A 144,179-nucleotide genomic window follows, 5' to 3' on the forward strand; every position below is an offset into this window, starting at 1 on the left:
AGCGGAGATATTTTTTACTTGGGTAAATCGGCGACAAAAACAAGATTTAGTTTTTGAGAAGCTTGACCGTTATGTTAGCACTTTTGAATGGAGACTATTATTTCCTACTGCCAAATACGAAGCATTGGACTTCTATCACTCGGATCATAGGCCTTTATTTAGGTCTCTGGGGCTATCTTCGGCTGATAACCTATCAGTTGGATCTTGTGCTAGGAGGTTTTGTTTTGAAGCGGTTTGGATGCGGGATAAAGATTGTGAAGAGGTGATCCGAGATGGGTGGTCTGGTCTTTGTAATTCTCAGGTGGAGTTGCCTGTAAGAATTAAGAATTGTGCTGAGATGCTACAGAGTTGGGCGAGAGACCACTTCAGCTCTATGCCTCGAAAACTTAAGAAGAAAAGGGATGAGCTGAAAAAAATCCGAGTTCACGGGAGTTGGTTCACTGAATTTGATCGGATTAGGGAGTTAGAGGGGGAGATTGAGGAACTTAGTAGCCAGGAAGAGATTTACTGGCGACAGAGAAGTAGAGCAGGCTTGCCATGGGGGATAAGAATGCAAAATTTTTTCACAGAAAGGCAACTATGAGGAAGGCTCATAACCAAATTCGTGGGCTGATGTCTTCTCATGGAGATCTTGTTCAGGATCAGGGAGGTATGACTCCTATTATTTTGGATTATTTTGACACACTATACACCTCCTCTAATCCCGATTTGGACTCGATGAGATCTGTGACTGATTGTGTTAAGACTACAGTTACTAATTCGATGAATGAGGTCTTGTGTGCACCGTTTCTGATGGTGGATATAAAAAATGCATTATTTGATATGAGTCCGGATAAATCTCCTGGACCAGATGGAATGTCGACCATGTTCTATCAAAATTATTGGCATATAATAGGCGAGGATGTGGCGAAGGCAGTATTAGCAGTTCTTAATGATGGAGCCCCTATGGATGATTGGAACAGTACCATCATTACCTTGATTCCTAAAGTGCAGAACCCTCTTCTTATGAAGGAATTTCGTCATATTAGCTTGTGCAACGTGTGTTATAAACTTGTGGCTCGAGCCTTAACAAATAGGTTAAGGCCTTTGATGAAACATGTTATTGATGAAACTCAAAGTGCGTTTGTTCCAGGTAGACTAATCACAAATAATGTAATTCTTGGTTTTGAGACTATGCACTGGATGAGGAATAGTCAACAAGGTAAACAGGGGTATGCGGCGCTGAAACTAGATATGAGCAAGGCATACGACAGAGTTGAGTGGAAATTCCTTGAAGCAATCATGGTGAAGATGGGATTTTGTGACGAGTGGATTGCTAAAATTATGAGGTGTGTAACGAGTGTCCGATACTCATTTAACTTAAATTCTCATTTGGTGGGTGATTTGAAGCCGGGTAGGGGTATCCGTCAAGGTGATCCTCTATCTCCCTATATGTTTACCATTTGTGCTGAAGGTTTATCATCGATGTTGTCTATGCAGGCGGTAAAGGGTCGGCTTAAGGGGGTTCGTATTGCTTCCACAAGTCCGATCCTGACCCATCTTTTCTTTGCAGATGATAGCCTTGTGTTTTTTTAAGGCTACAAAAGAGGATTGTTTGTGTGTAGTTGATTGTTTGAGAGCTTATGCAAGAGCATCGGGTCAGGTTATTAATTTTGAGAAATCGGCTCTTTCCTTCACTCCAAACACGAGCCCTATCATGGTAGATCATATTAAATCAGCGCTTACCATCCCAGTTGTTCAGGGTCATGAAGTTTATCTGGGCCTTCCGACATTCTCGATGAAAAGTAAGAAACTTCAGTTTGGATATTTAGTGGAAAGGGTCTCTCGGCGTATAAAGGATTGGGGGAGTAATCTTTTCTCTGTTGGAGGAAAGGAGATACTTATTAAGTCAGTGCTGCAGGCTATCCCTTCTTATGCCATGTCTTGTTTTCGCCTTCCTAAGGCTACTTGTTCGTCTATTGAAAAGGAGTGCGCAGATTTCTGGTGGGGGTTGGAGAATAATAAAAAGAAGATGCATTGGAAGACTTGGGATTTTTTATGTAAAGCGAAAAGCTTGGGTGGTCTTGGGTTTAGAAAACTTGAGATCTTCAATAAAGCTTTGTTGGCAAATCAACTTTGGCGAATTATCCACAAACCTGATTCTTTAGTGGTGAGGGTTCTCAAAGCTCGCTACTTTAGACATTTGGATGTTATGCACTCATTCTTGGGAAGCAATCCATCGTCTATTTGGCGCGCTCTGGTCTGGAGTAGAAGTCTGTTGGAAGGAGGAATCTGTTGGAGGATAGGTGATGGGAAGTCTATTGACGTATGGCAAGAAAGATGGATCCCGAATTTGCGAGCTAAGGTATCTCAGAGCTTGATCCATCCCGAATTTGTGGAACTTGTGGTGGATTCTTAGTAGTGTAAATTGTTAAAAAAATCTTACAAGCACTTATTTTTAAAGGTTGCAAACACTATCTTAATTTTTTAAATAGAAAAGAATCATTCAAATTCTCTCTTTTAAATACTCTTCCACGGATTCAAACACAAACTTATAATGTTATTATTCTAAATGTGTCCCGAAATTCACATTTGTTCTGAAGCTAGTATCTCATTAATCCCCTGCCTATGAGACAAATAACTGATGATTTATCACATTCCACATTTTTTTTACGAGTTCCACTTTTTATCCAGTCAAACTATTTATATGTCTCCTTTCAAAAACGAAATATTATATTTGTCCATAAATAATGATTCCATCATTTAACCTTCAACCTAGCGCAATCGTAGGATTTATAGCCTTTTATTCTAGCTACTTTTCTTTTATCTAGAGAAGTAAAACAATATTACTATGGCGTATGATGTAAGAGGCTACTCCGGGCACTCCTGATAATGAGATTCTACTTTTAGTATATTGTTCAAATAATTGATCTAATTATCTATATTTTAATACATTATCATAATTAATATTGAATAATTGACATAACAAATAATTGAACCATAAGATTAACAATTAAAATAATACTCGTAAAGTAAGTTGAACAATATCGAGTTCTCCTTATGGGCGTGGTAATTAATGTAAGAAGACCCCGACTACATTTTTATGTTTTTGAATTTGGTTTTGTGCACAACATGATGTTGGATTACTTGATCCAAAAACAATTTTTTAAAACACTTTTCGTAAAAATTTTACAAAAATCTTAACCAATCACATATTTTAAGTTTTTGGCAAAAATAAACTAAAAATAATATCAAAATATTTGTCCAGACATAACATTTTTAAGTAGTGTTTGCAACATCTAAAAATATATAATTATTGATTTTTTAACAAATTTATGAAAAAAAAATTCATAATCACTTATTTTTTGAACTTGCAAACACCACCGAAAACTTCATTGAGATGAAGTCATTGCAGCACTGATTGGGCCTGCCCAACAACCAACGGCTCTTACGGAACCATGGTCCATTAATGGAAGTAGAAGGTATTTCTTTTCACATAACGCCCAGAACATGCTTCATAGACTATATTTTGGCACGCTTACAGAACTCCACATCATCTTTAGAGTCGTCTAAAATACATCATGCAACATCCACAAGATTTTCGGATAATTTATTGGCTTTCTCTAAGCAATAACATGGCTGCATCCTATATGAAGTACACGAATTACCAGTGGACGGGTAACCGATTTCACTTAGCTCTATAGATATAACTGAAAAGACAGCGTGCTTTACCTTGTCAACAGAGTAAGGTTCTTGACAAATGGTATATAGCAATATTATAAGGCCGTTGTTCATCAAACACCAAGACTGTGATAGTAGTTTCCAATAACGTCAGCAAGTAGAACTTGTAATGCCTAAATTCCCATTCATGGAGTTCTACTCATGCTCAGGCCAAAATACACGTTAATCACTGACGTAAACCCAATTTAAAAATGCTGCATCCAACGAATAGCAACTTGCAAGCGCTATAACCGATACCATGAAATTCCACGAACTAATCAATTTCATGGATGGCTTAGCTCTCCAACTAGAATCAAATCTCCACCATGTTCAAAATAATCATAAAAATGCCAGAACAGTCTGTAGTAAACAGAAATGCTACAATATCCTCAATCCTAACAAAAGATTCATAGCTGTACCGTACACTGAATCCTACATCTATGATCCAACTATGTAAACAGAACGCGTTTAGGCACACATCTAAATGATACTCGGTATGCAAATCCTTATGCTTTTTAGCAACCGCCTCTTAAAGGAACAAGACAGACATATTTTTAAATGCAATGATTAATCCTAATGTGAAATGCTTATGAGATGATCATTCACGTTTACTTGTACACTTGTGAATGTTTATTACTTTATTGCTATTCTATAATCTGCAACGTACAAATAAGATGCTATGAATTAGAATTTTCTATGTTTATCCACTGCCTGTAGCACTATATCCCTCTACTCTATACTAGCTTTTATGTGTTTTTGAGGTCTATTTGGAATCACAAATTCAGTTTTTGTGCAAAAGTTTACCTAAATAAATACAAACAAATGTGTGAAAACACATTTGATTTTCCAAATCACCCGAGGCCTGAACATAGAAATATGACACCCAAACAACTGGGTCAAGCTTATGATATACAAGTTCGGATACGTCCTATATGATATGAACCAACGTTAAACACATGAAAATAGCAATCTTCCATAGTCTTAACCTAAAACTACCGGTAGTTACCAAATGTTTACTAGGAACATATTCTCCACTAAAAGGTTTGCAAGATTTCCCTCTACGTTATAATTTCTACACAAGATTTGCTTGCAACGAATCTTTCCTTGGTTTTGGTCATTTCAAAATGAAATCTGCAAACAAACAAATTTCATTCCTTACAAGCCAAACAAATTCCTCTTGTTCAGTATATAGTAGGAATTCGGAGATACTGGACAAATAGGAGCTCGTATCATCCAACGAGCTCCAATCTATGAATCACCTATGAGATCCATCAATACAACAATCAGTTAAACCAAGCCCACGAAATAAAGTTCTAGCTGTCAAGATGGGAATCCCTAGTTTCCATCTCAACCAAACAACATAAAGCATATTCAAATACAAAATTTTGCAGATATCAGACATCCAAATCCAATCCAAACATTGGAAAAAGAGCTGATGAAAATAGAACCAGACACAAAAATTAAATGGGGGAACGCAAAAACGTATAAAAGGATTACTCAAGAAGTAAAACACAGAATTACAGTACAGTAACCAGATCCAGATTAGCTAAAAAGATCTTATAATAATCCAAACATTAAAGTCGATTATTTTCGTAGCAATGATAAAAAGGTACCAACAGGAGGTCCGTAGATGGGTCGCGGCGCACCAAACAAACCCATTACTGAGACTTGAGCTTCTCGATCCGCTTATTCAACTGATCAATCTTAACGACCAGACCCGTAACAGAGTACAGGAGCCAGTAGAAAATCAGCGCCGACGCGATCAAAATGGCGTTGCGCTGGGACTTCATGGCGGATTTCTGGTGGCGGAGGTGCTCGGAGGGGGAGCACGACTCGGATTCGCAACTGGGTCGGGTCTCGTACTTCCAGTAGATGTCCAAGAAAAGGAACAGACAGAAGGGAACAATGGAGAGGAACGGCTTCAGCAGGCTCCGAGTCACGCTGATCAGGCCCTTCCGAAGCGGGTCCAGACCCGGAACCGTCAACAGGAGGAGCATGATTGCCTCCGCCGCGGCGGCGTAGCCCAGAACAACCCATTCCAAAGCCATTTGACGGTGATGAATCGAGAGAAAACAGGGGTGCTTCCAAGGAATTGTGAAGAAGATTCGAGTGTGTGTGTAGGTGAGGAGAACTACTCGGTTAAGAAAAGTATCCCTGACAGCCCATTGGGCCTGAATCTTGGGCCTCCGACTATTTTGGTGACATGTAGTTGGGCTGAGTGTGCTGTTACCGATCAAATATCTGCATCATATTCTTTGAATAAATAAAATTCATTTTACATATTATATTATTTATAAAAATAAGTGAGTAATATTTTTAAATAATATTCATTGTATCCATTAATCAGATAAAATTCACCAACGAAGAACAACAATAGAATTAAATTACATGGAAAAACAAAAAAAAACTATATAATCGTATTTTACTAATTTATTTTATTTATGCTTGTAATGTTCTAAATTATTAATTTATAATATTGACAAGGTCATAATTTTTTATACAACGTCTTCCGAAAAAAATATCGGCTTATTAATTTAACATGTTTGACAATTAGAAATCGAAATTGTAGAAAGAGAACTAATAATTTTAGTCGTAAGAATAAACAGTTATCTTACATAACTTGTTCTATCTATTAGTTTTTTTTATTACTTATCTTATCTCACTAGCTAAATAATATTATAACAAATTTAATAATATAGAAAGAGATCATATAGAAGATTTACATTTTATGATTTAATTATATTTAACTTATATAATGTGTTTCTGATTTCGTACATCAATATATCTCTTGTCATAACTCTTTTTTTTAATGACTTGGGAATTTGCAATCGTTGCTTTTCAAATTGTTAGGTCAATGAAATCCGGATATCTCCAGTTTTCCACAATGGTATGATATTGTCCACATTGGGCACAAACCCTCATGGTTTTAATTTTCCCAAAAGGCCTCATACCAATGGAGATATCATTTTATATATTAATCCATGATATTTTCCTTAAATTTCTAATGTGAGACTTTGGTTGACCATTCCTAACAATCCTCCTCTTAAACGAAGTCCCACCAGGACTCCCCTCAATCCGTCTCTCCAATGCAGCCTACTCACCTTCAATGGAATTCGAATATCTTCACAATGGTATAATATTGTCCACTTTGGACACAAGCCCTCATGATTTTGATTTTGGGAATCCATCCAAACTCATACCAATGGAGATATCATTTCATATATAATCCATGATCTCATTCCATATATTAATCAATGATATTTCCCTTAAATTTCTAAAGTGGGACTTTGGTTGACCATTCCTAACAAAAATAAGGAAAAATTGCTTTTTGGCCCTGTATATTTGCAACTTTGCGATTTCAGTCCTTTATATTTTCAGATTTCAGTTTTAGTCCGCTATCTTTAATTTTTTGGCAATTTTAGTCCTTTTTTCGACGTGGCGCTGATGTGGCACCAATTCAGTGCTGATGTGGAGCTGACATGTACAATGCCACGTAAGCATTTTTGAATAAAAAGGACCGAAATTGCCAAAAATCATAACTTGCAGGACTAAAATTGAAATGTGAAAACATAAAGGACCAAAATCGCAAAGTGACAAACATATAGGACTAAATTTGCAATTTTCTCCAAAAATAATAACCTACAACTTATGTTAATTAAATAAATCATATTGGACAAACCCTATACGATAGGGCGACCACTAGCCAAATGCTTACCTACATTTTCTTGAATTGATTCAGGGGCTTTGATGAAAGGTCAATGGTGTGTCTATCGAGTAGCTTCTTGCATTTTTTTCAAAATTTTCTTCTCACGGTTTTGCTTACTTTTTTTTTATTAATCTATTTTGAAGAAAAATTTATTTGAAGGGACAAAAATCTTTAAAAAGGTTTGAAGTATGAGTAGTGTCACCCACTCTATCATTAAGAAGCTTTTAAAATTATAGAAAATTTGATCAACTTGTTTTTATTTCTCAAATTCTTTTCTTCTCTGGTGCTAACTTTAAAATGTCACTCTTGGACATCACTAAACCATTTGTAAAGCCCAAATTTGACGATAGATCAAATTATATATGGCTTGAGTCCAAAATTCCAAATGGTGAAATATTAAATATATCATAAAGTAATTGCCTAAAATTCCAATAATTTTATTTTTGAAGAAAACAATTGCTACACCTTTTAGTATAAACTAATATATCCATTTGTACATGCAACCATATGGAATGATAGATGTCCGTAATTAATTTTTTTATTTAAAAACACAATATTGGAATTACATTTAATTTAATGAATTAAATAACACTATAATTTCCATCTTTTTCTGTCACGACATTATAATTATTATCTGCAAAAATGTCACTGTACGTGGATTTGAAATAAGAAAATTAATGTGGACAAATGCTCCCAAATCGATATCCGTAATAGATAATTAAGAATCTTGAAATAAATTGTTTCTTCTTCATTAAACTCTAAATAAGATCACTAAAAACAATATCCAAAATACAATATACATGTCAAATTAAAGCAGAGCAGATTGGTGCAAGGCTCTTCTCTTCTTGTAACTTGCCTTGAAACAAGCTTGCCTTAGTTTCTTGGTTCTGTCTGTTAACTCCATTTCTGGCACTTCTTGTATCATTCTTTTGTGATTCTCTAGCAACTCTATCTCATGATCACTCAACCCCAATTCCTAATAAAAAACAAATAAAATAATCAAAAAATATATATAATTATTATATATTAAAGTTCTATATACATATACATAAATTAAATGTTTGAAATTGTAAAAGTAGTTGTTACGTACCTTGACATTATGGATAAGCGATTTCAAGCTTTTGATCTTCCTATGCGGCCATCGCATTATGTTTAGCTCGCGGCATCTCTTCTTCAGAACCGTCAACCCGACGTTCAGTTCCTTGGCCGCCCTAGTGATCGGAATATCAAAGTACTTCTGGATGTCATCCAACTCCAACGTCGAAGACTTGTACCTCCCATGTGTGACAACTTTCGCGACCTCGTTTTCGGCTGTCGGATCCGGCGCATCTTCACTTGCAACTAGATTGGAACAACTACGGGATTCGACTTTCTTGTCCATGTTCTCATAAGAAATCATATGATCATGGTCCTTGGACTCGAGTTGATCAAAATTGTTGTAATTGGACAAGTTGAAAGTATTGGAAACGAAATCAAAATCGAAATCCCACGATGCTAAATCGCTAGAAAAATCTTGAAAATCATTTAGCTTAATCTGAAAATTGGAATTGTGATTAATGGGATGAGCCAATGAATATGGCTCTACTTCTTCCAAACCTAGTATACCGAAGTTGTCTCCTTCATGGTGATCAGGATATCCATAATCCCATATCCTAGTAAAATTAAATAAAATAACAAGAATACTATTAGTATAAAAAATTTCTTTCATTTCCTAAAAATTAATGAACAAACTTTTGAAATTTGAATTCAAGCTAAGATTATAGAGTACTTCGTAATTCCTTACCCGAGAGGTGTTTGCTCCTCCGGAAAAAAACTGTTAACTCCATTCGGATATTCCAACTTGGGGATGCTATTTTCTCTTGAAACCATTGCATAAAACAAGAAAATAAAGAGACTTGAGTGAGTTTGTGTGAGTTGTAATTGCACGAGAAAATGGAGAAATATATATATAAAAATTATATTATATGAGAAACTGGAGAATGAATGAAGATTTAAGTTGATGCACACGATTATGGGAGTTACGTACGGTGAGTTTATGATTATATATAAGTATAATTATGAGGGAATTAATGGTGAATTTTAATTAGAGAGCGATTACCAATATTACACCATGCATGGGAGAGTACTGATTTTGATGTATTAATGAATGTCTATCATGTTAATAATCACGTACCAGAAAACATAAAACGTACATACTTTAATACACGTAATTATTAATTGCTAATTATTAAATGCATGCACTCATTAATCACTTTTCAAGGAGGGATACAGTGAATTATATATGATTATTACGTATATATTATATTATATATATTATAATATATTCTAAAAAAAACTATATTATAATACAAAATCTTAATATTCATGTATATATATGTCAAATTTATAACATATATATGTATATATATATATATACATATATATAATATTGTAACTATTAATTTTCAAGTTTTATATAATTATAAATAGATGACCTCGTAAATCACAAGATGGATATATGTATTTGAATTTGACTTTATTTTTTTTATTATCCATTGGTTTGTTGGAAAAATTCAGCAATTACGTACTTGTGATTAATTTTACATCACAAAATGGTCAAACTGACCCAAAAAAACAAAATCTTATTGTAGATTGTTGGCACCATTTCCTAAATATAAGATAAATTTCAATGCAGCTTTTGTTTGTTTTATTAATTATTAATTTCTTTTTTTTAATATAATTATAATTTTTTTAAGGCAATATAATTATAATCAATGATTCATAATTTGTGTAAAAAAAATTCCAGATCGAGTAATTGGCTGCAGGCAGCATATAATTATTACTATTATTTGTTCATTATATAGTCAGGATTTGTAAGGAAATAAGAGTTGCACATACACAGTTTGAGGTGTTGTCACAAAGTATTGACAACACCTACTATAACACCTTGAATAATTTGCAGCGAAATATAAGTTAAGCGTGTATAAAATAAATAAGCAACCAAATAAATAGACTCAATTGAATTAAGCAAGAGTATAAATACTCTTGCAGCGCCTCAGGGCAAAACTTCACTAGAAAATTTTCACAGAGTGTTACAAACCCTAACACTAGTGACTATTGTAAAAATCAATTTCTCAAGACAAGTGAGAAAATAAATAATAAAGTTTCTCCTAAAAAACATTCTATATGAAATAGAATAATAAAAAAACAGAATAAGGAGAAAAACTCTTGAAGCCAAAACACGTGAGTAGCACACTTCTTCGATCAACAATCTCCGAATTGTTCTTCACGGCTTCAAGCACTATGTTCAACCGTCAAGCTTCAGCAGTTCTATGAAGTATTCTTTTTCCTTGTTCAAACTCTCGGTCTCTCAATGATCGATCTTTTCTTGTAGGCATATGTCATCAATAAATAGAGCAAGAGTCCTTCTTTAGAATGTTTCCTTGTAGGCGCAGGACTCTAGATCTTGATCAAGGCAAATCTACACAATAAAGAATTAAATCAATAGATATTAAATAACACAATATTCTGATGACGTTAATTAAATCAAGTTATTCAAGGAATTAAATAACTTCATGTCCAAGAAAGGCAAAAGATAATTAATAAAATCTTTTTCAAAATAGGATGATTTTAAAGAATAAAATATTCCTTTCAATCTCCCCCTTTTTGCCTTTCTGGACAAAATACAACTAAACTCCCCCTTAATCAAAACTCCCCCTGAATAGATTCTCCTTCTAAGTATAAGCAGAGGTGTTGTCACAAGATGTTGGCAACATCTAGCTATGACATCTCAAAATTAATACGAAACATCAGTGATAAAAAAAAAGTTTTGATTTGATTAGGGACAGAGCAAAAACAGAGCAATTAAAACTTAACCTAAGAGAAACAAATAAACTAGGAAAGCCAAAAACTAAAAAATTAGAAAACACTAAAAATTAGAATTGATTGCTCTCGGAAGCCTCATCACTGTCTTCTCCCCCTTTTTGTTCAGAAGGGCCAGCTCCCCTTAAAAGAGACTCATAGTGAGCCTTTAACCCTTTGTAATATGCAAGGTCAACCGTAGCTTGTGCAATCTTCTGGTCAGCATGCACCAATTGAGCTTGAATAAACGTTGAATCAACCGCTTGAGCAGCAGAAGGGGGCACAAAAATAGTAGTGGCAGAAGGGATGTTGGCCACACCTGCCACAACACCTGCGGCAACATTTGACTCAGACCAAGGAAGATCAATTGTTCTGTTTCCTTTGAGTAGAGCAGGTGCAATTTTCATCAATTCTCCAGGCTCAGTAAGTACTTCATCATTATCCTTCTCAATTTCTTGAGACATCAGCATAGAATAGATCAGAGATGGATAAGGAAGCTTCAAGGTTGGTTGATCACAATCTGGAAATCCTATTACAGTGTCAAAAACAAGTCTTCCATAGTTGAAACTTGCACCTGTGCCGATGGCATAAAGGACAGGAGTCTGGTGCTTTGTCACAATTGTAGAATTTCCGGAGGGAGTCCATGTCTTCACAGCAGTCTTGTGGAGAACAGAGTAGAAAGATGTGAGCTTGGCAGCCTGCAACTTCTTAGGATGGGAGGGAAAAATAGTGACTTGACCACCTGTAATGACCGAGGTCATCTCATCCAGAGAAGGCAGTGCAGCATCATCAACAGTCAGAGTATGAAGGAACCCATTTATTATGGCAGGACTAAATGCAAAAATCTGTCCTCGCACATACACCTTTCCATACTTGACAAATCTTGGATCCTTTACGGTTTCAGTGAGATTGCAGTAGAATTTTCGAACAATTTCCCTGCAATATGGACCAGCAGTAGAGACAGTGGCCAGTAGATTTCTCACTTCAAAGAATCTGACCAAGTTTTGAGCTTCATAGCTCTCGACATCAATGTTTCGCTCCTCCAGGAATTCACGATCAGAGTACTGATCCCAACATTCAGCAATCTTCTTGGAATAAAAAGAAGAGGAATAGGAGGAATTTACCCGGTACTCTTCTCCTAAGGTGTTGTCCAGGGTGTCAGCAACACCTTCCTCAGCACCTTCTGTTTCTGCTTCTTCAGAGTCACTAGAATCTGACTCGTCTTCCAACTCATCCTCAGCATCTGAGTCCTCACTAGAAGTAGAGCTGGAACTCTCAGAAGGTTTAGGACGATTGTCAGCAAACTCCTGAAGCATCTCTTCATCAGGTTTATCAACCGATTCCTGAACCGGGACAGTAGGAGAGGATATAGGCTTTTTGGCGTGGGCCTTCTTCATCTTAGCCATGAACTGGGCTATGAAAATCTCCTCATCATCAGATGACACAAGAGGAGCAGTAGAAGATGGTCCCTCAGAAACTGGAATAGAAGCAGGAGCTACGTGTTCAGCAGAAACAGATGGAGTCTCTGATTCAGTGGATTCACTGTCAGAGGATGAACTTCCTTTAGATTTTTCTTCAGATTCAAATGGGACGTGGATGGTTTGAACTGAGGGTTCCATTGCACTTGCTTTTCCCCTCTTTCGATGCACCAGTTTGTAATCTTCATCATCACTTGCATCTCCTGAAGAAAACTCTGTATCTAGCATAGAAGGCCTTGATGATTGACCCTTTCCACGGAAACGCTTAGAGGCTGTGTAATCTGGATTATACCCAGCTTGTCTCTTCGATCGTCGGGTTAGGGGTTTCGAAGGAAACACTCTGTTCAGCACACTTAAGTCCGGCATATTTTCCACGTCGATGGCATTACCAGGCTCTCCTGGAGCGATGGAGTCCAGAGGCACTGGTTCCTCAGCAACCGGAACAATAGCTTGTTCAACCACGGGGTGTGGTGATGTAGGTGCTGTGACACCTTCCGCAGCATCTTTATTGTAACCCATTTCAGAACGAATATCTTGGGGATCAAAACCCTTTCCTGCCATGAAATTACATGAGGATAGAGAAAAGAAGCAGGACACAATAACATAGAGAAGATAAGGGAATGCGAGATGAAAATAGAGAGAAACAGTGTTCCCAAAATAAGATAAAATCCCAGATAAATAAACCCTCAAACCTTTCCTATTCTAACTTGGATTCTGAGTAGGCCCCAACGGTAACAATGACCCTAACGGTAACAAGGTGAGAAACGGTAACAAATCTCTTTTAAATTAGGCAATAAATCCCATTGATTTCCTCCGATAATCTTGACCAAATATTTCACCAAATATTTCCAATTTTAACTCCTCATCAGATTTTAACTCCACTGAAACAAAGTCCAAACACTTTTAAATTCAAAAATTCAGAGGATAGGGCACAATTCAAAATTTTTGTTAGATCGGAATTTATAACCTTTCAGCCAAAGATATTCACAAAATAAAATATGAATGTCCTAATTATGTCTAAAACAGAATGTGACATAAAATTAAAATGCAATTAGATGCGCAAATATATGTTGACAAATGAGGTGTTATCCACGATGTTGGCAACATCTCCCAGCAACACTTCAGGATTCAGAAAATTTTAATTTCCTATATCATTATTATTGCAGAAGTGGTAGCCTGCACACTAAAGGAACGATCTTCAAATGGACCCCTCTAGGTAGCTTTTTCCATTTGCTTCTGACTATCAATCAAATTTGATGATTGACTTATTTCTTTTAACCATTTTATTATTTTGAGTTTCTGAATTTGCAAAATCACTTTTCACTTGGGACAGGATCATGGAATACACGAACATCCCTCTACTACTTTGTGATTTAGTCAGAACTCTTTATCAATTAATCCTCATTAAACTGTAAAACAATTTGCAAAGAATCCTGAGTGAAAACTGTTCAATGATTACAAAGTATCAAACACTTCACATAACAGAGTGAATGCATGAATGCAGAGATGCCTAAGATCCTAAAAATGCACATGCATGAAAAGGTGTTGTCACAGGGTGTTGGCAACACTCCTGACAACATCTCGATCCTGTTTATAATGCACACATACTGAGAGATTTTATTAGGCTGAAAAATCTCTCAAAATCCAAAGCTTTTGTGAAAATATCAGCTAATTGGTTATTAGTTCCAACAAACTCAATTAAGATCATGCTTTTCTCGACCAAATCTCGAATGAAGTGATGTCTAATGTCAATGTGTTTGGTTCGAGAGTGTTGTACTGGATTTTTGGATATATCAATGACACTAGAATTATCACAGTACACAATAGGAGTATCACTCTCAACATCATAATCATTTAACATTTGATTCATCCATAGGAGTTGAGAGCAACAGCTACCTACAGCAACGTATTCAGACTCAGCAGTAGACAAAGAGACACAATTTTGTTTCTTGCTGTACCATGATACTAAATTATTTCCCAAATAAAAACATCCTCCCGAAGTGCTCTTTCTCTCATCTAAATCCCCAGCCCAATCAGCATCACTAAATCCTACCAAATTTGAATTGGTTTCTTTAGTGTACCACAAACCCAAATTTATGGTTCCTGCCACATATTTCAGTATACGTTTAACGGCCTTTAGGTGAGTAATTTTTGGGTTAGACTGGTATCTAGCACATAGACAAACACTATACATGATATCAGGTCTAGTAGCACTTAAATACAAAAGACTACCAATCATGCTTCTGTAGAGGGTGTTGTCAACACCTTCGGCAACATCCTCTCTTGACAGCTTTTCATTAGACCCCATAGGTGTGCGCATGTGTTTAGTGTTATCATTCAGAAACTTTTTCACCAGATTTTTAGCATACTTGCTTTGACTCAAGAATATACTATCATGCAATTGTTTTACTTGTAATCCCAAAAAGTAAGTTAACTCACCAACCATGCTCATCTCGAATGTAGCGGACATGCATTTTACAAAATCATCAACAAGTTTATCATTTGAAGCACAAAAGATTATGTCATCCACATAAATTTGACAAATTAAGATATTACCTTGAGACTTTTGCACAAATAAAGTCTTATCCACTTCACCTCTTTTGAACCCAATATTCAGCAAGTACTCGGTGAGTCTCCCATACCATGCACGTGGTGCTTGCTTCAATCCATACAATGCCTTTTTCAACTTATACACATACTCAAGATAATTTGGATCCTCAAACCCTTTAGGTTGTTTCACATAGACTTCTTCATTCAGGATCCCATTCAAAAAGGCACTTTTTACATCCATTTGAAAAAGTTTCATACCCATGTTACATGAAATAGCAAGCAAAAGTCGGACAGACTCAATGCGGGCTACAGGAGCAAAGGTTTCATCAAAATCCACCCCTTCAACCTGTGTATACCCTTGAGCTACCAACCTAGCTTTATTTCTTATGATGTTTCCCGACTCATCAGTTTTATTCTTGAAGATCCATTTAGTTCCTATGACATTACCATGAGCAGGACACGGTACCAAGTACCAAACATCATTCCTCACAAATTGTTCTAACTCTTCATGCATAGCATTGACCCAAAAATCATCTTTTAAAGCTTCTTCAACCCTTTTTGGTTCAATGTTTGACACAAAACAAGAGAATCTTACCTGAGAATATGTAGAAATCATGCACAGTAGACCTGCCATCTTTCGATAATCAACTTTTTCTTTCCTTCGAGTTTGCAAGTCTCCATATACATCTCCAATTACCTGTGAGGTTGGGTGATTCTTCTGAATTTTGCTTGGAATATTCTTTCCAGCTTCATTTACCTCACTGCTTTCATCAGTATTCTCATCAGTAGGCTTTTCAACTTTTGAATCTGGATTTTTTGTAGGAGGTGTTGTCGGAGGTGTTGGCAACACTCCTTTGACAATATCTATTGTAACACCCGGTATTTTAAATACGTAAATCCGCATGCATAATTAGGAAATTTAATTATTTAAATTTGTGATTTATGGGTTAAATAATTATGTGAATTATTTGTGTATGATTTAATTTATTTTTAAGCATTTAACCCATAATTAGTGATTTTTTATGATTTTTAGTATTTTAATTATTTTATCGCGTAGACGGGACCGTGGACGGACGAGATGACAACTTTCTAGCCAATTAATTTCATGAGCCTTTTTAGAGCCCTAAAATATTATTTTGAGTTTTATTATCTCAAAATTTTTAGTATTTAATTTTATATAATTTTAGGAGTCCATTTTTATCCAAATTTAGCCATTTTAATGACTTTTAATTATTTTTAAAATTCCCTAAATTTGTAATTTCGGGATTTTTATATTTTTAACTTAAGTTATCAGATTTTAACTTTTATTTAGAGTTTTAAAATTTTATGTTTTATATTTAAAACTTTTAATTATCCTAAAACCTATATTAATTAAAATAAAACCCCAAAACCTAATCTACCCAAACCCTTAACCGATTACCACTCAGCCGCCTCCCTCTCCCCCATTATTCATCTTCTTCCACGATCAGCAAGCCCTAGGAGGTTCCATAGCTTGATTTTCTTAAAGCTTCGAAGGTGTGTTCGTCCCGTCGTCCCGGAATCGTCTCACGCACGTTTTTCTCTTCAATTTCGGTGAAAGGCATGTTTTTCTTCCTTTTTTCGTGCCATATCAGTGTTTAATTGTGTGTGTCATGTATGCATTGTTTAGTCCTTGAAATTTTTCAGAAAGCGAGTTGGAAGTGAATGTATACGCTTGGTTCTTGGATTTCATAACTCATGGCTCACGTTTTCATAGCATGGCTTGGTCCAGGACTGAGGGTTCGGTCAGGGGGTGTCTTAAGGTGCCTAAGGATCGAACCAGGGCCAGGTAGCATGCTGTTTAAGGGCTGGCCGATCAGATCTTCATGTAAGGGGCTTGTGTGCGCAGGGTAGGGTTTAGTGGAAGAGGGCTTGGTTCGAGCCATGCAGGGGCTAGCCGAGGGTGGGGCTAACCAGGTTAGGACCGACAGGACCCTGGGTAGGTCCTGCCGGCGGCGCTCCGGCCGGCCATGGCCGGAGCAAGGCGGCAGCAGCCCTGAAAGGGCTGCTGCTCGCGCAGCGTAGGGTTTTGGGAGAGGGGGTACAGGTTTTGGGTCTGGGGTGGGTTCTGGGTCGGGTCTTGGGTCAGGGTCGGGTCTGGAAGGTCTAGGGTCGGGTCAGGTGGTTCGGGTCCGGGTTTGGTGGGCCGGGCTCGGGTATTTTTATTTTTAAGTATTTAATGAGTTTTTATGTTTTTGGGCCTAATTAATTAGAAATAAAATTATTTGGGCCACCAAATAATTTTATTTGGGACTTAAATAATTTATTTAAGTTAGTCCAATAATTTTTATGGGCTTGAAAGCCCATGAGAGTTTTTGGGCCAATCCGTGGATTTTTGGGCCAGTCTAGAATTTTATTGGGTTTAATTAAGTTAATGGGCTTAAATATTTTTATTTAGGCCCAATTAAGTTTAATTAAGTTATTTGGGCTAAAATATATGATTATTGGATTTTATTTAAGTTTAATGGGCTTAGAGTGAGTGATCAGCAGTCTGGACCAACCCAGGAAAAATAAATAAGTCCAGAATATATATTTAATTATTTTTTATGCATAAAGTCTATTTTAAGTATGAGTATATTATATTATGAAAAATTAATTAAATATATACGACGGACATATTTTTAGTGCATGCATTCATGAAATAATTTTATGCATAATTAAATGTTTAAGGTTGAGCAATAATAAAATATTTTATGTTGGGAGTTGAAGTAGTGTGACAATTTAAGGGGGATTCGTCCCCATATGTGAACTATTGAAGGACAGTTTACTGCCAATTTAAGAGGTGATTCGTCACCGCCACGTACGTTGGTTTCCACGCTGATCAGTATTTAATGTATGATTTAAGGTTACACTACGGATACAACCATGCGATGTTAGAAATTTAACTGCTCAACAATATGTATGTATTATGTTATTTAAGTTATTTTAAGTTATGTTTATGCCATGATATTTTTAAGCATGCTCATTCATGTATATGTTATGTATTAATATTTAATTGTTTTAAATTATTTTAAACCCTTGTTATGTTAGCATGTTGGGCCTCTAGGCTCACTACACTGGTATGGTGCAGGTGAGTTCGTAGAGGAGGATGTAGCTCCTACCGGCGGCGAGGACATATGAGCGGACATGCAGTGACCCCGTGACCGTGATAGATGTCTGAGTCACATGCATGTTTTGATTATGTCAGCATGTTACACATTTTATATTATTTTTCAGTGGTTGCGTGTTTTGAATATTTTATTGAATATTGTGAGTGCATGTAAATTTTAATCATTTTATTTATGCAGTACTTTTAATTAAATGTTTGACTCAGATATTTATTTTATTTAAAGAAGGAAATTCTTTTATTTAAGTTTTTATTTATGTATTTTAAATATTTTTATTCTGTGCATGTATGTATGGGCATATATGTGCTTATTTTATTTAGTAAGTATATATATATAAAAAAAAAATTTCCGCATATTTATTTATTTAATAATTATAGAGTTAGGGTCATTTCAGTTGGTATCAAAGCTAGGTCCTTGGAGGGGTCATTACTGTTATGCGAGCTCAGAAATCCACGCTACCGGTCTGTAAGTTTTAAGTGTTTATAGCATGATTTAATTCTTTGGATTTAAGTTAGTATTACCTTTAAACAACTTAGTTATGCATGGCGATTTACGTAAAGAAATATGTGGTGGTGCAGAATGCCTCCCAGACCGATGAACAGACGTGGGGGATCTCCACCTACACCTCCACCTCCACCTCCACCTCCGCAGAACCCTCTAGCAGCATTGAAGCAGGCCAATGCGAATATGATGGCGGGGATTACTGCTCTGTCAGAGCAGCAGGCTACTCGTCCTAGGTTGTCCCATGAGGAGGACGTTGCTGAGAGTTTCCAGAAGAAGGGACCCAAGGAGTTTGTTGGTACCACCGATCCTTTGGTGGCTGAGGGATGGATTCGCTCTCTGGAGTCCATCTTTGCGTATATGGGGATCACAGACACCGACAGGGTGAACTGTGCGACATACATGCTGAGGGGTGACGCAGCGCTATGGTGGGAGGGTGCTGCCAGGGGAGTTCACCTTCCTACGCTGACATGGACAGAGTTTAGGCGTATCTTCTACGACAAGTACTTCACTGAGGATGTGCGCAGCCGCATGATCCGTGAGTTTATGAGTCTCCGTCAGGGGGACAAGACAGTGGTTGAGTATGTGAGACAGTTCGAGAGGGGCTGTCACTTTGTGCCTCTGATTTCAGATAGTCCACCAGAGAAGTTGAGGCAGTTTGTGGAGGGTTTGAAGGCGGATATCAAGCATGATGTTCGCATGGCAGACGTCCTTACTTATGAGTCTCCAGTCAGTAGAGCCTTGCGTTCCGAGGAGGGTCGGAGAGAGATCCAGAGGGAGCAGCAGGGGAAGAGGCAGTTTCAGGCTGGGTATCAGCGACCATCTTCGCAGCCTCCTGCGAAGAAGCAGTTTACAGGGCCGGCTAAGGGCCCGAATCCACAGCAGAGGCCACAGCAGCAGAGGCCGCAGTAGCAGAGGGGCGGGGCCCCTAATGCCATAGGTTATCCTACTTGCCCGAAGTGTCAGAAGATGCATTCGGGACCTTGTCTTTTGGGAGCAGGAGTTTGCTACCACTGTAGGGAGCCAGGGCATCAGATAGCTAACTGCCCGAGGAAGAAGAACACTGCTGGTAGAGTGTTTGTGATGCAGGCCGAGGAGGTAGATCCAGACACCTCCTTGATCACCGGTATATCTTACCTCTAACATTTTAATAATTTTCCTTTGGTTAAAATTTCGTCTTTAATTTGGAATTGTTGTTATTTGGGTTATTTAACTGCATGTTAGAATAGGAAGCATGTTTTACTTGTGATTAGAATTAAGAATTAGTAGTGACTCGTTGGGGAAAAATTTAGTAGTGGTATGAAACTGTTGGGAATTTTCTGCGTGCAGGGAGAATCCTAGTTGGAGGCAACTCCACGTTTGCGTTGCTAGATTCAGGAGCTACGCATTCGTTTATCTCCCTGGAGTTTATCAGGCGGGTAGGCATCACACCTGAGAGTATTGACAGTGGGTATGATGTTACTATGCCGTCAGGGCAGATTATTTCTACCTCGAAGGTTATTCGAGGACTGGAGTTGGAGCTGCAGGGACACTCCGTTCGAGCAGATGTGGTGGTTTTTCCATTGAGTGGTTTCGATTTGATTTTGGGTATGGACTGGTTGACAGTCAATGGAGCTTCGATTGATTTTCGTCGGAGATCAGTGTCAGTGAGACCTACAGTAGGCGACCCGTTCACTTTTCATGCATCTCAGAGCAGTGATATTCCTCAGGTGATATCTCTTATTCAGGCGAGGAAGTTGTTGAGACGGGGTTGCCAGGGGTTTCTAGCGAGTATCGTCACGACTTCAGAGCCATCTAGCAGATCATTATCAGAAATAGAGGTGGTTCGTGACTTTCCGGATGTCTTTTCGGAGGATGTTGCAGGAATTCCACCAGTGAGAGATGTGGATTTCGGCATTGACTTGGTTCCAGACACCGTGCCTATCTCTAAGGCACCGTACAGACTTGCTCCTACCGAGATGAAAGAGTTGAAGGAGCAGATTCAGGAGTTGTTAGAGAAAGGCTTTGTTCGTCCTAGCTTTTCTCCGTGGGGAGCTCCGGTGTTGTTTGTGAAGAAGAAGGATGGCAGTATGAGACTGTGCATCGATTACCGAGAGCTCAACAGGGTCACAGTGAAGAACAAGTATCCACTGCCGAGGATAGAGGATTTATTTGACCAGTTTCAGGGAGCTTCAGTGTTCTCCAAGATCGACCTGCGATCTGGTTATCATCAGTTGCGTGTTAGAGATGCAGATGTGTCCAAGACTGCTTTCAGGACACGATATGGGCATTACGAGTTCTTAGTGATGCCATTTGGGATGACCAATGCTCCAGCGGTTTTCATGGATCTCATGAACCGAGTCTTTCAGCCGTATTTAGATCAGTTCATCATAGTCTTTATTGATGATATCTTGATCTATTCTAGGAGCATCGAGGAGCATAGACAGCATCTTCAGACAGCATTGCAGACTTTGAGGGAGCATCGTTTGTATGCCAAGTTCAGCAAGTGCGAGTTTTGGCTTGAGCAGGTGGCATTTCTGGGCCACATTATTTTGAGAGATAGGATTGCAGTTGATCAGTCGAAAGTTGAGGCAGTGCAGAATTGGGGTATTCCGAAGAATGCTTCAGAGATTCGCAGTTTTTTGGGTTTGGCAGGATATTATAGGAGGTTCATCAAGGGTTTTTCCTCTATTGCAGTACCCTTGACTTCCTTGACCAATAAGAATGCGAAGTTTATCTGGAGTTCAGACTTTCAGAGGAGCTTCGATCAGCTGAAGGAAGCACTCACTACTGCACCAGTGTTAGCGATGACAGTACCACAAGAGGAGTTAGTGGTGTACACCGACGCGTCTAAACTAGGTTTAGGCGCAGTGCTTATGCAGTGTGGTAAGGTTATTGCGTATGCATCGAGGCAGCTGAAGGTGCATGAGCAGAATTATCCGACGCATGACTTGGAGTTGGCAGCAGTGGTTTTCGCTTTGAAAATCTGGAGGCACTATCTGTATGGAGAGAAGTGCAAGATTTTCACAGACCACAAGAGTCTCAAGTACTTCTTCACACAGAAGAAGTTGAACATGAGACAGCGCAGATGGTTAGAGTTGGTGAAGGACTATGACTGTGAAATTAGCTACCATCCGGGTAAAGCTAATGTAGTGGCCGATGCTTTGAGTCAGAAGTCGTCAGTGGTATCATGTTTGACCGTACAGTTACCACTAAAGAGCGAGATTCAGAGATTTGACTTGGAGTGTTATCCGAGTGGTCGTGCACCGAGCTTGTCAGTGTTGACGGTGCAGCCAGTTCTGCGAGATCGGATTAGGGATGGACAGTCTACTGATGAGGAGTTGCAGCGTTGGAGACAGAGAGATGAGGCTAGGGGTAACCTCTTGTATACAGTGGTGGATGGCATCGTTCAGTACCGTGGTAGGATGTGGGTACCGAACGTCGATCAGTTGAGAGCTGAGATTTTAGCAGAGGCTCACACATCTCCGTACTCCATTCACCCCGAAAGTACAAAGATGTACAAAGATTTGCAGCTATTGTATTGGTGGCCCGGGATGAAGAGTGACATCGGGAGAGTGGTGTCAGAGTGCTTGACTTGTCAGCAAGTCAAGGCAGAGCATCAGCGTCCAGCAGGACTTCTTAGACCTCTTCCTATTCCGGAATGGAAATGGGAGAATATTACGATGGACTTTGTGGTTGGCTTACCGAGGAGTGCCAGAGGTTGCACAGCGATTTGGGTGATTGTGGATAGACTCACCAAATCAGCTCATTTCTTGCCGGTGAGGACTACTTATTCTTTGACACAGTATGCAGATCTTTACATCAGAGAGATTGTTAGACTGCATGGCATACCAGTGTCTATTGTGTCAGACAGAGATCCGAGATTCACATCTGCGTTTTGGAAGAGTCTGCACACGGCTTTGGGGACTAGGCTTTTGTTCAGCACAGCATTCCATCCCCAGACAGATGGTCAGTCTGAGAGGGTGATCCAGGTTCTCGAGGATCTTCTGAGAGCTTGTGTCATTGATTTTCGGGGCTCGTGGGAGACTAGACTGCCATTAGTGGTGTTTACCTATAACAACAGTTTTCAGTCGTCTATAGGTATGGCTCCTTATGCAGCATTGTATGGGAGGAGATGCAGATCTCCTGTGCATTGGGATGAGGTTGGTGAGCGGATTTTACTGGGTTCTGAGATTGTGCAGCAGACAGCTGACATTGTGACTCAGATTCGAGATCGGATGAGGACTTCTCAGAGTCGTCAGAAGAGTTATGCAGATGCCAGACGACGAGATTTGGAGTTCGCTGTAGGTGATCACGTATTCCTGAAGGTGTCACCTATGAAGGGAGTAGTGCGTTTTGGTCGGAGAGGCAAGCTTAATCCGAGGTATATAGGGCCATTCGAGATCTTGGAGAGAGTTGGCACGTTGGCCTACCGTTTAACTCTACCACCGGGGCTAGCGGCAGTGCACAACGTTTTCCATGTATCCATGCTTCGGAGATATGTCTCCAACCCGTCGCATGTGTTGGATTTCGAGCCCTTGCAGTTGCCACCAGATCTAGTGTATGAGGAGAGGCCAGTGCGGATCTTGGCAAGGGAGGAGCGGAGGCTTAGGACGCGGGTCATACCGATGGTCAGAGTCCAGTGGCTGAATCACTCAGAGGAGGAAGCTACTTGGGAGACCGAGGCAGACATGAGGACTCGCTACCCGGAGTTGTTCGGGTAAGTACTTTAATTTCGAGGACGAAATTCAATTTAAGGGGGGGAGAATTGTAACACCCGGTATTTTAAATACGTAAATCCGCATGCATAATTAGGAAATTTAATTATTTAAATTTGTGATTTATGGGTTAAATAATTATGTGAATTATTTGTGCATGATTTAATTTATTTTTAAGCATTTAACCCATAATTAGTGATTTTTATGATTTTTAGTATTTTAATTATTTTATCGCGTAGACGGGACCGTGGACGGACGAGATGACAACTTTCTAGCCAATTAATTTCATGAGCCTTTTTAGAGCCCTAAAATATTATTTTGAGTTTTATTATCTCAAAATTTTTAGTATTTAATTTTATATAATTTTAGGAGTCCATTTTTATCCAAATTTAGCCATTTTAATGACTTTTAATTATTTTTAAAATTCCCTAAATTTGTAATTTCGGGATTTTTATATTTTTAACTTAAGTTATCAGATTTTAACTTTTATTTAGAGTTTTAAAATTTTATGTTTTATATTTAAAACTTTTAATTATCCTAAAACCTATATTAATTAAAATAAAACCCCAAAACCTAATCTACCCAAACCCTTAACCGATTACCACTCAGCCGCCTCCCTCTCCCCCATTATTCATCTTCTTCCACGATCAGCAAGCCCTAGGAGGTTCCATAGCTCGATTTTCTTAAAGCTTCGAAGGTGTGTTCGTCCCGTCGTCCCGAAATCGTCCCACGCACGTTTTTCTCTTCAATTTCGGTGAAAGGCATGTTTTTCTTCCTTTTTTTCGTGCCATATCAGTGTTTAATTGTGTGTGTCATGTATGCATTGTTTAGTCCTTGAAATTTTTCAGAAAGCGAGTTGAAAGTGAATGTATACGCTTGGTTCTTGGATTTCATAACTCATGGCTCACGTTTTCATAGCATGGCTTGGTCCAGGACTGAGGGTTCGGTCAGGGGGTGTCTTAGGGTGCCTAAGGATCGAACCAGGGCCAGGTAGCATGCTGTTTAAGGGCTGGCCGATCAGATCTTCATGTAAGGGGCTTGTGTGCGCAGGGTAGGGTTTAGTGGAAGAGGGCTTGGTTCGAGCCATGCAGGGGCTAGCCGAGGGTGGGGCTGACCAGGTTAGGACCGGCAGGACCCTGGGTAGGTCCTGTCAGCGGCGCTCCGGCCGGCCATGGTCGGAGCAAGGCGGCAGCAGCCCTGAAAGGGCTGCTGCTCGCGCAGCGTAGGGTTTTGGGAGAGGGGGTACGGGTTTTGGGTCTGGGGTGGGTTCTGGGTCGGGTCTTGGTCAGGGTTGGTTCTGGTAGGTCTAGGGTCAGGTCAGGTGGTTCGGGTCTGGGTTTGGTGGGCCGGGCTCGGGTATTTTTATTTTTAAGTATTTAATGAGTTTTTATGTTTTTGGGCCTAATTAATTAGAAATAAAATTATTTGGGCCACCAAATAATTTTATTTGGGACTTAAATAATTTGTTTAAGTTAGTCCAATGATTTTTATGGGCTTGAAAGCCCATGAGAATTTTTGGGCCAGTCCGTGGATTTTTGGGCTAGTCTAGAATTTTATTGGGTTTAATTAAGTTAATGGGCTTAAATATTTTTTTTAGGCCCAATTAAGTTTAATTAAGTTATTTGGGCTAAAATATATGATTATTGGATTTTATTTAAGTTTAATGGGCTTAGAGTGAGTGATCAGCAGTCTGGACCAACCCATGAAAAATAAATAAGTCCGAAATATATATTTAATTATTTTTATGCATAAAGTCTATTTTAAGTATGAGTATATTATATTATGAAAAATTAATTAAATATATATGACGGACATATTTTTAGTGCATGCATTCATGAAATAATTTTATGCATAATTAAATGTTTAAGGTTGAGCAATAATAAAATATTTTATGTTGGGAGTTGAAGTAGTGTGACAACTTAAGGGGGATTCGTCCCCATATGTGAACTATTGAAGGGCAGTTTACTGCCAATTTAAGAGGTGATTCGTCACCGCCACGTACGTTGGTTTCCACGCTGATCAGTATTTAATGTATGATTTAAGGTTACACTACGGATACAACCATGCGATGTTAGAAATTTAACTGCTCAACAATATGTATGTATTATGTTATTTAAGTTAATTTAAGTTATGTTTATGCCATGATATTTTTAAGCATGCTCATTCATGTATATGTTATGTATTAATATTTAATTATTTTAAATTATTTTAAACCGTTGTTATGTTAGCATGTTGGGCCTCTAGGCTCACTACACTGGTATGGTGCAGGTGAGTTCGTAGAGGAGGATGTAGCTCCTACCGGCGGCGAGGACATATGAGCGGACATGCAGTGACCCCGTGACCGTGATAGATGTCTGAGTCACATGCATGTTTTGATTATGTCAGCATGTTACACATTTTATATTATTTTTCAGTGGTTGTGTGTTTTGAATATTTTATTGAATATTGTCAGTGCATGCAAATTTTAATCATTTTATTTATGCAGTACTTTTAATTAAATGTTTGACTCAGATATTTATTTTATTTAAAGAAGGAAATTCTTTTATTTAAGTTTTTATTTATGTATTTTAAATCTTTTTTTATTCTGTGCATGTATGTATGGGCATATATGTGCATATTTTATTTAGTAAGTATATATATATAAAAAAAATTTCCGCATATTTATTTATTTAATAATTATAGAGTTAGGGTCGTTTCATCTATATTTCCAAAATTGTCCAGCATATCATTAACATCATCCTCAGCTGTTTTCTTCTTTAGATCTGCAAAGTCATCAAAAACAACATTAATTGATTCAACAATAGTTCTTGTTCTCAAGTTATACATTCTATAGGCTCGGCTATTCGATGAATATCCTAAGAACATACACTTATCACTCTTTGCATCAAATTTAGCAAGATGATCTCTATCATTCAAAACGTGACAAACACATCCAAATACGTGAAAATATTTAAGGTTTGGCCTCTTTCCCATGAGAAGTTCATAGGATGTCACAGTAGTACCATTCCTCAAATAGACTCTATTTGAAATATGACATGTAGTATTCAAAGCTTCAGCCCAAAAACGTTTTGCAATATTTTTAGAACTAAGCATCACTCTTGCCATTTCTTGCAAAGTCCTATTTTTTCTCTCGGCTATCCCATTTTGTTGTGGAGTTTTAGGGGCAGAATATTCATGAGAAATACCTTTCTTATCACACAAGCTAGCAAACGAAGAGTTTTCGAACTCCTTACCATGATCAGAACGAATTCTGATTACCTTCAGATTGTATAGATTCAAAATTTGGTGAGCAATTTTTTGAATGCATCAAATGTGTTTGATTTTTCTCTCAGAAAGTTTACCCATGTGTATCTTGAAAAATCATCCACACAAACAAAAGAGTATTTCTTACCACCGAAGCTTTCAACATCCATTGGACCCATTAAGTCCATATGCAAAAGTTCAAGGCAGCGTGTTGTCACAGATGTTGGCAACACCTCGTGCGACACCCTAGTCTGCTTCCCTTTCTGGCATGCTTCACACACAAATGGAATATCAGATTTTAAGTTAGGCATACCTCTTACAGCATCTAACTTACTCAAGTTCTTTAATGTTTTGAAATTTGCATGACCCAATTTTTGATGCCATAGATCAAACTCATTCACTTTTGTGTGCCTACAGGCCATTTCTTCTCCGAGTTGATAACAGTTGTCGGACGACCTTGTACCTAACATGACACATAGATTTGATTCATCAAAAACTTTACATAACTTTTTATCAAATTGCACATGCAAATTATCATCACAAAGTTGGCTTATGCTTATTAGATTCGCGGTTAATCCTTCAACATGAAGCACATTGCGAAGCTTGGGCAGTCCAGCAATATTCAGAGTTCCCTTTCCAACAATGTTTCCCTTTGAACCTCCTCCATAGATTACTTTACCACTTTTCTGTTCAACATAATCAGTGAGAAACTTCTTGTATCCTGTCATGTGACGAGAGCTACCGCTATCAAAGTACCATGCACCTGAAACATTAGTCCTCAAAGCAGTATAAATCATATGACATTGAATATCAGCTTTTGGTACCCAAATCTTTCTTACATAAGATCTGTTTCTAGGGATGTTGTGAGGAGGTGTTGGCAACACCTTAGGCAACACCTTCGATGCAGATCTATACCTGTAATCTTCCTGTAGCTTAAAATAATATGGTTTGATATGACCAGGTCTATGACAATAGTGACAGATGTACTTACGTTTCCTTCTAACCATTGAAGGAGCAGCATATTGTAGATTTGGTTTTGGAGGTACAATTGGTGAGGCCTTTTTACTTGAGTTTTCTAAACTGTTACTTTCCTTGACAAACACAGGGCCTTTCGAACTTTCACCAATCTCAAAAATGCTATTTTCAAATCCCAAACCAGCAGTATCATCTCTTCCCATCATGAGTAAAGAATCAAGCTTGGAGGTGTTTGAATTAAACTTAGCCAATGTAGCCTTTGCCTTTCCGAGTTCTTCTTTCACTTGGCTTAATTCAATGTCTTTCTTACTCAGTATGATTTTCAGTCTTGACACATCAGCCTTTAGATCAGAATTTTCCTTTGAAAGGATAGTATTCACTTTGTTCCTTTCAATCCAATCAGTATGTAATTCTTCAAACATCATCCGAGCTTCTTCTATAGACATTGTCTCTTCACCTGTATCATTATCACACATATTATCAGTAATGGAGGAATTCAAACAGACTGACCTTTGGGAGGTGTTACGGCCAGGTGTGGCAACACCTGCGGCAACACCTAAAGGATTGACTTGAAAATTCTTCTTGCTTTCCAGTAAGGCAGATAGGGCAGTATGACTCTCTTCATCTTCATGTTCTTCTTCTTCAGACTCTTCATCACTCAAAGACGTGTTCATCCCTTTCCTAAGTGTGTTGGCACACTCATTTGCATAGTGTCCAAAACCTTGACAAGCATGACATTGAACCTTGTCCAGCTTCTTTGAGACAAACTTCTTCTTTTCATCAACCATCATCCGAGGCTTAGAAATATCAGTAGGTTTCTTTGGTGATTGTTCTGGTCCAGTGATCCTCAAGGGCTTGTTGGAGAACATTGGAGTCTTGAATTTTTGATCCGTCTTTCTTGACTCTTTCATCCTCTTCAGATAATCATTGAACTTCTTAGTCATGAGAGAGATCGAATCTTCTCCTAAATCAGATTGATGAACCTCTTGATGAAGTTGAACATATTCCTCATATGAAGGCTTTGAAGCTTGAAAAGCTATTGATTTTCTTTATCCTTCTCTTGGTCTGAATTATTCATCTCAAAAACTTGAAGAATGCTAATCAATTCAGTCATCTTCATCTTTGAAGTGTCCTTTACTTCTTTAAGTGCCCATATCTTCCCATTGAATCTTTTAGGCAAGGATCGAAGAACCTTGTTCACCATAGCTTCACTCGCAATAGGTCCTCCGAGAGCGTGAGCCTCAGTAGCTATCTCCCTAAGTTTTTTTTATCATACTCAGCAATAGTCTCATTCTCATCCATCCTGATTCTCTCAAATTTAGCGTTTAACAATCTCAGTCTTGTTCTTCTCACACTATCAGTCCCTTCGCAGTGTTCTTGAAGAGCATCTCATGCATCCTTAGCAATAGTGCAGTCAGATATGATTCCATACATCCTCATATCCACAGTTGCAAGGATTGCATTGAGTGCCTTAGCATTGTAGCTTGAGCTAAGTGTTTCCTCGGTAGTCCAATTTTCTTCTCTCTTGATGATATAGTCTCCGTCGTCATCTTGCGTTGTTGGAGGAGTTCAACTAGTCAGAATACTTTGCCAAGCACGAACATCCATAGCTTTAATAGTATATCTCATTCTATGCTTCCAAAGTGCGTAATTAGCTCCATCAAGAATTGGAGGTTTGAGAAACGAATTCGAAACAGATGATGAGTCCATCTTATTTCCTGTAATAAAATAAGCAACCAAGATCAGTTCTTAGTGTATCAAGAAGATGGCTCTGATGCCACTTGTAAGGAAATAAGAGTTGCACATAAACAGTTTGAGGTGTTGTCACAAGGTGTTGACAACACCTACTATAACACCTTTGAGTAATTTGCAGCAGAATATAAGTTAAGCGTGTATAAAATAAATAAGCAACCAAATAAATAGACTCAATTGAATTAAGCAAGAGTATAAATACTCTTGCAGCGCCTCAGGGCAAAACTTCACTAGAAAACTTTCACAGAGTGTTACAAACCCTAACACTAGTGATTATTGTAAAAATCAATTTCTCAAGACAAGTGAGAAAATAAATAATAAAGTTTCTCCTAAAAAAAATTCTATATGAAATAGAATAATAAAAAAACAGAATAAGGAGAAAAACTCTTGAAGCCAAAAACACGTGAATAGCACACTTCTTCGATCAACAATCTCCGAATTGTTCTTCACGGCTTCAAGCACTATGTTCAACCGTCAAGCTTCAGCAGTTCTATGAAGTATTCTTTTTCCTTGTTCAAACTCTCGGTCTCTCAATGATCGATCTTTTCTTGTAGGCGTATGTCATCAATAAATAGGGCAAGAGTCCTTCTTTAGAATGTTTCCTTGTAGGCGCAGGACTCTAGATCTTGATCAAGGCAAATCTACACAATAAAGAATTAAATCAATAGATATTAAATAACACAATATTCTGATGACGTTAATTAAATCAAGTTATTCAAGGAATTAAATAACTTCATGTCCAAGAAAGGCAAAAGATAATTAATAAAATCTTTTTCAAAATAGGATGATTTTAAGGAATAAAATATTCCTTTCAGGATTAATTCAATAAAAACTATCAACAATAGTATATATATATATATATATATATATATATATATATATGTGTGTGTGTGTGTGTGTGTGTGTGTGTGTGTCTGTGTGTGTGTGTGTGTGTGTGTTCTATATATTCCAACTCAAATAAATCATGTAAGGAAACTAAAAACATCCATTGAAATGTAAAAGCAACTTTTAGCAAAAGGAATTAAGGTGTGGATTTTATACCTAGCTAACTAGAAAAATCAAAATCCACGTATGTCGCGCAGTATTTTTGGGAGAGGATCGGAATTGTTTTTCTCTCTTACCATTAAATATATTTTTAGGGAAAATAGCTTTTTTGGGCTTGAATGTTTGTTTGAGATTTTGGTCATCTATATTTTCAGATTTCAGTTTTAGTCCGCTATCTTTATTTTTTTTTGGCAATTTTAGTCTTTTTTTCGATGTGACGCTGATGTACCACCGATGCAGTGCTGATGTGTACACTGCCACACAAGTATTTTCGAAGAAAAAGAACTGAAATTCCCAAAAATCAGAACATGCAAGACTAAAATAAAATATGAAAATATAGAAGACCGAAATCGCAAAGTAACAAACATACATAACCAAAATTGCAGTTTTTAGTATTTTATATATATATAAAAATCTTATAATAAAAACGTAGCATCACCCCACCTACTCCCTTCATGTGACAGGTAGATTTACGTAGAGAGAGTTAGTTGCACATATATCTCGAGTACATGCAATTTGGTCACTTGGCCCAGTTGGAAAGCTTTCTTAGCTGCAGAAATGGTCATTCTATGGAACATTCTATGCTAATTTATTCAAGGTGCAGTGATAGTCCTTTGATTGTGTGGGCTTCAAATAAAGGGAACTTCTATGCTAATTTACTTTTGGTGTAACGGGTAGAGTTCAACCTACTTTAAGAGTTTTATCATAACTTTAAATCTAATATCTCGTGATTTGTCACATCGACAATATCCCATTAATTATGCTCATGTTTAGAGATATTGATCATCATATATATGATTTGGGTAATACTCTAGGCACCGTTTGGTTTGAGTGATAGGATAAGTAATACATAGATAAGTAATATAATGTAAATTTAAAATAAATAAAAAAAATAGTTAATACATTATTTGATTTGATGGATAGAATATAATTTATTTGATTTAATTGATGTAAAATTAATAATTAATAAATTGACAAATAATATGACGAGAATAACGCAAAATTGAATGTGATAAGTTATACATAGATTAATAATACATTAAACCAAACAATGTCATTGTAACACCCGGTATTTTTAAATACGTAAATCCGCATGCATAATTAGGATATTTAATTATTTAAATTTATGATTTATGGGTTAAATAATTATGTGAATTATTTGTGCATGATTTAATTTATTTTTAAGCATTTAACCCATAATTAGTGATTTTTATGATTTTTAGTATTTTAATTATTTGATCGCGTAGACGGGACCGTGGACGGACGAGATGACGACTTTCCACCCAAATTATTTTATGAGCCTTTTTAGAGCCTTAAAATATTATTTTGAGTTTTATTATCTCAAAATTTTAAGTATTTAATTTTATTTAATTTTAGGGGTCATTTTTATCCAAAATTAGCCAAAATAATGATTTTTAATTATCGTTAAAATTCCCCTAATTCTTAATTTCGGGATTTTATAAATTTTAATTTAAGTTTCCGATTTAAATTTTTTTTAGAATGTTTAAATTTTATATTATTTTATTTATTAACCTAAAAACCCATTTTCTTAAATATTAAAACCTAAATCTACCCAACCCCACCCAAACCTCACGTCACTCCTAGCATCAGCCGCCACCCCCACTCCTTGTTCTTCATCCTTTCCACCCAGCAGTTCCAGAAAATCCATAGCCAAGGTCCTCGAAGCTCCGAAGTTCCTTATTTTCGTCCCGTCGTCCCGGAACCGTCCCACGCTCGTGTTTCTCGTCGTCTACGGTGAAAGGCATGACCTTTTTTCTACTTTTTGTGTCGTACCAGTGTATATGCGTGTGTGTAGTGTTATGTATCAAGAATCGTTTAAAGATTTTCAGAAAAACGTTAAAGGTGTTGGATGTATGCGCATGTTTCCTTGTTTCTCTTAATCATGGCCACGTTTATGGGTTAACCATGGAGGTATGTCTGCTGGTCAGGGCCTAGGAGGTGTGGGGGACGGCCTGGACTCGTGTGGCTCGAATGGCTCGAGCCAAACGAGCCCAGGGAGGAAATTGCAGCAGTTCGGTCGAAGGGGGGCGCAGAGTAGGGTTCGAAGGGAAGGGCCGAAGGAATTCCTGGGTTAGGCTGCATGGGGGCTGGGGTTCGGACAGGTTAGGTCCGCCCGGACGTGGGCTACGTCCGGGCGGCGGCGCCCCGGCCAGGGGTGGCCGGAGCCGACCGGCAGCAGCCATGGAATGGCTGCTGCTCACGGCCGCAGCCGAGGGAGTGTAAGGAGTTCGGGTTCTAGGGTTTAGGGTACCGGGTCGGGTCGTGGGGGCTCGGGTCGGGTCAGTAGGTTAGTGGGTCGGGTTAAGTGGGTCCGGGTCCGGGTTAGGTGGGCCGGGCTCGAGTCTTTTTATTTTTAAAATATTTTATGAATTAGTGGATTTTTGAGTCAATTAAATTAAAATAAAATTTTTTTGGACTCCCAAATAATTTTATTTGGACTTTTAAAATTTTAATTAAGTTAGTCCATTAATTTTATGGGCTTTGGGCCCATAAAAATTTATTGGGCCCGTCTTTGGGTTTTTGGGCCCATTGGGCCAGTTTAAGTGTTATTGGGCTTAGTGAAATTTTAATGGGCTTAAGTGTTAGGGCCAGCAGTCCAGGACCATCCATGAGAAATTGCATGTGTCCTGAATATATATTTAATTATTTTTATGCATTTAAGTTATTTTAATATTTATATGTTAGTAAGAAAATTAAATTAAATATATATGAAGGACACACATTTTTATTCAAGTACATGCATTCATGAAATAATATTTTATGCATGATTTAATGTTTAAGGTTGAGCAAGAAAATATTTTATGTTGGAAGTTGAAGTAGTGTGACAATTTAAGGGGCATTCGTCTCCATATGATTGAAGGGCAGTTTACTGCCAATTTAAGAGGTGATTCGTCACCGGCCACGTACGTAGGTTTCCACGCTGATCAGTATTTAATGTATGATTTAAGGTTACACTACGGATACAACCATGCTATGTTAGAAAATGAATTGCTCAATAATGTTATGTATTATGATATTTATGTTTATTTAAGTTAAGTTATGTTATGTAATTTTTAAGCATGCTCATTCATGTATATGTATGTATTAGTATTAAATTGATTTAAATTATTTTAAACCCTTGTTATGTTAGCATGTTGGGCCTCTAGGCTCACTACACTGGTATGGTGCAGGTGAGTACGTTGAGGATGAGATTGTACCCACCGGAGGCGAGGACGTATGAGCATGCTTGCAGTGGCCCCGTGACCGTGATATATTCTGAGTCACTATGCATGTTGTTATTTTTGTCAGCATGATACAGTTTATTTTATTTTACAGCGATTGGGAGTTTCGAATATTTTATTTAATATTTTCAGTGCATGCAAATTCTATTCAATTTATTTATGCAGTATATTTTTAATTATAGGGTCGACTCAGATATTTATTTATTTTAAAGAATGCATTTTATTTAAGTATTTATTTATTTATTTATTTAGTTTATTTTAAATATTTTATTCTGTGCATATATGTATGGGCATATATGTACATATTTTATTTAGTAGTATAAAAAAAAAAAATTCCGCATATTTATTTATTATAGAGTTAGGGTCGTTTCAGTTGGTATCAGAGCACGGTCCTCGGAGGGGTCCTCACTGCTATGCGAGCTCAGAAATCCATGCTACCGGTCTGTAAGTTTTAAGTGTTTATAGTATGATTTAATTTTAAGAATTTAAGTTAGCATTAATTTTTAAACACTTAGTTATGCATGGCGATTTACGTAAATAAATATGTGGTGGTGCAGAATGCCTCCCAGACCAGTTAACAGACGTGGGAGACCTCCACCTCCACCTCCACCGCCACCTCCGCAGAACCCTATGACAGCACTGGAGCAGGCCAGTGCTACGATGATGGCGGGGATTACTGCTCTGTTGGAGCAGCAGGCTGCACGTCCCAGACTATCCCATGAGGAGGACGTGGCTGAAAGGTTCCAGAAGAAGGGGCCTAAGGAGTTTATTGGGACCACCGATCCTTTGGTGGCTGAGGGATGGATTCGCTCTCTTGAGTCCATCTTTGATTACATGGGGATCACAGACACCGACAGGGTGAACTGTGCGACATACATGATGAGAGGGGATGCAGCCCTATGGTGGGAGGGTGCAGCTAGGGGAGTTCACTTGCCCACACTGACGTGGACGGAGTTTAGGCGTATCTTCTACGCCAAGTACTTTACTGAGGATGTGCGCAGCCGCATGATCCGTGAGTTCATGAGTCTCCGTCAGGGGGACAGGTCTGTTGTGGAGTATGTGAGCCAGTTTGAGAGGGGCTGTCACTTTGTGCCCATGATTGCTGACAGTCCGCAGGAGAAGATGCGACAGTTTGTGGAGGGCCTGAAGGCTGAGATCAGGCATGATGTGCGTATGGCAGACGTCTTTACATACGAGTCTGCAGTGAGTAGAGCCTTGCGTTCCGAGGAGGGTCGGAGAGAGATCCAGAGGGAGCAGCAGGGAAAGAGACAGTTTCAGGCTGCATACCAGCGTCCATCTTCGCAGCCTCCTGCGAAGAAGCAGTATACAGGGCCGGCTAAGGGCCCGAATCCACAGCAGAGGCCACAGCAGCAGAGGCCGCAGCAGCAGCAGAGGGGCGGGGCCCCTAATGCCATAGCTTATCCCACTTGCCCGAAGTGCCAGAAGATGCATTCGGGACCTTGCCTATTGGGAGCAGGAGTTTGCTTCCACTGTAGAGAGCCGGGGCATCAGATAGCTAACTGCCCCAGGAAGAAGAACACCGCTGGTAGGGTGTTCGTGATGCAGGCTGAAGAGGTAGATCCAGACACCTCCTTGATCACCGGTATATCCTATCCCTAGTAATTTTAATAATTTTCCTTTGGTTAAAAATTTAGTCTTTAATTTGGGATTCTTGTTATTTGGATTATTTAACTGCATGTTAGAATAGGAAGCATGTTTTACTTGTGATTAGAATTAAGAATTTGTAGGAACTCGTTGGGAAAAATTTAGTAGTGGTATGAAACTGTTGGGAATTTTCTGCGTGCAGGGAGAATTCTAGTTGGAGGCAACTCCACGTTTGCATTGCTAGATTCAGGAGCTACGCATTCGTTTATCTCCCTGGAGTTTATCAGGCGGGTAGGCATCACACCTGAGAGTAGCGACAGTGGGTATGATGTTACTATGCCGTCAGGGGAAATTATTTCTACCTCGAAGGTTATTCGAGGACTGGAGTTAGAGCTGCAGGGACACTCCATTCGAGCAGATGTAGTAGTATTGCCTTTGAGTGGATTTGATCTTATTTTGGGTATGGACTGGTTGACAGTCAATGGAGCTTCGATTGATTTTCGTCGGAGATCAGTGTCAGTGAGACCTACAGGGGGCGACCCGTTCACTTTTCATGCATCTCAGAGCAGTGACATTCCTCAGGTGATATCCTATATTCAGGCGAGGAAGTTGTTGAGACGGGGTTGCCAGGGGTTTCTAGCGAGTATTGTCACGACTTCAGAGCCATCTAGCAGATCATTATCAGAGTTAGAGGTGGTTCGTGACTTTCCGGATGTTTTTCCGGAGGATGTTGCCGGAATTCCACCAGTGAGAGAGGTGGAGTTCAGTATCGACTTAGTGCCAGACACCGTGCCTATCTCTAAGGCACCGTACAGGCTTGCTCCTACCGAGATGAAAGAGTTGAAGGAGCAGATTCAGGAGTTGTTAGAGAAAGGCTTTGTTCGACCTAGCTTTTCCCCTTGGGGAGCTCCGGTGTTGTTTGTGAAGAAGAAGGATGGCAGTATGAGACTGTGCATCGATTACCGAGAGCTTAACAGAGTCACAGTGAAGAACAAATATCCACTGCCGAGGATAGAGGACTTGTTTGACCAGTTGCAGGGAGCTTCAGTGTTCTCCAAGATCGATCTGCGATCTGGTTACCATCAGTTGCGGGTTAGAGATACAGATGTGTCCAAGACTGCTTTCCGGACACGATATGGGCATTACGAGTTCTTGGTGATGCCATTTGGGTTGACCAATGCTCCAGCGGTTTTCATGGATCTCATGAACCGAGTCTTTCAGCCATATCTAGATCAGTTCATCATAGTCTTTATTGATGATATTTTGATCTATTCTAGGAGCATCGAGGAGCATAGACAGCATCTTCAGACCGCCTTGCAGACTTTGAGGGAGCATCGATTGTATGCCAAGTTCATCAAGTGCGAGTTTTGGCTTGAGCAGGTGGCATTTCTTGGCCACATTATTTCGAAAGATGGAGTTGCAGTCGATCAGTCTAAGGTGGAGGCAGTGCAGAATTGGGGCATTCCGAAGAATGCTTCAGAGATTCGCAGTTTCTTGGGTTTGGCCGGATACTACAGGAAGTTCATCAAGGGTTTTTCCTCTATTGCAGTGCCCTTGACTTCCTTGACCAAGAGGAATGCGAAGTTTATATGGAGTTCAGACTGTCAGAGGAGCTTCGATCAGTTGAAGGCAGCACTCACTACAGCACCAGTGTTAGCGATGACAGTACCACACGAGGAGTTAGTGGTGTACACCGACGCGTCTAAACTTGGTTTAGGCGCAGTGCTTATGCAGTGTGGTAAGGTTATTGCGTATGCGTCGAGGCAGCTGAAGATTCATGAGCAGAACTACCCGACACATGACTTGGAGTTGGCAGCAGTGGTCTTCGCTTTGAAAATCTGGAGGCACTATCTGTATGGCGAGAAGTGCAAGATTTTCACAGACCACAAGAGTCTCAGGTATTTCTTCACACAGAAGGAGTTGAACATGAGACAGCGCAGATGGTTGGAGTTGGTGAAGGACTATGACTGTGACATTAGCTACCATCCGGGTAAAGCTAATGTGGTGGCCGATGCTTTGAGTCGGAAGTCGTCAGTGGTATCATGTTTGACTGTACAGTTACCACTACAGAGTGAGATTCAGAGATTTGGCTTGGAGTGTTATCCGAGTGGCCATGCACCGAGCTTGTCAGTGTTGATGGTGCAGCCAGTTCTGCGAGATCGGATTAGAGAGGGACAGTCTACTGATGAGGAGTTACAGCGATGGAGACAGAGAGATGAGGCTAGAGGTAATCTCTTGTATACAGTGGAGGATGGTATCGTTCAGTACCGTGGTAGGATGTGGGTACCGAACGTCGATCAGTTGAGAGCTGAGATTTTAGCAGAGGCTCACACATCTCCGTACTCCATTCACCCTGGAAGTACGAAGATGTACAAAGATTTGCAGCTATTGTATTGGTGGCCCGGGATGAAGAGTGACATCGGGAGAGTGGTGTCAGAGTGCTTGACTTGTCAGCAAGTCAAGGCAGAGCATCAGCGTCCAGCAGGACTTCTTAGACCTCTTCCTATTCCGGAATGGAAATGGGAAAATATTACGATGGACTTTGTGGTTGGCTTACCGAGGAGTGCCAGAGGTTGTACAGCGATTTGGGTGATTGTGGATAGACTCACCAAGTCAGCTCATTTCTTGCCGGTGAGGACTACTTATACTTTGACACAGTATGCAGAGCTTTACATCAGAGAGATTGTTAGACTGCATGGCATACCAGTGTCTATTGTGTCAGACAGAGATCCGAGATTCACATCTGCATTTTGGAAGAGTCTGCATACAGCTATGGGGACGAGGCTTTTGTTCAGTACAGCATTTCATCCCCAGACAGATGGTCAGTCTGAGAGAGTGATCCAGGTTCTCGAGGATCTTCTGAGAGCTTGTGTCATTGATTTTCGGGGCTCTTGGGAGACTAGACTGCCATTAGTGGAGTTTACCTATAACAACAGTTTTCAGTCTTCTATAGGTATGGCTCCTTATGCAGCATTGTATGGGAGGAGATGCAGATCTCCTGTGCATTGGGATGAGGTTGGTGAGCGGATTTTGCTGGGTCCTGAGATTGTGCAGCAGACAGCTGACATAGTGACTCAGATTCGAGATCGGATGAGGACTGCTCAGAGTCGGCAGAAGAGTTATGCAGATGTCAGACGACGAGATTTGGAGTTTGCGGTAGGTGATCACGTATTCCTGAAGGTGTCACCGATGAAGGGAGTAGTGCGTTTTGGACGGAGAGGCAAGCTTAATCCGAGATATATAGGGCCATTCGAGATCTTGGAGAGAGTTGGCACGTTGGCCTATCGTTTAGCTCTACCTCCAGGGCTAGCGGCAGTGCACAACGTTTTCCATGTATCCATGCTTCGGAGATATGTCTCCAACCCGTCGCATGTGTTAGATTTCGAGCCCTTACAGTTGCCACCAGATCTAGTGTATGAGGAGAGACCAGTACAGATCTTGGCTAGGGAGGAGCGGAGGCTTAGGACGCGGGTCATACCGATGGTCAGAGTCCAGTGGCTGAATCACTCAGAGGAGGAAGCTACTTGGGAGACCGAGGCAGACATGAGGACTCGCTACCCGGAGTTGTTCGGGTAAGTACTTTAATTTCGAGGACGAAATTCAATTTAAGGGCGGGAGAATTGTAACACCCGGTATTTTTAAATACGTAAATCCGCATGCATAATTAGGATATTTAATTATTTAAATTTATGATTTATGGGTTAAATAATTATGTGAATTATTTGTGCATGATTTAATTTATTTTTAAGCATTTAACCCATAATTAGTGATTTTTATGATTTTTAGTATTTTAATTATTTGATCGCGTAGACGGGACCGTGGACGGACGAGATGACGACTTTCCACCCAAATTATTTTATGAGCCTTTTTAGAGCCTTAAAATATTATTTTGAGTTTTATTATCTCAAAATTTTAAGTATTTAATTTTATTTAATTTTAGGGGTCATTTTTATCCAAAATTAGCCAAAATAATGATTTTTAATTATCGTTAAAATTCCCCTAATTCTTAATTTCGGGATTTTATAAATTTTAATTTAAGTTTCCGATTTAAATTTTTTTTAGAATGTTTAAATTTTATATTATTTTATTTATTAACCTAAAAACCCATTTTCTTAAATATTAAAACCTAAATCTACCCAACCCCACCCAAACCTCACGTCACTCCTAGCATCAGCCGCCACCCACTCCTTGTTCTTCATCCTTTCCACCCAGCAGTTCCAGAAAATACATAGCCAAGGTCCTCGAAGCTCCGAAGTTCCTTATTTTCGTCCCGTCGTCCCGGAACCGTCCCACGCTCGTGTTTCTCGTCGTCTACGGTGAAAGGCATGACCTTTTTTCTACTTTTTGTGTCGTACCAGTGTATATGCGTGTGTGTAGTGTTATGTATCAAGAATCGTTTAAAGATTTTCAGAAAAACGTTAAAGGTGTTGGATGTATGCGCATGTTTCCTTGTTTCTCTTAATCATGGCCACGTTTATGGGTTAACCATGGAGGTATGTCTGCTGGTCAGGGCCTAGGAGGTGTGGGGGACGGCCTGGACTCGTGTGGCTCGAATGGCTCGAGCCAAACGAGCCCAGGGAGGAAATTGCAGCAGTTCGGTCGAAGGGGGGCGCAGAGTAGGGTTCGAAGGGAAGGGCCGAAGGAATTCCTGGGTTAGGCTGCATGGGGGCTGGGGTTCGGACAGGTTAGGTCCGCCCGGACGTGGGCTACGTCCGGGCGGCGGCGCTCCGGCCAGGGGCGGCCGGAGCCGGCCGGCAGCAGCCATGGAATGGCTGCTGCTCACGGCCGCAGCCGAGGGAGTGTAAGGAGTTCGGGTTCTAGGGTTTAGGGTACCGGGTCGGGTCGTGGGGGCTCGGGTCGGGTCAGTAGGTTAGTGGGTCGGGTTAAGTGGGTCCGGGTCCGAGTTAGGTGGGCCGGGCTCGAGACTTTTTATTTTTAAAATATTTTATGAATTAGTGGATTTTTGAGTCAATTAAATTAAAATAAAATTTTTTTGGACTCCCAAATAATTTTATTTGGACTTTTAAAATTTTAATTAAGTTAGTCCATTAATTTTATGGGCTTTGGGCCCATAAAAATTTATTGGGCCCGTCTTTGGGTTTTTGGGCCCATTGGGCCAGTTTAAGTGTTATTGGGCTTAGTGAAATTTTAATGGGCTTGAGTGTTAGGGCCAGCAGTCCAGGATCATCCATGAGAAATTGCATGTGTCCTGAATATATATTTAATTATTTTTATGCATTTAAGTTATTTTAATATTTATATGTTAGTAAGAAAATTAAATTAAATATATATGAAGGACACACATTTTTATTCAAGTACATGCATTCATGAAATAATATTTTATGCATGATTTAATGTTTAAGGTTGAGCAAGAAAATATTTTATGTTGGAAGTTGAAGTAGTGTGACAATTTAAGGGGGATTCGTCCCCATATGATTGAAGGGCAGTTTACTGCCAATTTAAGAGGTGATTCGTCACCGGCCACGTACATAGGTTTCCACGCTGATCAGTATTTAATGTATGATTTAAGGTTACACTACGGATACAACCATGCTATGTTAGAAAATGAATTGCTCAATAATGTTATGTATTATGATATTTATGTTTATTTAAGTTAAGTTATGTTATGTAATTTTAAGCATGCTCATTCATGTATATGTATGTATTAGTATTAAATTGATTTAAATTATTTTAAACCCTTGTTATGTTAGCATGTTGGGCCTCTAGGCTCACTACACTGGTATGGTGCAGGTGAGTACGTTGAGGATGAGATTGTACCCACCGGAGGCGAGGACGTATGAGCATGCTTGCAGTGGCCCCGTGACCGTGATATATTCTGAGTCACTATGCATGTTGTTATTTTTGTCAGCATGATACAGTTTATTTTATTTTACAGCGATTGGGAGTTTCGAATATTTTATTTAATATTTTCAGTGCATGCAAATTCTATTCAATTTATTTATGCAGTATATTTTTAATTATAGGGTCGACTCAGATATTTATTTATTTTAAAGAATGCATTTTATTTAAGTATTTATTTATTTATTTATTTAGTTTATTTTAAATATTTTATTCTGTGCATATATGTATGGGCATATATGTACATATTTTATTTAGTAGTATAAAAAAAAAAAAATCCGCATATTTATTTATTATAGAGTTAGGGTCGTTTCAGTCATAGTGTAGGATCTCATTAACCGGTGTAACGACAACCTTTGGATGGACTAATACTCAAGCATGCAAATTAAATTGATGGATGGACATATCAACTTCTCATTTTTGGAATTTGGGATGTAAACAAATCGAGTTGGTTTGAAATAATTTATTTATATCCGAAATTATCGATTTCAAACTAACTCTAGAAGATGTTTCAACTTTTTTTTAGACAAATTCGATCCCTAAAGGTCACGAGTTTATTTTAAAACAAATATGATTATATATCAAATAAATATATTTTGAGCCTTTATTTTTGAGTAGTTCATAAATATGTTCAGATATTTCGAGCCGAACTCGAATTTGTGCCAAAAATATTAAAATTTTTAATGGAACTTGATCTTGAATATAATGAATTCAAATCTTAAAATTTTCTTCACATATTCGGCTCGACTCAGTTTGTTTACACTTTTTATTAGGACAGATAACTATGAGCTTTTTTTTTGGGATCAAATGTTTCCGCTTTCTCAAAACCAATAATTAATTAGTGGTAATAGTGAAACTTCAATACTTTAAATTAATAGCAATCGAAGTGTTATGTATCGACCAATTCTCCTACAGTGAAAATTATCGTAAACCACCAATCTAACTCATAATAATTTTAATCCTTGATATTCATGAGAATCAAACATTGACATTATCTCTTATACCAATCGTATGATCAAACACTTTCCGATTTACAAAAATTATAGCTAGCGGTTACAAATACAATTATGGTCTTGAAAATGTACAATAGTTCAATAACCTAATAACCTAATTAATCATACATTAAATAATATCCTTTCTCAAATAATAATAATAATGTCATAATTAGGTCATAAAAATAGAATAAATAACTAATGGTACTCATATTTTATATAATAAGAGATAATACATATATTAATGTTGGAAATAATGCAAATGAGGGGAAATTTCCAACAACCCTCACAAGATTTGAAAATTTCGAAATTAATCAAAATATAAAAATAAAATAAGATGACAAATAATATCGTACGTGCAATGGGTGCTGCAGGTGCCTTCCGGGCTTGAACCTACATTTAGTGTTGACAATTTCCATTTGTGGGAGCTATGCCTATGATGGACTTTGCCTTGAATCAGGTCCTTGTCCAAACTTTAAGGGTAATGCTACATGAACACGAAGGGTTACACGTTGCCTTGAATCAGGTCCTTGTCCAAACTTTAATTGCCATACACATGATATTGACTTTTTTACGGCATATATGGTAAGTAGGTTACTGCTATTACAACCATGCACTACTATCTTTATTTTTATGAAAATTTATAGGGTTATACTTATCCCACATTCAAAGCCACGCCTCATGGAAACTTTCATATATAGGTGAAACAAACCTCGAATGATAAGTCTGATCAATACCCAGTGGAATTCTCGCCTTTGATTTTCATGAATCTGTCATGTGTTACCACCTCTCTTGTTAACCGTGCAAACCCTACCATAACCATCCTCAATAAAATTTCTCCAAATTTAGCCAAATTGGAAAATCAAGAAAATATCGGCTCTAGCTAAGTGGAGAAAAATAGGAGTCACGAGGCTAAGTAGATGAGCCAACTTCATGATAACATGGAGAATAAAGAAATAATTGCGGCAATCTCACAACATGCATCAAAAGGCAACGAGTGCGTTGCGGAATACTGGGTGGGGGAGGAAGTCGCATACCGGAACTTCAATTGGCATGCAAGACAGCGGGAAATTTTGCTAAGAAAGGTGTTTGCAAGAGGCTAAGAGCCTAAGACTGATCTGGAATGATAAATACATTTTTACTCCAACTTAGAGAAGTCTAAAAGGTTCCATACACATTTGAAAGCTTAACAGAGCGATAGAAAATAATCACTACAAGAAAATTTACATTTGGCAACGCTGCCTAACGTCGCGAAATGTAAGGAAAATACGTCGCGAAAGTTTTTGCGACGCAAAAACGCGTTGCCTAGTTTCGCCACAAATTCCTTTATAGGCAAATGTGAATATGCTCTTTGGCGACGCGGTGACTTAAGCGTCGCCAAATATATACACATTCCGCGACGTTAGTCAAAGGCGTCGCCAAAAGGTATTATCCTTTGGCGACGCCTTAACTTCATCGTGAAATGTTATTTCGAATTCAATCTAAAAAATTACCATAATTATTTGGTTACGTGAAAATCTCGTCGCCAAAAATATAGTATCTTTTGGCGACGTCATTCTTTCGTCGTTAAATGAATTTTTCAATTCATTTTTTGGAAATTATTGTAATTATTTGGTGACGCAAAAATCTCGTCGCCAAATATATTAGACATTTGGCGACATAGTTCGAACATTTCTAATTTTTATATTTTTATATTTTTTTATTTTTCGAAACTTTAAAAGCATCATCAAAATGTCATTAATGTTTTTTCCTACAAAATACGAATATCAAATAACTTGACTAAACACAATTAAATATAATCAAAACAAATTTAATAAATGTGGAATTCAATATTCAACCGACAATATTTTCCAAAAATAAACAAACAATTCAAATAATGTCTCAACACATTGAAAGTCAAACACTAATTAGATAATGTTGAAAAAAAAACGAAACTACATAGTTTATGTCATACGAGAAGGAAGTGGTGGAGGAGATCAAGTAGAGCCTGTCGGTGAAGGTTAGAAAAAGAAATTAGGAATGACCTGTTGCAATTTTTGCAATAATGCATCAAATCTTTCTTAATGTTTACCTATAGTCTGTTGCTGCTCATCTATAATCTGCTTTTGCTCATCGATCATTTGTTGCATAGCCATAATCTTTTCACCACCATGATTATGCTTTAAGTTCATGTTTGTGGCTCTAGGACCACCTACAATAGATAGTTTAGGTAGTGGACCTAAACCCTTGACGTAACGAGAACGTGAGGCTAAGACTTGTGTCATGATATCAACATCTTTGGGTTGATGCACATTATTGATAGTAGAGTCGGATGCTTCACCTTCTGGCTGAGTCGATCGAACTTCCACCATTTCAGCCTTAAAAATAAAATAAATTATTAGTATGTAAACATTCTCACCTTTTTATAAATTCTTTTACGTTCATTAATTTACTAGATATGAATATTAAGAAATAAGGTGCACAAAATCTCATTAACCAAAATAATACCTTCCACTTCTCCTATTTGTAATCTAATTGTCAAATAGGAAAGAAAATTAAAATCTGAGTTCTCGATCACCTAGACTCACTTTCTCTATTTTTATAATACAAAAAAAATTCATTTGCAGACACCTTGTTTTGAATCTTTGCAACAGAAATGCTACATAAACCATTTTTTCACTATGGCCCGTATGTGATAATCACCATATGCACAAGTTTATATTAAACTTCATAAAAATCACATATGAATAATAATTATAATCATAAACAATAATTATGATCATCACCACCATTACTAAAAAGGAAAAAAAATAAAATATGCTCTAAAACTAATCAATAAGTATTTCGACATATAAGATCAACAATTATTCACAACGGGTCTCATTCCATTATTTTTTCTAATCCAATCAAAGAAGCTTGACCATGCATGCCAAAAAAGAAAATAGCATAAACTACACCAACTATTCGAAGGAAGGAGACATTTTATCAAACAAAGAAGCACCAATAATAATAAAATCAATCTAAATGTCATATGAAAATTTCAATACATTTAATATTATATATACACTTCACAACCTATTGAATCATGAAAAAATTCACCATCAATACACATTTGAGATGTGTCAACGACTTATAATGAGAATTCAATAACAAACTCAAATATGATCTTTGAAGACTCAAGATATGTCACTACACATCAAAATAATCAATCTTTATGGCTCCCTCAACAAATAGTAAAAGATACTTACATGTTTTTGTGCAGCCCAATCATTCTTCCATTGTCCTCCTTTGTGAAAAAATTGCTCAAAGGTGTCGATGGCGCTTGGGAGCTCTCCAGTCGCAGTATTGGCCTTAAAAAATAAAAAAATTTATCATATAAAATGTAAAAATAAATAATATTTTATAATAAAACTTACACTAGCATGATAATGTTGAACCAAAGTCTTCGATACATGGGCGCCCTCAAGTGGCCTACAAAACCGATTACTTGTATTTTTTTCGAATTTTTCCTACAAAAATAAAGAATAATTTTAATTAAATTGATCCTAAAATATATGTCCACTAATCTATTTACTACCAACCATTTGTTCTTTGTTTCCAAAATAATCACAAAAAAAATTCCAATCATCTTGGTTTACTTCATTGTACGGCTTCCTCTTTGGTGCATCTTTATTTTGCAACCCATTGAGTTGCTTCCAATGTCTCCTCATCTTACATCTTCGTTCTCTAATTGCTCTCATGGCGAGCCGCTCCACCTCCCCCTTCACCACACTTGTTTTTGGATATATAAATTTGTTCTTAAAAGAAAACAAACTCATTATATACATATATATATATTTGAAAATATATTATATAATATAAATAAGGTAAAGTAATATTCCAAACTTACGTCAAGACGATCAAATATGAGCTGTCTTTCAACCATAGCGACATCCTCCCAAGCCGTAATACGAGGAGAAATAGTATCTCGAACTATTTGAGGTATCAAGTTATTAAAGCATTTTCCAATTTCTCCAATACTTCCTCCTGTATGCTCTTCAAAATTGACCTTCAATTTATCATGTTTTCGCTTTCTCAATGCCTTCTCGAGAACTTTACTGCAAGATTGTCGTCTCCATATTGTTTGTCTGCCTCCTCCATCCCCGCTTGATCCACCCTCTCTAGTAGCAGAATCACTAGCATTCGAACTAGACATCGTGTAAAAAAACATGGAAAAATAATTATACGAATAAAACAATGAATTCAAAAATCATGTAATAAATGTACAATAGCATAAAGAATAAATAAACCAACATTAATTTGAAAAAGATATTTCTCACTTCTTCTGATGTTGAGTCATTATTTTCAATTTCAATATTATCATCTTCGTCAATTTCAACAGTAACATCATCTTCTTCATCATATTCTTCTATTGTGTCATCCTCAAAATCATCATCATCAACTACAAAATCATCTATATTGTGCAACAAATTATCGATATTCACAACCTCAGTTGGTTCAACATCTTCACGATGGAAGCTGACATTATCTAACTCTGGTAATTCAACCACCAATTGCAATGATTGAGAATTGGTTTCTTGCACTACGTGAGCATCACTACTAATTGTGTCAACATCATTTTCAACTTCAACATTTGGGAAATCCCACAGATTACGTGGGGTATAAGCATGCACCAATTTCCACAGTGAGCCATTCTTGATATCATTCAAATAATAAACTGATTTTGCCTGTGATGCAAGTATAAATGGATCATTCTTGTACCATTCTGCCCCAGTGTAGATGCTTGTGAATATTTTATCTACTTGAATTCTTCTCTTCCTAGGATCGGTGTCAAACCATTTGCACTTGAATACCAACACAGTGCAATCTTTTAAATTAGACAACTCTATAACTTCTTGAAGGACGCCATAGAAATTTTGACCTCCTACACCGGGTACAAGAATACCGCTATTTTGTGTGGTTCGTCTCACATCTCGTTGTTCCACAAGAAACTTAACTCCATTGATAATAGCACCGGAGTACGAGTACACACTAAAATTGGATCTATTAGCTAATGCATACAATTCATCTGTAACCTCATATGACCCAATTGCTCGCATTTCATTAACCTGAAAAATGTTTGGAGATTTCATTTTATTTGAAACGACTCAATTAAAATGCAATATAATATTATTTAGTATTGGACAATTTATTGTATTGACTTGAACATGTCTTTTTACTTACCTTATCCTTAAACCACATGGGAAATTCAATTTCTTGTTGTTGTTCCACATTCCGCACTCTCCGAGCTAATAGAATATTTTGATGCTCCCTATATGATATTTAAAACACATTATCATCATCATCGACATTACTATTATTATTATTATTATTATTATTATTATTATTATTATTATTATTATTATTATTATTATTATCATCTACACGATATTTAAAATAATATTATTAATTATTAATATGCATTTAGATCAAGGCAAAAATTGAAAGAGTTATAGATTACTTACTCGAGATATTTTTCAACTTCTTGACAATTATTTAGTACATACCACTCTGCCTTCCTTCGTAAAGAAGGTTCAAGAACTTTAACCTCTTTCTTGCCCAAGGGTCGACCAACATGCTTGAATACAGAAAGAACTCGAGAAGGGCAAGTGTTCACCCTATCATCATTCCTTTCTGGTCGATTATATCGAGTTTCGATATCTCAAAAATACATCGAGCAAAAGGTTAAAGCCTCATTAACAATGTAAGCTTTAGCAATAGACCCCTTTGGACGCGCTCTATTGGTAACATATTAAACGTAGATACCCATAGATCGCTCACTGCTATACATCCATCTAAAATGCACAGGACCACCCATTATTGCCTCTTGTGGTAAATGAAGAATCAAGTGAACCATAATATCAAAGAATGCTGGAGGGAATATTCTTTCCAACTGGCATAAAATAAGCACAACATTTTTCTCCAACAATTTAAGATCACTGACGTTCAAAGTCTTGGCACATATTTGTTGGAAGAAGTTACACAATTCAATGATAGTTTCACGCACTTATTTCTTTAAGAAAGGCATGATTCCTGCTGGCAATAAACGCTGGAGCAAAACATGACAGTCATGAGACTTGAGTCCCAAAATTTTACAAGTGGCTTCATTGACATTTTTTGATAAGTTGGCAGCAAAACCATCCGGAAACTTCACCGATTTGATAAATTGACAAAATAGGCGTTTCTATTCAGTACTTAATGTATATGTTGCCGGTGGCTTCTTCCATTTATTTCCATCTTTGTAGAGATGCAACTCTTTTCTGATCCCCATGTCCTGAAGATCTAGTCTCGCCTTTTCTGTGTCTTTTGATTTCCCTTCAATGTTCAACAAGGTGCCAAGAATACTATCACACACATTCTTCTCGATATGCATTACATCTAAGTTATGTCGAAGTGGTAAGTGTTTCCAGTATTCAAGATGGAAAAATATGCTTTTTTCGACCAGTTAAGCTCGATAGCTGAACGTTTGCGCTTTACACCTCCATATTGTTTATGTTTTCCAGGAAGACCAACATGGACATGTTCTAACTGAGCTAATATATCTTCGGCATTTAATTCTCTAGGAGGAGATCTTGGTTCCACTTTACCATCAAATTGTTTGCTTCGCCTCATTGGATCATTTAAAGGAAGAAAACGTCTATGCCCAATGTAAGCTATCTTACTCCTTATGCCTTTTGAAGGAGTTTCTTCGTTACAAGTTGGACATGCTTTATACCCTTTTGTACTCCATCCAGACATTAAAGCATACATGATAATCATTGATGGTCCATAAAACCGCTGCACACATTAAGAAAGTATCATTAATCACTGCATCTCGAGTATTCACGCCTTCCCATAATCTTTTCAACTCTTCAATTAGTGGCTGAAGGAAAATATCCATGTTTTTTCCAGGAGATGTTGGTCCAGGAATTAATAAAGACAACATCATATTTTCAAAATGCATACACTTCCAAGGTGGCATGTTATACGGAACAACCATAACAGGCCACATGCTGTAAGTCGTACTCATGCTACCAAATGGATTAAAACCATCTGTTGCCAAACCAAGACGCACATTTCTAGGATCCATGGCAAATGTTGGAAATTTCTCATCAAACATCTTCCAAGCAGAACCATCCGCAGGATGCCTTAAAACACCATCATCTTTTAGCCTCTCAGCATCATGCCACCTCATATCTCTTGCGGTGTGTCTAGAACTATACAATCGCTTTAATCTAGGAGTCAGGGGAAAGTAGCGCATCACCTTTTTTGGTATTTTTTTCCCTTTAGTATTAGTATTTTTGTCAACCCATCTACTCAAGCCACACACAGAAAAATTCTGCAGCCCAACAATCTCTTTCCAGAAAAGAACACAATCATTTTCACAAACATGGATTGACTCATACCCCAATCATAATTCACTTAGCTTTCTCTTAGCCTCATAGTGTGAAGAAGGTAATAATGCTTGAGGAAATGCCTGCTTCAATAACTTAAGTAATATATCAAAAGATTTGTTACTCCATTTGTTCATTACTTTCACATGCATTAATTTTACCAAAAAATTAAGCGCAGAGAAATTTACACATCCCGGATACAATTCTTTCTCAATTTCCTTCAACATATCATCAAAATTTTCAGTTTGAAAACCTTGATGTTGAACCGACTCACTGGATTCTCCTATCTCTACTGGTTCAGTCAAATCAGCAAAAACGTCTATCATTTCATCTTGGTCACCAGTATCAGATAAAACCTCATGCTCTGTCGGTGGATGTTCATATTGCTCACCATGGTAGTCCCACACTTTGTACGACTGTTGTATCCCATATTTTATTAGGTGTATCTCTACTAAACCCAATGGCTGAAGCAGATAATTCAAACAATTGTTACATGGACAACTTATTTTTCCTTCTTCATCGGCGTACTCCATAGCTCGTGTTACAAACATCCGAACACCAGTTTTATATTCGAGAGAGATTCGATTTGTCACACTCATCCAACTTTTGTCGATTGTCATTTGTAAAACTAGAGCAAACAAACATATACATTGAATTTCATTAGATGCTATGAAATCAACCAATTACATACATTACTGTCTTGCTGAATATGACTAACTCAAGAAAAAATTGTCAACTTTTAAAAAAATGATCCGTTAACATTTTTAAAAGACCACAAACAAAATTACAAACTAACCTGATAAAAATAAGGAAAAATAAAATAAGATTTCAAACATAGAATATGAATCTAATAATTAGCAAGAACTAAAAAAGTTTAATTTTACGGCAGTAGAAAAAAAATTGTGTAAAATTGCAACTAAAAAACCAAAAAGAATACCAAAACACCAAGGAAATGCAATTTGGCAACGTGATAAGTGCACTAATGAAAATTGAAAGAGTTATTCAATGACTAGAATAACAAGAAATAATATAAAGAGTTAAACAGAAGAGTTACAGGGTGCCCAAACTCAGATTAAATATAATCCATTTGTAGCTAGTAAACATACATAACACAATCGAAGGAAAATCAAGAATATTATCCATAAAAACACAACATTAAATTCTGAATGAAATGAAGGTAAATCAAATATATTATTTGCGTTGTATTTCACAATAACTGAACCCGCAAATCATCGAACTATTTCCTATTATCAAAAGATTCATTAAAAAGAAGGACATGGATCACACCAAAAATATGTTCAATCAGTGTCTAGTTAATTAAATCGTGAAAAAACAACAAATTGATCATTAAATCGAGTCTTGAAACCGTACCGCTTAACAGCAATAGGACGTTTATCACCTAACCTGAAGAATCACGGGATTTTGTATCGGTTGCAATGAAATTTTGACCTTCCCGACCTTGCCTCTTCCAATTAACAGCAGCTCTCTTAAGATTTCTCACGTGACGCCGACGATTTGGGATTTATGCGGGGTAGAAATATTTTCGATGATTTTTTGGGGATTTTATGGGGGCGGGGGAGAGGAGTGGGAGACTGTTTTGGTGGGAGAATGAAATTTTACACGTTTATATACAATAATTATAATTATTTAGATATATAATATTTAAAATAAATAATAGTATAAACATAATAAAAAATTAGAGTTTATTATTATTATTATTATTATTATTATTATTATTATTATTATTATTATTATTATTATTATTATTATTATTATTATATAACTATATTATAATTAATTAATTAAAAAACGGAAAATTAAGTTACAAAAGCGTAACATTTATTTGACACAAACTCAAATTTACGTTCAAAGTAATAATGAAATAAACATATTTAAATATTAATTTTTTTAACAAAAAATAGTTGGACAAAAATAATATTTTTTGATGATCTCATGGTCAATTTTATGTGATATATATTTTTTGACTCATGAAACAATATTAATTTTTATTATTTATAGATTTGAGCTGTATAGACCTGTCATAAAGATATAGATCCGTGATAACGTCTCATGGGAGGTAGGAATGTTCACCGAATGATTCGATTCAGTTTAACTCAACTTGATTTTGGTACTCGGTTTTCAGTTTTATGAATTAATTCAGTTTGATTTAATATTAAAATAATTTTATTTTTTCGACTTAGTTTATATGGTTTGGACAATTGCTTAAATTAGTAATCAAAGCATGAGTAAGTTTAAAATTTTATTGGAGCTTTCTGACAATTAAAACGAATTATCAGTTCGATTATATAATTTTTCTTAACAAATAAGTTGATGTAATAACTGATCTGATCATTGCTGAAAAATATTTTGCAATGCAAAGTTGAGTTGATTTACTAAGCTTATTTATATTTTCTCCTTCTTTTGTTTCTTAAAAAATTTTGATTGGAAGACTTTGATTTATAATACTCTTTGTACAAAACGGATTCAATCGACTCTCGAATACAACTTTTAGCAACTTAGTCTAAAAAAGCACTCTATATTAAGAACAATTTTAGATAGAGTACGTTATCAATAATTTCTAATAGACTTGAAATTGTATGATCAAATTCTTTATGTAGATCAAATTAATTAAGTTTTTTTATCAGGTCTATTGGTTTTTGGATCAATTAAATTTTATGAAATGTTTGTTTTATTATAAGTCCTTTTCATATGATTTGTATGCTCATATTTCATTATGATTTGCTTGTGTACATATCTTATGTAATCACCAAAATTTAATCTAAGTTTACATAACAAAAGTGAATTAAATAAAATTATTCCACTAAAAATTACAAAAATGATACATAATTTCAAAATATTATTTTATTTAATATGTATAATCTATATAAAAATAAAACAAAATCAACAATATAATTAAAATTTGATCTTTCCAATCAATTTGTTTTCAACATACATAATTCGAAATCTAGACCGGAGATTTGCTCCTTATTAATGGAATAAGGAAAGTGAAATTAATTTTGGTTTTTTTAAAAAGCTTTTTGGCGACGCTTGGAATGCGTCGTGGAATGTTATATGTCTTTGATGACGCTTCCGCTTTGTCTTTTTGCGACGCATAACTAAGTTGTGTTGCCAAATGATGGAGCGCGGGGGTGGGAAAATTTTCCGCTTCGTTACGTGCTTTTTGTGTGCGTCGCGGAATGGTTTCATACCGCGATGCAAGTAATAGTTGCGTCGGAAAAATCTTTCATATGGCGACACATTTATGACAGTCGGGTAACGTACAATTTTAGCGACACGGCATAGGACGCGCGTCACCAAAAGATAACATTTGGCGACGTGGCCCGTGTCATGCGTCACAAAAGGTAAGAATTCTTGTAGTGAATCTAGAATGTTCAAAATGTATCTTGAGCATCCTAGAATCATATAGAAGGGTGAGTCCAGAATATTCTAGGCACAACTAGTCAATATTAGCATAATCTATATTATTGTAGCAACTTGGAATACTCTATAATCATAGAGTTGCATATGAAAGACAATAGAGTAAAGCACTATATAATCCCATTTGTATATAAATGTCGAATACTCTAGAAAATTAGAATGAGTAGTATAAATAAACATGCATACTTCATTTGTAGAACACAACTCAAGTTTATCATGTTATAATAACAACACATTTTATTTTCTAAGATTTATTGAATTCTCTTATACTCTTTGTTTGGTTAAGATTTATTTAAATATCATTTAGAGAAGATTGTCAAAGTGTCGCACAGTGCTTTCATCTAAAGAATCAACACGTTATAGTTTAACACTAAACATTTAAGATATATGAATTTACATATGACAGTAATATATTGTACTCAAGTTATTCTTCTTTGGACAATTTTGTTGGTTGCATTCTCTCATATGCCGTGGAGGTCAACCAATGTGCAACCCACTTAATGAAAAATAACCAAAAAAATGTTAATAAAATAAAAAGAATTCACAAAAAATGTCTTTAAATTCAATACAATAATAGATAATACTAAAATAATTGTAAAGAAAAAAACACACATGCTTACAAAAATCTTCCAAAATTTGTATTTCTGCACCCCTTAAATGAATTGAATAAAAAGTTTTGGTTATTCAAAATATACTTACATAGTACTATCCAGAGAAATGAAACCAAAGTAATTTCAGGAACAACAAAAGCTAGAAAACCCAAGCGGCAGAAAATTTACCAAGAATGCATCGACGAGGAAGAAAAAGAAAACCGACAATACCAAAGAAAATTCACCCCAAATGTTCAGAGTTCCAGCAGCATGAGTAAAGCTCGGTTTCCAAACATCTGCTAAATAATTTTGCAACACAAATAGCGCAAACGGGACCAAAAACTCTATCCATACCGGAGCTGAAAAGAGTACAGAGAAATTAAATTATAACCACTACACATAATAAAGTTTAAATATATTGAAAACATATTACAGAAGGACAAATGTCTACCAAAAACTCGGACAAAGCCCTTCATCACAGCATTCTCCAGCTGATCACATGTGCTCTTAGGGATCGAAACTTTTGCAAGAATGGGTTAAAAATCAATTCTTGAATCAAGTTACGGGCCCGGGAAGATGAAGAATCAAGACAAGTGTGCCATCCTCATTAGCAATTAATGAGGAAAAAACAACTTATGCGGTCAATAATGAATAGGGAGAAAAGACTAACAACAAGAGGAGAGGATATTGTGATGGGTTGGAGGAGTGGCGGCTAGAGAAAACTACAAGGAATGTAAATATAGGGTAGGCAAACAAGAAATAAAAATTAAATAACAGCGGGAATTGAAAATGAGAGGCGGGAGACATGAAAAATAGGCGCTTGCCTTAAAAAAAAAAATAATAAGCGCTGTATAATAAAGAAAATATGATTTTTTTAGGATCAAATCTTTAGAAAAATCGAACCGAAATTAGGGGAACTAAATTCACCGATCCTTGTTTTTGCTCACCCTATTTTTTATGTTATTTTTCCTTTTATTTAAAAAAAATGGGTATTCTTTGTTATTGATTGAAATTTTTTATGTTTGTATAATTATTTTTATATACATGAAATTAAGTATGTTTCTAATTCATATTGTTTCTCTCTCGTTAGTTTATCTAATTCAATCTCAAAATTATATATATTTTAATATTACCATGTACAACGAACGAGGACGCCTAGAGTAACTATTTTTCGGGTCAAGTGTAATTTATTTTAAGGTTGATTTACTATGAGACACAATTACCCGATCTATATATATAGTAAAAAGTAATACGTTTGACATAAAAAATATGATTGAATTTAATAAAAGATTCGTCTCGTAAAATTAATTTGTGAGACATTCATAATAGAATTTTAATAAAAATGCAATAAAGATCTACTTTGGTACATTTGTATCTCAGACATAATTATCGTATTTAATAAAAAAAATTATATCTTCATCTAAAATTTTGAATTCTTAAATTATTATCACTGATAACATAAAAAAATTATTATGAAAATCATACAGCTCACACAAAACAAACTTCAAAAGCACACAACATCGGAGAGTTATCAATTTGTTTTACAATTGATAAGTAGAATTTTGTAGGAATGAACACTTGTCCCTTTATTAAAAATTATAGGCTAATACTAATTAGTAACTACAACTCTAATATTTTATCTTTTAAACCGTAAAGTAGCCAAAATGTAATGGTAATTTGATCATTATCTTAACAAGAACAATTCTTGTATCCCAACAATCTTGCTCTTAGCTAGTAATGAAACTTTTTGGAATCTATGATAATCAAATCTATTATCTTGGCTTGTAGGACTGGGTGCTTATCGTTTTATGAAAATTAATGTTTGATGATAATGGTGCAATTCCAAAATTTTAGAGTGTGCAATAGTCCAAGTGATAGGTTCAATCGCTCTCCTAGAAGGGTAAGTAATTAAGTGTAGATTACTCCTGGAAAATATCGAATGTTTGAGTGTTGTATGAAGATTTAGATGATATCTTGAGCATATTATTGTTTTTGAGTTATTTGAACTCCTCGGTATATCTTCTTTATGAGGAGCTAATGCCGAAACTTTGGGAGTCCTGAACACAAAATTTTAACTCGTTGACACTAATTAATCATGATTGTTTCATAATTTATTAACTAGAAATTGGGTCCTCGTGTATGCTATCATTCATAGTATATGTTTACAACTTTATAAGCTCACGTTGCATATGATATTTATATGGTTGTTTTTTGTATATATAAAAAAATTAAGTTCATAAAATTTTTTATATAAAAAACCCTAAGGATTATATATTATAGTAAGTAATTTTTAGGGAAATTTGGTTTAGGATATTTATGATAATAAACCATGAAGGCAAAGATTGTGTCACCTTTTATAAATTTACGTAACATTTAGGAGTCACTATATGTTTATCTCTTTAAAATCAGTTACATATGATTGTTGCTAAATATATTTTGTAGGAGCGGTTTGCGAATAGATCCTGAAAATTAAAGCAATAGAAGTAATTTATGTAGCGGTTTATAGAAAATATTTCTAAGTATTTTAAATAGGAGTGGTTAAAAACTGTTCTTAATAATTAAAGTAATAGAAGCGATTTTATAGCAGCGTTTTATACAAACCATTGCTATAAAGTATTCAATTAGAGTGGTTTTGAAACTGCTCTTAAAATTTAAGATAATAGGAGCAGTTAATAGGAGCGGTTTATACAAAATGATTCTAAAAGTATTCATTAGGAGCATATTTCAAACCGCGCCTATAATTTAACACGTTAGGAGCTGTTTTGTTCAAACCGTCTCTATTGCTAAACTTTTATGAACGGTTTTAAAAACCATCCCTAAAAAACCGCTCTTGAAAATCACTTTTTTGTAGTGTTACAAATGTCTTTTTGTCTTATAAATATAGCCCTCAAGTGCATTTTTTGCTTACAAGCCTTGTTTAGGTTCACAACTTGCATTTCTAAGTGGTGCTTGTAGTAAGTTGGAAGCTTTGGAAAGTTGTGGAAAATGTGAAAACCTTCCGCCCCTGGGGAAGCATCGTGTTCTCAAGGTTCTTAAACTTGTAAGATTGGATTCAATAAGAAGTTGGATGGTGAATGGTGTGTTGATGGAAAAAGTTCATTTGTTGCATTGACAGAGCTCTGGTTCTTCAAAATGACTAACTTGGAGGAATGGATCATACCAAATTCACATGAGAGTTTTCTTGGATTAAAATATCTAAACCTAGAAAAATGCCCCAAATTGATGAAATTGTCTTTCCTACCAGCTCTTAAAGATTTAAAAATCCATGCCAATCCAGCAATCCTTGGATCCATGATGGCTACTTCAATGGAATCAATTGAATTATCCAACGATGTTGATTAGCTTAGTCTCCTTCCGGGAGGTTTACTGAGTGTTCAAAAGAACCTAAGGGATTTGACAATTAACAATTGTCGTCGTAAACTGAGAAGGTATGTCAATCATGGTGGATGGCCTATATGCCCATGCCTTGAAGAAGGTGCGTTTTGGTGACTGCTATGAACTTGAATATCTATCGGAAGGACACAAGTTTCTCAATTCTGTAGAGAAATTACAATTCTATGAGTGCTCTATTCTTAGATTATTTGTGGCAGCTATTTATACATGTTATTACTTTCTATCATGCATTCTTAACCGTTATAAAACCGTTGTATTTTCTCTCAAAGATAATTGTTGTCTTTGAGCTTGACATTTAACAACAGGGTCTTTTACAACAGTTTTAAACCCCCTACGAAAACAGGAAAACAAATGTTGTCTGTAGGAGTTTTTCTTGTAGTGATGGTTTGTGACCCGACAACAACAACAATGTTTCTTTCCTTCAAAGAAGTCTTGAAATAGCTTCTTCAACTTGCGTATACGGCTCAAGCCACAGACTAGATGAAGTTGTCAATCATTTTTTTGTTCATGTTGGCATGTTCTAAACATCTATGATCAACAAGTACAAGACATAACTTGAACAAGTCTGCATTTCAACTCCTCAAATTTTGACCATGTAACTTTGAATTCAAGATCGATTTTTTCATGAAGATCAAGTTTGATCATGGTTAAATATGTAAAAACTATGGCCCTATTTGGCATTTCATAGGTTAATAGCAACCTTAACAAGTTGCTATTTTCTTTCAATGTTTTGATAAAAAAAAATAAAAAAATCAATCAAGTACTCCAGCATTCTGTTGTCAAAATCTTGTTCCCCTAGACCTTCATTAATGCTAGCATACGTATAAGTGATGATTAATCTCATAATCGAAATCCATTGATTTTAAATCTATCTCTCTAATTGCACCAATTATTTTTTATTAATTCACAAAATATTATTATTTTTTTTAAAGATTGCAACTGACGAAATATTTTAATTCGAAAACTATGTTTACGAAATCAAAAAAATATTATTCATGTATTCAAATTTTAATCCTTAAATTTACTAATTTTATCTTTAAAATATGCCAAATGTTTTCTCAAAATATCATTTCCTAATACCATACTTTTATGAGAAATAAAATATAATAAAAAAATATATGTTAAAATAAAAAGGTTGAAATAATTTCAACATACTACTTTCATCTCAATTATATAGGTTTTTCTTTATCTTTTTTCGTTTGTCTCAAATCTATAGTACTTTACTTTCTATTTTTAATTTTTGATTCTTGCATATATTGCTTAAGTCTTGGAAAACGAAAACTGTTTTTTAAATAAATTAAATGATAAAATAGAAAATATGCATGTAAGTTTGTTTTTTCAATAATTTTTTTTAATCTTCAAGAAAAATAAACAGCTCATGAACCCAGAATAAATATTATATTGGACATATACTTACCTAATATTAGAATAAATATTATATTGGACATATACTTACCTAATATTTTAATGGTAGATTGAATTCAATATTCATGTATGTATATCACAAACATGTGTGAACAAGTGTTATTCTCATAACCACATCGTCACTATACTATTAGTTTCAAAACAAACAACTGTTTATATATGTATTATTATTATCTCTTACTATTTAATAAAGCAAGATCAGGAGGTGATAGTAACCATATTTGGTATTTTTATTTGATTTGCCAAATAAAGTCTTCATATCAACAATAAAAAAGAATAACTTCTATGAATTATTGTATAAATTTAAAGAGTACTTTTGCAACTCCAATACACACGTTTCTCCCACACACACTCCTTCTCAACTGCTCGTGAAATTTTGTACATGCATTTCAGTAGAACAACCGACATGCACAAACATGCATGGAGTGGATTAGTAGGAGCGACAGTTTTATTATATGTACCTTCATTTCATTTTCAAATTCCACACACTGTTTCTTCAACCCCACCCACAAAAAAATATTTTTCATTCTTGCAATTTATTTGACTGAACTCCAATAGCATCTGACGTTATTTCAAGTTGAGTGAAATTATCTTCTTCTTTGCTATTCATTTTGCCTTTTCTTCATGACTTCCATAATTAAATTCTTAATCAATTAATTAATGGTTTGCATACTATTTATAACATTCAATATAATCTTATTTAGTAATTATGATATATAGGAAATGTCTTTCATGGGATGGAATATCGAGAATGCTAGGCGACATCGTGTTCGAGTTCTTACAAATAATAGATATATTCAGGGGCGGAGCCACCCCAAAGGCTGGGGTGGGCTCCAGCCCTATATTAAAATTTTTTTAATAGTATGTATAGATTTAATTTATTTTGGAATGCAGCCCAGTATCAAGTTTTTATTTCAGCCCATTAATTTTATAAATTAATTTTTTCTTCCATTTTTTTACATCGAATCAAAAATCAAAGCACAAGATCATATTCATCGTTTTTTTTTTTCCACAGCTGTTTCTCACTGAAATTTTGAACATCATTTTCAAAATGATGAACACGACTACTGCCGCCCAGAACCGAAAATCTTAAGCTGGTAGATGTGATTTCGTGATTGAGCCTCTTTTTAGCAATTTGTGATTTGTGATTTGCGTTTAAAATTTATTTGTTGAACTTTGAAGGTTATTGAGTCTCTTTTTAGCAATTTGTGTTGTTGTTTTTATATATTTATAAACCCAATTTACGCCACATGCCACAATTACAATTTAAAATGCATAGTTTAGTTCAAGATTTCGAATATAGTGTATTCATTAAAAAGTGATTAAAAGTGCATTAGAAAAGTGATTAAAAATACATTTGAAAAGTGATTAAAACTTAAAAGTACATTAGAAAAGTGATTAATGAAAATATTTATATATAAACAATAAAGAGATATGAGAACAGAGATATCATCAGACATCAAACTAAAATAATGAGGTTGAAATGGGCTGATTATTAATAAATTATTGTTTTCTTTTCTGTATAATTTATGTGAATGCTTGGAGCTCGATCAATATTTTTTAAGCATTGGAAATGAAAAAAATATTTTCATTAGTTTATGTTAACTTCACGCTTATGTTCCAAGACTTGAGATTGGAGCTAATGTAGCTCTTCATATTCATGAATAGGTTGGTTGTTTCAATGGAAGTTCAAGGAGGCAAGAAGAAAACTATGTTTTTATTTTTTAAACCAAAAGCTACTAGTAAATCGAATAGAGCATTCTCCAACACGTTATGTTCTTATTTTATCGGATGAGTCAGCCCAGGGTGAAAAAATTTTCTGGCTATGCCCTTGGATATATTAGCTTCAATGAGATGCGATGAACAACAAGAAGATCGACTTGCACGCCGCCGCAAAGACGTTGAACCGAATCAATGAATGCGCCAACTTCAAACAATTTTCCTGCAATCAACCAAGGTAGTTTCGTTAATTTACTAGCAGCAAAATCATAATAAAACAGCATTCAACATAAGTTCTCACAAATGATAACTCACGTATATTTTTTTCCTACACATATTATATTTTTTTTGGTCATGTTATGAAAATTCTCATGTACGTAAATTAATGTGGTGTTTTATGGAAACTATTACATTTTTTTTTACGATTGTATGATTTTCTGTTTGAATTTTTAAATATAATTTTAATTTTTAGATTTATTGTTTGACATTAATCATGTTTATTTATTATTCCAAAATTCATACACATTTGTGTATAACCGATTCGGTTATCAATTCTGATGATTTGTTTTATCAAAATCTCCATTGCATTGCCCAGCCACGATATATTTACCCATAGTATTTTAGATTGCGAAATTTTTTAGATGTTTTTATGGTTCATAGGCCTCGGCCATGTAAATTTTAAAAAATTATTATTTTCATTTAATTTTTTATTCATTTGTTAATAATTTGTTTGCTATACTGATTTAATTTCCCACTGCTATAATTTCTATACCTTGAACACGTAATCATATTTTCATTGTAGTAATTGCTAACGTAGATAAATAAACTATTCATTTATTACTAAGTAAATGAATTGAGATGCTTTATGATAGAAATAAAAGAAAATTTCAAATTATATTTTATTTATAATTTAATTTTTAAAATTAAAGTGCATCATTTTTCTCATAAATATACTGACTATGTGCATCTATTTCGTGGACGGTGTGAAATGCTTCGTAATAGACAACTGTTTTAATTGCCTACACAGACATATATAGGTACATATTTTACATAACATAAATCCATTTTTATTTTATTTTTTTTATATATTCTGGATCGGATGAAATATTTAATTATTTATATTTGTAGGTGATGCTTCGATTCGGAACAACAAATCTCGATTATGCCCAATCACTTATAGCACCAATAACTCCACCTTCGAAAGCGGCAACACAAAGACAAGTCATATTCAATCTCCACATCGAGAAGGTGATACTTTATATATGTATTTTATGTGTTCCATTGATTTTTGGCTTTTATCAATAAGTTTCATGTTTGATTTTTGTCTATTTTATTGCATATAAGATTGCTTTTTATTTATAACGTATCATATTAATAAATTTATGTCATACTAACATATAATATATGAGAAACAACATATAATATATATCATTTACTCTGTTACACGCATGCATATAATGATAATATATTTTGCCATTATGTACAATGACATAATCATATTTCAAGATTCATTGCACATTAATATATATTATGTTCATTTATTATGTTATACACACAATGCGTGTGCGCGACCGCTAGTTATTATTAATTGCGCGGCGTCTAAATGTGCACGAGGTCGACAAAGTAGAAAATATTAATTAAGGGGAAAAAAATCAATTTAAAATAAATTTTCTACTCGTAAAATCTAAAAATAAATTTCTTCTCTTAAAAAAAATTGCATGTCTCATTTTTTTTTTTCACAAAAAAGAAAAGAAAAGGAAAACTAGGAGTGTAGGACTCAATCATATCGCTTAGGAAGTTCAAAAATTGCGTTCAAAATCAAACCAAATTTTATTTGTACCTAGCTAGCTCTTTATACTCGGCTTATTTTAAAAATAATTTGAATCGGTTTTTTAAATCAATCAAATTGAAAAATGCGCTTCAACTCAAGGTTTAGATGGAAGTAATATAAATCATGATCTGAACCAAAACATTATCAATGCAAATAATAGTCTATATATTTTCAGAAAATGTGAAATACACGCTATGCCTATTGGGGGCCATTCTATGCTGCACTGGATGAATTTCATCCGGTGCAGCATCCACCATTCATTGGCCCGGGTCCCACACAATTTGTGTGTGGGGTTCGGCCCCTGTGCGTGGGGCCCGGTCCAATGAATGACCCAGATCACCCAGTGGATCATAGAAGAACCCCAACCCGCCTATTGGATATAGGACATGAAATGATATGTTTGTCATCTATAACTGTTATACGAAAATGTTACACCAAACATCAAACTTAATTTGTCTATAACTTTTATACTTTATAATATATAGTATAGAACTATAAATGACCAAACACTATCCAAAAACCTAGAAAATCCTTTGAGTGTAAGCGATTTTTTTTTTTCCAAAATAGTTAGTAATTACAAAAATTTAAAATAAAATGTGTTGCTTAATATTCACATTTTACTAATTAAAACATACAAGTATAGTTCTTATAATATATTTATCAACAAAATAATAATACTAACAATATTTAATTACTATATATGAAACTCAAATAATGCAATCACTACTAAATATTTGAGTAATATAATCTCCTTTTCAATATCATATAATATATAGTATAATTAAGAAAATATTTAAAAAAAAATTAAAAAAAAAATAGTGCACCCACCCCACCCACCCACCCCATTTCACGTAGCACGTTGATATATATATATATATATATATATATATATAATGATCAGTTGAACACATGTCGAGTACTTTGGTTGGAAAGTCGAAGATCGTATGGGCTTTCGAGTTTTCTCAGCTAGTTGGTCATTCTATTTCAGCAATTATGAGCGTAAGGTAGTGTTTGAGAGAATTAATTTCTAAGAAGTATTTTTTAGTTTTTTTTTCATAAAATTTCATAAAATTTCAAAATTTTGTGTAAAAAAACTGAAAAGTGCTTTCTAAAATCTCTCTCAAACACTACTTAAAGCTCAGTCAGACGACGACCTAAGACTCAAGCATGAAAATTCAAAATACTGGATCTGTATCAGAAATCGTTAAATTTGAGTTGAACGTACTTGAATATGTTTGAACTTTTACTTGACAAATTTGAGCTCAATTGACGTAACACTAAAGAAGATTTACCAAATTCATAGAGGAGTTTGGTTGAACGAAATAATGTTTGGGATCGAAGGTGATCGAAAATCATCTTACAAAGGTTGGGACTATGCACCACCGGACGTGTAACACACTCGATGTACATTAGTCATTGGATCATTTCATGTAAGACCTATATGCATTCAAGAGTTGTGAGAGTATCTAGGGGTGAAATCGGGTCAGGACCCGTCCTGTAATCCTCTTACCCGATTCCCGTCCTGATAGGAATTGTGATTTTTTTCTCCCAATCCCGCACCTGAAAAGTGTCGGGACCCGAATGTTCGGGATCCCGAACATTCGGGATCCCGTCGGGTCGGGAGAGGGTAATCCCGAATAATATTTTTTTAAAAAAAAAATTCTATGAAAATATTTTTTAAAAAAAATTATGAAAAAAATCAAACAATTTTTTAATAAATTACAAATAAATTGAAATTTCTTTATATATAACCATTAAAAAACTAAAACATTTTTAGTACATTACAAATAAACTTAAACAACTACTTAATTAATAAAAAAAATATAATTATTTATAATAATAAAAAAACAAAATAAAAATTTATAACTCAATGTTAATATTAAAAAAGATAAATATAAAAAAAATTATATGGTTTATAATTATAAAAACATTAATATTAAAACATAAAATTTTAAAAAAAATTTATTTTTTTTAATTAAAAAATATTATTAAAAAAATATTATTTTTATATTCGGGTCGGGTCGGGAATCCTAATAATAAAAAAAAAAAATTTATAACTCAATGTTAATATTAAAAAAGATAAATATAAAAAAAATAATATGGTATATAATTATAAAAACATTAATATTAAAACATAAAATTTTTAAAAAAATTATTTTTTTAATTAAAAAATATTATTTTTATATTCGGGTCGGGTCGTGTCGGGAATCCCGTCGGGAAGAGTAGCCTATCTAGATCCCGATCCCGAAATTAATCGGGTCGGAAAAAATCCCGACCACTCGGGTCAGAAAAATTTCGGGACGGGATCGGGTTGGAAATCGGGACGGGTCGGGATTTATATAAAATTTTCCACCCCTAGGAGTATCTGTTCGCTAGTTTGTGAGTCGCTCACGAGCTCCAAACATTTTATTAAAATAATATAATATTTATTAAATAAACATATTTTGACCCTTAATTTTCGAGTAGCTCATAAACATGTTCGAATATTACGAGCCAAACTCGTACTTGTGCAAAAAATGTTAAAATTTCGAGCTTGAATATAACGAATTCAAGCTTTAAAATTTTCTTCATATCGCTTGATTATATTCTTTTACACTCTTTATTAATGATACGGATAACTATGAGCTAAAATTCTGTAGGTAGGATTAAACATTTGTTGTTTTATCAAAAATAATTCGTGATGATGATGCAATTTCAATATTTTAAACTATATATATATATAATAGTCGAAACGTCATGTTTTAATAGTCGAAACTTCATGTTTCGACCACTCTCAAGCAGTGGAAATTATTGTACACCAGCAATCTAATTCTCAATAATTTTAATCCTTGATATTCATGATAATCGAACACATGACATTGTCTCTGATAGCAATTATAGGATCAAACAGATGTCGTTTAAAAAAAATTATAGCTAATGATAACAACACAATTATAATATTTTAAATCATATAACAACTCAAATACCACATGTCACTACTCTCTTAATAGAATCAGTAATTGCATCCATGTCCCTTCACACTTGGTCTTTTTTCTTTGTTTCATGCAATTTTGGTTTGTTTTCTGACGTGAAATTGATACAATATTTATATAACACAGTCACAGACATTCTCGTATACAACACCGCATCAGCATTTCTTACGGAAAAAAATACTAAAGAAACTAAAACCAATTTTAGTAATTAACTTACAGAACCATAATAAATAATTTTTTTAAAAATAAAAACAAAAACAAACACCGAAACTCCACCCACTATCCAAAGAGTTTAATTAGAGGGGACCAACTGATTAATTAATAAAACCACCCAAAAGACGGAAAAAACAAAGGCTCACATAATCTTTATTTCAAAATAAGATAATAGAAACAGAGGAGTAACAACATTTGGGTTTCCAGATGTCACCCACCTTCTACAATTAGGTTTAGGTAAAATGTCAATTTCATTCACAAAAATTGAAATATATTTCCTAGTATTTTAACTGTAAATTTAGGTTCTTTTTATAAATATATATTCAAAATAAATCAATTTGTTTTCTTTTAAAGTACTTTTTTCAATAGATTTGCCATAATGGAAGAGTAATTTTAACAAATTTGATTAAATATATGTTCGACAATGTAGTAACCCAAATTCCATTTTAAGATAATAATATGTTAAATATGATTAATAGTTAGTAATTAACCAATTTCAGAACTTAATCGGACTTCAGAATTACCAGATAGATCACTACATATAAAGGTAGTATCCAAGTTCCACTTTACATGCTATGATATGGCATATAATTTTAAAAGTGCCAAAACATGATTAAGGAGTCCTTATTTGGTAAAAATAAGTGAAAAATCAGCTCCGGAACGTCCGAAAATGATAGGAAGGGTCTCGGGGGTCTCGGACAGTTCGGAGGCACTGAAATGAGTTCGGATCATCCGAACTCAGATACTAAGTTCGGACCATCCGAACCCAGCTCTTAGGAGGCTCCGAACCTAGTCAAGCTCCAAGCTCCTCCAGACAGCAATGCTAGATGACTAATCCGCGATTTTCGACAAGTGTCGCACATGCAGGTTCGGAGGGTCCGAACCCCAGTTCGGAGGCTCCGAACTCCGGTAGATTTTGCCTATAAATAGGGCCATTCGGACGAGAAATTAGATATAAATCAAGTATTTCGAGTGTTCAGTTTATAGTAAGCGTTATACAGAGGGCCCTATCGGTAATAGTGAGATTCTGGAATAACAAAGAAGTTGTTATAGTCATCCAGAGTCAGCGACTTCAAAGGGCTTACTACGGACGAAGGTATGGTCTGGGAATCTATTTAAGTTTTGGGAGTACTTATTTGCTTATTTAAGGCTTATAGAACTTGTGTAGTGATACGGTGAACTTTTGAATATAAGCTTGGAACCTAGGATTCTACTAGACTTGAACTAGCCTAGAGGTGCGTACACATCGACTGAAATTGCCAGCGAGTATACATGTTTATATGTTGCATTTATTTGACATTATTATGTGGCATGATATATGTTTTACCGTTTTTTATATTCATATATCATGTGCACATACACGTTGAGCCTATACCTTGATATACCTGATTATAGAGCCGCTCAGCTCTATACTCGATAGTCTGTCACTGAGAGTACCGTGACGGTGGGGACATGTATGTCTGATTACTCTGGTGTACTAGACGAGTGTGGTTGCACCCAAAGGTTGATCCGTGCGGTGACAGCACTCATGTGGCGCCGGTACTGAGCATGACTTTTCAGATGACCTTTTACCAGTCATCATGTTGCATGCATCATATATATACGTGTACTCATGTTTGTGTACTGGGCATTAGCGCTCACGTCCTGGTTATTATCTTGGACACCCCATTCCACGGGGCAGGTCGCAAGATGGACGGAGCCGGTAGCTCGAGGCAGGACTAGGGAGCCGGAGCTTTTCAGGGGATTTTATACAGCAGGATTTGTTTAGCTGTATAAATGTTTTAGATAGTTTACTTTAAGCTTTTTGATATGGTTGTATCACTACAGTATTAAGCCTGGACTTGTTTTACTAAGCTGATATGTAAATTATGGATTATGTTTCCGCACTTTTTACTCTGTTAAACATTTTGCTGTATTAAGTTTAATGCATGCTATTAGTTGTCAGTTAGTAGGTGATTCCATGCAGGGTCACTACAGACAATGCTTTATTACTTGTTCGCAAATCTCAACATCATATTGCATACATAAATCAATTTGAAAACTAAAAAAATTAATAGTATGTATTTTGTTAAATCCGTGATATGTATAGACACATTTGTAATGAGAAGACGTAATAGTTTTGACATAAAAAATAATAATTTTTCATGAGTTGGATCAGATTGTAAATCTATATATTTCACAAAATTGACCGATGAAACATTTTAATAAGAGTTTTTAATCGACCGTTCAAGACTACAAGCATTCAATTGTCTCTATCGGTCTTATCACAAAGTTTACATCTATCGGTTACTTGCTCAAGATCGTTCTACTGATCTCGATAAGTATCAACTACTTGAAGGCTTGTCAGCCGATCAGTACTTCAAACAAGCTCTGCTCAATGACTATCTGATAAGACATCTTTAATGCAAAAATCATGAGCATTTATAAGCCGTCTGAAGCATTTATGAAGAGAGATGAGAAGAATGGACAGAATTGCAACAAACATATATTGCAAGTACTATTATTCAAATTCCAGCAGTCATTGTCTCCTACAAATAAGAAAAGTTTCTCAATCAAGCATTTATTAAAACAAACTACATATCAGGAGAAAATATGAGACAACTCATGCAAATAAAACAGTCCAAGGACAACTGCATTTATTGAAGTAAATTAAGACGTTGGAAGTTTGAACTCCTTATAAAGGAAGTGCTCAAGAAAAGAAACAAGAAGAATTTTTGACGATCTTGAGCCAACCCACTGATTACTGAAAATCATCTTACTTTGCTCATCAACCCTAGCTCGCTTATCAGAAAAAAGTATTTGATCATCTAAGGATCTCTCAGGGTTACTCAAATCCAACCATTGATTGAACAACACAAGCACATTCAAGGGATTTGAGAATCTGAGTTTGAAGAACTCAGTCAGAATCACAGTGTTGAAAGAAGTTTGATAAGAGAACTTAGAATCTTATCCTTGAAAATCTAGGAGTTCCGTAATATGCAGTGTCTAAGTCCTATTCTCGGAGTGGGTGAATTACAAGACGTTGCAGCTACCAAAATCTTCTAATGAATTCCTTCTTGTGTGGAAGAAGGAGAGACGTAGAAGGAGATTGCCTTCGAACTTTCATAAAACTCTTGACTCATTTATTATTTTACTGCATTGCATTTTTTTACCGGTCGATATCACCTAAGTTTGTGAGCTTTTTCCGCACTTCTTTTCTAATTGCTCACATGACCTAGGAAGTTGAGAAAAATGGTTGAGTGGACTAACATTCACCCAACTCTCAATATTCTAAGCAAAATATTTTAAAGTATATATTCACCCTCACTCTACACACACTCGATCCCCAACAACAATCTTTTATTTTTTAAATTTTTATTTGCATTTTAATAAAAGGTTTTTACTAATTTGACTTCTATAATATATATATATATATATATATATATATATATATATATATATATACTTCTATACTTCTATACTATATTATAAAGAGGGAGCACCTCTTAGTAATTACCTTGGCATGATATGACCACCTAAAAAGAGAGAGCACATCTTAGTTGTTTGATTCAAAAATAATCCAGAAATTTTTTTTTACTAAAATTTATTATTTTTTAAAGTTAATTATCACACGAAAATCGAATAAAAACTCTTTAAAAAATCTATTTTTTTAAAAATAAATAAATAAAGCTGATATATTTTTCACATGTTATATCACGTACAACAGGTGTTCTCTTTCCGCTACTATATATCTCTTATTATTTATTAAAGGAAGAGTGATTCATAATAACTATATTTGGTATTTTAATGTGAAGATCCTAAATGTTCTTAATTATACTAATTAAAATTTTTAAAAAAACAATATAAGAAGGATAAGAAAATAATATTTCATTCTCACTATCTCACTTTATCTTTCACGTTCATCTTTATTATGTAAAAACATAAACATTTCATGTCCTTTTATTTTTTTTTACTCAAATTTTTCTTTCAATGATTGTATCTTATGTAATTTTTACACCAAATGTGTGTATTTTTGCTAGTATATATACACGTGTGTGTTGTAATTTGCGTGTAAAATAATGTGACGAAATCCAACCTAAGATTCCTTTCCTTGGCAAAGTCAGTTAGTCAGCGACGACCAATTACACATATATCTCAACAACCCACTTCGTATCCGTTTTTATTTTAAAAAAAATTTTTTATTGTTTTTTTAGAAAAAAAAGTTTTTTATTTTATTGCTTTTTTAGAAAAAGCTATTTAAGGATTTAAAAAAAAATTATTTTAAGTTGCATTTGAATTTGAATTGATAAATTTCAAATTCATTGATTTATTTTAAAAAAATAAAAAATTATTTCATGTTAATTAGAATAAATTTCAAGTTCAATGAGTAATTATGTCATTTGAAATTATTCTAATTTGTGTTATTAATGTATAAATAAGCAACTAAACAAGACGTTCATTAAATTTTGATTTATTACTTTATTGTAAACAATAAAATCATAAAAATTTATGGATTTCTGGTGGGAAATCCTTACAAAGTTTTAAAAATATTATTCATTCATACAATATTATTATTAAGTGGGAAATCCTTAAATTAACTAATTTGATAATAAAATTATGCCAAATGTTTTCTCAAAATCATTTCCTAATTTTTGGAAAATTTTTTTGTTAATTATTCTCTCCGTCCCACTCATTTAGGAGATATATATTTTTTCATTCATCCTAATTATATATTCTATTTTCCATATTTAATGATATATTTCTCATTATTTTATCACTTTACACATATTAAATAATTAACTATTTGTACAAATTTTTATACTATTAAAATCTTCATTTTTTTTAAAAAAAATGAAATCATATTCCTAAATTCAAAGTCAATAAATCCCTTAGTTACAAGTTCAGATAACCAGGTAAGAAAAAATAAGTATGAATCCATCCTAAATTTTAGGAAAATGAAATTACTCAACGAGCCAAGTTGTGCGTCCATGTATTACTGATCTTCTCATGTGTCTTAATGATAAAAACATCGGAGTTGAGATGCGTTAAAATCATCGTTAAACAAAAGTAAAATGAGAAATTGATTTACAAAATTTATTTTTTCAAGCATTTTCATAATATGTGTGAAAATATATCAATCTTAAAGGAAAGCAAGGAAAAGGGTAATTAATTTTAGTTTTCAATAAAAGTTTCCTTTTTTTTTTTTAACTAAATTTTTAATTTAAAAAAAAAGATAGGCTTTAACAATAATGTCAGAGTTCGTGTGTCATATATATGTCATCAACCCTCAGATCTGCCACTATAAAACAAACACTTGCTCCGCAAATCAATTCAATCATTTTATTCAGTCACCCCAGAGGTAAAGGAAGACTCAGAGACAAAAAAATGGCGTTGCTTTCAGATCTCATCAATCTCAACCTCTCTGAATCCACTGATAAGATCATTGCAGAATATGTCTGGTGTGTTTTTTAGAGTGAGATGCTCTATTTTTTGATGTTGCTGGAACTTTTTTTTTTTTTTTTTTTTTGTTGGGATCAGGAGATTTGGGCTGGATGGTTTCTGGATTTGGATCTGTTTTTTGTTGTCTTTTTTCATTCACATGTGTTTCGGTTTTCCATGTTTTGGATCATTGTGAAACGAGTTCATTTCGTGATGGAAAGCGAGTGGTTTTTTTGTGTTATGTTTTGTTGGTTTAACTCATGAAACGAGATCCTAGATTTGCGTATGGTTATAGTTTATTAACGTGTTATTATCTAATTTTTCCATAATCAACCAATGATGATAACTGGTCATCTACTGGTTTGGTTTATAATATAATATAATATAATATATATTTTTTCTTTTGTTGATAAACTGATGTTGACTGCGGATCCGATCTAACATGTTATTTTTTAACTTCTAGTAGCATTTGTTTCTTTTATTTATGCTTATCTACTCTTGAGATGGGAAATATATGATTTTTCTGTGATGATCTTAAATTTCTTTGCTGTATCTTGAATGTGAAATGGCCTCTTTTGCTAGCTCTTGGACTGTTGTTTGATTAAGTGGTTCCTTAGAGCACAACATAGTTTTTAAGAGCCTCAGGGCTCAGCAGCTCATTCTTGTTTCCGACTCTGTTTCATTGGGTATAACACATCCGCTGCGCATCCCGATTGGATCCCAAAACCATGCTGGGATCACGAGAATTCATGCGTATCCTAGGGAATGTAGTGGTTGTGTCTGATCCACGCGTAGCATGGAAAGTCCCCTTTGATTTCACCTTACATGTGAGGATAGAAAACCATGAAATGTATTATAACATTCATTAATATTTTATTATAGAGTATAGACTGACATTTATTTGTTTCATTGGCAAATCTGGCATTTAATAGTTTGTGAATTATATATTTTGTTTATGCTTGCTGAAATTTCTTTACATATTTGGATATTTTCATAATCATCCTTTACAGCACTTCAGTTCCATTAAGAAGCACAATATTTTATAAGGCTTACTGCACCTTCTGTATCTAATAAACTATGCGCCATCGATGCCGAATGAGTGTCAACCAAGCTACCTGTTTTTCCTGTTAATCTTGAGGAAAAATGAGTGTAATTATAATTCCCGCAATTTTTTTTGTTGTATTTTTGTAAGTAATTCAACTATGGCTTATTTCTGAGGGAATCTTGTGTCATCCCAATCTGATTTGAGACTATTTATTTTGGTTTTTGTCCTATTTCAGATAAATTCATGGTGCTCTCTGTTCAATGGTTTTATTATACATAATACTCCAATTTGATTAATGAACTTTTTTACCGAAATTTTTTTTATCCAGTTTCCCGAAATCTTTTTTATCCAATTTCCCGAAATTTTTTTAATCCATTATTATCGATTACTAAACTTGTGTTAAATATATAATTGGCAGGATTGGTGGCTCCGGTATGGACCTTAGGAGTAAAGCCAGGGTAAGTAATTCCTTAGCTGAAAGTTCTTGTACATGTTCCTTGAATGTATTTGAGTTATAATAAATGGGCCATTTTTTTTCCTCTCAGACTATTTCTGGAATCATAAAGGATCCTGCGAAGCTTCCCAAGTGGAACTATGATGGATCCAGCACTGGCCAAGCCCCAGGAGAAGACAGTGAAGTAATCTTATAGTAAGTATTTTCTATTACATTGTCATCTTTTCTCTTTTTGATATTGTTCTCCATGAAAGATTCAAATATTTATCATTGTGTGTTATTATGCAATAAAACAGTCCTCAAGCGATCTTCAAAGATCCATTCAGGAGGGGAAATAACATATTGGTGAGTTGATCCATTAAACTTAATTATATATTTCAATTCTTAATGTCTTCTAGATTTGTTGCGAAATTAAAAACATTTTTGTCTCTCACAGGTAATGTGTGATGCTTACACTCCGGCTGGTGAACCAATTCCAACTAACAAGAGACACAGCGCCGCCAAGATTTTCAGCAAACCTGAAGTTGAAGCTGAAGAGCCATGGTAGCGTATCTCTAATTCTGTTGCAGAATATATCAACTCATTTATTGGCTTGTGATTGCTCAATTTTTTATTTTTTTTTATATTTTTTTTTTTTATCTTTGCTAGGTACGGTATTGAACAAGAATACACTCTTTTACAAAAGGAAGTTAAATGGCCTCTCGGATGGCCGACTGGAGGTTATCCTGGACCTCAGGTAATTATAATCCTAAATCCAACATTTTCTTGGTATTTTCTTTCGGGATTCCTTCATTTATTTATACATACATATGTTAAGTATTGACCTTTTATTCCATATAGGGCCCATACTATTGTGGTATTGGAGCTGACAAAGCTTTTGGACGTGACATTGTTGATGCACATTACAAGGCATGCCTTTATGCTGGAATCAATATAAGTGGCATCAATGGTGAAGTGATGCCTGGCCAGGTACAGCCGGTTGCCTCTAATATTTCTTCCGTTGTATTTTTTCGGCCTAAAAATTTCATTCTAAATTGTGCTACCAATTTTAGTGGGAATTCCAAGTAGGACCGTCTGTTGGCATCTCGTCCGGCGATGAAGTGTGGATGGCTCGTTACATCCTAGAGGTGACTTTCACCGTGTTTCTCGTGTAACAAATGAGAAAATGAAATGAACTTTTTGAAATGTTTATTCATTGTTGACAGAGGATTACTGAGATCGCTGGGGTGGTTGTCTCGTTCGATCCCAAGCCTATCCAGGTAAACCTTCTGCGTCTCGCCTTATTTAATTTTTCTCGGTAACCTGGCATAAAAAAATTAAATGCGTCACCCCAAAATGGTTGGTGAAAGGGGAATATACGTTTTCGGGTGTTCTTTGTTGAGTCTTGTCGCTCCCTTATTGATTATATGCTGTTTTTAACAAAAGGGTGACTGGAATGGAGCTGGTGCTCACACTAACTACAGGTAATGCACTCATTTGAATTCCTAGACGATTTCATAAACATTATATTAGACTATATCACTAAATCGCATTCTCTCATTTGATACTCGTTTAGCACAAAGTCCATGAGGAAAGAAGGAGGTTACGAAGTCATTAAGAAAGCTATTGAGAAGCTTGGACTCAAGCACAAAGAGCATATCGCTGCCTACGGTGAAGGCAATGAGCGTCGTCTAACTGGAAAGCACGAAACCGCTGACATCAAGACCTTCAAATGGGTAAAAAACTAGATCTTTAATCTTATATATATATATATATATATATATGTTTTCATCCTTTGAGTCTTGATAATACTAGTTTCAAATATCAAAGCCATAGTTGTGAATAACGTTGTACTTATCGAATACAATTTGTATGGAATGTTTCTACTTGTAGGGCGTTGCGAACCGAGGTGCATCGGTTCGTGTTGGCCGAGACACCGAGAGAGAAGGCAAGGGTTACTTTGAGGACAGGAGGCCTGCTTCTAACATGGATCCATATGTTGTCACCTCCATGATTGCAGAGACCACCATTCTTGGAAAGCCTTGAGCTTCGACGTGCATTTTCGTGCTCGTTTATTTCTTGATTCAGTCAGTGTAATGATACTGCTGATGTTATTATTAATAACAATAAAGTGGATAGGATGACTCTATTTTATATTCTTAAGCTTTGGAGAACTTTGGTGAATGTTGGCTCTGTTTGTCCAAGGTTTTTGGAGTATGATTTATAATATTTGGTTTCATTTTCAATATTGTGGGAAAATTTTTATTTTGGGCATTGTGCTGTAAGAATGTATGGTTTGTTTGGTACTTTGGTTTTGTTTTTCTAGAAAATATTTTTTAAAATGGAGTATTTTGCAACTTGATAAGTTTAATTTTTGTTGTTAAAAACGGCAGCAATTTATAAAAAATAGTTAATCTAATTGTCTCAACTCTCATGTCTAATGACTCTAATTATTATTTTTATTTTTCATTTTTCTTAAAACATTTATAACATATATGATATATCTTATCATATCCACAAATCGAGCGATACCTTTGTTCATTTATTGAGATATCGTGCTTATACATTTGAATTTTTTTTTTAAGTTTTGTTATTTTCAAATTAATAATTTCTCAAAATTTTTATTAAGATGATAGACTATATAAATCTAAAAATTTTAAAATATACACAAATAAGATATTAGAGATTTTTCAAAAAAGGCAATTTTTGAATTTTTTTTTATAAAAAAACCTTAATAAAAATAATATGACAAGGATATAATAATGACGGAACTTGTTTACACAAATTTGGTCGAAGGCAAGTCCGAAGAATTTATTACACAAGTTGAGGTGAAGTTTAGAGTTTGAGCTATTGTTTGATCATTAATTAACTCGTCTACTCAATAAACTCAAATAATGCATAGTTAAGTATAGAGTCTACGCAAAATTCTAGTCTATTTCCATATTTCTTTTAAGATTTAGAATTTTATTTTCCTTCATAAATTTTCTCTCTTATTTTCGTTTCTAGTTTTTCAGAACTGTTGCTTCTTAATTCTGCCGAGGATTGTAATAGTTCGTGCAGTGTAAAAGAGAGTGTAATTTTTTTTTTTACATAATTTTCATTATCTCAAATAATAGATAAAATAATCTATGAATTTAATAATTTTAAGACTAAATATATATTTACACTATATAATAAAATACAACCACTTATCGTTGAAACCTAAACGACAATTACAATTATATCTGTATCTATAAATATAATCTATAACTATACTAAGTTATTGTTTGGTTTGATGTATTATTAATCTATGTATAACTTATCTCAATCAACTTCGCCTTATTCTCGTCACATTATTTATCTATTTATTAATTAATAATTTTACATCAATTAAATCAAATAAATTATAATCTATCAATCAAATCAAATAATGTATTAACCATTTTTTCTTATTTATTTTTAATTTACATTATATTACTTATCTATGGATTACTTATCCTATCACTCAAACTAAACGGTGCCTAAATATTTTAAATTACTAAATATTATTTTATACATAAAAATTAATTAACACAAAAAATCTTAGTGTCATTAGCACGCGAAACTTTTGATATGTAATATTTGGTTTAGCATTTCTCCACGATATAACATATTAGTGTCGTCGCACGCGAAACTTTTGATATGTAATATTTCGTTTAGCATTCCTCCACAGTATAAAACATTAGTATCCTTCGCACGCGATACATGTACAAAATTCCATTTTTTTTTTTTTTTGGTTAGGATCGATTGGCTAGTTTAGAGGGGAGTGATTCACGATTGATGCAAGATTTTCGTGACTTTCAGGTGTGTTACTGACTGAGACTATCTTTCTTGACATTGACTGATCAGTTGAACTACAAGGAATAATAACAAGTGAGGAAACCATCTAACTAGATATAGTCAATAAACTAAATGGCAGTTAGCAGAATATAAATGACACAAGATGATTGTTATGGAAGTTCGAATGTAAATCCGTTGGTGTATTTTTTTTGTTGTTTCCATGAAGATTCCACTAAAAGATTTGATTTATACCCATCCTACAAAATCAACACAGTTAAGAGCACAATTTCAATCAAAACTATGCTTTATTATTGACTACAAGCCAAAAATAAGAACTCGACCATGATTTTGATTATACAAGACAATAATCGTTCCAGACTTCAAGTGTACACTTAACCAATAGACCTATTATCAAAGGAACGATTAAGAAAAGAAATAGAGCAATCATGCTTCTAATGAGTGGCACGCTGATCTCTTAAACGGGAAGTTCTATGCCACCCCAAAGGACACTGCCCTGGGATGGCGTGGAACTTTCCGTTTAGGGAAATTCTATGTCACCCCAAGGGCACAACCCTAAGGGTGGCGTGGCAAAGCATGATTGGTTAAAATCAATAGGGTCCACGTCACGCCACCCTCAGGACAATGCCTTGGGGTGGCACGATTAGATATCTTTAATCAGGTTCTCCCCTTACTTACTATGCTCTGATCATGAAATCACGCCATTTACCATGCAACCTTTTCTCCCCATATATTAGGAGATTGACATATGACACCATATGCTCGAAGGGGTTAAAAAAACAAAAGAAAATGGGAAAGTGATTTTTTTTTTTCTAAGGGTAAAAAAAGTCTTGAACCGATTGATATTTATAAACAAAACACAGTTGCAGCTGTTTGAACTCAAAACAGCCCAAGTACTTGCTGGGATTTAAGTTCACCAAACGAAAGTTATACACCACCACAGGCTCAAGTCATCTTCTTGCCATTTATGAATGAATACATATCAATGGCATCACAGGAAAAAAACAAAAGTTACAAATTTCCATTCCCCTGTTCTTGGTCCTGAATGAATACTAAAATCTTACCCAAAGAGAAGTATCGGGGCGCTTTATTAACCGTTTTGGAATAATTTATCACTTCCGCAACAGCGCGCTGCATTGTGCCATGATCTTTGATGCCCTGGAAATTGAATCCGTCATATAGAAATTCTCGACCGACGTTTCAAATGGGGCCTTATCCATCTTCTGCTTCGTTTCAGGTCTCAAGGAAGAAGTCGAATATGTTGCAGCCACTCTCTCATCAACTTGCAAGAGGTTCGGTGCCACAGTTCCTATTCGGGTCCTAATAGCACCGAGTGTATCATAATGTAACCGAGCACCTGCCACCTCGGATAATGCTCGAATAATTTTCCAATCGTCCCTGGAATCACCAACCGTAGGGACTGCAGGCACAGTTGTTTGAGCACACCCTTCTGTGTTAGCATATGTCCCTTCTTTCTCACTGAAAGCCGTTGCTGGTAAAATTAAATTGGCCCGATACACACTCTTGTCGCCATGGTGACCTTGATAAACCACGAAGGCATCGGCAGGAAGTTTCTCCAAATTAGTATCATCCGCACCCATTAAGTAGAGAAACTTGGCAGATTCAATGCTTTTGTCGGATTCAGGGACAAGTCCGAGGTCTAGTGCGGCAGCTTGGGCGGCATTAAGCAGCAGCATATTAAGACCGTTCCATTCAGGAGTAACTGCATTTGACTTTTTTGCAATGGCATCAATAACAGATAAAATTGCGTCTTTATCTTTCCTATCAAAGATACCGGCTCCAACTATAATGGCTGGATTCTTAGCAGTTGATAGAATAGAAGAAAATGGATGGCGTCCCTCAGCAAGTTCAGTAAGAGTCTCGGGTCCTGTGCCAAGATGCTGGTGATCATAGTTGAACTCAGCTGGAGGGCCCACATAACCAACCTTAGCATTGGTTGCTCGCACAGTTTTCTGTATTCTGGCATTCACCATTGCGGCTTCGACCCTTGGCTGACAATTCAAAATCATTAGCATAGCATACTGATAAAATACCCGAACAATTACTCTGTTTTCATCCATGCTATAATAATTAGCCAAAAATTTCATTCACTTGCATAAAACCGTTGGTGCAAAAAACATCCACTCCATAAAAACTAGATTATTCTAGATGAATGCACATGCTAAAAGATCCACATTTACATAAAACAAAAAACGAAAATGAAGAGAAGTTTCGTGCAATTCTGAAAATTACAAGATGCAATGAACTGAAGTAAATGTGAACGCTTGATTCGAAGAAACCATTTTGTCGAAACAGTAGATAACGGATTGTGCAAACTTCTCAATCAACTCTAAACACAAAGCACAATTAGTTAAAACCTATTTTCAGCAATTTTCTAAAATTTGATATAAGCTAATAAATCGCAGTCCTAAAATTTCAACTTTTACTTTTGCTGCATCGTTGATCAACAAGTGAGTCCTTGAAAAATAGAATAGGCAAAATGGAAAGGACCAATGCATGATTAGTAACCAACCGCAACCTTTGGTTGTATTTGAATCGGAGGAATTACTTAAAGGAATGATTTGAAATCACTCCACGCTGAAATGGATTTCAAATCCATGACTATCGTACCAAAAATAACTAGTTGAGTATTTTAAATATATTTTGAAATGGATTTATCCAAATGAAGGAATAGATTTGTTATTATGGAATTGAAATTCTTAGCTTCAAATTCATTGATCCAAATACTAGTCTCAAGGAATTCAAATAACTAATAAAGATAAACTTAAAACCAAGCAACTATAGGTATTTTTCACTACAAATACTTCCGAAACTTTCAGCAAATCATTAATGGACAAGTCCCCCTGCAAGATAAAAATTAGACTTTTTTTTACCAATGCCAAGGTACTTATAGACGCTTGTTCAACAAAATAATATAAATTTTCCATGTGGATGAATTTTTTGTTTTGTTTTGTTTTTAAAAGAGCAAAAACCATGATTGAGCAAGTTGTACAAAAGACAAGATATCTTAATTTAAAGTTTCCAGAGCTAAACCATAAATAAATTATCACAATATTTACCTGTGTGCCAACTAAAAGAAAAACATCCGCTTTCTCCAACCCATTGATGCTAGTATTCATAATATATCCAGCTCGTAGGTCAGCATTTGGATTTGAGCCATTCCCTTCACACCAAATGTTATTTGATCCCATCTTGTTTAAGAAATCCTTTAGTGCCACCATGGATTCGGCATCAGACAGCTTACCAGCAACCCCAACAATTTCCTCAGGTTTAACTTGGTGAATAACTTCTGCAACCACAGCAAGCGCATCATGCCAGCTCACAACCTTAAACTGTCCATCTGCTCCACGAACCATGGGGTCACTCAGCCTTTGCCTCTTCAAACCATCATAAAAGAAGCGTGTCTTGTCCGAGATCCACTCCTCATTGATGTCCTACAAATACGCAGCCAGTAACTAACAAATTCAAGTTTCAGAACAAACAAATCCGTGAGTCTAACTTCTAAGACTGCAAAAATGGTCAATAAACTATTAAAAGGCATAACGCTGCAATGTAAAACCAAAATAAAGACTTATATGGCAAAACGTACGAGAATCAAACACCAGCAGAGACAACGTTTCGAATTTTGATATAATCAGTTGTATAGCATAAGCTTTTTAGATGTCTATACGTCCCACCAAGGCTGTCCATATCCACCAAAAGCACAATTTCGTATACAATTCAGAGAAAATTGAGCAATTAAACAAAGGTAATTGTTGCATCCGGCGAGAAATGTCATCTCAATAATATTAAGAACAATATACTATTCAAATTCAATGTAATCAATGTGCTATTTAAATTTAATAATTAGATAAAGTAATTGCAGAAAGAAAGTCATAGAACCCACTGAATTTGTGTTAAAAACGATTAAATACAGCTAAGCATGATTATCACGAGGCTCTTAACCAAGCGGGTTGTAATTAATTAACGGTTTTGATAAGCTAATAAATTGAAACCAGAATCTATGCTATGCTTCTTATAAGGTTAAGCAGCTTTGTTGCTGAAAAGAAAACGAAGAAAGAAAGTTCAATAAAGCCGACAAGAATTCATCTATATACAGGTGCTGCATAACAAAAAATCTCGTAAAGATTACGGGTAAGATTCAACCATAATATGGCACATAAAGCACAAAATACCTCATTCAATCGGGGCAGAATGCGCATAACCTCAGGACCTCTACTATCAATACGAATATTTGAACCAACTGCATCTGAGACATCAATGCTCTCTGTTCCTTTCAGCTCCCAATTACGAGCTTTAAAGGCGAAAGGTTTTGAGGTCAGGGCTCCTACAGGACAAATATCAATCACGTTCCCAGACAGCTCACTTGTCATTAGCTTCTCAACGTAAGTTCCAATCTCTTCACCACTACCGCGACCCAGCATTCCAAGATCTTGAACACCAGCCACTTCTGTTGCAAACCTTACACACCTATTTAATGAGCATATCCACTCGTAATAAGCTTGCATGTCATCAATACTAATCGCAAATATTCACAAAGAACTAACGCATATACGCGAAGAGAAGAAAAATATGAGGAAATTTAAAAAGGCCAGTATCTGTTCAGCCAAACCTATTTTTAGATAACCCTAAACTTGATGAGCTTTCAAAAATACGAAGTAAAAAGAACAACTTAATGTCATTTGGTTGGACTGGGGGCGAAAATTTCTCCACTCTCAAAAATTCAACCACAATTTGGAAACCAATCTTTAAGAATTGCTTCTTTTTTTCCGCCAATCTTTGCAATTAATTTATCAATTTCAATTTCAAACCAACTACACAAAAATGATTATTGCCAAATCAAATTCTCACCAATTCAACCAACCATTACGCGGTTTCACATTTTCAAACCATTGGATGAAAAAAAATGTCTTCACATACATGTCAAATCAATATTAACATTAAAAATTCTTCCCCATATAGGTTCTCAAAATTATCTAAAATGCGAAAGTAATTCCAAAATGTCGTGTTAAAGGTATGGGTGACAGATTAAAAAAAAACAAGATTCTGATTTCCATAGCCATTTTTTTTTCAAAAAAGATATATAATGAACCATTACATGAGTGGGAGAGTTAGGAAAAACAGTATCAAGGCATACCTTTGAATCTTTGGCCTAGTTCAACGAGTTCTAATTATACACAGAGAAGAGAAGAAAGAACCATGATTGCATGTGTATCTCCAAATGAAGACATAAGACCTCAAATGAAAAATAGAGCACAAGAAATAGAGATTCACACCTTGTGCATTGGATACATCGAGTCATGACTGTCTTAACCAGCGGACCTAGGTTCTTATCTACTACAGATCTCTTTGTTTCTGTAAAACGGCCTCGATCAGCACCAAAAGCCATAGACTGATCCTGAAGATCACACTCTCCACCCTGATCACAAATTGGACAGTCTAGTGGATGGTTCATCAACAGAAACTCCATCACCCCTTCCCTTGCCTTTTTCGCAATAGGTGTATCAGTTTTAATTTTCATTCCTGTTAACAGATTTTGGATAAAGGGCATAGAAAAAGTAAGATTGAAAAGCAACCTTATGCATAAGGAAAATTCAACAATGCATCACAGGGAAGAACAAAAAATAAAACAAGAAAAGCCCAAATCAAAACCTGTTTGCTTGTTTTACAGAACTGCAGAGGGATTATTAAATGTATCAGACAAATATTAATACAAATAATATCAAAGAAAAAACAAAACAAACTTGTGACAACCACTAATTTTTCAGGCAATGTCAAGTTCGGTCACAACACAGATGAAATCAATAATCAAACTCACTGTAGGTAAAATAGGCCTACAATTACAAACTACCCTAAACTCATCCAGAATACTACAGGATATAATTTATGCACTACGAGAGTTGACATTTTAGAGGGCTGTGGATGGAGCAGTTGTTACTGGTGAACTTAGTATCACCTTACTAATATACACGGATGTTTGGTTATAGTGGAGCTTATTGAATCAATACCAGGTCGAAACTAATCCGATAGGGAAAGAACTTATACAGATCGAATAAAAAGAAGGCGAACAGGGGTGGGCAACCTGACACAGATCAAACAACTTCTGATTCAACATGGAGCAGGTTCAGACTTCAGCAAACCTAAATAGATAAGTAAGGCAGCAGTAACTAACCTTTAATACTAAACGCAGCTTAAATTAAGAAGATGAAGCTAACCCAAGTATTTTATGAAAGAAAAAGTTATTATAAAAAGTAGAAAGTGGGAGTAAAATCATTAAGCAGCCAGAAATTATGCCATAATTAAGCCACAACGACTACAAACCGAACACATTACCACATTTTGCATCCAAAACTAAGAATGAATCAATTCAACCGTGATTCAGGCCGATCGCATCACATTCTAAACTCAAGAAATCTATCGAGCCGGTATGGTTCACGTTCAACAGCAAACTTTTAAACAAACAGAAAACCCCAGCACCACATTTAGCTTGCATCATCTATTTCCAGTAACACACTTGAAATATTTTTACTGAGAATTTCAAGAAGCCACGAAATTTTGATCGGATAGCAAATCACAGTACCGGGAAGAGCAGGCATGGCACACGAAGCCACTGGCTTGGGCGACTTCTCGACCTCGACAAGGCACATACGACAATTTCCGGCGATGGAAAGCCGATTGTGGTAGCAAAACCTCGGTATGTCAACCCCGGCGACCTCGCAGGCCTGCAGCACCGTCATTCCCTTTGGAATCTTGACCGGGTACCCATCGACAAACACCTCAATTGCGTCATCCGGATTGGAAAGGTGGACTCGGGCGCCACCAACCGGAGTTCTAGGTGGGAGATCTGGTTCGGCGGGAGCTGCGGCGGCTGCGGAAGCTTCGGAGTTGTGGCGGTCTGGTGTGGAGACGATGGTGCGAAGGATATAGGGTTTGGACGTGTATCGGGTCGATCGGAGGAGGGCTCGAGAAGCGAGTTGAGCCAGCCCCATTGATATCTTCTCACAGAAGCTTCGGGTGTGGCGTTGTGTCGGCGGCGGAGGCCGTTGGCAACCTACGGTGGAGGGGGAAGATGGGTGACTTCGGTTATAGTTGTACTGTGGATTCCACGAGGCTTCTGTATTTTCGTCGCCTCTAATTAATTTTAATTTTAATATAGATCATGTTAAAATTTTAAGTATAATTGCTATAATTTTTTTATTTTTTCACTTTTATTTTTTTATAGGATTATAATTTTTTGATGTAAATAAGGAAATCATCTTTGATCGACATTGCATTGATGTTCATTTGTTTGTAAAAACGAGTTAAGCATATGGGTTCAAATTTAGCTTGGAAACTCGTACTTATACAAATAAATCTCTAATACAAAAAAAATTAATTTTGAAATAAAATTACTTGAGAAAATTCATAAGATGTCAAAATTGGCTAATTTAGGGGTGTTCATTTGCTTCGAACCAAAATTTTGGTTAATCGAACTCATATTTATCTGAAATTTGAAACCGAAAGCAAACCAAATTTTACAATTCCATTAAAAATCAAACTTTATTTTTGATTTTTCGATTTGATTTTCGGTTTAATCGAATTTTCACTTTTTAAACTTTTTATTTATTTATATTTATTATAAATAAAAATAATTAAATTTAAAAATATATAAATGATTTTTTAAAATAAAATCGAAAAAATAAGTTTTCGATTCAATTTGGTTAACCGCAAAAAAAAACAAATCAACCCAAACGAAAATCCAAAAAATTAAAAACCAAAATTCAAAACGAATTTTCGGGTGATTAACCAATCCATCAGCATCCCTCCGACGAAAAACTTCTTGATTGCCTTTGAATAATAATAATAATAATAATAATAATAATAATAATAATAACTTCTTCTTGATTATGAGGAAAAAGAAAAAAAAAATAGTAGAACATCAACCAAAATGTGGAAACTAGAACACTCGAGGACCATAGAATATAAAAATACTCAATCTTGACTGAAGCAGAGCTGCTCTCCTCGTACAAGTTCGCAACTTTCCCCTGCTTCGTACGGCGCCAGACGATCGAATTCCGAGGAGGAAGGATGATGGAATGGAGTTGGTGTTCCTGCACTTCTTCTCCCACCACTTCTTGCGCAATTAGTACAATTCCCACCTTCGCTTTCCCCGTTATTCTCACTTCTGCACCTTCAACTCGGAATACTTTCAGGAAATTGCGCTCCCATTCTTCCCAGTTTCTCAGACACCCTTCAACCGAACCCGTTTGCCCGCGTTTCAGAGTCAGGAATAAGGTGACAGAATCAGAACTTGAGATTAATCCATCCAAATCTTCCGAAGTTGATTGTATAGGCACTGGATTGGACGTTGAGTGTGTTATCAGTCCTACGGACGATTTGCCGGGAGGTGGGAAGGAGGAGTTGGTGGGGCCGACGTCTTCTTTATTCGAAGTGGTGCGGGCGGCATGGGAATTTGGGCTTCTGATATCACCCTTCTTCTTCTGGGGCACGGCCATGGTGGCGATGAAAGAAGTTCTGCCCAAGACTGGGCCTTTCTTCGTGTCGGCTTTCCGCCTGATTCCGTCCGGCTTCTTGTTGATCGCCTTTGCGGCTTTTCGTGGACGGGGTTTTCCTTCTGGGTTCAGAGCTTGGCTCTCTATCTCAGCATTTGCTCTCGTTGATGCTTCCTGTTTTCAGGTCCTCTTTTGGAATTTGAATCTTATTGTTTTCTTGAAAGTGCGTAATGCGTCCTTTATTTCTTGCTACTTTCACTGATGGTGAACAGGGTTTTCTTGCTGAAGGATTGGAGAGGACAACAGCTGGTTTGGGTAGTGTGAGTTTGCTAAACTCGTCCTACTTATGTAAAATCATCTTCATACTCACGAGTAATCATTTCTTGAATTCAATCAGGACCCTTGAAAATGAAATGAGATTAGTTTAGTTCGTATTAATATTTTTTTTAATATTCTTATCAACACCCAAATGCTTGGTCTTTCTTTATGCAGCTGTACTTTACTGTCTCAAGTTATCTATTGTCATGAGAGGGTGGATCTTTGGGCTACTTACTGAAATTATTTAGTTATGAAAAGAACCAGTGAACTACCATCAGTCATTACAGATTTAGATTCAGGGGAATGACGAAAAAGGGTTGTGATTAGCATTATATGATGCGGGTTTAGTGTATGGAGAGACAATTTAAATTGGTTTCTATGAGGGAGTGTGAAGCAAAGCATTTTGATACCCTTGAGATGATTTTTTAGGTCCTGAGTTTAGAGACATGAGATTTGAGAATTGATTATATAAACAACTTGTAACCTCAATACCAGTTTCCAATACACTAACATATTAGACAAATGAGAGACAAATTGAGAAGGGATGCAACTATCATGACAAAATTTTGAAACCTTTTGTCCAGGTACTATTAAGGTCTTAATTAGAAGAAATGAAAGAAAGGATTAACCATGCATAACATCAATTGGCTGTGTGCACGAGGGTGACGGTAATGTGGAAGAACAAATTAGGGCCTACTTGCTGGTTTTGATTCAGGGTGTGTTATTACAGCTTACTTTGCATATATTTTTTCTTCGCCTGTTGGGTTGAAGGAAAATAAGTAGGCAATGGGGTAAAAAAACATGTGACCTGTGATGATTTTGTGATTCTCATAGTTAAGATCATGGTTGTATAAGTATTCCATACTGTTGTTTGTGGATACACGAGAATCTATGCAGTTGGCGTATTTCCCTATTTGAGTTCCTATTCAATAATTTTGGTGTTTATCTTAAAAATTGTGAATGGACCAAATAAATTTCAACTTTCACTACTTTGGTTGTGCAATTACTTCATTGTACTTCACATTTTGTTTGTTTATAGTGCTTGGGAACTTTGTTCCATTGGTTACTGAACAAAAGTTGAGACATGTGAACCAAAGTGTGATCCAGATTTTCAACATTATGCTGCAGGTGATAATTGATTCTCAACCTCTTACTGTAGCTATCCTTGCATCCGTATTATTTGGTGAGTCGATGGGGCCTGTTGGAGCTGTTGGACTTGTGCTAGGTGTTGTTGGGCTTTTACTTCTTGAGGTAGTAAAGTTGATAGCTTTTAAGTACCGGATTTTCCTACACAAAAAAGATAAAGAAAAAACTTCTAGATTTTTACTATTTTTGACTCAGTTTTGTTTGGTGCAACTGAACCTGGAGTTTATCGGTGCACTCTGATATCTTGTCATATTGGAATGAAACTTTGGTGAATGAATTCTTTGTGGCCTGTATTAAATGTCTCCAATCTCCATTATTTTTCTTTTTCATTGTCAGCAAAATCTGTTAGGCTTTTCAGTACTCGAGTTTCATTGCCGCAAAACCCGAGTAATAATACTGTTCTAGTCATTTCTTGATTTCTTCTAAACGAACTCGGGCATTTCACGTGTCCAATTTATGTGTTCTTTAGATAATGTAATTTGCCTCTCGACGTTACCTGAATGTGTGCTCAAAATAAACATTTGGGTCTTATAATTCACTTGGCAACCTTAATTTTTCCGACCTTTCTGGAAGCTCCTCTGAAATATCAAACTACTTGCATTATTAGAATTGCTGGTGTTTTGATCTACAGATTCTGTCGGACTGTACAGGTGCCTGCTATTTCTTTTGACAACAGTAACTTTTCTTTGTGGGGAAGCGGAGAGTGGTGGATGCTTCTTGCTGCGCAAAGTATGGCTATTGGTACTGTCATGGTTCGCTGGGTCTCCAAATACTCCGATCCTATTATGGCTACTGGATGGGTAAGATAGTTTCAACGAGTCTGAATACACCAAACAGTTTTCAGTAAAGTATTAGGAAGAGGGAGAGATGTACACGTAGTCAAGTATCAGTTCTTGAGTTATTTTTTCGCGTGCATCAATCAGCCTTTTATCATATAACTGCAGGTTTGGTGCACTCACGACACCTGAAGTAAATTTACATCATAAGCTTATTGCAAACTAGCAGATTATGCATAACAGAGAGAAGGAAAGTGATTAAACAGGAGACAGACTAGAGTAGGTGAAAAAGAATGAGCACTTAGCTTGAGTTCTAATGAAAATGAACTCTTAGTACTAGTAGTTTCTTACCACTGGTGAAAATATCATCCATCATGGCAATTATTCTCTTTTGGAGGGGAGTTTGCACTAGGATCGATTGAAAATTCTTTAAGGCTGTGATTTTAGGGTCCTAAAACAGTGGAATTCAGCGTTTTATCGTCTGATCTTGAACCTCTCAATATGACATGTTAAAACTTTTTTGATTTATGGGATAGTTTCTCGTTGAACGTGATATATTCATCCGTTTTACTGTCTGTGGCATTCGTTGATCTCAAAGAATAGGCTGTGATATACTTGAGTAAAAACTCATTGCAGCATATGGTGATCGGTGGTCTCCCTCTTCTTGCAATTTCCATTATTAATCATGATCCTGTTTTTGGGAGTTATGACAAGCTTACAAACGGTGATCTTTTGGCACTGTTGTATACATCCATTTTTGGAAGTGCCATTAGCTATGGTGTGTACTTCTACAATGCTACAAGAGGTAAGCTTCATACTTCATACACTATACACAGTGTACAAAACTGCAGGAACTGACGGGTTGCTAAATTATGAACTTTAGGTAGTTTGACGAAGCTGAGCTCGCTCACCTTCTTGACTCCGATGTTTGCATCAGTTTTTGGGTAAGAGAATGGTCACCAGATACAAGCAAATTTAATTTAAACTAGAAAAAATTACGAAAAAAGTCATTTATGCATAATAGTTTTTTATCTTCTGTGCGCATCCGTGTATTGTATCCTGGTTTATATATTCTTTTAGGGTCTAGATCTTCAAAGCAGGCGGCCATTTACCATGTTTTGTCTGTCCTGATTATGTCTTTAGCTGGACCATTTGGTAACACACGAAACCCCCTCCCCATTGCAGTTTCCTATATCTCGATGAGACATTCACTCCAGTGCAACTAGTTGGAGCTTTGATAACAGTGGCAGCTATATATATGGTTAACTTCAAGACTGCCGGTGAAGCAGAATGACAGGCTATTCTTGGATGGCTCCCATCAAGTTAACCGAATTTACCTGTACCCGAAAAGCGAAAAGTTCAATGCAGTCTGAAGGCAATTGATTCACTATAACTAGATGTGTATGCATAATCAGGCAACACCTGTGTTCCACCGTAAAGGAGTTCAGACGAGAATTTAGAGGCTGGCGCTAGCTCTCGCATCATATAGACATAGTTATCAAATCTATACAAACTGGACCGCGACCAACATGGGTAGATAAAGATTGTGTAGTCTAACTTCGATGTATACCAAGGATGAACTTGAAAACTTACCCCAGTTATTGCAAGGGAAAAGCTAAACTGAGCTCTGCAAAAGATGAGATGACGAAAGTGTGTCTTGATAGGCAACCACAGCACACCAAGTGATCTTACTGGATCGCCCGGGCTGTAATTTATTCGAGCTACACGATTTTCCTTTAAGAGACCGTGTGTATATATATGCATATCTCAGAAAAATTACGCCTAAAATTTGAATTTTGGGTTGTCTTTTTGTTGTGTTGTCATCGCCTAAAAGATTAGCACTGCCCGATTGATGATCTCTTGAAACTCTTCTCAAAAGAACTCAGAGTAGCATTATGTCATAACCATTTTATATTGCAGGTAAATATTACATTGATATTAATTTTTTTAATAATTGATACATGTGAGTGCATCTCCATATATTTTTGAAAACACAGTGAAATATCAAAAGTCTCACAAGTTTCAATCTTGATGGAAAACCTCTTTGACAAGCCTATCAAATTTAACATAAGAAGAGCCCCCAACATTTGTGGCTTCTTCCGCCTTTCTCTTCCACTCTTTGGCATTCTTCCTCATCTTCTTCCCTTTCTCCCCTTCCATCATCTCCCTCACCAGAGCCTCGACTTCGCCCCGCTTCACGTCCCAGTTGATCTCCATTCCAATCCCCCATTTCGTGCATGAATAATGGCAATTCGTCTGCTGGTCAGCGAAAAACGGCCAGCAGATAACCGGCAGGCCTCCGCATATGCTTTCAAGCATCGAATTCCAACCGCAGTGAGTCAAGAACGCGCCAACTGATCCATGAGTCAGCACGCGATCTTGCTCACACCAGCTCGCCAACATACCTCTGTCCTTTATTTCTTCAAGAAAATCATCAGCAAAAGCCCCTGATTTCTCTCCTTTCACCACATCCGACCTGATGATCCATAAAAACGGTTGTTTGCTATTCGCCAGCCCCCACGCGAACTCCTGGAAATGCTCGCCAGTCATCGTCGTGATGCTGCCGTAGTTGACATACATGACTGATTCTGGCTCTTGCTTGTCCAGCCACTCGAAAACTTTCGAGTCAGGCTTCCACAGGCTTGAGTTTAGTGACTTGACTTCACTTTCGGGGAGTTGTTTGACTAGAAGGGGCAGAGGGCCTATCGTGTATATGTTTGGGAAGTTGAACTTGGATACAACCGCGTCTAAGGCCTCTCTTTCGAGTTCATCAAAGGTGTTGAAGATTATAGCAGAGGCTTTAAGGTTACTCTGTGCTTCTTCTCCTAAGAAGTCGAGCATGATGTCGTTGGGATCGGTCGTTTGGATGAAACTCGGGATGTCCTTCAGGCGCACGTCGATCATACCCGTGATCCAATCGAGAGGAGTATCGAGTGTGCCATCAGTGAGAAAAGTTTCATCTGCAAAGAAAGTAATATTCACATATGACTCAAAGAAATGCTCATATGATCAATGGATACTAAAAAAAAATATATATCACTTACTTTTAAAAGGTACAATGCCTCGTGCAATAAGTTCGCGATAATGCAAATATCCGATTAATGCACACGCAGAGGCAGTCCATAGCTGGACACCAGGAATGCCCATTTCTTGCGCTGCTCGGATGCCGAACGTCATGACTCCATCCGATACCACGCACGAGACCGGGGGCTGGTTCGGGGTAGAGTTAAGCCTTGCCAGGAGCCTTTTGAACGGCTCGGAGCATGTGCTTCTTGTTGAGTAACACAACATAGGTATGTCTTGTGTTGCATCCAATTCGTCGGATGGCGGTAGTCCATCCGGAATCGTCTCGAACTTGAAGTCAGGCAGACCCTTTACGGATTCGGGGCCCCTCGACTTGATCAAACGTCGATGATTGAATTCGGTGTTCACAAAGGTGATGTAAAAGCCTCTTGAATGGAGAAGCTTGGCAAATCTCATCATGGGGGTGACATGGCCTTGTGCAGGATATGGAACAATCACCAAGTGAGGCTTTGTGGTTGCTATGGAACCCATTTCGATGGATTTTGAGGTTTCTGAAATCTCAAGAAAGAAACAAAATGTTGTAAAAGAGAGGTTTCTAGACGAAGTAGAAGCAACCCATATATATACATGTGATAAGGTTTCTTGTGTTGTATGGCTTATGATTTATGAAAGAGCAACCTTCACCTTCTATATGTATTCGTCTCGGTATATCTGGTGTATTTTTAACTACCAGTACAATATTTAAGCTGAAATTTTCCTATAACAAGATTTGCTTTGTAGATTCACAAGGGATCATGTCTAGATAGGTAAATAAATATACTTATAATTGAGAAAACAATAATTTAATACTTATAATTAAGACCGAGAGATAGAAAGATTATGAAACTCGGGCTTGAATATATTAACGGGTGGTCAACTCAGGGCCGCTTCTTCCTTGAGGCTGATGAGTCAATGGACTCAGGTCCCAAAATTTCAATTTTTTAGGACCTATTTTTTTGGGTTTATATAAGTATATATATAGTAATAATAATAAATACAAGTCCATTAATTTTATGATTGTGAAAAACTCAATTATGTTAAAATTAAATTGTACTTCCAATCTAATTAGGCCATTTTATATTTTTTTCTTATTCAACCATTTTGAGAAAGTCAGAATCTCATTTTACGTGAAGAGTAAAACTTTTTTTTTGCTTTTCGTTTCTCCGAGAAAAATAGTTCTTTGCTTTGGAGGCTTGGAACTTTAAGCTTTTCATCATAATTTATCAATATTAGTAGAGAAATTTCTTCAAATCAGAGATTGCAATCTCTAAATATAAGTGATTATTGATTTTTTTTCACAATTTTTTTTAAAAAAAATTCATAATCACTTATTTTTAGAGATTGCTAGCACACCTTAGTAAATATGGAATATTTTTTGTGTTTTAGATTTGAGGATCCGGGAACTCTAGATATTATTGTTTATTTGTTTTGATTTTTAATATTATTAAATTATTGTTTGATGTGCTTCAAAATCTGTATTGGCTTGTTAAACATCTTTCTTAAATTAAAGTGTTGAAATTAATTTCTAGATTATATAATTAGGCTGTGTTGATTTATTCTTCTCGGATAATCGGATTGCCCATCTTGCTTTGAATTGTGTCATCTAATTTATATTATTTTTTAATTGTGATTGCATTTTTACAACTATTACATTGTTATTTTGTCAATTGGTTAAGTGAAAAAAAAAAATTATATTTGTTTCATTGTTTGTTTGTTAGGCAAATTCATATATGTGTTGCCACCAAAACTGTAAGGCGAGTTGTGTTTAAGTGACCATTTGCAATATGTTTGACATGATTGTTTAGTTCTAATAGAAATAATGCATTGTAATAAATATTGTATTTAGTTTTGCTGATTTAACTTAATATAATTATTATGAATTATTTTGAGTGTTTACATGGCCCTTTTTTTTACCTTAGACTCAAGCCAAAAAACGAATAGGATCGGTCCTGGGCCAACTATGGGACGGGTGAGGCCAACTATGGGTCATCCAACACATAACGGGATGTTTGCTTTTGTCTATATAACAGTGTTCTAAAAAGCTCGCTTAAGCGACGCTTAATCTCGCTTAAGCTTTAATAAGCTTAAGCTCGATTAAACGATCACTTTTTAAAACAGAAGATTTCATTTATTTTTTAAAATGAAAACATTTTTATAGATATGTATATTTATAGTTTAGAACTTGAATTATCTATTAAATCATATATTTATGGTTAATATAATATTTTTATTTAATGTTTGTCTTAAAATTATTAAAATTATAGTAAAAATTGAAAACGCTTTTTCACGCTTAAGCTCGTTCTAACTCGCTTAAGCTTGAAAATCTTGAAGCTTGACCTGCACGCTTCGACGCGCTTCATGCTTTTTATAACCTTGCTATATAAAGGGCTCCTAGGTTATTTACTCAACCGATGTGGGACACAAGGTAGTGTTTTGGAGATAACGGGTGGCTAACTATGGGACGGGTAAAGCCAACTATGAGCCGTACAACACATAACGGTGGAACTCGGGCTCTGATACCATGTTAAAAATTGACTTAGACCTAACTCACCTCAAAAGCTACCTCAAAAAAGAAGATTTGTTTTTGTCTATATAAAGAGCTCTCAAGTTATTTAATCAAATCATGTGAGACACAAACTAAGACAAAAACATTATTACTAATATTTTTGCTTGAAAATAACGTTAGAAGTTAATTAAAAAAACAGCCTGCAGATTGTTTTTTTTTAAAAAAATAAAATTAACCACTAGGAATCTCATGAGTGGCCGAGTTGGTGCGAATCTTAAGAATCCTCATCGAAGTGAGCGAGGGAAGACTGGGACAAAATTTATTATATTTTATTATATTATAATTTATAAGAGGACAAAATAAATATTCTTACTATAATAAAAATCAATCATACAGCCTGTACCAAATCGCTGCCGTCTATTTAAATCAGCAATTCTATAACGTTGCGAGGTGGGGGGATCTAAAGATATTTAATCTAAATAATCTGTCACAATCTCGACGATATATTAATGTCATTTACGAGGAATATTAGATTAGAATATTTAGTGTTTTTTTAAAATTCTTTTTTTAATATCTTACATAATGGGCTCGATCACACAAGAAGTGCTACAATAAAATTCACGTGGTTGTCGCAGACTCGCAAGTTGGTACTCACCAAAAACTGTCCCCCTTTGGACAGAAGGGGATCCAAGTACGAAATTTTGAATCTCAGCTCGTCTTCAAACACACAATTTATTTTATTGTAAGTTTTGCATTAAAATAATAAAGTAGTTTTTACACCAACTACAACAATCTTCAGCTCATTTACTTTAAATATTACACCAAAAGGAATAATTTCGAAATATTATTTTTTTTCAATTTTATTACATAGATTATTTCTTATCATTTATCTATAAATTGAATAATATAATTATGATTAATTTCATAGGCTATAAATAATATTATATATTATTAATACATGTGATTATAATAATATTTAAATTATTAATGCAATTATTATATATTAATAAAATTATATTATACAACTTAATACGCACATATTATTAAAATTAATAAATTATTAAGCGTTAAAAATAAAATAAAGTATTAGACATCTAATTATAATTAAATTATGTGTGTGAATATTTAATTATTCAAATAATAAATAAATAGACATTATTATTTACCCAAATTAAAATATTTATCAATTAATTATTATTCATAATAACTAAAAAATAAAAAAAAAATTTTAAAAAAAATTGCACCAAATTCACCCGACGCCAAATTTGGTACAAAAACAGGGTGCGCGCAACCATTGAAGATAGGGCTGACGAAAAATACCGAAATGCCGTCATACCACCTTTACCGTATCCAAAAAAACCGTAGATATCGAAAATTTCGGTACGGTATCGATATCAAAAATTTCGGTACCAAAATTTTCGGTACGATATGCGATATTCGGTACGGTATAACCGAACCACCCCTAATTAGAGATGTAAATCTTTCACCAAAATAGCATTTTTCACGTTATTGTTATGCATGGTCAGAGATGCTCTTGGGATCATATATATATACTTTTTGGTTATTGATTTGATCAAACTGTTTAGATTTGAGGGCCTTTTTCAAATAAAAGGGTTTGAAATATAAAATTTTTTCCTTTTTTTGTTTTCGAAATGAAATATGTATGGATTTTAAATTATTAGGTTGGAGATTAAATTAATTGAAATCGAAAAAAAAACAAAATATACTTTCGTTCAAATCTTTCAGTACAATTTTGAGTAAAACTCATATAATATATATGAGACATGGATTCAAATCAAACCCACTTGAATCCTTCGATTTAGATACAACCGTAATCACACATTCGAGGTTAAATTGAGTGCATAAAGCATTTTCTTCTTTGCCTCACTACAAAATCCATAACTTTGTACTCAATTTTAACACTTGAAAATAGATGGCATTGCTGAGAAGTAACGTATCAGTAGTCAGTATTAGGGTGTTCATCGGTCGGTTCGATTTTAATTTGTTCAAATTCGATTTGATTTTCTGGTTTTCGGTTTATGAAAAATGTAATCCGAAGTCAAATCATTTTACTTTGGTTCGATTCGATTTTGTACTATAATAAACCTATTTATACGATTCGAATTGATCGATTTGATCAATAATACATAACACAATAATTAATTAATTTGAACACCCCTGGTCAATACGACTTCGCCACACACATTTTCCATTTTTTCAGAAACAATTAATTAATTAATTAATTAATTAATTAATTATGTATATATATCTCACGCCGTACAAAATCTACAAATGGTAGGTGCCGTAGGCCGTAGGTGTGTATTTAATACTACCTGTCGGACACACGTGCATGAAAATAATATCGTACATAACTATGGAGTAAGTATTATGATATTTTTTTTTTTTAAAAAAAAAGTATTATGGTATTTATGTGTGATGAATATTTATTTAAATTAATTTTGAAAATAATTTAAAATATATTAGATGGATCATTATTTTATTTGAATTAAATACCACTTGTATAAAATATTTGATGATTGTTGAAAGCTAATTAATGATTATTTTCACAAATTTTTTATTTTATTTGAGAGTTTATCATATGAAATTCAGAAATGAAACAGTGATATTTAATTATTATATCGGTGATTAAATTTATGTCACAAAGCATTATAAATATATCAGATTTTTAACTAAATAACATTTTTGTTATTATTTTCAATGGAATTGTAGAGATTAATTTTATATTTTGTGGTAAAATAAAATGATAACATATAATAAATAAATAAATAGTACATCTTCATATTCTAAAGTGCCTCGATTTTCACAGTTCAAGATCATTTAATTTCAAATTCTTCAGGAATTGACATGTTGCTTGTAAGAGTAAAACATCTTCAATCCAAAAATCTATTTTAATGTAAGTTTTATATTAAAATAGTGTAAGTTTTGCATTAAACATAACTTTCATCTCCAATTCATTTACTTCAAATCTTACAACAAAAATCTTATAACAAAAAGAATATTCTGGGAATATTTTTATATTTTACATATATTATTTTTATCAAGTAATTAATATATATATTTATACATTTAATGATTATTATTAATATAATATAAAAATATTATATCATGAATAAATACAATTATTATAATATTAAAATTGTTAATTTAATTATTATATTAATTAACTATTATATAATACGAAGTAATACACATAAATTATTAAAATTGATAAATAACTTGAATACATAAAATTTCCATTAAATAACATGATATAATATATATTTGTACATTTAATTTTTAAATTATATAATTTATCAACTATTTATAATCATTAAAAATTTAAAAAAATAATAAGAAAGATTTGCACCAAATTTGGCACAGGTGCAAAAGAGGGTGGGGCGCTATCTTGGCGCAAAAGATAGCGCCCCATTGGAGCAATCAACCCTGCAACAAATTTGGTGTGCTATCTTGGCGCAAAAGATAGCGCCCCCGTTGGAGCAATCAACCCTACACCAAAATGACTTTTTCATACCAAATTTGGTGCAAGGTTGGAGATGCTCAGAGATGTTTGACGAAGTTGAGATCGCTGACCTTTAGACTCCCATATTTGCATCAATTTTTTGGAAAATTCTATGCTAAATCCGGTGATTTTCATTCAGTGTAATATTTATCATTTAATTGATGGTGGATCATCGAATTTTTGGGGAAATTCTTTTTTATGTTAGATCGGATGAGCGTCACTCAGTGCAACATCAATCATTTATTTGATGGTGGATTATATAATTTCCCATTTTCGGGTAAAATATCTTGCGGGTTATAAGCAATTTAAACAAGTAGAAAATGTTGCTTTATCTCTATTTTTTTAATTTGTGACGTGAAAACCCGCAGTCGCTACCTTTCGGTGTGCTCTGGGTAAACCTCCTAATTAACGCAATAGACTGCAAACTACGCTAGTCAGGTAAACCACACTAGGCAAGCCCTGTGTGACAGACTAGTCCAAGAAGGTGTTGGCAGGGAGAATCGAACTTCTGATCTATGGTCAAGAGTTCACATACTCCACCAACTTGGACACCCCTTGGGGGTCTTATCTCTACCTTATTGATATGATTTGGTGCTACTCGTTAATCTATAGGTTTATTCAATACGTATTAAAGGTTGGTGGCTATCGTTAATAATAATAATAATAATTGGAATTCACTTTTGAACTAATTTCATTAGATATCTTCTATTTTATAATAGTTGAGAGGCACACAGTAACTGCTACCCTGAGGACACAAACTTTTGTTCCGGTTTTACCTTCTCGTCCACTTCCTATCCACTATCCTATTAAACCTCCCACTCACTTCACCCACAAAAAGATACATATAAAAATAACTTCTATTTTATACACTCATGAACGTGTGCATTTTTTACTAGTAATAATAATTGGAAGTCACTTTGAACTAATTTCATAATTAGGTCTAATAATAATTGTTGGAATGGTGTCTCCAATGAATAATTGAATATGGAATTACTCCAGGGCATCAACAGTCTAATAGGCCTAGTAGGGTAAAAGTCCAAAAAAGTTATTTGGGTAGAATATGAATATGGGCCAAGGTTATATTATTTGGGTCATATTGGTGGGAAAGCCTCATTGCGGGAAAGCTACTGAAGGATTTCTTCTGTAGTGCAGACTTGTAAACGATACAACACTTTGGAATCATATATCAATATAGATTAATGGGTGTGATATACCTCAATAAAATGATCTCCTTGGATGAGCTGAAGAAGCTCCTCCAAATAAAAGATGAACTGCTGCTGACCTGAAACCACTAACAAGAGTGTTAAGGGGGCCCGGAAGGTGTTCCGGCGTATCCCCTCCGACGCTCAAGTCAGATGCTAGGATAGCGAAAATATAGAGAGTGGTGTGTGCACACGAGTGAAAAATTAGGATGCAAATAATGAAAGTGAACCTGATATTTATAGGAGAGGGCTCCGGGTTTAGCGCCTACTTTCCTTATCAAGAATACACAAATCCCGGGATCACAATCTCGAATATTTAGGCTGAGATCTCGCCCGAATCTTGTCTGACAAAGGAAATAACAATACACTTAATCTGAGCTGAACAGTCATCATGAGGATGCTATACTGCTGCTCTCCCTGAGGTCATATGGAAAAGGGGTGAGTGAGTTATTGTTGAACCCCTGAACTCCACCTGAACACTGATCCTAACATCTTAGCTAGCTCATCAAGGTTATTCAACCCCTCTACTAAGCTAAATACCTACTGACATCGGGGCTGAGATGAACTCCAAAGCTCCCAACTTGAGTTGGAGAGGATGGTGAAGGAATTTGGCTGAGCTCCCGAGCTCCCGAGCCGAACTGGAGGTTATGGTGGAGGAGTTTGGCTGAGCTCCCGAGCTGAGCTGGACATTACAATGGAAGAGCTTGGCCGAGCTCTCGAGCTCCCAAACTCCCGACCCGAGCTGACCCCCCGGACGATTCTGGCTAGCTAAGGATTGATCTTTACCTTAGGGTCATCTATGAGATGAGGTGATTTCCTCTTCCGGGTATCACAAGTCCCTCCCATAAAAGTCGAATTGAGGTCAAAGACTCGAAATTCGTTTTTATGCTGAGATGACCCTAAATGGATGCCGAGCTAAGGTGCCTGGGTGAGGTTACCCTCGACTGTACTGAGATGAGGTACATGAGTGAGGACAACTGTAATTCTAATAACACGTGTCATCATGTAACGGTAACTTTTCAAATTTCAGAAAATCCGAGCCGTCCATCTTCCAAAAAATTAACGGCCTGGATTCATTTGCTCCTTCTATAAATAGGTCCTGACTGTGAAAATTCATTTTCACTTTTTCCCTCACTTTGCTTCTCTTAATTTTCTTTCAGATTCCCTTTTCCGAGCTCCCGTGTTTTCTTGATTCTTTTGTTACCGATCTCCCCGCCTAAGTATCCTTGTAAGTAATGGCCTCCTCCTCCCGAGCTAACTCTGGAAGCTCGGATGAAATATTCCGAGAGGTGGATCGATTTGATTCCCTCGCACTTACCCCCGCAGGAGAGCCTACAGGCCAGGACCCTGCTCACCCCTCGACATCAGCTCGGGATGATGACCTGGGCAATGACCCAGAAGCCTCTGTGGTGCCGTGGTTTGAGCAATATCCCTCCGAGCTAGATGCCTCGGATGAGGAAAAGATAAGAGCTCTATCCCACGCCCCAAAGACTTATGAATTCATCATTCCTGACCCCACAGACCGAGCTAACCACCCTCCTCCAGGGTATTATACTTGTTATTTAGATCAGCTGGAGGCAGGTCTTAGATTTCCCCTCCCCCTACTTTTCCAACAGCTCAGCCGATACTATGAGCTTCACTTAGGACAGTTCACCCCCAACTCATTCCGAACTCTCTGTAGTTTTTTAGTTCTTTTTAGGACTCTAGGCTTCGAAGTTAACTGTTTTACCATTTGTAACTTCTTGCTGCCCAAACGTTCTGAGGAGGGCCCCTTTTACTTTTCCTGCCGACCCAACTGCAAATTTTTTAAGGGTTCTCCCAGCTTCAATAAAAATTGGAAAAATGCTTTCTTTTTTGTATGTCCCTCCGACGATTGGGACATATGTTCAGCTTGGAGGGATGTTGTCCCCCTCCTACCTGTTCCCTCCCCGGGCTTCCGTCAAGGGGAATTGTTTACTGGAGCCCAAAGGGCTATAGTGGGAAGGTGCTTTGATGTCTCTGCCCTTTTGGCAGAGGACCTGCTCTGCCACCATGGGCTCAGCTCGGAAGATGTTTCTGTTCGAGGAAACTTAGGTACGGCCCTTCCCCCACCCGTGCTTCGCTTTACTAATGTTATGCTCTCTCATTTCCTGTCCTGACCTTCCCTATGTCTCGTGCAGAAAAAAGGGTTATGGATTCAGCCATGAAGAGAATGTTGGAGAAGAAGAAAACAACTGCCCCATCAGGGGGCCGGGCTGCAGGGAGCTCAGCCAAGTCTAAAGCCCCTTCACCACGGGCCACTAGCAAGCCTGAGCCTTCTGCCACCCAGTCCAAAGGCTCAAAAAGGCGGGCACCGTCAAGCCCTCACCCTGAGGTAGTGGAGCTGGACTCCGGGAAGTATTCTATTCTGGAGGTGGCGCCCCTTCGTCAGTTCAGGGCAGAGAAGCCTCAGACTTTCGTGGTCCGGTGCAGGACCAATTTCTTCGAAATGTACCACGATGCCCTGCGTATTGTGGGGGTCGGGCCTACTCCAACGACTGGGTCAGTCCTCCGGGATATGATTTCCCAGGCTGACGCCGATTATGTGAAAAGCCTTGGATGGGCTGAGCTGATGCAACGTTCTAACACTGCCTCAGCTGAGGTAACCTTCCATTATCCATTACTTTATGTTCCTCTTTTATATTCTCTTTTAATTGTTCTTTTCCTTTCCTAGGCTGCTGTCCTGAACGCCGAGATGTCCCTCCGAGCTTCCATGACTCGAAAGCAACTTTCTAAGGATGCCCGAGGTTATGAAGCTCATTTTGCTGAGCTTAACCAGTTAGCAGAGGACGCGAAGCTTGGTTATGAGAAGGAGGTGGCCAATCTTCGAGCCCAGATGGAGGAAATGAGGATGGGCTTCCAAGCTGAACGGCTGAAGCATCAAAGTGACTTCCGGGTCTCCGAGGTGCAGAAGGAGAATCTTCGGAGCGAACTCAAGGGGTCCCATGATCAACTTGCTCAGGCCCTTCAAGAACTGGAAGAGTCCCGAGCTGAGCTGTCCAAGGGAGCTGAAGGCTTCAAGGAGACATTCTTGAAGTCCGATGAATATATGGATGAGGTGGCTACCCAAGCCTATGGTTACCTGGCCAAAGGGTTCGACGGCTGCACTCAACAGTTCAGGGCAGCAGGCTATCCTCTTGAAGGGACCCCTGTGGTCTTCCTGGACCTAGACGGATTTGCCCTCTCCCTTACCTCAGCAGAGGCAGCAAAAGAGGATGGGGGCGTGGATGAACAGGGTGAGGATGAGGGCGAGGGAGAGAATGAAAGTTAGTTTAGGGTTTTTGTGGATGTAAACATTTAAATTTTTTCCTTCTTACGCCAGTTTATTTGCTTTACATTTTCCTTAGTCTTGATAATTCAAACTGACCTCCTTAACCTTCCCTGATGAGCTGAGCTATGCTCCCTAAGGAAAGCGTAATAAACATTAAAAATAAAACCAACACTCGACGGTGAACTGAGCTGATCTCCCTAAGAGGGGGTAAGATTAACTCTTCAAAATAGGCTCACCCGAAGGTGAGCTGAGATGAACTCCCTGAAGGGAAATAAAATTAACATTTAAAAATAAACTAACACCCAAAAGTGTCGAGCTGAGCTGATCTCCTTAAAGGAAGGCGAGATTATCACCTAAAAATAAACTAACACCCGGAGGCATCGAACTGAGCTGAGCTCCCCAAAGAGAGCAAAGTACGGATTTAAAAATAAACTAAAACCCGGAGGCGTTGAACAGAGCTGAGCTCCCTAAGGGGAGCAAAGTACTTGTTTAAAAATAAACTAACACCCGGAGGCGTTGAACAGAGCTGAGATCCTTAAGGGGAGCAAAGTACTTGTTTAAAAATAAACTAATACCCGGAGGCGTTGAACAGAGCTGAGCTCCCTAAGGGGAGCAAAGTACTTGTTTAAAAATAAACTAACATCCGGAGGCGTTGAACAGAACTGAGCTCCCTACGGGGAGCAAAGTACTTGTTTAAAAATAAACTAACACCCGGAGGCGTTGAACAGAGCTGAGCTCCCTAAGGGGAGCAAAGTACTTGTTTAAAAATAAACTAACACCCGGAGGCATTGAACAGAGCTGAGCTCCCTAAGGGGAGCAAAGTACTTGTTTAAAAATAAACTAACACCCGGAGGCGTTGAACAGAGCTGAGCTCCCTAAGGGGAGCAAAGTACTTGTTTAAAAATAAACTAACACCCGAAGGCGTTGAACAGAACTGAGCTCCCTACGGGGAGCAAAGTACTTGTTTAAAAATAAACTAACACCCGGAGGCATTGAACAGAGCTGAGCTCCCTAAGGGGAGCAAAGTACTTGTTTAAAAATAAACTAACACCCGGAGGCGTTGAACAGAGCTGAGCTCCCTAAGGGGAGCAAAGTACTTGTTTACAAATAAATTAACGCCCGGAGGCGTTGTACTGAGCTGAAGCTTCAGGAACCGAGCTGAGCTGCTGGAGCCGAGCTGAGCTTCCGGAACCAAACTTCTGACCTGACCTGAAATATGTTCTCAGATCGCCTAAATGGGCTCCCGAGCTCCCGAGCTCCCCAGCCAAATTTCCTTGACCGCCAGCTCATCTACATGAGAGCACTATGAAGTGACCCCTCATAATTACGAAGTGCGTGTTTAATTAACTTGCTACCACCATTTGTACTTGAGTATATAAAATGAGCTAAGGGTTGAAATCAAAGTGCCGTAACTGAACTGAGCCCAAAAATCAGGGTCGAGGTGACTAGACTAAGGTAGAAAGCTGAACCAAAGTCAGGGGCCTAAGAGGCATGACTAAGGTGATGCGCTGAACCAAAGTCAGGGGCCTAAAAGGCGTGACTAAGGTGATGAGCTGAACCAGAGTTAGGGGCCTAAAAGGTGTGACTGAGGTGATGAGTTGAACCAAAGTCAGGGGCCTAAAAAGCTTGACTAAGGTGATGAGCTGAACCAAAGTCAGGGGCCTAAGAGGCGTGACTAAGGTAATGAGCTGAACCAAAGTCAAGGGCCTAAAAGGCGTGACTAAGGTGATGAGCTGAACCAGAGTCAGGAGCCTAAAAGGCGTGACTGAGGTGATGAGCTGAACCAAAGTCAGGGGCCTAAAAGGCGTGACTAAGGTGATGAGCTGAACCAGAGTCAGAAGCCTAAAAGGCGTGACTGAGGTGATGAGCTGAACCAAATTCAGGGGCCTAAAAGGCGTGACTAAGGTGATGAGCTGAACCAGAGTCAGGAGCCTAAAAGGCGTGACTGAGGTGATGAGCTGAACCAAAGTCAGGGGCCTAAAAGGCGTGACTAAGGTGATGAGCTGAACCAAAGTTAGGGGCCTAAGAGGCGTGACTAAGGTCATGAGCTGAACCAAAGTCAGGGGCCTAAAAGGCGTGACTAAGGTGATGAGCTGAATCAGAGTCAGGGGCCTAAAAGGCGTGATTGAGGTAATGAGCTGAACCAAAGTCAGGGGCCTAAAAGGCGTGACTAAGGTGATAAGCTCAACCAAAGTCAGGGGCCTAAAAGGCGTGACTAAGGTGATAAGCTGAACCAGAGTCAGGGGCCTAAAAGGTGTGACTGAGGTGGTGAGCTGAACCAAAGTCAGGGGCCTAAGAGGCGTGACTAAGGTGATGGGCTGAACCAAAGTCAGGGGCCTAAGAGGCGTGACTAAGGTGATGAGCTGAGGCATGTCTACATCAATATTTTCAAAAGAGCAACAACTTATAGATAAAAGTAAAATGTAGCCTGCATGAATTACAACTGAAAGGAAAATTGTTCTTGCAACATTTAAGAATAATATTTGCGTAAATTGTAAGCACTCCAAGGTCTCTTCAGCATCTTCCCCTTTGAATCTTTCAAGTAGTAAGCATCTGAACTGAGCCTCATCACCACCTTGTACGGTCCTTCCCATTTAGGGTCGAGCTTCCCTATAGCCTCCTCCTGAATTTTTCTCAGCACCAAATCTCCTACCTGGAAGCCCTTCCTGCGCACCCGACGATTATAGGTTTGAGCTACCCTGTTCTTGTATGCCTCCATTCTGATGGCAGCAGCTTCTCTCTTCTCCTCCATAAAGTCTAAGTCTTCCATTCTCTTTTCTCCATTCTTCTCATCGTAGAAAATGATCCGAGCTGACTCTTCTCCAATTTCTGCTGGCAAGACCGCTTCATTTCCATAAACCAGACTAAATGGAGTCTCTCCTGTCCCAATTCTGGGTGTGGTACGATATGACCATAACACACTAGGGAGTTCCTCCACCCAATTTCCTTGGGCTTTTCCTAATCGGGTCTTCAAGCTTTGCACCAAAGATCTGTTAGTGACCTCCACCTGACCATTGCTTTGAAGATAATGGACAGATGTGAAGTGTTGTTGAATTTTCATCTCTTTGCACCAAGCTTGCACCCGGGCTCCCTGAAACTGCCTCCCATTGTCGAAGATAATCTTCCGCGGTACTCCAAACCTACACACAATATTCTTCCACAGAAATTTCAGAACTTCTCCTTCAGTAATTCGTGCCAAGGCCTCCGCCTCCACCCATTTAGAGAAGTAATCTATAGCGACCAACAAGAATTTCTTCTGAGCTGGGGCTAGAGGGAAAGGACCCACAATATCCATTCCCCACTGATTGAAAGGACACGCTGCCATGATTCCTTTCATTAACGCTGCTGGCTGATGCTGAAGTCTGCTATGTCGCTGACAACTGTCACAAGAAGTCACCAAAGCTATGACACCTTTCAAAATAGTAGGCCAAAAATATCCTGATAAAAGAACCTTACGGGCTAGAGAATAAGATCCCAAGTGATTGCCACAACACCCCTCGTGTATCTCCTTCAGGACATAATGAGCTTCCTTAGGACCCAAACACTTGAGAAGAGGTCCAGAAAATGACTTCTTATAAAGAACTCCCTCCACCATCACAAAGCGGAGACTCCTCTGTTTCAACCGATATGCCTTCTTTGGATCCTTTGGTAACTCGCCCTTCTCCATGTATTCCAAGAGCTCTATTCTCCAGTCACTCTCTTCCGGAGCTAATGGTGTGAGCTCCGTAGAAGGTGTTAATTCCACTTGTACGACTACCTCTCTGTTTTTTCAGTTATGAAGTGAGCTAGCCATCTTGGCCAGAACATCCGCCTTTTCGTTGCTCTCTCTAGGGATCTGCTCAAATATTACCTCATCAAAGAGGCCCCGAGCTTCCTCTATTGCCTTCATGTACTCTTTTAACTTCTCACTTTTCACCTCGTAAGACCCATTCAATTGCTGAGCTACCAATTGCGAATCAGAATAGAGATGTATCTGGGCTGCCCCAACTTGCTTAGCTGCCCGAAGGCCAATTAACACGGCCTCATATTCTGCCTCATTATTGGAAGCTCGAAAATCCAACCTGACTGCCAATCGGATCTCATCTCCTTGAAGGGATATCAGAAGCACCCCCACTCCACATCCTTCGCTGTTAGAAGAACCATCAACATACACTTTCCATAAGCCCTACTCTTCCATATGTTTTGTTTCGGCTAAAAAATCAGTCAATGCTTGAGCTTTAATCGCTGCTCTTGGTTCATACTGAATATCATACTCACTGAGTTCAGTATTCCACTTCACCAATCGTCCCGAAGTGTCAGCGTCAGTTAATATCCTACCCATGGGACTATTGGTTAACACCACAATAGGATGTGATAGAAAATAAGGTCTGAGCTTCCGGGCCGTCATAACAAGTGCAAGTGCCAACTTCTCGACCTCTGAATACCGGAGTTCAGCACCCTTGAGAGCATGTGAGAAAAAGTAGATAGGATGTTGAGCCGCTCCCTCCTGCCTAATGAGTACCGAACTGACCGCCCCCTCCAAAGCTGAGAGGTAGATGTATAACGGTTTACCCGAAACTGCCTTAGCCAATACAGGAAGTTCGGCTAAATAATTCTTTAAGTCCTCGAACGCCTTCCCACATTCAGCATCCCACTCAAACTTCTTAGATTTTCGAAGAACCTTAAAGAAAGGTAAACTTCTATGAGCTGATCTGGATATGAACCGAGACAGAGCTGCTATCCTTCCTACCAACCTTTGAACTTCCTGCAGATTTCGAGGATGAGACATGGATCGGATAGCTTGCACTTTCTCGGGGTTAGCTTCAATCCCTCTCTCAGTCACCATGTATCCCAAAAACTTGCCTCCTCTTACTCCAAACACACATTTTTCAGGATTGAGCTTTATTCCGTAGGACCTGAGCGTGGCAAAGGTCTCCCCCAAGTCGGTCATCAAACCTGCATCATCCTGGGATTTTACCAGGATATCATCCACATAAACCTCCATATTTCGGCCAATCTGGGAAGCAAACACCCTATCCATGAGCCTCTGATAAGTAGCCCCTGCATTTTTCAAACCAAAAGGCATTACTCTGTAACAGAAAGTTCCATGAGAGGTAGTGAAACTTACTTTATCCTGATCTTCCTCTGCCAACGGAATTTGATGGTACCCTTGATAGATCCATGAAACACAAATACTGATGACCTGCCGTAGGAGTTCATTCACCTCTTTCTTAATAACCTTATCTTTTTCAGGCCCAAAGTGTCTCTTTTTCTGTTTTACCTGCTTCGCTCCCGCGAAAATGTTGAGCCGATGAACCATAACGTCTGCACTAACCCCTGTGAGCTCTGAAACAGGCCAAGCAAAAACATCTTTGTTCTCCTTCAAGCAATCAATCAAGCTCTGCCTCATTGAAGAACTGAGATCAGCGGCTAACTTTACCATCTGAGCTCTAGGACTTAGCTCTACTTTCTCATGATCTTCTTCAGACATTAAAAATACCTTTTGACCTAACACCCTTGGTGCTCGGCCTATCAAAACCATTCCTACTTCCCTCCTACTTCTCTTTGCATCAACCTTTACTTCATTCACATAACACAAACGTGCTGCCTTTTGATCACCCCTAACAACCCCCACTTCTTTTCCACTTGGGAACTTCAATTTCTGGTGGTAGGTGGAAGCCACAACTCGGAAATCACCCAGGGCAGGGCGTCCCAATATTCCATTAAAAGAAGATGGGGCATCCACCACTGTAAAGCAAGCCATTTTGGTTACTCTCTGCTCTCCACTCCCAAGGGACAAGGGGAGCACTATCTGTCCCAACGGTTGCAGAGCATGACCCGTGAACCCATACAACTCTGTGGTGATTGGATCCAACTCAAATCCTTCCAATTTCATTTGGTCCAGAGTTTCTTTAAAGATAATGTTTACTGAACTCCCAGTATCCACAAAGATATGAGCCACGTCATAATTGGCTATGGTTAAGGTGACCAGTAGGGGATCATTATGAGGTAGCACCACATCCTTTAAATCTTCCCTTCCAAAACTGATGTTCGGATCAGTGGGACAGCTGAGCTGAGAATTTACCTCAAAATTTTCCAACCTACGCCCGTGAGCTTTGCGAGCCCTTCCCGAATCTCCATCCGTACTACCCCCTGAGATCATATGGATAACACCCCGATTGGGATGATTTGCAATTTGCTGTACCCTATCTCCTTGCCCGTTTTGAGGAGCTCTTCCTTGATGATCACCTTGATTCTCTCTAACTTCATTCATTTGATTCCTCCATTGGGGAGCTCGGCCTTGGCGAGGAGGATTTGCCCTTCGAGTAAGCTCAGCTCTGATTCTAGGGTCATCATACATGATCCTTTGAACCTCCTCACCTAGCCTCTGACAATCATTGGTGATATGCCCATACTCCTGATGAAAATCGCAAAACTTGTCAGATGGCGGTAACCACGGGCCTTTCTCAGTATTACGGGGCTTCACAAGTGCTCGCCTATCCTCACATACTTGCATTGCCTCCTCCAGGCTTACCGAAAGTGGTACATAGGGGTAGGGTCCTTTGACCCTGTTCATCTCTTCTGCAACCCTCTTCCTTCCTCCTTCTGTCTTCCCCTCTGCCTTTGCTCCCACCTTGGCACTGGGCTTACTCCCAGACATAGGGGTAGGGTCCTTTGACCCTGTTCATCTCTTCTGCAAGCCTCTTCCTTCCTCCTTCTGTCTTCCCCTCTGCCTTTGCTCCCACCTTGGCACTGGGCTTACTCCCAGACGTTCCTTCCTGTCTCGACTAAGGAGCTCATCATAAGTCAGAGGAGGCTTCTTGACCAAGGATCTGAAAAACTCTCCTCCTCTCAACCCTTGAGTGAAAGAGTTGACCAAGGTGTCAGCAGTGGCAGCAGGTACTTCCAGAGCTGCTGTATTGAAGCGCTGAACATACTCCCGCAAAGGTTTCACCTCAGATTGCTTCATATTGAACAAACTGAGAGAAGTCTTCAAATATCTCTTGCTACTCGCATATTGGTGTAGAAAAGCTGAGCTGAAGTCATTGAAACTCTGAATACTACCAGGCTGTAAAAGGTTGAACCATTGCTGGGCTGACCTTACCAGAGTAGTGAGGAAGACCCGACATTTAATTGCATCTGAATATCTATGCAACAAGGCTGCATTTTCAAATCTCCCCAAATGTTCTTCCGGATCTGAGCTCCCGTCATATTCCCCTAAAGTAGGCTGCTAAAATTTGCAGGGAGTTCTTCATCTAGAATAGCCCGAGCAAAAGAACTTTCCCTCTGTATAGGCCCAGGCCGACCTCCGACTTGCCGACCTAGTCTCCTGATCTCTTCCCACACCGCATCCATTGGGTTTGGTTGACCCACGAGAGGAGGTGGTGGATTTTGACCCATGGCCGCTTGCACCGTTTGAGTGATGAACTGGCTGAGCTGATCTACAGTCATATCCGCCACATTTCCTCTTCCCCTTCCTCTTCCTCTTCCTGCCATATCTACGTCCTAGCTCGAATTTCCCACGGACGGCACCAATTGATATACCTCAATAAAGTGATATCCTTGGATGAGCTGAAGAAGCTCCTCCAAATAAAAGATGAAATGCTGCTGACCTGAAACCACTAACAAGAGTGTTAAAGGGGGCCGGAAGGTGTTCCGGCGTATCCCCTCCAATACTCAAGTCAGATGCTAGGATAGCAAAAATATAGATAGTGGTGTGTGCACACGAGTGAAAAATTAGGATGCAAATAATGAAAGTGAACCTGGTATTTATAGGAGAGGGCTCCGGGTTTAGCGCCTACTTTCCTTATCAAGAATACGCAAATCCCAGGATCACAATCTCGAATATTTAGGCTGAGATCTCGCCCGAATCTTGTCTGACAAAGGAAATAACAATACACTTAATCTGAGCTGAACAGTCATCATGAGGATGCTATACTGCTGCTCTCCCTGAGGTCATATGGAAAAGGGGTGAGTGAGTTATTGCTGAACCCCTGAACTCCACCTGAACACTGATCCTAACATCTTAGCTAGCTCATCAAGGTTATTCAACCCCTCTACTATGCTAACTACCTACTGACATCGGGGCTGAGATGAACTCCAAAGCTCCCAACTCGAGTTGGAGAGGATGGTGAAGGAATTTGGCTGAGCTCCCGAGCTGAGCTCCCGAGCCGAACTGGAGGTGATGGTGGAGGAGTTTGGCTAAGCTCCCGAGCTCCCGAGCTGAGCTGGACATTACAATGGGAGAGCTTGGCCGAGCTCTCGAGCTCCCAAACTCTCGACCCGAGCTGACCCCCCGAACGATTCTGGCTAGCTAAGGATTGATCTTTACCTTAGAGTCATCTATGAGATGAGGTGATTTCCTCTTCCGGGTATCAGGGTGTTTCTCCTGTGGACGTACGTAGGTCTTGGAAAGACCGAACCACGTTAAAATCGACTTTGTTCCTTTCATTCTTAATTGATTGCATGCCTTGAATGTATTTGCTCTATTGCATCTGTATATTGGGTTGAGAAACAGATGTACTTTGAATCTCGCTTAGATCATTTACACACTGAAATTCTTGATTGAATTTAAATTCTTTACAATAATAATAATAATAAGAAAAAATAATTTTTTTGGTCCATTAACTTATCTATTTCTTGGTTTTGGACCATTAACTTCTCAAATTTTGGTTTTTGTACACTAATTAACATTTTCGGTTATTGAGGTCCAACGGTTTATGTGGCTCCGATTCGGAAAATGCTGAAGTGACACTGAAAATTGACAGCATGTCAAGCTGCCAAGTCAGCATTTAGATCAAAATAACATAATGTTAAAAATTTAGTGTACCAAAACCAAACTTTAGAAATTTAATGGACTAAAAAAAAAAAATAAACAAGTTAATAGACCAAAAAAATCATTTTCTCTAATAATTATAATAACAATAATAATAACACTTGAAAGTCACTTTTGAACTAATTTAACTAGGTAAATAATAATTGGGAGTCCACTTTTGAACTAATTTTATTTGCTACGTACTAAACGTAGATGCGCGACATTATGATAATAATTAGACAACGACATGATATATAGATACTAGTGCTAGTACTGATGATCATAAGGTGTGATGGATCTAAAGAACTCGGGACAGTAGATACATATGAAAGGATAATTATTCCTTGATATCTTTCCATGTTTTGAAAGATTATAATATTGTGTTTTGCCTTTCTAGGATTGTTAATTAATATTGTGTTTTCTATATATATGTTTGATATATTTTAAACTAAGAATTACTTTGATTTGAATTGAGATAATATAATATTCCTAGATTTAAAATATGGTTGATTGGGTTAATTATTTTGTAGGAGATATTATGCACTTATCATAATATATATTTATCTCCTAACTTATCTTTGTTTCCTGATCAATGTAGATTCAAGTTTGAATTAAGGAAACAAGATCAAGCCCTTTTTGGAGATAAAATTGGAAGACATTCACGTTGAATAAATAGGAGAGCAGATCGAAAAGCGCGTAGTGCAGAACGTAGTGCAGAATAGAGCGAGCAAGAGCAGAGAAACACATATACTGCACAAGAGAGAGTTTCACGTCGAAAATTCAGAGACTCATTCATGAGAAATCAAGAGCTCTGAATTACATAAGAAGATTGGAGTTTTCTGTATTGCCGTGAAGCTTTTCGAGAACACTTGAAGATTACACTTGCAAGAGTGTTGATCGAAAGACCTTTTGTGGTTCTCGAATTTCGGCAATCAGGATCAATTCTTTTTGGTTTTATCGTTTTGCTTTTCTTGATTTCCTTTGATGCCTTGAAGGTTTGAGAGAACTGAAGATTGGTGATCGAAGTTGTGTTGCTCTCGTATTTTGGCATCAAGGATCAACTCCTATCTTGGGTTTTCTTGTTCTACTTTCAGTAGACTTTTTAGGGAGTTGTTTTTATTTATTCTTTATTTTCTCACATGACTGAGAAAATTGATTTTTGAAATAATTCACTAGTTTTAGGGTTTGTAAAAATCTTTGATTATTTTCTAGTGAAAGTTTTGCCCTGAGGCGCTGCAAGAGTATTTTATACTCTTGCTTAAATATTTGAGTCTGATTTATTTGGTTGCTTATCTATTTTATTCATGCTTTCAAAAATTCTGATGCATGTTAATCAAGGTGTTATTGAAGATGTTGTCAACACCTAGTGACAACATCTGAATCTGTTTTATGTGCAACCTTTTATTACTTTAGTACTTGTGCATATTTACTCTTGATTATTTTTATTGTTGGTTTACTGTTATTTTGCTGTTACTATTCACGTTTTAATATTTCTGCTGCATGTTGAGTAGGATGTTGTCAACACCTAGTGACAACATCTGATTCTGATAATTTTTATGAACCATGATATCACTTACAAGTGGTATCAGAGCCTACTCTTGATACACTAAGAGCTGATTCTGGATTATTTTTTCAGGAATATTATGGAGTCAACAACAGCAAACTCATTCTTCAAACCTCAAGAATTCTTTGAATCGGATTTAGGAGATGACTCGTTGTCACTCATCACAAAGAAGTTTGGTGATTATCTGAAGAAGATGAGAGAGACAAAGAAGACCGATCAGAAACTCAAAGCTCCACTTTTTCCGGCTGCTAACAAAACTCTGAAAATAGGCGGGTCTGATCAATCATCAAGGAAGTTTTCTGATCCTCAAAAGCCTCTACTTATGCTGGAAGAAAATAAAAAGCCTACTGCAAAGAAGATTGACACGGTGCAATGTCATGAATGTCAAGGCTATGGTCATTTTGCCAATGAATGTGCAAACAGGTTTCGGAAAGGGATGAACACATCTTTGAGTGGTGAATATTCTGAAGAAGGTAAAGAACAGAATGAAGAAGAAAGCCATACATCCCTGACAGCATTGATGGAAAGAAAGAAGCTGATGCAAGTCAATCCTTTAGGTGTTGCCGCAGGTGTTGCCACACCTGGCCCCAACATCTCCCAAAGGTCAGTATGTTTAAATTCTTTTACTGCTGATAATGTGAATAATTCTGATGCAGGTGATGAAAGAATGTCTCTGGAAGATGTGCGAATGCAATATGAAGAGTTATATGTTGACTGGGTTGAACGAAATAAGAAGAACACTTTTCTTTCAAGAGAAAATTCTGATTTGAAGGCTGATATATCAAGACTTGAAGTTATGCTGAGTAAGAAGAATCTAGAATTAAGTCAGGTTAAGGATGAACTCATGAAAGCTAAGGCTACATTGGCTAAATTCAATTCAAGCACAACCAAGCTTGATTCTTTGCTCATGATGGGAAGAGATGATAAGGCTAGACTAGGTTTTGAGAACAGTAAATTTGAGATTGGTGAATGCTCAAAAGGGCCGGTGTTTGTCAAGGAAAGTAGCTGTTCAGAAAGATCAACCAAAAAGGTCACATCAACCGATCCTCCAAAACCAAAGCCACAACCTACTGCTCATGTAAAGCCCAGAAGGAAAGGTAAGTATGTTTGTCATTACTGTCATAGACCTGGTCATATCAAACCATACTGTTTTAAGCTGCAGGAAGACTACAAATATAGATCTGCACCGAAGGTGTTGCCTAAGGTGTTGCCAACACCTTTCCACAACATCTTCAGAAACAGATCTACTGTAAGACAGGTTTGGGTACCAAAAGCTGATATTCAATGTCATATGATTTATACTGCTTTGAGGACTAATGTTTCAGGTGCTTGGTACTTTGACAGCGGTAGCTCACATCATATGACAGGTTCTAGGAAGTTTCTCACAGATTATGTTGAACAAAAGAGTGGGAAAGTGACTTATGAAGGAGGTTCAAAGGGAATTATCGTAGAAAAAGGCACACTGGATGTTGCTGGTTTGCCTAAGCTTCGCAACGTGCTACATGTTGAAGGAGTAACTGCAAATTTAATAAGCATTAGTCAGCTTTGTGATGACAACTTGCATGTGCAGTTTGATAAGAAATCATGCAAAGTGTTTGATAGTTCTAACATGTGTGTTATGACAGGTACGAGGTCATCTGATAATCGCTACCAACTTGGAGAAGAGATGACTTGTAGGCATACAAAGGTGGATGAATTTAACATTTGGCATCGAAAGTTGGAACATGCAAACTTCAAGACTTTGAATAATTTAAGTAAGCTTGATGTTGTTAGAGGTATGCCTAATTTAAAATCTGGAATTTCATTTGTTTGTGAGGCATGTCAAAAAGAAGCAAACCAAGGTGTTGCACCAGATGTTGCCAACATCTGAGACAACACTCTGTCTTAAGTTTGTACATATGGACTCGAAGGGTCCAATGGATGTGGAAAGCTGTGGAGGTAAGAAATATTCTGTTGTTTGTATAGATGATTTTTCACTATATACTTGGGTAAGATTTGTGAGATAAAAATCAGATATATTTGATGTTTTTAAGAATTTGCTCACAAGGATTGTGAATCTTCACAACTTGAAGGTGTCCAGAATTCGTACTGATTATGGTAAGGAGTTCGAAAACTCTTCTTTTGAGAATTTATGTGATAAGAAAGGTATTTCTCATGAATTCTCTGCTCTCAAAACCCCACAACAGAATGAATTTGTTGAAAAGAAGAATATAACTTTGCAAGATATGGCTAGAGTGATGTTAAGTTATGAAAATATCTCAAAATATTTTTGGGCAGAAGCCTTAATCACAGCACGTCACATTTCAAATTGAGTATACTTGAGGAATGGTTCTACTATGAATTCTTATGAAACTCTCATGGGAAAGAGGCCGAACCTTAAGTACTTTCTTGTTTTTGGCTGTGTATGTTACGTTTTGAATGATATTGATCATTTTGCAAAGTTTGATGCTAAAAGTGACAAGTGTTTGTTCTTAGGTTATTCTTCGGATATTCAAGCTTACATGATGTTTAACTTAAGAACTCGAACAATTTTTGAGTCTATTAATGTTTTATTTGATGATTTTGCAGATCTAAAAAAAGAAAACAGCTGAGGATGAAGTTGATGATATGCTGGATAAATCTGGAAATTCAGATGTTGACCAAGGAGTGTTGCCAACACCTCCGACAATACCTCCTGCTGAGATTCCAGAAATAAAAGTTGAAAAGCCTACTGATGAGAATATTGATGAGGACAGTGAGGTAAATGAAGCTGGAAAGAATGTTCCAAGCAGAATTCAGAAGAATCGTCCAACCTCACAAGTAATTGGAGATGTGCATGGAGATATGCGAACCCGAAGAAAAGAAAATGTGGATTATCGAAATATGGCTGGACTAATTTGCATGAGCTCCATGTTTTCACAGGTAAGATTTTCATGCTTTGTGTCAAACAGTGAACCCAAAAAGGTAGGAACTATATGAATTGTAGCAAGCACCACGTGCATGATATGGAAGATTAACCAAATACTTGTTCAATCTTGGATTCAAAAGAGGTGAGATTCATAAGACATTGTTTGTGCAAAAGTCTCAAGGTAATATTCTTATTTGCCAAGTTTTTTTGGATGACATAATATTTTGTGCTTCTTGTGAAAAACTTGTTGATGAATTTGTGAAGTGCATGTCGTCTAATTTTGAGATGAGTATAGTTGGTGAATTGAATTATTTCTTGGGATTGCAAGTGAAACAAATGCATGGTGGAATATTTGTGTGTCAAATACAGTATGCTATAAATCTTATGATAAAGTATTTGAATGAAAATTGTAAACACATGCATACACCGATGAGGTCAAGTGAAAAACTGTCGAGGGAAGATGTTGCCGAAGGTGTTGACAACATCCTATACAGAAACATAATTGGAAGTATCTTGTTTTTTTTTGTGCTACTGGGCTAGATATCATGCTTAGGTGAATGTGTACTGTGATAATTCAAGCGTTATTGATATATGCAAAAATCCACTACAACACTCTCGAACCAAACACATAGACATTTGACATCACTTCATTAGAGATTTGGTCGAGAAAGGCATGATCTGTATTGAGTTTATTAGAACGGATAACCAGTTAGCTGATATTTTCACCAAAGCATTGGATTTCGAGAGAGTTTCCAGTCTAAGGAAGTCTCTCAGTTTGTGTGCATTATAGACAGAACTAAGATGTTGTCTGGAGTGTTGCCAACACCCTGCGACAACACCTTTTCATGCATGTGCATCTTTAGGATCATTAGACATGTTGCATTCATGCATACACTCTATTTTGTGAAGTGTTTGATACTTTGTAATCATTGACCCATTTTCACTCAGGATTCTTTGCAAATTGTTTTACAATTTAATGAGATTTAATTGAAGAAGATTTTTGACTAAATCACGAAGTAGTGGAGGGATGTTCGTGTATTCCATGATCCCGTCCCAAGTGAAAAGTGATTTCGCAAATTCAGAAACTCAAAATAACAAAATGGTTAAATAAGATCATCTCAATCATCAAATTTGATTGAAAATCAGATGCAAATGGAAAAAGCTACCTAAAGGGGTCCATTGAAGATCGTTCCTTTAGTGTGCAGGCTACCACTTCTGTAATAATGAATTTAATGGCTATCTGGAAATAAAATTTTTTGATAATCCTGAAGTGTTGCTGGAAGATGTTGCCAACATCGTAGATAACACCTCACTTGTCAACATATTATTTTGCATGTGATTGCATTTTATTGCATTGTTACAATCCGTCTTTAGACATAATTAGGACATTCATATTTATTTTATGGTGAATATATCTTGCTGAGAAGTTTGAAGTTCGAAATAAACAAAATTTAGTGATTTGCCCAATCCACTAATATTTCGAATTGTTCTGTGATCGAAAGTGTTTTAGTGGAGTTTATTTCGATGTGGAGTTTCTTTATGGAAATCTTGTGAAAATCAATTGGCTTGAGTTATTGCCTTAATTCGGAAATTTGTTGCCATAATGATTTCAAACTCCATTTTAACGTTGACAATTGTTACTGTTAGGGAACATTAACTGCGACCGAGTGTTAAGAGGTGAAGGGTTTGTGTTTAGATTTGATCTTATCATCAGAATATTTTATGGAAAGAATTTTGATTCACTGATTTTGAAACAGAGATGGGCTACAAAGAAGATGTTGAGCCAGATGTTGACAACACCTCTGACAACATCTTAGAGGATGATTTTTTTTAGATATTAGATGGTCATTGTTACTGCTGTTGATTCATCTTTGATGGTCATTTTTATTGCTGCTGATCCATCCCTTGCATTCTCTGATGAAGGCTCTGAGGAATCTGCCTCAGAAGCAGATGTTTCATCAGATGCTGCTGACATTCTTGCTGGCATCTTAGATGAGGAGTATTTGAATATTGTAGAATTTTTCAGAATTCGGAATTTGCTGGCTACTGTCACTGTTATTACACCTTTCTGTATGAAGCCAGTGTTGCTGTTTTTGCGGAAGATGTTTTTGCAGGTGTTGCTGACACCCTGGACAACACCTTAGATGAAAAATACCGAGTAATCCAATCCTATTCCTCTGTTTTTTTTTTTTTCTGAGAATGCTTCAAACGATTGGCAACACTATGCCAATTGTGACTTCTTTGAGGACCACATCATTGATTTGGAAGCATATGACACACAAAATCTGGTAAGAATTTTCCAACTCAGAAATATGTTCGCTACTGTGACATATGCTACTCTTTACTGTAGACCTATGGTCTTGGAATTATACTGCAATTTGACTGAAGCTATGCCGAACCCTCTTTCGCAAAATTTGGGAAAATTCATGTGAGGGTTCATATTTTTCGAGTTTAGTCCTACTGTGATTGATGGATTTTTTAACTCACCCAAGGTGGAAGAAGATGTGCAGCCTGCTCTGATAAGATAGCTTATGTTATTTACAAGACTGCAATCAAGACTTGGACTCCGTCCACAAATTCCATCTTTGTCACCAAACAACTAGTTGGTGTGTTGTTTACTATAGGAACTGGAGCAGCTTTGAACTTTGGAAAGCTTGTGTTTACTACAGTTATGCAATATGCAAACTGTGGGTTGGTATCTTACATGCTCATGTTTCTTTCTTTGATATTTGTTGTGCTAGTATCTCAATATTTTGAAAAACATGATGATGAGCATTTATCTACTGTTGTTGAGGTACTGAATCTTGCTCCTGCATTACTTAGAGGTAACATGAAATTGGACCTACCTTGGTCAGAAAAAGGTGCTGCTGCAGATGCTGTGGCAGATGTTGCCAACACCTCCCCTGCCACTGCCATATTTGTTCCTCCTACTTCAACAACGGGATTCTATCTTTATTCAATCCCATATGCTGCATGTTGAACAGAATATTTTACAAGCCAAAGCAGACATTGCTTACTATGAAGCTCTTATGTCTCAATATCGAATTTTTCCTGGTGTAGGTACCTCTTCTGGACAAAAAGGGGGAGAAGATGTTGAATCTGATGGAGAAGATAGTGACTCTGACTCTGATGGAAAAGAATCTAGTTCTGGCGAAGCAAATGACGGATTGTCACAGATCAATAAGTTTTAGTTTTTTTTGTGGTTTAAGTTTATTTTGCTCTGCTATGATTTTTCTTATGTTTTTGCTCTGATCTGGTTCTAATCTGAAAGAGTGGGTGCCCGGTGAGCTAACTTGTGGCTAAGGGCTTCAAATTTATCCAAAAATCAATTTTAAAAATTTCGGACTCGAACAATTCGATCCGATGCCTCGTGGACCAATCAAAAACAATTTTCGATCGGACCAAAAATAGAATTTTAACATATTAAAATTTTAATTTTAAAAATTAAAAATTAATTTTTCGCGGGCCGCCCGGGACACTCCCGGGCTGCCCGCGCTCCAAAGAGGGCTCGGGCCGGGCAGCCCGGCTGCCCCTAGGGCAGCGACAATCGCTGCCCTGGGCAGCGACTCTCGCTGCCCCCCGGGCAGCGATCCAATCGCTGCCCGTGTTTTTGCCCGAAAAATTTTTAATTTTAAAAAAAAATTTATTTTGTTTCAAAAACCGAGGCTTAAAAATTTTTTGTACAATCGATTAATTTAATCGCTTGATCTGAGAAACCTGGATATATTGAGTAAAATATGATTTTATGTATAAAATTGGATTTTATATGTAAAATATGATTTTATTTGATAAAAAGATAAAATATGATTTTGTATGTAAAATAAGATTTTATATATGGAATATGATTTTATCCTTTTAATTTAAATTGCCATTGCATGTTATCCAATAAATTAATTTTGAATTAAATATTATTGGATAAGGATGATCGATTGCCATGACCAATTTTGTAGGTGTATGTTAGGAATTTACATTTGTTTTTATTGTTGTTGGATTTATTAATGGGTCTGGTTTATGGCCCAATATGAATTGTCATATGTAATAAAAATGGGCTTGGTTTATGGCCCGTTCCTACCCTTTAAAATGTATCCCCTACTTGTCATTGTTATTTATTGTAAATACATTAGATTTAGTGGGAGATGAAGATTTGAAGACGGAGGTGGGCCCAGCAGACAATAAAGACAGAAGAAATGTAAATTGGAAGCACAATGTAATAGGATTGCATTGCATACCTGCATATTACCTAGGATTGGACTAAGACTCGTGATTGGCAACCACGGGTCGATTAGAAATGAAATCGATCATCCTATATAATATATGATATTATTGTTGTATGCATGTTTTAGACAAAATTGTGTGAATCCGGCAAGCATACAAAAAAAATTTTAAAATGATGAGACAAATTTTCAAAATTAAAATCCCTCATTTTAAATATGATTTAAAATTGATATCAAGATAAATAAAGGAAATTTAAAATTGTTTAAATGTTCCTACCTTCCATCAACGATCAATGTATGAGATGCTACCCGCGAATACGGTCCGGCTCATATTATTGGGGGGGCCCGTTCGTCGGAAAGCTGTACATTGGATCGACACATGTTGTAAGTTGGGTGGAACTCCCATGGGATCGGCTCATATTATTGGGGGATCCACATGGCGACCGTCCATCACAACTTAATATTGATGGGTCATCTTGACATGTCACAATAAACGGCGTCATATTATTGGGCCCTTATTGGACATGAGATAAAAACGTGGAGGTTGCTTTGAAAGCAATTGGGCTCTACCTTTTGAAAATTGTGGTTGGCTGATATTATTCGGGACCATAATTTGTCAATTGGACTCCATGTTCTCACTAAGAAAAACAGTTTTCCGTTTTCACTAGAGGGTAGTGAAATCGTTAAAATAGTGGGAGTGAGATTCATAAAATAAATTTCGCCTATTTTATGTCTTAGTAAATTAATTAAACAATCACTGATATTTGTCTGTTTCTTTTCAGTATTTCATAAAGATGAATTCGCGTAATCCACTTTTCTCGATCCTCGAACAAAATAAATTGACTGGCGCAAACTATACGGAATGGTTCCGTAAGTTGAAGATTGTCTTGACTTCGGAGAAGATGCTCTACGTGTTAGAAAAATCTCCTCCGAAGGAAGCACCAGCTGATGTAAGTCCGGAAGAGTTGGCCAAACTTGATACATGGTGGGACCATGATATCAAGGCCAAATGCTATATGCAAGCCTCGATGTCTGATGAACTCCAGAGGCGATTTGAGGATACCGTGAATGCTGCTGACATTCACGTACAACTCAAGGAACTTTTTGGGGCTCAATCGAGAGCTGAAAGGTTCGCTACTGTAAAAGAGCTAATAAAGTGTCGCATGCGTGAAGGGACTTCGGTCCGTGATCATGGGGTACGAGTGATTTGGCTCATACAGAAGTTGGTAACGCTTGATTTGGTGTTGGAGCATGAACTCAACGTGGACTTACTACTTCTATCTCTTCCTTCTTCGTTTGACGGATTTGTGGTGAATTTCAATATGAACAAGATAGAGGCCTCCCTTGAAGAGATGGTCAATATGCTTGTGACATATGAATCCACTTTAAAGAAGGATAAACCGGCTTTCTTGGTGGGCTCCTTTTCTTCTTCTAAGAAGGGGCCAAGTACAAAGGGTAAGAAACGTTCTGCCCCACCCAAGAAAATCGAACCGGAGAAGAAGTACAAGACAAAGGCTTCAAACATGGAAAAGTCCAAGGATGTTTGCCATTACTGCAAGAAGCCCGGTCATTGGAAACGTAACTGCAAGGAATATCTAGAGCAGTTGCGAACTGCGAAGGGTATGTTCTATATTGAAATAAATGTTTCACTTAATACTACTTCTTGGGTATTGAATACCGGATGTGGATCTCACATTTGCAATGATTTGCAGGTGATGACAAGAAGTCGCAGGCTTAGAATGGGTGAGACCCAGTTGAGGCTCGGAAATGGTTCCAGAGTTGAAGCTAAAGCTGTGGGAGATGTTTATTTAAATTTGCAGAACGGTTTTAAGTTACTTTTGAGAGATGTTTTATTTGTTCCAGATTTGATTAAAAACATTATTTCTGTTTCTATGCTTGATAGAGATGGTTATTCTTGCAATTTTGTGAATGAGATTTGCAATATTTACAAGAATGAATGTTTGATTGGAAATGGACAACTTGAAAATGATCTATATAACTTAAAATTAAAAGACGTTCCAATAAATTATGTTGATAAACCGGCAACAACAAACAAAAGGAAAATCGATAGTCAAAACCCGGCAAACCTTTGGCACGCTAGGCTAGGTCATATTTCCTCAAGGAGGATGAACAAGCTAGTGGGAGAGGGCATGTTTGATATGTCTGATATTAACTCTCTACCTACTTGTGAATCCTGACTGAAAGAAAAAATGACTAAATCTCCTTTCAAGGGGAAACCTGAGCGTAGTCAAAATCTGTTGGATTTGATCCATACAGACATTTGTGGTCCATTTAGAATTGGTACTCAATATGGCCACACCTACTTCATTACCTTTACTGATGATTATTCAAGGTATGGGTATTTATATTTAATGAAATATAAGTCTGAAGCATTTGAAAAGTTCAAAGAATTCAAGGCTGAAGTAGAAAACAAGCTAGGTAAAAGTATTAAAGCACTTCGATCGGATCGAGGTGGAGAATACTTGAGTACCGAGTTTTTGGACTATCTGAAAGAGAATGAGATTCTCTCTCAGTGGACTCCTCCTATGACACCTCAGCTGAATGGTGTATCGGAGCGTCGTAATCGAACTTTGTTGGACATGGTTCGATCTATGATGAGCTTCACTGAGCTTTCACCTTCGTTTTGGGGCTATGCGCTTGAAACGGCGGTATTGTTGTTGAACAACGTCCACACTAAAGCAGTGAAAAAAACACCATACGAGTTATGGAATGGCAAAGCTCCTAAGTATTCGTACTTGAGGATTTGGGGATGTCCTGCTTACGTGAAGCAGACAGTGGGAGATAAGTTGGATAGTCGATCCACCTTATGTTATTTTGTAGGGTATCCAAAGAATTCAATCGGATATTATTTCTATCATCCTGCTGAAACAAAGGTGTTTGTTTCAAGGAATGCCACCTTCTTGGAGAAGGAGTTCTTATTGGATAAGAAAGGCGAGATGATGGAACTCGAAGAAATTCGAGAAGAACCTGAAATACAAAATAACGATCCTACACCTCAGGAACCATTGATAGACACGCCTATACCTAGAAGATCCGAAAGGACTTCTAGACCTCCTATTCGATATGGTCTTCTTCTTGAAGGGGATCAAGATGAACCCGACTTTGGATGTGATCCAAGAAACTTCAAGGAAGCAATTTCTGATGCGGATTAAAATTTATGGCTTGAAGCTATGCAGTCGGAAATAGATTCGATGCATACAAACCAAGTTTGGTCTTTAGTAGATCCTCCAGATGGAATTGTTCCAATAGGGTGTAAATGGATCTCAAAGAGAAAGCTTGGGCCTGATGGTAAGGTATTGACCTTCAAGGCGCGATTGGTGGCGAAAGGTTATACTCAAAGACAAGGAGTTGACTATGATGAAACCTTTTCACCAGTTGCAATGTTCAAGTCCATAAGAATCATTATTGCCATAGCTGCTTGGTATGACTATGAGATATGGCAAATGGATGTGAAGACTGCATTTCTTAATGGAAACATTAAGGAAGAGATTTATATGACGCAGCCTGAGGGACACACATCCATGGGAAGCGAGCATAAGGTATGCAAGCTTCAGAGATCAATCTATGGTCTAAAACAAGCATCAAGAAGTTGGAACCAGAAATTTGATGAAACAATAAAGGACTTTGGTTTCATCAAGAACCCGGAGGAACAATGCGTGTACAAGAAAGTAGTTAAGGATGCTGTGACATTCTTAGTACTTTATGTTGATGACATCCTACTCATTGGGAATGATGTAGGGATGTTGCAGTAAACAAAGATATGGTTATCAGGTAGATTCTCGATGAAGGATTTGGGTGAGGCATCCTATATTCTAGGGATACAGATCTATAGAGATAGATCTAAGAGAATGATAGGACTCACTCAATCAACCTACATCGACACCATATTGAAACGGTTTTCAATGGATGGGTCCAAGAGAGGACATCTACCCATGTGTCATGGAGTTTCTCTATCCAAGTCTATGTGTCCCAAGACTGATGAAGAGATAGAGAAAATGACACATGTACCATATGCGTCAGCCATAGGTAGTATCATGTATGGGATGATATCTACCAGACCGGATGTAGCATTTGCTCTGAGTGTCACGAGCAGATATCAAGCTAATCCCGGTCAAATGAATTGGAAAGACGTGAAGGACATTCTTAAGTACTTACGAAGGACTAAGAATATGTTCATGGTATATGGAGGAAGAGAACTAAAATTGGAAGGCTATACCGACTCTAGCTTCCAAAGTGACGTGGATGACTCGAAGTCAACCTCGGGATTTGTGTTCATGCTCAATGGCGGTGCTGTCTCTTGGAAGAGTTCCAAGCAGGACACCACAGCAGATTCCACCACTGAGGCAGAATACATTGCAGCATCAGCTGCTGCTAAAGAGGCCGTTTGGATGAGGAATTTCGTCCAAGAGTTGGGCGTTATTCCGGAAGTTGTTGGTCCAGTCCCGGTGTACTGTGACAACACGGGTGCCGTTGCTCAAGCAAAGGAACCAAGGTCTCATCAAAGATCCAAACACGTACTGAGGAATTACCACATCATCCGGGAGATTGTGGAAAGAGGAGACATCACTGTCGAAAGAGTGGCATTTGCAGACAATATCGCTGATCCACTTACTAAGCCCTTGCCAGGACCATTATTTGACAAACATCGCGAAGCAATTGGTCTACGTAGTATGACTAGTTGGCTATAGGGCAAGTGGGAGATTGAAAGAGTGGGTGCCCGGTGAGCCAACTTGTGGCTAAGGGCTTTGATGACTCTTTGTATAAACAATCTTTTGTTTAATATAATTTACACTTTTATTAATGGCAATGACTTTATCTTTCTTCATATTGTTATATTGTGATATACTATTGTTGTTTTGATAAAGACCTTGAATATACTATAGTGTATGTAAGATGTGGTAGTACATGGGGATGTCTATCATGAAACACATCTTATAGTCACTGTATATTCTAAACTGTTCCTAGTCGATTGAGCCGTCCGATAATAAGGATAAGGATCGCTCGAGATTGAGACTAGCATTTGCGATGCAGAGTACCACGTTTCATTGGTAAGGAACATAGAGATGTTCGAAGCATGCAAATGGATATTCATACGATGAATGATCTAAATACCCTATCCGGACTTTCCAAGTGGTTATCACTTATCGAATGGATAAAGTCCGCGGTTTTGGTTGTACACCATTAGTCCTTACTACTTGAAACATCATTGAGACTCTATATGCTAGTACTGTGCTTTGACTTGTTTACCGACTCTATTGGGGTCATCAGGTGTCGGGATTGGGTACAGTTACAACACATATATGAGTCGATGCTTTGTTGTCAAGGATTCACCACATACTTGCGAGTGTGGATATCCTATGCGATCTGAGGAGATATTAGTGTGACGAATCTCTGGCCAGAGTACATGATGTGTTTTAAGAAATGGTTTCTTAGTAGCACATGCGATGTCACTATTTGATCTTCAAGATGTATTGCATAGTTATCGAATCTCGAACGACTCTCGATTTACCAATGGTTGTTGATTCGATCGGGATATATGGATGAAGGGATCGTACTGTACGCTAACCAAAATCTATTGGTTCTTGTAGGCACTATCAGTGATACATAGGGAATCATGGGGCGATGTTGCTAGGCGCTCTTACCATGATTCGATGGGCAAGTCGGAAATTGTTGTTCCGAGTCACAAGGAGTTGTGAGCTCACGGCTAGCTGTATCCCTGAACCATTGAGGGTCACACAGAGTAATGGATTTTTAATCCCCGTTGAGATAGTTAAATTTAAAGAGTTAAATTTAATGAACAAAGAAGTTGGACTTCTTATTTAAGAGTAGAGGAGTAAGATTTCCTAAAATGACATAGGGATGGGCATTTTTGGAAACCACTGAATTCGGATTCAAAAAAATTTATCTTGACTTTAAAAGGTGCAGAAATGGTTTCTGTGAACATTGGTAAAATCGGTTTATCAATCAGAGTCACGATGAATTTTATATTAATTTCTGAACATGCGGGCTTTGCTTGTCAGACTTGAACTTATGACTAATGGGCCTTAAGCTGTTAGAGGCCTACATTATAAATAAGTTATTGCAGTACAGAAATTACACACAATAGGTCACAATTTTTGAAAAAACCCTAGTTTTCTCTCTAACAGTGGCCGCCCCCCTCCCCTCTGCTCGGAAAAATCCAGTCTGTGAATTTTGAATTACAGTCTGGTTTAACGGATCAAATTCGTTAATTCTCTTCGTAGAATAGATTTTCTAGTGCAATCTATCAGAGGGATTAAATATCCGTTCGTGGACCTGATTGAAGAACAGTTCGTCCATCAGTTCCAGGGATATACAACAAGAGCAGAGCAATCTGTTGGTGTCCATAATGTCGATTCGAGATTGGAGGTAAAAATTTATAATTGTTATTTAATTTTTACACACACAATTTAATCGTAAAGTTTTGATACCTAATATGGAATCGTTCCATATAAATTTTTTAAACTTCCGCTGCATCGGGTATCAATTCTGATTGATCTGATCGCCGTTCTCCAACAGTGGTATCAGAGCCAGGTTGCTCAGATCAAGCGATTAAATTAATCGATTGTACAAAAAATTTTTAAGCCTCGGTTTTTGAAACAAAATAATTTTTTTTTTAAAATTAAAAATTTTTCGGGCAAAAACACGGGCAGCGATTGGATCGCTGCGCAGGGCGGCGCACGGCGCTGCCCAGGGCAGCGATTGTCGCTGCCCGGCCCGAGCCCTCTTTGGGGCGCGGGCAGCCCGGGAGTGTCCCGGGCGGCCCGCGAAAAATTAATTTTTAATTTTTAAAATTAAAATTTTAATATGTTAAAATTCTATTTTTGGTCCGATCGAAAATTGTTTTTGATTGGTCCACGAGGCATCGGATCGAATTGTTCGAGTCCGAAATTTTTAAAATTGATTTTTGGATAAATTTGAATTTTTGGAAAATTTAAATATTTTATCCGTTAAATTGAATTTTGAAATTAATTATTTTTGTTACAATTGATGATAAGATATGATCTTATGGATATATTGAGTAAAATATGATTTTATGTATAAAATTGGATTTTATATGTAAAATATGATTTTATTTGATAAAAAGATAAAATATGATTTTGTATGTAAAATAAGATTTTATATATGGAATATGATTTTATCCTTTTAATTTAAATTGCCATTGCATGTTATCTAATAAATTAATTTTGAATTAAATATTATTGGATAAGGATGATCGATTGTCATGACCAATTTTGTAGGTGTATGTTAGGAATTTACATTTGTTTTTATTGTTGTTGGATTTATTAATGGGCCTAGTTTATGGCCGAATATGAATTGTCATATGTAATAAAAGTGGGCTTCGTTTATGGCCCGTTCTCACCCCTTAAAATGTATCCCCTACTTGTCATTGTTATTTATTGTAAATACATTAGATTTAGTGGGAGATGAAGATTTGAAGACGGAGGTGGGCCCAGCAGACAATAAAGACAGAAAAAATGTAAATTGGAAGCACAATGTAATAGGATTGCATTGCATACCTGCATATTACCTAGGATTGGACTAAGACTCGTGATTGGCAACCACGAGTCGATTATAAAAAATTTTAAAATGATGAGACAAATTTTCAAAATTAAAATCCCTCATTTTAAATATGATTTAAAATTGATATCAAGATAAATAAAGGAAATTTAAAATTGTTTAAATGTTCCTACCTTCCATCAACGATCAATGTATGAGATGCTACCCGCGAATACGGTCCGGCTCATATTATTGGGGGGGCCCGTTCGTCGGAAAGTTGTACATTGGATCGACACATGTTGTAAGTTGGGTGGAACTCCCATGGGATCGGCTCATATTATTGGGGGATCCACATGGCGACCGTCCATCACAACTTAATATTGATGGGTCATCTTGACATGTCACAATAAACGGCGTCATATTATTGGGCCCTTATTGGACATGAGGTAAAAACGTGGAGGTTGCTTTAGAAGCAATTGGGCTCTACCTTTTGAAAATTGTGGTTGGCTGATATTATTCGGGACCATAATTTTTCAATTGGACTCCATGTTCTCACTAAGGAAAACAGTTTCCCGTTTTCACTAGAGGGTAGTGAAATCGTTAAAATAGTGGGAGTGAGATTCATAAAATAAATTTTGCCTATTTTATGTCTTAGTAAATTATTTAAACAATCACTGATATTTGTCTTTTTCTTTTCAGTATTTCATAAAGATGAATTCGCGTAATCCACTTTTTTCGATCCTCGAACAAAATAAATTGACTGGCGCAAACTATACGGAATGGTTCCGTAAGTTGAAGATTGTCTTGACTTCGGAGAAGATGCTCTACGTGTTAGAAAAATCTCCTCCGAAGGAAGCACCAGCTGACATAAGTCCAGAAGAGTTAGCCAAACTTGATACATGGTGGGACCATGATATCAAGGCCAAATGCTATATGCAAGCCTCGATGTCTGATGAACTCCAGAGGCGATTTGAGGATACCGTGAATGCTGCTGACATTCACGTACAACTCAAGGAACTTTTTGGGGCTCAATCGAGAGCTGAAAGGTTCGTTACTGTAAAAGAGCTAATGACGTGTCGCATGCGTGAAGGGACTTCGGTCCGTGATCATGGGGTACGAGTGATTTGGCTCATACAGAAGTTGGTAACGCTTGATTTGGTGTTGGAGCATGAACTCAACGTGGACTTACTACTTCTATCTCTTCCTTCTTCGTTTGACGGATTTGTGGTGAATTTCAATATGAACAAGATAGAGGCCTCCCTTGAAGAGATGGTCAATATGCTTGTGACATATGAATCCACTTTAAAGAAGGATAAACCGGCTTTCTTGGTGGGCTCCTCTTCTTCTTCTAAGAAGGGGCCAAGTACAAAGGGTAAGAAACGTTCTGCCCCACCCAAGAAAATCGAACCGGAGAAGAAGTACAAGACAAAGGCTTCAAACATGGAAAAGTCCAAGGATGTTTGCCATTACTGCAAGAAGCCCGGTCATTGGAAACGTAACTGCAAGGAATATCTAGAGCAGTTGCGAACTGCGAAGGGTATGCTCTATATTGAAATAAATGTTTCACTTAATACTACTTCTTGGGTATTGGATACCGGATGTGGATCTCACATTTGCAATGATTTGCAGGTGATGACAAGAAGTCGCATGCTTAGAATGGGTGAGACCCAGCTGAGGCTCGGAAATGGTTCCAGAGTTGAAGCTAAAGCTGTGGGAGATGTTTATTTAAATTTGCAGAACGGTTTTAAGTTACTTTTGAGAGATGTTTTATTTGTTCCAGATTTGATTAAAAACATTATTTCTGTTTCTATACTTGATAGAGATGGTTATTCTTGCAATTTTGTGAATGGGATTTGCAATATTTACAAGAATGAATGTTTGATTGGAAATGGACAACTTGAAAACGATCTATATAACTTAAAATTAAAAGACGTTCCAATAAATTATGTTGATAAACCGGCAACAACAAACAAAAGGAAAATCGATAGTCAAAACCCGGCAAACCTTTGGCACGCTAGGCTAGGTCATATTTCCTCAAGGAGGATGAACAAGCTAGTGGGAGAGGGCATGTTTGATATGTCTGATATTAACTCTCTACCTACTTGTGAATCCTGCTTGAAAGGAAAAATGACTAAATCTCCTTTCAAGGGGAAACCTGAGCGTAGTCAAAATCTGTTGGATTTGATCCATACAGACGTTTGTGGTCCATTTAGAATTGGTACTCAATATGGCCACACCTACTTCATTACCTTTACTGATGATTATTCAAGGTATGGGTATTTATATTTAATGAAATATAAGTCTGAAGCATTTGAAAAGTTCAAAGAATTCAAGGCTGAAGTAGAAAATAAGCTAGGTAAAAGTATTAAAGCACTTCGATCGGATCGAGGTGGAGAATACTTGAGTACCGAGTTTTTGGACTATCTGAAAGAGAATGGGATTCTCTCTCAGTGGACTCCTCCTATGACACCTCAGCTGAATGGTGTATCGGAGCGTCGTAATCAAACTTTGTTGGACATGGTTCGATCCATGATGAGCTTCATTGAGCTTCCACCTTCGTTTTGGGGCTATGCGCTTGAAACGGCGGTATTGTTGTTGAACAACGTCCACACTAAAGCAGTGGACAAAACACCATACGAGTTATGGAATGGCAAAGCTCCTAAGTATTCGTACTTGAGGATTTGGGGATGTCCTGCTTACGTGAAGCAGACAGTGGGAGATAAGTTGGATAGTCGATCCACCTTATGTTATTTTGTAGGGTATCCAAAGAATTCAATCGGATATTATTTCTATCATCCTGCTGAAACAAAGGTGTTTGTTTCAAGGAATGCTACCTTCTTGGAGAAGGAGTTCTTATTGGATAAGAAAGGCGAGATGATGGAACTCAAAGAAATTCGAGAAGAACCTGAAATACAAAATAACGATTCTACACCTCAGGAACCATTGATAGACACGCCTATACCTAGAAGATCCGAAAGGACTTCTAGACCTCTTATTTGATATGGTCTTCTTCTTGAAGGGGATCAAGATGAACCCGACATTGGATGTGATCCAAGAAACTTCAAGGAAGCAATTTTTGATGCGGATTCAAATTTATGGCTTGAAGCTATGCAGTCGGAAATAGATTCGATGCATACAAACCAAGTTTGGTCTTTAGTAGATCCTCCCGATGGAATTGTTCCAATAGGGTGTAAATGGATCTACAAGAGAAAGCTTGGGCCTGATGGTAAGGTATTGACCTACAAGGCGCGATTGGTGGCGAAAGGTTATACTCAAAGACAAGGAGTTGACTATGATGAAACCTTTTCACCAGTTGCAATGTTCAAGTCCATAAGAATCATTATTGCCATAGCTGCTTGGTATGACTATGAGATATGGCAAATGGATGTGAAGACTGCATTTCTTAATGGAAACATTAAGGAAGAGATTTATATGACGCAGCCTGAGGGACACACATCCATGGGAAGCGAGCATAAGGTATGCAAGCTTCAGAGATCAATCTATGGTCTAAAACAAGCATCAAGAAGTTGGAACCAGAAATTTGATGAAACAATAAAGGACTTTGGTTTCATCAAGAACCCGAAGGAACCATGCGTGTACACAAAAGTAGTTAAGGATGCTGTGACATTCTTAGTACTTTATGTTGATGACATCCTACTCATTGGGAATGATGTAGGGATGTTGCAGTCAACAAAGATATGGTTATCAGGTAGATTCTCGATGAAGGATTTGGGTGAGGCATCCTATATTCTAGGGATACAGATCTATAGAGATAGATCTAAGAGAATGATAGGACTCACTCAATCAACCTACATCGACACCATATTGAAACGGTTTTCAATGGATGGGTCCAAGAGAGGACATCTACCCATGTGTCATGGAGTTTCTCTATCCAAGTCTATGTGTCCCAAGACTGATGAAGAGATAGAGAAAATGACACATGTACCATATGCGTCAGCCATAGGTAGTATCATGTATGGGATGATATCTACCAGATCGGATGTAGCATTTGCTCTGAGTGTCACGAGCAGATATCAAGCTAATCCCGGTCAAATGCATTGGAAAGCCGTGAAGGACATTCTTAAGTACTTACGAAGGACTAAGAATATGTTCATGGTATATGTAGGAAGAGAACTAAAATTGGAAGGCTATACCGACTCTAGATTCCAAAGTGACGTGGATGACTCGAAGTCAACCTCTGGATTTGTGTTCATGCTCAATGGCGGTGCTGTCTCTTGGAAGAGTTCCAAGCAGGACACCACAGCGGATTCCACCACTAAGGCAGAATACATTGCAGCATCAGCTGCTGCTAAAGAGGCCGTTTGGATGAGGAATTTCGTCCAAGAGTTGGGCGTTATTCCGGAAGTTGTTGGTCCAGTCCCGGTGTACTGTGACAACACGGGTGCCGTTGCTCAGGCAAAGGAACCAAGGTCTCATCAAAGATCCAAACACGTACTGAGGAAATACCACATCATCCGGGAGATTGTGGAAAGAGGAGACATCACTGTCGAAAGAGTGGCCTCTGCAGACAATATCGCTGATCCACTTACTAAGCCCTTGCCAGGACCATTATTTGACAAACATCGCGAAGCAATGGATCTACGTAGTATGACTAGTTGGCTATAGGGCAAGTGGGAGATTGAAAGAGTGGGTGCCCGGTGAGCCAACTTGTGGCTAAGGGCTTTGATGACTCTTTGTATAAACAATCTTTTGTTTAATATAATTTACACTTTTATTAATGGCAATGACTTTATCTTTCTTCATATTGTTATATTGTGATATACTATTGTTGTTTTGATAAAGACCTTGAATATACTATAGTGTATGAAAGATGTGGTAGTACATGGGGATGTCTATCATGAAACAGATCTTATAGTCACTGTATATTCTAAACTATTCCTAGTCGATTGAGCCGTCCGATAATAAGGATAAAGATCGCTCGAGATTGAGATTAGCATTTGCGATACAGAGTACAACGTTTCATTGGTAAGGAACATAGAGATGTTCGAAGCATGCAAATGGATATTCATACGATGAATGATCGAACTACCCTATCCGGAATTTCCAAGTGGTTATCACTTATCGAGTGGATAAAGTCCGCGGTTTTGGTTGTACACCATTAGTCCTTACTACTGTAAGAGTGGGTGCCCAGTGAGCCAACTGTGTGGCTATGGGCTTTGTTGACTCTTTGTATAAACAATCTTTTGTTTAATATTATTTACACTTTTATGGCAATGACTTTATATTACTTCATATTGTTATATTGTGATATACTATTGTTGTTTTGATAAAGACCTTGAATATACTATAGTGTATGTAAGATGTGGTAGAACATGGAGATGTCTATCATGAAATACATCTTATAGTCACTGTATATTCTAAAACCGTTCCTAGTCGATTGAGCCGTCCGATAATAAGGATAAGGATCGCTCGAGTTTGAGACTAGCATTTGCGATGCGGAGTACCACGTTTCATTGGTAGGGAACATGGAGATGTTCGAAGCATGCAAATGGATTTTTCATAGGATGAATAATCGAACTACCCTATCCGGACTTTCCAAGTGGTTATCACTTATCGAGTGGAAAAAGTCCGCGGTTTTGGTTGTACACCATTAGTCCTTACGACTTGAAACATCATGGAGACTCTATATGCTAGTACTGTGCTTTGACTCGTTTACCGACTCTGAGGGGGTCATCAGGTGTCGAGATTGGGTACAGTTACGACACATATAGGAGTCAATGCATTGTTGTCAAGGATTCACCACATACTTGCGAGTGTGGATATCCTATGCGATCTGAGGAGATATTAGTGTGACAAATCTCTGGCCAGAGTACTTGATGTGATTTAAGAAATGGTTTCTTAGTAGCACATGCGATGTCACTAATTTGATCTTCAAGATGCATTGCATAGTTATCGAATCTTGAGCGACTCTCGATATACCAATGGTTGTTGATTCGATCGGGATATATGGATGAAGGGACCGTACTGTACGCTAACCAAAATCTACTGGTTCTTGTAGGCACTATCAGTGATACCTAGGGAATCATGGGGCGATGTTGCTAGGCGCTTTACCATGATTCGTTGGGCAAGTCGGAAAGTGTTGTTCCGAGTCACAAGGAGTTGTGAGCCCACGGCTAGCTGTATCCCTGAACCATTGAGGGTCACACAGTGTAATGGAGTTTTAATCCCCGTTGAGATAGTTAAATTTAAAGAGTTAAATTTAATGAACTAAGGAGTTGGACTTCTTAAATAAGAGTAAGGGAGTAGGATTTCCTAAAATGACATAGGGATGGACATTTTAGGAAACCACTGAATTCGGATTCAGGAAAATTTATTTTGACTTTAAAACGTGCAGAAATGGTTTCTGTACACATTGGTGAAATCGTTTCATCAATCGGAGTCACGATGAATTTTATATTAATTTCTGAACGAGCGGGCTTTGCTTGTCGGGCCCCAGCTTATGATTAATGGGCCCTAAGGTGTTAGTGGCCTGCATTATAAATAAGTTATTACAGTACAGAAATTAAACACAACAGGTCATAATTTTTGAGAGCTAATTTTCGAAAAACCCTAGCCTCTCTTAAGAATATTTCGGCCGCCCCTCCCTACCTCTGCCCGAGATTTTCCGGTCTGTGATTTTGAATCGCAGTAAGGAATAACGAATCAAATTCGTGTATTCTCTTCGCAGAAAACTTCTGATAGATTTTCTAGTGCAATCTATCAGAGGGATTAAACCTCTGTTCGTGGACCTGATTGAAGGCGTTCATCGGTTCCAGGGAGAGACAACAAGAGCAGAATTGTTCTGTTGGTGTCCATTAATCTCGTTGCGAGATTTGAGGTAAAATTTATTTAATTGTTATTTAAATTTTACACACACGTAATTCAATCGATGAACGGTTGATACCCATACCATGGAAACGTTCCATGAAAAATTTTTTAAACTTCCGCTGCACCGGGTATCAATCGTAATTGGTCTGGGAACTCGCCAGTTTTCCAACAGTGGTATCAGAGCCAGGTTGCTCAGATCAATGGATTGAATTAATCAATTGTACAAAATTTTTGAGTCTCGGTTTATGAAACAAAATAAATATTTTTAATAAAAAAAAATTTTTTTTTCCGGGGGCGAAACCCGGGCAGCGATTGGATCGCTGCCCGGAGGGGGCAGCGATGGTCGCTGCCCCCAGGGGCGGCGCACGGCGCCCCAAAGGGGGCGCACGGCGCCGCCCAGGGCGGCGACCGTCGCCGCCCAGGGCGGCGCACGGCGCTGCCCAGGGCAGCGCTGTGCGCTGCCCAGCGCAGCGCTGGGCGCTGCGCAGGGCAGCGCTCGGCGCTGCCCAGGGCGGCGCTCGGCGCCGCCCAGGGGCGGCGCTCGGCGCCGCCCAGCGGCGGCGCCAGGCGTCGCCAGGGCAGCAAGTGTTGCTGCCCTAAGGGGCAGCCGGGCTGCCCCGGCCCGCGCCCGGGTGCGGGCCAACCCGGGAGTGTCCCGGGCGGCCCGCGGGAAAAATTATTATTTTTATTAAAATTAATTTTAATATGTTAAAATTTTATTTTTGGTCCGGTCAAAAATTGTTTTTGATTGGTTCACGAGATTTCGGATCGAATTGTTCGAGTCCGTAAATTTTAAAATTGATTTTGGATAAATTTGAATTTTTGGAAAATTTTAATATTTTATCCGTAAATTGAATTTTGAAATCAATTATTTTGGTACAATTGATGATAAGATATGATCTTATGATATATTAGATAAAATATGATTTTATTTGTAAAATTGGATTTTATAGATAAAATATGATTTTATTTGATATGGAGATAAAATATGATTTTATATGTGAAATGTGATTTTATATATAAAATATGATTTTATCTTGTTTAAATTTGAATTGCCACAGCATGTTATCCAATAAATTAATTTTGAATTAAATGTTATTGGATAAGGATGATCGATTGCCATGACCAATTTTGTAGGTGTATGTTAGGAATTTACATTTTGTCTTTATTGTTGTTGGTTTTATTAATGGGCCTGGTTTATGGCCCGATATGAATGTCATATGTAATAAAAGTGGGCTTGGTTTATAGCCCGTTCCCACCCCTAAAAATGTATCCCCTACTTGTCATTGTTATTTATTGTAAATACATTAGATTTAGTGGGAGATCAAGATTTGAAGATGGTGGGCCCAGCAGACAATGAAGACTGAAGAAATGTAAATTGGAAGCATATGTAATAGGATTGCATTTGCATACTGCATATTACCTAGGATTGGACTAAGACCCGTGATTGGCAACCACGGGTCAATTAGAAATGGAATCGATCATCCTATATAATATGTGATATTATGATTGTATGCATGTTTAGACATAAATTGCGTGAATCCGGCAATGCATGCAATAAATTAAAAATGATGAGACAAATATTTTTATAAATAAAATCCCTCATTTTAAATATGATTTAAAATTTATATCAAGATAAATAAAGGAAATTTAAATATTGTTTAAATGTTCCTACCTTCCATCAACGGTCAATGTATGTGATGCTACCCGCGGATACGGTCCGGCTCATATTATTGGGGGGGCCCGTCCGTCGGAAAGCTGTACATTGGATCGACAAATGTTGTAAGTTGGGTGGAACTCCCATGGGATCGGCTCATATTATTGGGGGATCCACATGGCGACCGTCCATCACAACTTAATATTGATGGGTCATCTTGACATGTCACTTTAAACGGCGTCATATTATTGGGCCCTTATTGGACATGAGGTAAATACATGGGGGTTGCTTTGGAAGCAATTGGGCTCTACCTTTTGAGAATTATGGTTGGCTGATATTATTCGGGACCATAAGTTTGTCAATTGGACTCCATGTTCTCACTAAGGAAAAAGTTTCCCGTTTTCACTAGAGGGTGGTGAAATCGTTAAAATAGTGGGAGTGAGATTCATAAAATTAAATTCGCCTATTTTATGTCTTAGTAAATTGTTAAACAATCATTGATATATGTCTGTTTTTCCTTTTCAGTATTTCATACAATGAATTCGCGAAATCCTTTATTCTCGATCCTCGAACAAAACAAGCTGACTGGCGCCAACTATACGGAATGGTTCCGGAAGTTGAAGATTGTCTTAACTTCGGAGAAAATGCTCTACGTGTTAGAGAAAGCACCTCCGAAGGAAGCACCAGCTGACATAAGTCCGGAGGAATTGGCCAAACTTGATGCATGGTGTGACCATGACATCAAGACCAAATGCTATATGCAAGCCTCGATGTCTGATGAACTCCAGAGGCGATTTGAGGACACGGTGAATGCTGCTGACATTCACACGCAACTCAAGGAACTTTTTGGGGCTCAGTCGAGGGCTGAAAGGTTCTCTACTGTTAAGGAGTTGATGACGTGCCGCATGCGTGAAGGGACTTCGGTCCGTGATCATGGGGTACGAGTGATTTGGCTCATACAGAAGTTAGCGACCCTTGATTTGGTGTTGGAGCATGAACTCAATGTGGACTTGATGCTTCTATCTCTTCCTTCTTCATTTGATGGATTCGTGATAAATTTTAATATGAACAAGATAGAGGCCACCCTTGAAGAGATGGTCAATATGCTCGTTACATATGAATCCACACTTAAGAAGGATAAGCCAGCTTTCTTGGTGGGCTCCTCATCTTCTGCTAAGAAGGGGCCAAGTATGAAGGGCAAGAAACGTTCTGCCCCACCCAAGAAAGTGGAACCCGAGAAGAAGCAAAAGACAAAGGCTTCAAACGATGGAAAATCCAAGGATGTTTGCCATTACTGCAAGAAGCCGGGTCATTGGAAGCGCAACTGCAAGGAGTATCTTGGGCAGTTAGGAACTGCAAAGGGTATGTTCTATATCGAAATAAACATGTCACTTAATACAACTTCTTGGGTATTGGATACCGGATGTGGATCTCACATTTGCAATGATTTGCAGGTGATGACAAGAAGTCGCAGGCTTAGAATGGGTGAGACCCAGCTGAGGCTCGGGAATGGTTCCAGAGTTGAAGCTACGGCCATTGGAGATGTTTGTTTGATTTTGCAGAATGGTTTTAAATTATTGTTGAGAGATGTTTTATTTGTGCCAGATTTAATTAAAAACATTATTTCTATTTCTATGCTTGATAGAGATGGTTATTCTTGTAATTTTGTGAATGGGATTTGCAATATTTACAAGAATGAATGTTTAATTGGAAATGGACAACTTGAAAACGATCTATACAATTTAAAACTAAAAGACGTTCCAGTAAATTGTATTGACAAACCGGCGACAACAAACAAAAGGAAAATCGATAGTCAAAACCCGGCAAACCTTTGGCACGCTAGGCTAGGTCATATTTCCTCAAGGAGGATGAACAAGCTAGTGGGAGAGGGCATGTTTGATATGTCTGATATTAACTCTCTACCTACTTGTGAATCCTGCCTAAAAGGGAAAATGACTAAATCTCCTTTTAAGGGGAAGCCTGAACGTAGTCAAAATCTGTTGGATTTGATCCATACAGATGTTTGTGGTCCATTTAGAGTAGGGACTCAACATGGCCACACCTACTTCATTACCTTTACTGATGATTTTTCTAGGTATGGGTATTTATATTTAATGAAATATAAGTCTGAAGCATTTGAAAAGTTCAAAGAATTCAAGGCTGAAGTAGAAAACAAGCTAGGTAAAAGTATTAAAGCACTTCGATCGGATCGAGGTGGAGAATACTTGAGTACCGAGTTTTTGGACTATCTAAAAGAGAATGGGATTCTCTCTCAGTGGACTCCTCCTATGACACCACAGCTTAATGGTGTATCGGAGCGTCGTAATCGAACTTTGTTGGACATGGTTCGATCCATGATGAGCTTCACTGAGCTTCCACCTTCGTTTTGGGGCTATGCGCTTGAAACGGCGGTATTGTTGTTGAATAACGTCCACACTAAAGCAGTGGACAAAACACCATACGAGTTATGGAATGGCAAAGCTCCTAAGTATTCATACTTGAGGATTTGGGGATGTCCTGCTTACGTGAAGCGGACAGTGGGAGATAAGTTGGATAGTCGATCCAGCTTGTGTTATTTTGTGGGGTATCCGAAGAATTCAATCGGATATTATTTCTATTATCCTGCTGAAACAAAGGTGTTTGTTTCACGGAATGCCACCTTCTTGGAGAAGGAGTTCTTATTGGATAAGAAAGGCGAGATGATGGAACTCGAAGAAGTTCGAGAAGAACCCGAAATACAAAATAACGATCCCACACCTCAGGAACCATTGCTGGACACGCCTGCACCTAGAAGATCCGAGAGGACTTCTAGACCTCCAGTTCGATATGGTCTTCTTCTTGAAGAGGGTCAAGATGAACCCGACATTGGATGTGATCCAAGAAGCTTCAAGGAAGCAATTTCTGATGCGGATTCGAATTTATGGCTTGAAGCTATGCAGTCAGAATTGGATTCGATGCATACTAACCAAGTCTGGTCTTTAGTGGATCCTCCCGATGGAATTGTTCCAATAGGGTGTAAATGGATCTACAAAAGAAAGCTTGGGCCTGATGGTAAGGTATTGACCTACAAGGCGCGATTGGTGGCTAAAGGTTATACTCAAAGGCAAGGAGTTGACTATGACGAAACCTTTTCACCAGTTGCAATGTTCAAGTCCATAAGAATCCTTATTGCCATAGCTGCATGGTATGACTATGAGATATGGCAAATGGATGTGAAGACTGCTTTTCTTAATGGAGACATTAAGGAAGAAATCTATATGAAGCAGCCTGAGGGGTACACATCCATGGGAAGCGAGCATAAGGTATGCAAGCTTCAGAGATCAATTTATGGTCTAAAACAAGCATCTAGAAGTTGGAACCAGAAATTTGATGAAACAATAAAAGATTTTGGTTTCATCAAGAACCCGGAGGAACCTTGCGTGTACAAGAAAGTAGTTAAGGATGCGGTGACATTCTTAGTACTTTATGTTGATGACATCCTACTCATTGGGAATGATGTAGGGATGTTGCAGTCAACAAAGATATGGTTATCAGGTAGATTTTCGATGAAGGATTTGGGTGAGGCATCCTACATTCTTGGGATACAGATCTATAGGGATAGATCTAAGAGAATGATAGGACTCACTCAATCAACCTACATCGATACCATATTGAAACGGTTTTCAATGGATGGGTCCAAGAGAGGACATCTACCCATGTGTCATGGAGTTTCTCTATCCAAGTCTATGTGTCCCAAGACTGATGCAGAGATAGAGAATATGACACATGTACCATATGCGTCAGCTATAGGTAGTATCATGTATGGGATGATATCTACCAGACCGGATGTAGCATTTGCTCTGAGTGTCACGAGCAGATATCAGTCTAATCCTGGTCAGATGCATTGGAAAGCCGTGAAGGACATTCTTAAGTACTTGCGAAGGACTAAGAATATGTTCATGGTTTATGGAGGACGAGAACTCAAACTGGAAGGCTATACCGACTCTAGCTTCCAAAGTGATGTGGATGACTCGAAGTCAACCTCTGGATTTGTGTTCATGCTCAATGGTGGTGCTGTCTCTTGGAAGAGTTCCAAGCAGGACACCACAGCGGATTCCACCACTGAGGCTGAATACATTGCAGCATCAGCTGCTGCTAAAGAGGCCGTTTGGATGAGGAATTTCGTCCAAGAGTTGGGCGTCATTCCTGAATTTGTTGGTCCAGTCCCGGTGTACTGCGACAACACGGGTGCCGTTGCTCAAGCAAAGGAACCAAGGTCTCATCAAAGATCCAAACACGTACTGAGGAAATACCACATAATCCGGGAGATTGTGGAAAGAGGAGACATCAGTGTCGAACGAGTGGCCTCTGCAGACAATATCGCTGATCCACTTACTAAGCCTTTGCCAGGACCATTGTTTGACAAACATCGCGAAGCAATGGGTCTACGTAGTATGACTAGTTGGCTATAGGGCAAGTGGGAGATTGTAAGAGTGGGTGCCCAGTGAGCCAACTGTGTGGCTATGGGCTTTGTTGACTCTTTGTATAAACAATCTTTTGTTTAATATTATTTACACTTTTATGGCAATGACTTTATATTACTTCATATTGTTATATTGTGATATACTATTGTTGTTTTGATAAAGACCTTGAATATACTATAGTGTATGTAAGATGTGGTAGAACATGGAGATGTCTATCATGAAATACATCTTATAGTCACTGTATATTCTAAAACCGTTCCTAGTCGATTGAGCCGTCCGATAATAAGGATAAGGATCGCTCGAGTTTGAGACTAGCATTTGCGATGCGGAGTACCACGTTTCATTGGTAGGGAACATGGAGATGTTCGAAGCATGCAAATGGATTTTTCATAGGATGAATAATCGAACTACCCTATCCGGACTTTCCAAGTGGTTATCACTTATCGAGTGGAAAAAGTCCGCGGTTTTGGTTGTACACCATTAGTCCTTACGACTTGAAACATCATGGAGACTCTATATGCTAGTACTGTGCTTTGACTCGTTTACCGACTCTGAGGGGGTCATCAGGTGTCGAGATTGGGTACAGTTACGACACATATAGGAGTCAATGCATTGTTGTCAAGGATTCACCACATACTTGCGAGTGTGGATATCCTATGCGATCTGAGGAGATATTAGTGTGACAAATCTCTGGCCAGAGTACTTGATGTGATTTAAGAAATGGTTTCTTAGTAGCACATGCGATGTCACTAATTTGATCTTCAAGATGCATTGCATAGTTATCGAATCTTGAGCGACTCTCGATATACCAATGGTTGTTGATTCGATCGGGATATATGGATGAAGGGACCGTACTGTACGCTAACCAAAATCTACTGGTTCTTGTAGGCACTATCAGTGATACCTAGGGAATCATGGGGCGATGTTGCTAGGCGCTTTACCATGATTCGTTGGGCAAGTCGGAAAGTGTTGTTCCGAGTCACAAGGAGTTGTGAGCCCACGGCTAGCTGTATCCCTGAACCATTGAGGGTCACACAGTGTAATGGAGTTTTAATCCCCGTTGAGATAGTTAAATTTAAAGAGTTAAATTTAATGAACTAAGGAGTTGGACTTCTTAAATAAGAGTAAGGGAGTAGGATTTCCTAAAATGACATAGGGATGGACATTTTAGGAAACCACTGAATTCGGATTCAGGAAAATTTATTTTGACTTTAAAACGTGCAGAAATGGTTTCTGTACACATTGGTGAAATCGTTTCATCAATCGGAGTCACGATGAATTTTATATTAATTTCTGAACGAGCGGGCTTTGCTTGTCGGGCCCCAGCTTATGATTAATGGGCCCTAAGGTGTTAGTGGCCTGCATTATAAATAAGTTATTACAGTACAGAAATTAAACACAACAGGTCATAATTTTTGAGAGCTAATTTTCGAAAAACCCTAGCCTCTCTTAAGAATATTTCGGCCGCCCCTCCCTACCTCTGCCCGAGATTTTCCGGTCTGTGATTTTGAATCGCAGTAAGGAATAACGAATCAAATTCGTGTATTCTCTTCGCAGAAAACTTCTGATAGATTTTCTAGTGCAATCTATCAGAGGGATTAAACCTCTGTTCGTGGACCTGATTGAAGGCGTTCATCGGTTCCAGGGAGAGACAACAAGAGCAGAATTGTTCTGTTGGTGTCCATTAATCTCGTTGCGAGATTTGAGGTAAAATTTATTTAATTGTTATTTAAATTTTACACACACGTAATTCAATCGATGAACGGTTGATACCCATACCATGGAAACGTTCCATGAAAAATTTTTTAAACTTCCGCTGCACCGGGTATCAATCGTAATTGGTCTGGGAACTCGCCAGTTTTCCAACAACTACTTGAAACATTATTGAGACTCTATATGCTAGTACTGTGCTTTGACTCATTTACCGACTCTATTGGGGTCATCAGGTGTCGGGATTGGGTACAGTTACGACACATATAGGAGTCGATGCTTTGTTGTCAAGGATTCACCACATACTTGCGAGTGTGGATATCCTATGCGATCTAAGGAGATATTAGTGTGACGAATCTCTGGCCAGAGTACATGATGTGTTTTAAAAAATGGTTTCTTAGTAGCACATGCGATGTCACTATTTGATCTTCAAGATGTATTGCATAGTTATCGAATCTCAAACGACTCTCGATTTACCAATGGTTGTTGATTCGATCGGGATATATGGATGAAGGGACCGTACTGTACGCTAACCAAAATCTATTGGTTCTTGTAGGCACTATCAGTGATACCTAGGGAATCATGGGGCGATGTTGCTAGGTGCTCTTATCATGATTCGATGGGCAAGTCGGAAATTGTTGTTCCGAGTCACAAGGAGTTGTGAGCCCACGGCTAGCTGTATCCCTGAACCATTGAGGGTCACACAGAGTAATGGATTTTTAATCCCCGTTGAGATAGTTAAATTTAAAGAGTTAAATTTAATGAACAAAGAAGTTGGACTTTTTATTTAAGAGTAGAGGAGTAAGATTTCCTAAAATGACATAGGGATGGGCATTTTTGGAAACCACTGAATTCGGATTCAGAAAAATTTATCTTGACTTTAAAAGGTGCAAAAATGGTTTCTGTGAACATTGGTAAAATCGGTTTATCAATCAGAGCCACGATGAATTTTATATTAATTTCTGAACATGCGGGCTTTGCTTGTCAGGCTTGAACTTATGACTAATGGACCTTAAGCTGTTAGCGGCCTACATTATAAATAAGTTATTGCAGTACAGAAATTACACATAACAGGTCACAATTTTCGAAAAAACCCTAGTTTTCTCTCTAACAGTGGCCGCCCCCCTCCCATCTGCTCGAAAAAATCCAGTCTGTGAATTTTGAATTACAGTCTGGTTTAACGGATCAAATTCGTTAATTCTCTTCGTAGAAACTTCTGATAGATTTTCTAGTGCAATCTATCAGAAGGATTAAATATCCGTTCGTGGACCTGATTGAAGAACAGTTCGTCCATCAGTTCCAGGGATATACAACAAGAGCAGAGCAATCTGTTGGTGTCCATAATCTCGATTCGAGATTGGAGGTAAAAATTTATAATTGTTATTTAATTTTTACACACACAATTTAATCGTAAAGTTTTGATACCCAATATGGAATCGTTCCATATAAATTTTTTAAACTTCCGCTGCACCGGGTATCAATTCTGATTGATCTGATCGCCGTTCTCCAACACACATATAGGAGTCGATGCTTTGTTGTCAAGGATTCACCACATACTTGCGAGTGTGGATATCCTATGCGATCTGAGGAGATATTAGTATGACGAATCTCTGGCCAGAGTACATGATGTGTTTTAAGAAATGGTTTCTTAGTAGCACATGCGATGTCACTATTTGATCTTCAAGATGTATTGCATAGTTATCGAATCTCGAACGACTCTCGATTTACCAATGGTTGTTGATTCGATCTGGATATATGGATGAAGGGACCGTACTGTACGCTAACCAAAATCTATTGGTTCTTGTAGGCACTATCAGTGATACCTAGGGAATCATGGGGCGATGTTGCTAGGCGCTCTTACCATGATTCGATGGGCAAGTCGGAAATTGTTGTTCCGAGTCACAAGGAGTTATGAGCCCACGGCTAGCTGTATCCCTGAACCATTGAAGGTCACACAGAGTAATGGATTTTTAATCCCCGTTTAGATAGTTAAATTTAAAGAGTTAAATTTAATGAACAAAGAAGTGGGACTTCTTATTTAAGAGTAGAGGAGTAAGATTTCCTAAAATGACATAGGGATGGGCATTTTTGGAAATCACTGAATTCGGATTCAGAAAACTTTATCTTCACTTTAAAAGGTGCAGAAATGGTTTCTGTGAACATTGGTAAAATCGGTTTATCAATCAGAGTCACGATGAATTTTATATTAATTTCAGAACATGCGGGCTTTGCTTGTCAGGCTTGAACTTATGACTAATGGGCTCTAAGCTGTTAGCGGCCTACATTATAAATAAGTTATTGCAGTACAGAAATTACACACAACAGGTTACAATTTTCGAAAAACCCTAGTTTTCTCTCTAAAAGGTGGCCGCCCCCCTCCCCTTTGCTCGGGAAAAATCCAGCCTGTGAAGCAAAGCCCACATGTTCAGAAATTAATATAAAATTCATCGTGACTCTGATTGATAAACCGATTTTACCAATGTTCACAGAAACCATTTCTGCACCTTTTAAAGTCAAGATAAATTTTTCTGAATCCGAATTCAGTGGTTTCCAAAAATGTCCATCCCTATGTCATTTTAGGAAATCTTACTCCTCTACTCTTAAATAAGAAGTCCAACTTCTTTGTTCATTAAATTTAACTCTTTAAATTTAACTATCTCAACGGGGATTAAAAATCCATTACTCTGTGTGACCCTCAATGGTTCAGGGATACAGCTAGCCGTGGGCTCACAACTCCTTGTGACTCGGAACAACAATTTCCGACTTGCCCATCGAATCATGGTAAGAGCGCCTAGCAACATCGGCCCATGATTCCCTAGGTATCACTGATAGTGCCTACAAGAACCAATAGATTTTGGTTAGCGTACAGTACGGTCCCTTCATCCATATATCCCGATCGAATCAACAACCATTGGTAAATCGAGAGTCGTTCTAGATTCGATAACTATGCAATACATCTTGAAGATCAAATAGTGACATCGCATATGCTACTAAGAAACCATTTCTTAAAACACATCATGTACTCTGGCCAGAGATCGTCACACTAATATCTCCTCAGATCGCATAGGATATCCACACTCGCAAGTATGTGGTGAATCCTTGACAACAAAGCATCGACTCCTATATGTGTTGTAACTGTACCCAATCCCGACACCTGATGACCCCAATAGAGTCGGTAAACGAGTCAAAGCACAGTACTAGCATATAGAGTCTCAATGATGTTTCAAGTAGTAAGGACTAATGGTGTACAACCAAAACCGCGGACTTTATCCACTCGATAAGTGATAACCACTTGGAAAGTCCGAATAGGGTAGTTCGATCATTCATCGTATGAATATCCATTTGCATGCTTTGAACATCTCTATGTTCCTTACCAATGAAATGTGGTACTCTGCATCGCAAATTCTAGTCTCAAACTCGAGCAATCCTTATCCTTATTATCGGACGGCTCAATCGACTAGGAACAGTTTAGAATATACAGTGACTATAAGATGTGTTTCATGATAGACATCCCTATGTACTACCACATCTTACATACACTATAGTATATTCAAGGTCTTTATCAAAACAACAATAGTATATCACAATATAACAATATGAAGAAAGATAAAGTCATTGCCATTAATAAAAGTGTAAATTATATTAAACAAAAGATTGTTTAAACAAAGAGTCATCAAAGCCCTTAGCCACAAGTTGGCTCACCGGGCACCCACTCTTTCAATCTCCCACTTGCCCTAAAGCCAACTAGTCATACTACGTAGACCCATTGCTTCGCGATGTTTGTCAAATAATGGTCATGACAAGGGCATAGTAAGTGGATCAGCGATATTGTCTGCAGAGGCCACTCTTTCGACAGTGATGTCTCCTCTTTCCACAATCTCCCGGATGATGTGGTATTTCCTCAGTACGTGTTTGGATCGTTGATGAGACCTTGGTTTCTTTGCCTGAGCAATGGCACCCGTGTTGTCACAGTACACCGGGACTGGACCAACAACTTTTGGAATAACGCCCAACTCTTGGACGAAATTCCTCATCCAAACGGCCTCTTTAGTAGCAGCTGATGCTGCAATGTATTCTGCCTCAGTGGTGGAATCCGCTGTGGTGTCCTACTTGGAACTCTTCCAAGAGACAGCACCGCCATTGAGCATGAACACAAATCCAGAGGTTGACTTCGAGTCATCCACGTCACTTTGGAAGC

At 37.2% G+C, this 144,179-nt stretch overlaps 9 protein-coding genes across 14 annotated transcripts; 2 read left to right on the forward strand and 7 right to left on the reverse strand.

The window, feature by feature from the left end:
* Positions 1-5,178: 5,178 nt before the first annotated feature.
* On the reverse strand, positions 5,179-5,817 carry LOC140866826 (uncharacterized). The gene has a single exon (XM_073271878.1). It carries the CDS (start codon positions 5,745-5,747, stop codon positions 5,358-5,360), a length of 390 nt encoding a protein of 129 aa, XP_073127979.1. The 5' UTR covers positions 5,748-5,817; the 3' UTR covers positions 5,179-5,357.
* A 2,396-nt stretch (positions 5,818-8,213) lies between these two features.
* On the reverse strand, positions 8,214-9,274 carry LOC140860857 (uncharacterized). Its single transcript, XM_073263860.1, has 3 exons — positions 9,189-9,274; positions 8,496-9,057; positions 8,214-8,381 (listed from the first exon to the last, which is right to left on the reverse strand). Exons 1-3 carry the CDS (start codon positions 9,272-9,274, stop codon positions 8,214-8,216), a joined length of 816 nt encoding a protein of 271 aa, XP_073119961.1.
* Positions 9,275-44,123: 34,849 nt separating this feature from the next.
* LOC140863936 (uncharacterized) lies at positions 44,124-51,278 on the reverse strand. 5 transcript variants are annotated; one of them, XM_073267741.1, is made up of 7 exons: positions 51,104-51,278; positions 46,177-46,462; positions 45,869-46,084; positions 45,704-45,796; positions 45,536-45,637; positions 44,380-44,665; positions 44,124-44,295 (listed from the first exon to the last, which is right to left on the reverse strand). In XM_073267741.1, the coding sequence occupies exons 2-7, from the start codon at positions 46,210-46,212 to the stop codon at positions 44,285-44,287; spliced, it is 744 nt and encodes a 247-aa protein (XP_073123842.1). In that variant the 5' UTR covers positions 46,213-46,462; positions 51,104-51,278; the 3' UTR covers positions 44,124-44,284. The 5 variants fall into 5 exon arrangements, with proteins under 5 accessions (XP_073123842.1, XP_073123843.1, XP_073123841.1 ...); XM_073267742.1 differs by having other exon boundaries at positions 45,926-46,084; positions 46,177-46,474; XM_073267740.1 differs by having other exon boundaries at positions 46,177-46,474.
* Positions 48,705-50,232, reverse strand: LOC140860862 (uncharacterized). Its single transcript, XM_073263866.1, has 4 exons — positions 49,888-50,232; positions 49,728-49,782; positions 49,153-49,661; positions 48,705-49,103 (listed from the first exon to the last, which is right to left on the reverse strand). Exons 1-4 carry the CDS (start codon positions 50,230-50,232, stop codon positions 48,705-48,707), a joined length of 1,308 nt encoding a protein of 435 aa, XP_073119967.1.
* A 19,285-nt stretch (positions 51,279-70,563) lies between the features above and the next one.
* LOC140867419 (glutamine synthetase cytosolic isozyme 2) lies at positions 70,564-74,422 on the forward strand. Its single transcript, XM_073272491.1, has 12 exons — positions 70,564-70,718; positions 72,162-72,201; positions 72,289-72,392; positions 72,494-72,542; positions 72,634-72,740; positions 72,846-72,933; positions 73,038-73,166; positions 73,250-73,324; positions 73,403-73,456; positions 73,623-73,660; positions 73,753-73,912; positions 74,070-74,422. Exons 1-12 carry the CDS (start codon positions 70,645-70,647, stop codon positions 74,220-74,222), a joined length of 1,071 nt encoding a protein of 356 aa, XP_073128592.1. The 5' UTR covers positions 70,564-70,644; the 3' UTR covers positions 74,223-74,422.
* A 2,398-nt stretch (positions 74,423-76,820) lies between these two features.
* Positions 76,821-83,152, reverse strand: LOC140860114 (NADH dehydrogenase [ubiquinone] iron-sulfur protein 1, mitochondrial). Of its 2 annotated transcripts, none has more exons than XM_073262928.1 (5): positions 82,594-83,152; positions 81,290-81,536; positions 80,189-80,483; positions 79,073-79,447; positions 76,821-78,004 (listed from the first exon to the last, which is right to left on the reverse strand). In XM_073262928.1, the coding sequence occupies exons 1-5, from the start codon at positions 83,000-83,002 to the stop codon at positions 77,105-77,107; spliced, it is 2,226 nt and encodes a 741-aa protein (XP_073119029.1). In that variant the 5' UTR covers positions 83,003-83,152; the 3' UTR covers positions 76,821-77,104. The 2 variants fall into 2 exon arrangements, with proteins under 2 accessions (XP_073119029.1, XP_073119030.1); XM_073262929.1 differs by lacking the exon at positions 82,594-83,152 and adding an exon at positions 82,347-82,558.
* An 814-nt stretch (positions 83,153-83,966) lies between these two features.
* On the forward strand, positions 83,967-88,555 carry LOC140863977 (WAT1-related protein At3g02690, chloroplastic). The gene is made up of 7 exons (XM_073267800.1): positions 83,967-84,689; positions 84,778-84,825; positions 85,952-86,074; positions 86,620-86,769; positions 87,382-87,550; positions 87,629-87,689; positions 87,931-88,555. Exons 1-7 carry the CDS (start codon positions 84,081-84,083, stop codon positions 88,037-88,039), a joined length of 1,269 nt encoding a protein of 422 aa, XP_073123901.1. The 5' UTR covers positions 83,967-84,080; the 3' UTR covers positions 88,040-88,555.
* Positions 88,556-88,655: 100 nt separating this feature from the next.
* LOC140863976 (linamarin synthase 2-like) lies at positions 88,656-90,379 on the reverse strand. The gene is made up of 2 exons (XM_073267799.1): positions 89,790-90,379; positions 88,656-89,705 (listed from the first exon to the last, which is right to left on the reverse strand). The coding sequence occupies exons 1-2, from the start codon at positions 90,298-90,300 to the stop codon at positions 88,768-88,770; spliced, it is 1,449 nt and encodes a 482-aa protein (XP_073123900.1). The 5' UTR covers positions 90,301-90,379; the 3' UTR covers positions 88,656-88,767.
* A 13,715-nt stretch (positions 90,380-104,094) lies between these two features.
* On the reverse strand, positions 104,095-106,965 carry LOC140860863 (uncharacterized). The gene is made up of 2 exons (XM_073263867.1): positions 104,567-106,965; positions 104,095-104,452 (listed from the first exon to the last, which is right to left on the reverse strand). Exons 1-2 carry the CDS (start codon positions 106,963-106,965, stop codon positions 104,095-104,097), a joined length of 2,757 nt encoding a protein of 918 aa, XP_073119968.1.
* Positions 106,966-144,179: the final 37,214 nt, after the last annotated feature.

Source organism: Henckelia pumila, chromosome 4 (assembly GCF_033568475.1).
Source record: "Henckelia pumila isolate YLH828 chromosome 4, ASM3356847v2, whole genome shotgun sequence".
Lineage (NCBI taxonomy): Eukaryota > Viridiplantae > Streptophyta > Magnoliopsida > Lamiales > Gesneriaceae > Henckelia > Henckelia pumila.

Coding starts and splice junctions, on each gene's coding strand:
- LOC140866826 (XM_073271878.1), bottom strand. CDS start 5,747: ATGGCTTTGGAATGGGTTGTTCTGGGCTACGCCGCCGCGGCGGAGGCA.
- LOC140860857 (XM_073263860.1), bottom strand. CDS start 9,274: ATGGTTTCAAGAGAAAATAGCATCCCCAAGTTGGAATATCCGAATGGA. Junction 9,058..9,188: donor GAGGAGCAAACACCTCTCGG/GTAAGGAATTAC, acceptor TAATTTTACTAG/GATATGGGATTATGGATATC. Junction 8,382..8,495: donor CGCTTATCCATAATGTCAAG/GTACGTAACAAC, acceptor GTTTTTTATTAG/GAATTGGGGTTGAGTGATCA.
- LOC140863936 (XM_073267737.1), bottom strand. CDS start 47,419: ATGAAATCTCCAAACATTTTTCAGGTTAATGAAATGCGAGCAATTGGG.
- LOC140860862 (XM_073263866.1), bottom strand. CDS start 50,232: ATGGAGTACGCCGATGAAGAAGGAAAAATAAGTTGTCCATGTAACAAT. Junction 49,783..49,887: donor AAGAATTGTATCCGGGATGT/GTAAATTTCTCT, acceptor TTATTGAAGCAG/GCATTTCCTCAAGCATTATT. Junction 49,104..49,152: donor TGAAAAGATTATGGGAAGGC/GTGAATACTCGA, acceptor TAATGTGTGCAG/CGGTTTTATGGACCATCAAT.
- LOC140867419 (XM_073272491.1), top strand. CDS start 70,645: ATGGCGTTGCTTTCAGATCTCATCAATCTCAACCTCTCTGAATCCACT. Junction 72,934..73,037: donor GAGGTTATCCTGGACCTCAG/GTAATTATAATC, acceptor TATTCCATATAG/GGCCCATACTATTGTGGTAT. Junction 73,325..73,402: donor TGGCTCGTTACATCCTAGAG/GTGACTTTCACC, acceptor CATTGTTGACAG/AGGATTACTGAGATCGCTGG.
- LOC140860114 (XM_073262928.1), bottom strand. CDS start 83,002: ATGGGGCTGGCTCAACTCGCTTCTCGAGCCCTCCTCCGATCGACCCGA. Junction 81,537..82,593: donor TGCCATGCCTGCTCTTCCCG/GTACTGTGATTT, acceptor ATCTGTTAACAG/GAATGAAAATTAAAACTGAT. Junction 80,484..81,289: donor CGATGTATCCAATGCACAAG/GTGTGAATCTCT, acceptor CTCATTAAATAG/GTGTGTAAGGTTTGCAACAG.
- LOC140863977 (XM_073267800.1), top strand. CDS start 84,081: ATGATGGAATGGAGTTGGTGTTCCTGCACTTCTTCTCCCACCACTTCT. Junction 84,690..84,777: donor TTGATGCTTCCTGTTTTCAG/GTCCTCTTTTGG, acceptor GATGGTGAACAG/GGTTTTCTTGCTGAAGGATT. Junction 86,075..86,619: donor TTGGGCTTTTACTTCTTGAG/GTAGTAAAGTTG, acceptor CGGACTGTACAG/GTGCCTGCTATTTCTTTTGA.
- LOC140863976 (XM_073267799.1), bottom strand. CDS start 90,300: ATGGGTTCCATAGCAACCACAAAGCCTCACTTGGTGATTGTTCCATAT. Junction 89,706..89,789: donor AGGCATTGTACCTTTTAAAA/GTAAGTGATATA, acceptor CTTTCTTTGCAG/ATGAAACTTTTCTCACTGAT.
- LOC140860863 (XM_073263867.1), bottom strand. CDS start 106,965: ATGTCTGGGAGTAAGCCCAGTGCCAAGGTGGGAGCAAAGGCAGAGGGG. Junction 104,453..104,566: donor CTCAGTGAGTATGATATTCA/GTATGAACCAAG, acceptor TTCTTCTAACAG/CGAAGGATGTGGAGTGGGGG.